The sequence below is a fragment of the Pleurodeles waltl genome, chromosome 6 (genome assembly GCF_031143425.1).
Source record: "Pleurodeles waltl isolate 20211129_DDA chromosome 6, aPleWal1.hap1.20221129, whole genome shotgun sequence".
Classification (NCBI taxonomy): domain Eukaryota; kingdom Metazoa; phylum Chordata; class Amphibia; order Caudata; family Salamandridae; genus Pleurodeles; species Pleurodeles waltl.
This window is the reverse complement of record NC_090445.1, coordinates 1,521,251,211-1,521,395,389: the sequence shown is the minus strand read 5'-3', so window position 1 is coordinate 1,521,395,389 and position 144,179 is coordinate 1,521,251,211. Positions and strand designations below refer to the sequence as shown.

The following is a 144,179-nucleotide window of genomic DNA, read 5'->3' as shown; positions in this document are numbered from 1 at the left end:
CCACTGGCTCTGGAGGGGGCTTTGTGCCCAGAGTGCTTCATCCTGCCAAGGACTGAGGTAGTGGATGTGATACTCCACTGGTTCTGGAGGGGGCTTTGTGCCCAGAGTGCTTCATCCTGCCAAGGACTGAGGTAGTGGATGCCTTTCTCCACTGGTTCTGGAGGGGGCTTTGTGCCCAGAGTGCTTCATCCAGCTCGTGGCGGCCTCAGTATCATCGGAATCTTTGGCGCTCACTGGCCTGCAGTGCTGGTGGCGGTGGTGTCCTGGGCAGCGGTGCTGGTGGCGGTGGTGTCCTGGGCAGCGGTGCTGGTGGCGGCTGTGTCCTGGGCAGCGGTGCTGGTGGTGGTCTTGTCCGCCGTGCAGATTTTCCCAGAAATGCCGGTTTTACTGTCCCCCTTCCCCACCTTCGATGGTGGCGCAGCTGTCTCCACACTCCCAACTGTACCCCTGGGAGCGGCTTGGGTGGCTGATTTCTTTCCTCTCTCCCGCTGGGCACTGGCCAACTTTGTGTAGTTTGTGAGGAGGGCTCACAGACACACTGTTAGAGGACACAGGGGATGTGTGAATGGTAGTGGGGGTGGTGACTGCACGTGAGCGGGGTGTGGTGGTGGGTGTGCTGGTGATGGACGTAGTGGCTGAGGATGTAGTGCATGCAGGTGTGAGTGGAGACGAGACAGGGAGGGAGGAGGGAGACGTGGAGGAGGGGTACACACTGGAGGCAGTGGATGTTGGTGTGTCTGCAGGTGTATGATGCTTGCGTGAGTGCCTGTGGGATGTGTGGTGCTTATGTTTGCCAGAACTTCCCTTGTGCGTTGAGGTGTGTGCATGCTGGTCAGATGGTGTGCTTGGGATAGGCTGAGGTACAGGGGTTTGGGTCTGGGTGGAGGAAGTTGGAGGGGGAGGCTGGAGACAGGGACAAGGGCTGCCATCAGTGCTGAGGCCAGAGTCTGAAAAGCTCGCTGATGAGCTGCCTGACCAGAATGAATGCCCTCCAGGTATGCATTGGTTTGTTGCAACTGCCTCTCTACACCCTGGATGGCATTCAAAATGGTAGACTGCCCAACAGTGAGGGACCTGAGGAGGTCAATGGCCTCCTCACTGAGGGCAGCAGGGGTGACAAGGGCAGGGGCTGGGGTGCCTGGGGCGAAGGAGATGCCCACCCTCCTGGGTAAGCGGGCACGGGACACACGCTGAGGGGTTGCTGGGAGGGTGGTTCTGGTAGGGGGGTGGCGGCTGTACCAGTAGATGCGGGGGCACAGATGGGCCCGCCACCGCAAGGGAGCTCCCATCAGAGGAGGACTCCGTATCGCTGGTCTCAGCTCCTGTCCCCGCCGTGGAGCTCCCCTCGCCCTCCGTCCCACTGGTGAAGGTGAATTCAGACTCCGTTGTGTCACCCTCCAGGGCCATGTGGGATGCAGCTCCCTCCTGCTCCGGTGCCACTGCTCCTCCGCCTGATGATGGTAATGCACACAAGAACAGGGAGACCACGAAAAGGGGGGGAAGACAGAAGAAAGAGATGGTTAGTGCATTCAATACCGCTACCATTGACGGACACTACAGACACAGAAGCCCCCTGCACAAGCCGTGCACTTGGAGTTCCCTAATCAATCAATCAATCAATCATAGCATTTATAAAGCGCGCTATGTACCCGTCAGGGTTTCGAGGCGCTGAGGGGGGGGGGGGAGCGCTGCTGATTTAGCGGTCGAAGAGCCAGGTCTTGAGGAGCCTTCTGAATGCGAGGAGGTCCTGGGTCTGGCGAAGAGATGTGGGGAGAGAGTTCCAGGTCTTGGCGGCGAGGAAGGAGAAGGATCTGCCGCCGGATGTCTTGCGCTGGATTCGGGGTACGATGGCGAGGGCGAGGTTGGCGGATCGGAGTTGACGTGTTGGAGTGTAGAAGTTAAGTCTGGTGTTGAGGTAGGAGGGTCCGGTGTTGTGAAGTGCCTTGTGAGCGTGGGTCAGGAGTTTAAAGGTGATCCTCTTGTCTACCGGGAGCCAGTGGAGTTCCTTTAGGTGAGGGGAGATGTGACTTCGGCGGGGTATGTCGAGGATCAGTCGGGCGGAGGCATTTTGGATACGTTGGAGTCGTTTGATGTCTTTGGTTGGGATGCCTGTGTAGAGTGCGTTGCCGTAGTCAAGTCTGCTGCTGACGAGGGCTTGGGTCACCGTCTTTCTGGTTTCTGTTGGAATCCACTTGAAGATTCTGCGGAGCATTCGAAGGGTGTTGAAACAGGAGGAGGAGACGGCGCTGACCTGTTTGGACATGGTGAGGTCGGAGTCCAGGATGAAGCCGAGGTTTCTTGCGTGGCTGGCAGGGGTGGGCGGGGGTCCGAGGACGGAGGGCCACCATGAGTCGTTCCAGGCCGAGGGAGTGCGCCCGAGGATGAGGACTTCCGTCTTGTCGGAGTTGAGTTTCAGGCGACTGTTGTTCATCCAATCGGCGATGGATTTTAGTCCCTCGTGGAGGTTTGTTTTGGCGGTGAGCGGGTCTTTGGTCAGGGAGAGGACGAGCTGGGTGTCGTCGGCGTAGGAGATGACGCTGAGATGATGTTGGCGGGCCAGTTGAGCGAGGGGGGCCATGTAGACGTTGAACAACGTAGGGCTGAGGGAGGATCCTTGGGGGACGCCGCAGATGAGGTTGGTGGCTTTGGAGCGGAAAGGGGAGAGACGGACTCTCTGCGTTCTGTCGGAGAGGAAGGATGAGATCCAGTGGAGGGCTTTATCTTGGATGCCGGCTTCCTGGAGGCGGGTCAGTAGGGTGCGGTGGCAGACGGTGTCAAAGGCGGCTGATAGGTCGAGGAGGATGAGGGCTGAGGTTTCGCCGTTGTCCATTTGATGTCTGATGTCATCTGTGGCGGCGAGGAGAGCAGTCTCAGTGCTGTGGTTTCGTCTGAATCCAGATTGTGAGGGGTCCAGGATGGAATTGTCTTCGAGGAAGTGGGTGAGCTGAGTGTTGACGATCTTCTCGATGACTTTCGCTGGAAAAGGGAGGAGAGAGATCGGACGGAAGTTTTTGAGATCGTTGGGGTCAGCCTTGGTTTTTTTGAGGAGGGGTTGGATTTCTGCGTGTTTCCAGCTGTCCGGGAAGGTGGCAGAAGTGAAGGAGAGGTTGATGATCTTGCGGAGTTCGGGGGCGATGGTGGCGTTGGCTGAGTTGAAAACATGATGTGGGCAGGGGTCCGTGGGGGAGCCTGAGTGGATGGTGTTCATGGTTGTTATGGTTTCTGCCTCGTCCACGTGGGTCCAGGCGGTGAGGCGGCAGTCGCGGGAGGAGACGTCGGGGGTGGGGTCTGGCGGTGGACCGGTGTTGAAGCTGTCGTGGATGGTAGCGATTTTCTGGTGGAAGAAGGTGGAGAGGTCGTCGCAGAGTTTCTGGGAGGGCGGGATGTCGTTGGAGTTGGCTTTTGGATTGGAGAGTTCCTTCACAATGCCGAAGAGTTCTTTGCAGTCGTGGGCGTTGTTGTTGATGCGTTCGGTGAAGTGGGCGCGCTTGGCGATGCGGATCCGTTGGTGGTGTTCGCGGTTGGCGTTTTTGAGGGCGGCGAGGTTGTCGGGTGTGCGTTCTTGGATCCATTTCTTTTTGAGCTTCTGGCAGATGCTTTTGGAGGTGGTTAGATCGTCTGTGAACCAGGCTGTTTTTTTCTTTCCTTGGATGGCGGTGGGTTTCTTGAGAGGGGCAAGGGTGTTGGCGCAGTCGAGGATCCATTGATGGAGGTTGATGGCGGCTGTGCTCGGGTCGGTCTAATCAATCCCAGGGACATCCGTTACAAGGCTATGCCCGATTGATGCACACATGGATGTCACAGGAGCCTGACTAGGTGTAGTTGGCACTGTACACAGGTGGGGTGGGATGCCACAGGGCCTGCCTTAAGAAAGGACCTTGCCTACTAAACTCGCCCTGGACTAGGGGAACCCACAGCCCACCTTCCCCACCCAGACACCTCCAATGCGCGCTGAATCAGCAGAATGAGAGTGTACTCACCCCCTTGTAGCTGCTGCGATGCCCTCAAGCGCCCATTCAACTCCTGGCAAGCCACCGCCAGGTTCCTGAACATCAGGGGGGTCATGGTGCGACAGGCACCCCTCCCACGTTGGGAGGCCATCCCCAGCTGGGCCTCCGCTGTCTTCTAGCTCCAGCGGCGAATGTCCTCCCATCTTTTCCGGCAGTGGGTGCTCCGTCTGTGGTAGACCACCAGGGTCCAGACTTCCTTGGCGATGGCACGCCAAATGTCCTTCTTCTGGTGGGAGCTGGCCTACAGGAATAGTACAGGGGAAAAGGAGAAGATATAACCGTCTGCACCGCCACAGACATTCGCCTGCATCCCTACCCTTGCCATGACGCACATGCACTCACCGTCGTTTCATGCACGCCTCATTCTCACCCCCCCCTATCTTTCATCCACACCACTCCACACAGGCATTGCCCATACAGCATGCTCACAGTGTACTTACCTGTTTGTCTGGAGGACCGTAGAGTAGCATGGACTGGGGGAGGACCCCATCCACTAGTTTCTCCATCTCCTCCGGGCTGAAGGCAGGGGCCCTTTCCCCAGACACACGAGCCATTGTCTCCTCCAGACTGAGGTCACAGCAGCACTTGCAGTGTAGGTCCTCTCCTGTCGAAGATCAGGTATCAAGTGATTGAACAGAGAGGAAAAGGCGGTCACGTCCGCTGCGGTGCATGCCGTCACCGCTGGCGTACATTGTCATTGGCTCCTGGGACCCATAGGGTCCAATGTTAACCAATGCAGGATTGCGCTGCGGTCTTCGACCGCCTACCGCGACGGTGTACAACACCAGCGCAGTTACCTCATATACCCTTGTCCCACTTTACAGGTCAGGCAGCCGCCATTTCAGGGGGCCACATGGCTTTATTTTGGACTGCGTCACACATATCTAGGCCTTGCTTAAACACTAATACAGGCATATATCGATTTGCTAAAATCTTCCAATTAAGCTGTGTTTACGTACCTCAGAGTTGGTTGACTCTCTGCTCACTGTTCTCCTCCATAGGCACCGTCCGCTGGGGCATGTGAGGAGATGGCGGCATCATCCGGTGTACAGACGGCTGGTGGACCTGTTGACAATGGAGGAGAGACATGTGATCATCACCTATAGACTTGATCGTACCACAATCCTGGAACTGTGTGCCCAGTTGGAGCCAGACCTGATTTCAGCTATCCACCATCCCACAGGAATCCCCCCTCAAGTGCAGGTGCTGTCAGTACTCCATTTCCTAGCAAGTGGGTCTTTTCAAACTACAGTGGCCATAGCATCAGGGATGTCCCAGCCTATGTTTTCCAAAGTGTTGTCCAGAGTGTTGTCTGCCCTGCTGAAACACATGCGGAGCTACATCGTTTTCCCTCAGGTGGAGGATTTGTCTACAGTGAATGGTGATCTCTATGCCCTGTGACATATCCCCAACATCATTGGTGCCATTGATGGTACACATGTGGCCTTGGCCTTTCCGCAGGAGTGAACAGGTGTACAGAAACCGGAAGAGTTACCATTCGATGAATGTGCCGATGTTGTGTTTGGCAGACCAGTACATCTCCCATGTGAATGCCAAATTTCCTGGCTCAGTGCATGACGCTTATATGATGGGGCAACTCCAGAGGCATAGTGTGTGGCTATTAGGTGCGGACATGGACCCAATACAGTGTGACTAGGTATCTGGGTCTGGGGATGTCCCTATGAGTTAGTGTGTGTCTAACAGTTGTCCCTCGACATTTGCAGGTGACTCTGGTTACCCCAACCTGTCATGGCTACTGACCCCAGTGAGGAATCCCAGGACAAGGGCAGAGGAACACTACAATGAGGCCCATGGGCGAACTAGGAGGATTATAGAGCGGGCCTTCGGCCTCCTGAAGACCAGGTTCCGGTGCCTCCATATGACAGGTGGTTCCCTATTCTACTCACCAAAGAAGGTGTGCCAGATCATCGTGGCCTGCTGTATGCTTCACAACTTGGCTTTGTGACAACAGGTGCCTTTTCTGCAGCAGGATGGTCCAGATGGAGGTGTTGTGGCAGCTGTGGAGCCTGTGGACAGTGAAGACGAGGAAGCAGAAGAAGAAGACATAGACAACAGGAACACAGTGATCCTGCAATACTTCCAGTGAGACACAGGAAAGAAGACAACAGTGCCTGCTACATCTGATTTTATTCTTCTACCTCTCATCTGTCTGTCATTTTCACCCAGTGTATGGTCACTGAGTTTTCACTTTCCCTTACGATTTCACAGATGTGGGTCCCACTGTGTGACATCTGCTTTGTTTACGCATGGACTAGAGCTGTGTGACATAGGTATGTTGACATTACATATGATATAGCATTTTGCCACTCTTATTGCTAATACACATTTTCGAAAGCACAGACAGACTCCTGATTGTTTTGTGATTTAAGGGTGTTTATTTAAGTGCTCAATAGTGGAGGGGGTTGTAAAATTGTCAGGGGTGATAGTGGAGGAATGTTCATGGCAGAGTCCAGTCTATTAGTCTCACAGGTGCATTGTCCAAAGGGGAATAGGAAGTGGAGCTAGGGCAGTGTAAGTATGGACAGGGTGACTAAGTGGGACAGAAGGATGACAATCAGGGTGGTCTCATTTCTTGGCGGGGGTCTTGGCCTTGTTCTCTGTCTTTGTCCTGGATCTCAGGGACCGCTTGCGGGGGGGTTCTCCATCTGCAGGGGTGGGGTGCTGGTGTGGTGGTCCTGTGGCGGTGCCTCCTGTCCACTAGTTCCGGCGGAGGTGGTGGGCAGTTCATCATCCAGACTAGTGTCGGGCCCCTTGTTGTGCCACAGTGTCCCTCCTGGTGTTCACAAGTTCCTTCAGCACCCCTACAATGGTGGCCAGGGTGGAATTGATTGATTTGAGTTCCTCCCTGAAGCCCAAATACTGTTCATCCTGCAGCCTCTGGGTCTCCTGAAACTTGGTCAGTACCGTTGCCATCGTCTCCTGGGAATGGTGGTAGGCTCCCATGATGTTGGAGAGGGCTTTGTGGAGAGTGGGTTTCCTGGGCCTGTCCTCCCCCTGTCGCACAGCAGCCCTCCCAGTTCCCCTGTGTACCTGGGCCTCTGTCCCCTGAACCGTCTGCCCACTACCACTGCCCCCAGGTCCCTGGTGTTGTTGGGGTGGTGGGTTAGCCTGGGTTCCCTGTAGTGGTGGACACACTGCTGATTGATGTGTCCTGGGGACAGAGGTATGGGCCCGCTGGGTGGGTGCAGTGCTGGTGTTTCCAGAGGGGGAAAGCTCTGTAGTGGCCTGTGCCAGTGTGAGGGGAACCGACTGTCCCCAGGTCCCAGATGGGCTGGGCTGGTCATCTTGATCCAGTTGGACAGAGCTGCTGTCATCACTGTGGGCCTCTTCTGTGGGTGGAGTGGACATATTTGGACCCTCCTGTCCGGTGACGTTGGGTAGGGGTCCTGCAGGGGTGTAAAGGCATGATTATTGCATCTGTGTGTGCCATGGTGTGCAATGGGTGGGTGACCGTGTACCCCAGTGCTTGCATTCCTGTGTAGGACCCTGTGTGATAATGGTTTAGGGGGTGTATGGGTATGTGCAGTGGCCATGCTTTGGTGATGGGAGTCCATGCTTTGGTGTTACATGCATGGCATGGGCTTGGGATGTGTGGTTTGTGATATTGGGACATACATGAGGAGTTGGAGTGATGGGGTGAGGGCGAGGGTGGGGGTATATGATAGCATGCAGGTGGATGGGGGATGAAGTATTTAAAAGTTTGACTTACCAGAGTCCATTCCTCCTACTACTCCTGCGAGGCCCTCAGGATGCAGTATAGCCAAGACCTGCTCCTCCCATGTTGTTAGTTGTGGGGGAGGAGGTGGGGGTCCGCCGCCAGTCCTCTGAACCGCAAGGTGGTGTCTTGAGACCACAGAACGCACCTTCCCCCATACGTCGTTCCACCTCTTCCTGATGTCATCCCGTGTTCTTGGGTGCTGTCCCACTGCGTTGACCCTGTCCACGATTCTTCGCCATAGCTCCATCTTCCTAGCTATGGTGGTGTGCTGCACCTGTGATCCGAATAGCTGTGGTTCTACCCGGGTGATTTCCTCCACCATGACCCTGAGCTCCTCCTCAGAGAACCTGGGGTGTCTTTGCGGTGCCATGGGGTGGTGTGGGTGATGTGTGGGGTGGTGTGTGTTGTGATGTGTGGGGTGATATTTAGAGGTGTGTTGTGTGAGCTGCTTGGATGTTGTGTGAGTGATGGTGTTGAGTGCCCGTGGATGCTAGTTTGTAGATGGTGGTGTCTCTCTCTGGCCTTCAGTCTCAATTGTTGACGTAAGGGTTTGTGGGTGATGTTGGTGTGTGTTTCATATTGTATTGGATGTGTGGGAGTGGTGTGTGTATGTGTATCAGGTGTGTGTATTTCGAATTGTCCAATGTGGTGGTGTTATGGAGATGTGTGTGTATTTTGAGCGCAGCGGTGTGTACCGCCAATGGAATACCGCGGTTGAAAGACCGCCGCAAGGATTCGTGTGTCGTGATAGTGTGGGCGTATTCCTGTTGGCGTGACGGTGGAGGTTTTGTTATCACCAGTTTATCACTGACCTTTGGTGTGGCGAACTTGTGTGGGTGTCTGGATTTTGGCGGATTCCGAGCTGTGGGTCATAATGACCGTGGCGGAATTCCACACCCGCGGCGGTGTGTTGTCGTTCTTCTGCACGGCAGTAAGCGTCTTTTACCGCCAATGTTGTAATGACCCCCATAGTCTCTTTCAAGCACAAGTACCTGGTTTGTGTGAAAAATCTCCGCAAAGGACCGCAAAGGAGGGGATGCATGGAAACAAAGGGGTGTGCATCGATTTCTCAGGCCGCCCACGGCGATGCGTCATTTCGTTTTCAAGCAGGGACGGCTGGGCATTGGTTTCCGGTGCTCGGTCGTGGATCCTCTTCGGGTTGCAGGGTTTTCAGATACCCCTGGGACGATGTGTGGATTTCCGGTGCTGCTAGGGTGAAGTCACAGGAGCTGCGTCGATCCGGTAGGCGTTGCATCGAATTTTCTACCGCACGGCAGATGCTGCATCCATTCCTCTCTGGAAGTCGGGCTGCATTGTTCCGGCTTGACTGTGCGTCAATCCGGTGAGGCCGTGCGTCGAATTTCTGGTCGCTATGCTGGTGCTGCTCCGTCATTCTGGTTTTGCCGTGCAGTGACATTTTCACCGCGGTGTCGGCTGTGCACCGTTTCTGGCAGGATGTGTGTCGATTTTCGCCCACAAGAAGTCCTTCTTGCAAAGATGAAGTCTTTTTGGTCCTGAGACTTCAGGGAACAGGAGGCAAGCTCTATCCAAGCCCTTGGAGAGCACTTCTTCACCACTGCTAGAGAGCAGCAAGGCGGCAGGGCAACAGCAAGTTAGCAGTCCTTCACAGAAAGCAGACGGGCGAGTCCTTTGAGCAGCCAGGCAGGTCTTCTTGGTGGGATGCAGGTTCTGGTCCAGGTTCTCTTCTCCTGGAAGTGTCTGAGTTGGTAGGGGCAGAGGCCCTGTTTAAATACCCAAATGTACCTCTGAAGTAGGGGAGACTCGAAAGAGTGGCTTAGAAGTGCACAATGTCCCCTTTCAGTTCAATCCTGTCTGCCAGGGTCCCAGTAGGGGGTGTTGCAGTCCTTTGTGTAAGGGCATGCTACTGTCCTTTGACATGCAAGTGTCAGACCCTCCCAGCCCAGCAAGACGCATTCAAAATGTAGATGTATGCAAGTGAGGCTGAGATTTCTGTGTTTGGGGTATATCTAAGTAAATGCACAAGGGAGCTGTCAACTAAGCACAGCCAGACGTGGATTGTAAGACACAGAAAGATTTAAGTGCAGAGAAATGCTCACTTTCTAAAAGTGGCACTTCAAAAATGTAATATTAAATCCAACTTCAACAGTCAGCAGGATTTTGTATTACCATTCTGCCCATACTAAATATGACCTTCCTACTCCTTTCAGATCAGCAGCTACCACTCAAACAATGTATGAGGGCAGCCCCAATGTTAGCCTATGAAGGGAGCAGGCCTCGCAGCAGTATTAAACTAATTTAACGAGTTTTACACTACCAGGACATGTAAACTCCATAGGTACATGTCCTGACTTTTGCCTACACAACACCCCGCCCTATGGGTTACCTAGGGCATACCTTAGGGGTGCCTTATATGTAGGAAAAGGGGAGTTTTAGGTTCGACAAGTACTTTAAAGTGCCAAGTCGAATTGGCAGTGAAATTGCACACACAGGCCTTGCAACGGCAGGCCTGAGACAAGGTTAAGGGGCTGCTGAACTGGGTGGCACAATCAGTGCTGCAGGCCCACTAGTAGCATTTAATCTACAGGCCCATGGCACATATAGTGCACTCTACTAGGGACTTATAAGTAAATTAAATAGCCCAATTGGGTATGATCCAATGTTACCATGTTTAAAGGGAGAGAGCATATGCACTTTAGCACTGGTTAGCAGTGGTAAAGTGCGCAGAGTTTAAAAACCAGCAAAAACAGTATCTCAAAAGTGGAGGGAGGCAGGGAAAAAGTTAGGGGTGACCACCCTAAGGCTATCAGGTCTAACAGCCAGCAAAAAACGAAATTCAACACAGGATCAAAAACAGGAGGTCAGAAGCCAAAAGACAGGGGAAACCATGCCAAAAGCTGACAGGTCTATACTTGTCCTGTCCTTGGACCAATCATGTATACTGATACTACAGTCTAACATGTGTCCCCCCAGCTGAAAGTGGGGAGAGCTACCCAACCTCCTGGGAGCTCTCATCGCTAAGGCGGAGGTATCTTGAGAGACCATCAGCATTGGCGTGGTCAATCCCCGGGTGATGCTCCACCGTAAAGTCCATCCCCTGTAGGGAAATGGACCACCTCAAGAGTTTAGGATTTTCACCCCTCATCTGCATGAGCCATCTGAGGGGCCTGTGGTCTGACTGAACCCGGAAGTGAGTCCCAAACAGGTATGGTCTCAGCTTCTTCAGTTCCCAGACCACAGCAAAAGCTTCTCTTTCATTAGCACTCCACCTCTGTTCCCATGGTAATAGTCTTCTGCTAATAAAGACTACTGGTTGGTCTAGGCCCTCCTCATTTAGCTGTGCAAGGACCGCCCCATGCCATGCTCTGAAGCGTCTGTCTGCACGATAAATTCCTTGGAGTAGTCAGGAGCCTTGAGCACGGGGGCCATGCACATGGCTTCCTTCGGGGAGTCAAAGGCTTTCTCACAAGCCTCTGTCCAATTCATCAACCAAGGTTGCTTTTTGGATGTGAGTTCTGTCAAGGATGTCACCATGAATCCATAGCCCTTGACAAATCTGCGGTAATAGCCAGTGAGGCCCAAGAATGCCCTCATCTCGGTTTGTGTTCTAGGTGGTTGCCAGGCCTAGATAGTTTCAATCTTGGCCTTGAGGGGCTGCACCTTGCCACCACCTACTAGGTGTCCTAAGTACACCATGGAACCCTGCCCAACCTGGCACTTACTGGCCTTGATGGTCAGGCCTGCCTGTTGCAGGGCCTGAAGCACCTCCTTGAGGTGGAGCAGGTGTTACTCCCAGCTGTCACTGTAGACAACAATGTTGTGCAGGTAGGCTGCGCAGAAGGCATCCTTGCCAGCTAGGACCCCGTTGACTATCCGTTGGAAGGTAGCAGTGCATTTTTTAACCCAAAGAGCATCACCTGGAATTGGTATTGGCCCTCAGGTGTGGAAAATACCGATCTATCTTTGGTCCCCTCAGTTAAGGCGATCTGCCAGTGCCCTGATGTAAGATCAAAAGTACTGAGGAATTTGGCAGCGCCTAGTCTGTCTACGAGCTCATCAGCTCAGGGGATGGGATGAGCATCAGTCCGTGTGACTAAGTTGAGACCCCAGTAGTCCACACAGAACCGGAGTTCTGGCTTGGCACCGGATGCAGCAGCCTTGGGTACCAGCACGACAGGGCTGGCCCAGGGACTACTAGATTTCTCAGTAACCCCTAGAGCCAACATCTTGGAGAATTCCTCCTTGATGCTGGCCTTCATCTTATCTGACAACCTGTACATTTTGTTCTTTACAGGGGGATTGTCTCCCGTGTCAATATCATGGACACACAGGTGTGTGAGTCCAGAGGTGAGGGAAAACAGGGAGGTGTACTGTTCCAGTAACTGGTAGCAGTCCACTCTCTGGTCTAGGGTCAGGGAGTCAGAGAGGATGACACCCTCCACTAACCCATCACCTTCCTTGGCAGAGAGGAGGTTGGGGAGAGGTTCACTCTCCTCCTCCATACCCTCATCTTTCACCAGAAGCATATTGACCTCTGTCCTCTCAAAGTGAGGCTTCAGTCGGTTGCCATGGAGCACCCTTACGGGGTTCCTAGGGGATTGGAGGTCCACTAGGTAAGTGGCCTCCCCTTTCCCCTCCTTTACTTCAAATGGGCCAGACCAGTGGTCCTGGAGAGCTCTAGGCTTTACTGGCTCCATTACCCACACTTTGTCTCCAGGTTGAAACTCCACCAGGATGGCCTTCTGGTCATACCAGCGTTTCATTACCTCTTGACTGGCCTCAAGATTACTTTTGGCCATTTTCCAGAAGCGGTGCATCTGGTTGCAGAGGGCCAGCATGTAGCTGACCACATCCTGAGGGACTGCCTTGGGAGCTTTCTCCCACCTCTCCTTGACAAATCTTAAGGGTCCCCTGACAGGGTACCCATAGAGAAGCTGAAAGGGACTGAGCCCCACCCCCTTCTGGGGTACTTCTCTGTAAGCAAACAGAAGGCAGGGGGTTGTCCCACGTATGCCTCAGGGCCTCAGGGAGGCCTGTTATCATGTCTTTCAAGGTCTTGTTGAATCTCTCCACAAGACCATTAGATTTTGTAGGTTACACCACACGCATCCAACATGGACTTCATGTATGCAGACATGAAGTTAGTGCCTCTGTCAGACACTATCTCCTTTGGGAATCCCACACAGGTAAATATCCCCATTAGAGTTCTGATCACCACCGGTGCAGTTATGGTCCTCAGTGGGATTGCCTCTGGGTAACGGGTGGCATGGTCCACCAAAACCAGGATGAACCTGTTGCCTAGGGCAGTTTTGGGGTCCAATAGACCAACAATGTCGATGCCCACCCTTTCAAAGGGGGTGCGAACGACAGGGAGTGGGATCAGGGGGGCTTTTGACCTTTTCCCTGTTTTAACACTGGCCTGGCAGGTAGGACAGGACCTACAGAAGGCATCTGAGTTTGTCCTCATCCGGGGCCAATAGAAGTTGGTGATAGGCCTGGGAAAGGCCTTGTCTTGCCCCAAATGTCCTGCCAGGGGGAGGTCGTGAGCCAGTCCCAGTAAGAAGGCCTGGTAACACTGGGGGACCACCAGCGCATGCGCTGTCCCAATGGCCGGAACCTTAGGCTCACTGTAAAGGAGATCATTCTCCCAATATATATGGTGATCGCCAGAGGCTTCACCTGCTGCCTGGGCTGAGGCCTGTTGTCTCAGGCCCTCTAGAGTAGGACATTCTTTCTGCGCCTTGCAGAATTCCTACCTGGTGGGCCCACCCTCAACTTGCCAGCCAGCAAGCTCAGGTAGGTCACCTAGGGCAGCAATGTCTTCCCCTGTTGGCTCGGGGCCTCCTCCTCAGGAACCCCGTCAACCACCGTGGGAATTCTGGGACCGGTTTCCCTCACCCCTTGCCCCTCCTCATGGCAGCTGTCTGGGCCACTGTTCCATGCTCCAGACGCCCTTGAATCCCCTCCCGGGCAGCCATGGACCATGTTGTCATGCACACCCATTCAGGCAATCCTAACATCTCCAAATAAGACCTTAGCTCTACCTCCTTCCAGGTAGTGTGCTCAAGGTCATAGCCTACCAGACAATCTACAGGCATGGCAGGACTCGCAGCTACTTTTAGAGTACCAGAGAACCTCCCCCCCTTAAAGGGAACCGGAACCAGAGCTACTGGTAGCTGGCTCTCACAATTGTCAGCGACTTTGACTTGGTGGAATGTATTTGGGAGGACCTGCTCTGCTGACACCAGCTGACCCCTGACAGTGGTCATGATGGCTCCTGTGCCACGCAGAACCTCCACCCTTTGCCCATTGATGGTGACCCACTGCCTATACTTGGAAGTATTGGCAGGCATATGGGTTTATGGCACCATCTCTGCATCCCCCAGGGACATTAGGGTTACCTCTATCTGCTCCCCCAAACTATCTGGGACTACCTCCTCCCCAAGTGCTACACTAGCCAAGCCCTGTGTCTGCCCTCCTTTGGGGGGCTGCACCCTCTTGGTACACTTAGAGTCGCCCTCAGAGTGCCCATACTTACTGCACTCTGAGCATTGGGGGGCAAACCTCCCTGTATTGTGGTCAATGAACCTCTTCCTCTTGGAATCAGACTGGGACTGGTTACCACTGTTCCCTTGGGAACTGTTTTGGGGGCCTTTTGAGAACTCCTTGTTTTTGAGTTTTTCTCCCCCTTCTTTCTTCTGATGGGAACCCTGACCACCTTTGTGGGTGTCCCCCCCACAAACCTTTCTGGACACTCTGGTGCTAGTCCAGAGGTCCGCCTCCTCAGCAGGCTTCCTGGGATCAGTCAGCTTACTGTCTACTAGGTGCTGGTGCAACTCTGTAAAACAAGTACTGAGCATATGCTCTCTCAGAATCAAATTATACAATCCTGTGTAATCACCTACTTTGCAGCACCGCACCCATCCGTTCAGTGCCTTACTGGAAAAGTCAAATAAATCTACCCATGTTTGTGTGGACTGTTTGGTGCTGTCCTTGAACCTCTGATGGTCTTTCTCAGGGGTCAGCCCAAACTTGGCAAGTAAAATGGCTTTCATGTGTGAGTATGTGTTTTGATCCTTTGGGTCCAATGTGAGAAGTGTGTCCCTCCCAATTGCTGGCACATACCCCCACATAGGTGTACCCCATTGCTCTTCGGGAACCCCATGAGTCCTTAGTGCAACTTCATAAGCAGCTAGCCATTTATCAATGTCATCTCCCACCATAAAACTGGGCACCAGATTTTTTGGTAAACGAACCTTCTTTTCTCCAGCAGGCCCTGCCTGTATGCTGCCACCATTACTGCTGGACTCAGACTGCTTCGCCTTAAGATCCAGCTCCTTTAGACTCAGTTTGTGAGCCAACAAAAGTTTCTTCTGAGCCAAAGCTCTCTCTGCCCTCTTTTCTTCCTGTTGAGCCTCAATTTTCAGCCTTGCCATTTCCAATTGAAACTCTCTCTCCTCTCTCCTTTCCTCTGCGGTCAGGCCTTGATCAGAGACACTGTTCCCTAGTTTGGCAGGGGGCACAATTGCAGTGGTAACATCATCCACTGATGGCAAAAATCCTCTGGGGAGCCATCTTCTGGCTCCTCCTTCTCAGCATCCTCCTCTGAATGAGCTTCTGCCCAGGCCCTCATTGCCACTTGAAATTCCTCCTTTCTGGAGGCACTTTGGGTGGGTACTCCCATTTCCCTGCAGAACCCTTTCAGCTGTTTGACAGTAAATGTCTCCAACAGGGCCAGGTCAAAATCTCCTGCTTGAGACCCAGGCTGAGACATGTTGAGTGAGGATTTTAGTTTAGAAATTGTCAGGAAAAAAAAACAAATTTGCAAAAGAGATAAAATCAAGTTGACCTTCAACTGTGGGTAAGTAGTGAAATACTTACCTACTGTATGTCACTGCACAAATAGAAGTCCTATCCTCACCACTGATCACCAATGTTAGAAATGGGTCTTTGGTTGGCATTCAGGTTACCCCCTGTCCAAGCAAGGACCCTCACTCTAGTTAGGGTAAGTCACACACAATCCAAATTATCCTGTGCCCACTCTCTGGTAGCTTGGCACTGAGCAGTCAGGCTTAACCTAAAAGGCAATGTGTAAAGTATTTGTGCAATAAATCATACAATAACTCAATATAGCACCACAAAAATACACCACACAGTGTTTGGAAAAATATATAACATTTATCTGAATAAATGCAAGTCAAAACGATTAAAATGCAATAAGTATATGTTGAGATATCACTGAAAAGTGATATAAAGGGGGTCATTCTAACCCTGGCGGTCCAAGACCGCCAGGGCTAAAATGACGGGGGCACCGCCAACAGGCTGGCGGTGCCCCGCTGGGCATTCTGACCGCGGCGGTTCGGCCGCGGTCAGAAGTGGAAAACCGGCGGTCTCCCCCCGGTTTTCCGCTGCCCAAATGAATCCTCCATGGCCGCGCAGCAAGCTGCGCCGCCATGGAGGATTCTCACACCCCATACCGCCATCCTGTTCCTGGCGGTTCTCCCGCCAGGAACAGGATGGCGGTATGGGGTGTCGCGGGGCCCCTGGGGGCCCCTGCAGTGCCCATGCCAATGGCATGGGCACTGCAGGGGCCCTCCGTAAGAGGGCCCCAATAAGAATTTCAGTGTCTGCTTTGCAGACACTGAAATTTGCGACGGGTGCAACTGCACCCGTCGCACCTTCCCACTCCGCCGGGTCCTCGTGGGAAGGGTGTTTTGCACTGGGCTGGCGGGCGGCCTTTTGGCGGTCGCCCGCCAGCCCAGTGTAAAACCCAAAATACCCTCAGCGGTCTTTCGACCGCGGAGCGGTATTTTGGAGGGGGGAACTCTGGCGGGCGGCCTCCGCCGCCCGCCAGGGTGAGAATCACCCCCAAAGTGTCTTAAGTCTTTTTAAATCAAACAAAGACTCTTTCAAGCACTAAGTACCTGGTTCAAGTGAAAAATCTCCATAAAGGACCACAAAGGAGGGGATGCGTGGAAACAAAGGGGTGTGCGTCGATTTCTCGGGCCGCACATGGCAATGCGTCATTTAGTTTTCACGCAGGAATGGCTGTGGATCGGTTTCCGGCACTCGGTCGTGGATCCTATTTGGGTTGTGGGGTTTTCAGACACCCCGGGGACGATGTGCGGATTTCCGGAGCTGCTAGGGCGAAGTCACAAGAGCTGCATTGATCCGGTAGGCTTTGCTCCAAATTTTCTACCGCACAGCAGGTGCTGTGTCGATTCCACTATGGAAGTCGGGCTATGTCGTTCCGGCTCGGCTGTGCTTCGATCCAGTGAGGCCGTGCATCGAATTTGCGGTCGTTACGCTGGCGCTGCGTCATTCTTCTCATTGCGAAGTCAGACTGTGACTGGTTTGGCGTGCGGTGAAATTTTCACTGCGGTGCAGGCTGTGCGTTGTTTCTGGCAGGCTGTGCGTCGATTTTCACTGCACAAGGAGTTCCTCTTGCAGAGATGAAGGCCCTCAATGTGAGCACGGCGGTAAACACCGTCAACCACCGTGGCGACGGTGAACAGAAGATCGCCATTGGCGGTGAACAGAAACCCACCATATAATGATGAAAAAATCAGAAACAGACAAAAATCTCCCTGCCACCAGTCACCGTCAGGACCTTGTCGGCAGAAATTCTGGACTTCCCACCCGCCACTGCCGAGCACATAAACTCCCCGCCCTCCAAATAATGAAGCACAAATCACCGCGGCTGTCAGTGGAAGCCGAACGACCATTGGCAGTACAGACTGCCACGGGCGGCAAGTGGACCCAACAGCAAGAAATGCAGACATTGGCAAGTTTGAAACCCACACACCTGACACACATCCACAACACTACAAACCACTCACAGACACACTCCACTATCCTTTGCAACAAAACTAGGCCATCTAATACAGAGAACCCCAGAAGCAGACACTGAACACCACAATACACGATACATACACCCAACCGCACAAGAGCACCCTAACCTAGATCCACACAAGACACCATTCACAACACTCACCATGGCACCCTCCAAACACCCACACTTCACAGAAAGGGAGCTAAGGACTATGGTGGACGAGATCCTGAAGGTGGAGCCACAATTATTCGGGGCACAGGTCCAGCACACACCCATCGCCAGGAAGATGGAGCTATGGCAGACAATAGTCAACAAGGTCAATGCAGTGGGACACAATCCACGCACCAGGGACAACATACGTAAGAGATGGAACGACCTGTGTGGGAAGGTCAGGTCCATGACATCCAGGCACCACATTGCTGTTCAGAAGACTGGAGGAGGACCTCCACCAACACCATCTGACTACACTGACTGTGAGGAAAAGGTCTTGGCCATCCTGCACCCTGAGGGACTCACTGGTCTCACTGGAGGAATGGACTCGGGTAAGTCATCTACAATTACCCCATATCCATCACACCTGTAATGCATGCACCACCTCACCCCTCCAACTACCACCAGCACCACAACCCCACCCAGGCCACAATCACTGCATCCAGTCCCCCTGCATGCCCACAAACCCACTAACAGGCCCACATCCCTCCCCCTGTGCACAGCCACCCACCCCTGCAAGGAATCACAATGGCCTACAGCACCCACAATGCACCTCTACATCCTAAGCAACAAGCAATGCTAACCTCACAAAAGCATCCTGCATGGCCCCAAAGTGTGAAACCCTGCACAAAACTGCCCAGTCATGTGCACCCTATCCGATCATACAGTTGTAACAGACATGTCCATTCCCTCCAACAGGCACCACCACCCATGCCACCATGACAGACAGGGTAAGGAGTGGCAGTGCCCCACAGAGAGACAGAGGCACCTCCCAGGACACTGGGGATGGAACCCTGGACATTGACGATCACCCTGGCCCCTCACACAGTCCTGGACTGTCACCATTCAGCAGCCCCACCCAAGATACCACTGACACCCCTACCACCCAGCCAACAACATCAGCCCAGGGCAACTGTCCCCACACCTGTGTATCCAGGCCACAGACTGGTGGAACACATGGACAGGGGCCACAGTCACCCCCTACCAACAGGCAGGAAGACGATGGCCCCAGTACAAGTGGTACCGCCAGACCTGTGTAGGGGACACAGGAACAGGGGGCTAGGCCCAGTGGGGGGACATCAGTGGCCCAGGGGGGAGGCCACAGGATGGATGCTGCAGCCCAGGACGTGATCTCTGAGGTTCTGAGAGCATATCACCATGCCCAGGACAGATTGCCCAAGATAGTATCCACCCTGGAGCAGAGTCAAAGGATGCAGCTAGCACACCACCAAGAGGCCATGGAGCAGTGGAAACTGCACAATGCCACAATGGCCAGCATAGCTTGTGCGCTGCTGCACCTTGTCCCAACACAGCCTGAGGCCCACACAGACCAGGAAGCCCCTACTACAGACCAGGCTACAGACCAGACAACAACAGCATCAGCAGCAACTGCACATGTTCCACCCTCTTAGGACACACAGGGGACGGCCATCTCAATCCGTACAGGCCAACACCAGGCACCAGGCACGCAAACGGACCCTCAGGCCCAGATATGGGACTGGAACACCTGCCAAGACCAAGGCCCCTCAAAGAAGTGACTCTGGCAATAACTGTCCTCCAAGTGTCTCACTGAATAAACGACCAAACTGTGTGAAAACTACAACAAACTCCTGTAAACATAGATGGACCTACCATTAGTGCCAACAAATGCTGCAACCATGTTGCCATATTGTACAACCACCAGTAGCCCACTCCCATCACTGTAACCTGCACAATATAATCCCTGCACCAAATAAAACACCGGTTCACCTGTTACAACGTCCCCTGACATTATGTTGAAACAAAGTGAAGTATGGATGCAACTGTATGATAACTCATTTATTATTATCTGAGTAGCAGGAAATGCACCACACGTATTACATGTTGTTGTGCCTACAGATGTGTTGAACTATTATACTATAATGTAACCTGTCCTATGCAGACCTGGTCACAGTGGCAATGAGTATTGACCCAGCACCCCCCTAGATGACAAGGCACCCTGATAGTATGCTGCACAGACAGCAATCTCATCCAATTGCCCCACAGAGTTACTGGAAGTAGAGTTGTATCAGTTGGCTCCTGGAATTTACATCTTTACATCTTCCCCCTCCTCATCATCACCATCACTCTCACCCCCTCTCTGAGGAAGCTGGTCTGGATATACAGCACCCTCCTCCTCCAAGAGAGGTATAGAATTTCTCACAGCCACGTTGTGCAGCATGCAGCAGGCCACCACTATTCTACACACCTTTTCAGGCACATAGGCCAGGGAACCGCCAGAGATATGTAGGCAATGAAATCTAGCCTTCAGGAGACCTATTGTGCGCTCTATCACCCTCCTAGTATGTCCATGGGCCTCATTGTAATTCCTCTCTGCATCTGTTCCAGGATTCCTCACTAGTGTCAGGAGCCAACCCAAGTTGGGATAGCCAGAATCACTTTGCAAAGCAGGACTGTCATTGACAACCCTCAGAGGCAGACAGCCTGGCTGTCTGCCTCTGAGGAAATGAGTGTCAGAAACACCCAACTATGATCCATCCTCTGTCCTCTTGTAGTTGTTCCATCTTGTGTAGCACACTACTGTTTTTTTCAGCACAAAGGAATCGTGGACTGATCCAGGGAACATGGCATTCACATGTGAGATGTACTAGTCTGCAGTACACACTAATTGAATGTTCATGGAATGAAAGTTCTTCCGGTTTCTGTACACCTGATCACTGACTCTTGGGGGTATGATAGCTATGTGGGTGCCATTGATGGCACCTATCACATGGGGTATGTTGGCAAAGGCATAGGAACCTGGACAGTATAATGCTAAACATTGGCTGTGAAAATCCTGCACCCATGCCCACTGTCACTTGAAATGAGCCCGTGGTCAGGAAATGGAGTGCAGAGAGCACCTGCACTTCAGTAGGGATGGCATGCTGATTACAGTTAGCCGGCCTCAGTGCTGGATCCATTAATGCACAAAGTTAATCAGTAGTAGCGCAAGTGAGTCTGTAATTGATAATGATGTGATGCTCCACCATGGTCCGCAAATCAACAAGTGGTCTGTACACCATGGGGCCCTCTCTCGCCACAAGGGTCTGTATCTAGGAGGAGTTGAAAACACATGTGAGGAACACACATACATCTGCACACATTGTTTCTTATTCAGCACTGCTGGCATGATTGTCAACGACACAAATGCTTAGTGTGTGTGACATTACAGCAACATGACCACAATATATCAGGACTGGTCCTGTTAGGTAATGTAGTTAAGGCCAAAATGTCTGCCCCCTGTAATCCAGAAGTGTCGTGGTGGAAGTGACCTCATATCCCTAGCGGTTAACGTAATAGCAGAAGGCGGTGTTTACCGCCGTGTGCAACCTCATTGGTTAACATGGTTGTCAATGGGCTTTCTTTGCGTATCATGATCGCCGTCGGTGGTGACGGTGCACACTGCCGCTGTGCATACCCAAACTCGTCACCCCAACTTCACTTGACTTCCTGATCTCATGCATGCAGGTATTCCACTGAGTGTACTGCTGTGTCCTGCCTGTGGTCATAAAATGGCACGTGTTGCAGGGGATAGGGGCCTGGCCTTTACCAACGAGGAATTGGAGAAGCTCTTGGACGGGGTCCTGCCCCTGTACGCCAAGATCTATGGTCGGCCAGAGGTACAGGTGAGTAGGAGGATTGGGGTGCATGGATGTGTGTAATGGTGATTGTTGGCTGCATACATGTGTGCACTTGTGACACTGTATGGTCCAGGGTTCCTGACTTGCTGCGTATGTGTGTGCTGTTGGGCTGTTTTAAATGTCCGTCCCATAGTGTATGTATAGCCAGCTGTATATGATTGGCCATTGTCTGACCTCAGTATTACTTTTCTGTGTGTCCTTTATAGGTAAGCGCCCACCAGAAGAGGGGGCTTTGGCATGCCATCGCCTAGGAGGTGCGGACCCTGGGGGTCCACAACCGGCGGAGCACCCACTGCAGGAAGAGGTGGGAGGACCTGCGGTGCTGGGCGAGGAAGATCTGTGAGGCGCAGCCTGGGAAGTCCTCCCAAGGAGGAAGGGGTGCCCGCCTGGCACTGACCCCCCTTATGCAACGCATCCTGGCGGTGGTGCACCCGGACCTCGATGGGCGCTTGAAGGCTGCACAGCAGTCACAAGGGGGTGAGTACATAAACCATATTTTGGCTCCTTGATGATGGGTGTGCGTTCGTATTTATGCTGTCTAGTGGCAGGGACTCTGACTGATGTCCATCTACATTATGGCCCCCGTGGGGGGTAGGGGTGTAAGGGTCAAGTCTGCAGTACATCAGGTCCTTAAGCTTGTTGGGGAATGGCTGTGGAGCAGGGTTCTGGCCACTAGTCAGGGGCATAGCCATATGTATAGAGGAAGGTGCTGCCTGGTGGAATATTTTCTGGGTGGGTGTATGTGTGAACCACTAATGTACCTCCATTCAGCTATTTACAAGTGTCTCTCCTGTTTTGTCTCCCCATCCCTGTTCTCTTGTGTTGTCTGTGTACATCAGCATCATCTGGCGAGGGAGCTGAGGCACCGGCGAGTGGGGAGGCAGCAGCCCACGGATCCTCGGAGACAGAGTCGTCTGACGCCAAGGGGACCAGTGGGTTGGAGGGAGAGGGGAGTACCACGGGGGAGGCAACTACCACTGGAGGTAGTGAATTCGATACCTCCTCCAATGGGAGCTCCCTGGCAGTGGCGGACCCTAGTGGGCCCACCCCTACTGTGTCATCTTCCGCCACCCCCATACCATCACCGCCCTCCCAGTTGCTCCCCACCGAGTTGTCCGTGCACGCTCACCCAGAAGGGTGGGTGTCTCTTCGCCCCAGGCACATCCTCCCCTGCCCCAGTCAGTCCTGCTGCCGTCACAGAGGAGGCTATTGACCTCCTGCAAACCATCTCTGTAGGGCAGACAACCATCGTCAATGTCATCCAGGGGCTAACATCAGAGGTGCAGCAGACCAATGCCTATCTGGATGGCATTCATGGTGCCGTGTCTAGCCTACAGAGATCTTTTTCAGGCTCTGGTCTCCTCTTTGATGGCTGCCATTGTCCATGGTCATACCGTCCCCCCTCCAACCACCTCTACCACTTCCAGCACCCCACTCCCTTCACCCATCCAAAGCACACATTCTGATACGCAGGCACACACCTCAATACACAAGAAGCACACTCCAAAAAACACAAACACTACACCTTCCACCACAAGCATTCACACAGCCAAAATACACATGCACACACACCAACATCCACTTCCCCAGTGTGTCCACCTCTTCTGCCTCCCTGTCTGTCCCCTGTACATGCACACCCACAGACACTGCACCCTCATTCAATGTTGATGGCACTATTTCCTGCAGTCACCAAAATAGCATACATCCATTCATGCACCCCAGACACCACACCTGCACTCACCACGACTTTAGTTGACACATGCAGCACACTCACCAGACTTGCAGACCCCAAACAACATCCATTTACATTGGCAGCCTGTCTTGTCCCACTGTGTCCACCCCCCCTCCTCCCAAGACACTCAAACGCACCCAAAACAGCCACCCATCACACATCCACAACACCTCAGCATACTGTCCAGTCACCTGCACCCACGTCACGCACACCTACACCTGTCACGACCACTCCCTCTACCTCCACTCCCACGCCTTCCTCCAGGTCCGCCCCAATTGCACCTAAGAAACTTTCCCTATCCCGTGTTGACATATTTGAACCCACTGGCCCACCCCGTCTCGTCTCTAAACATGCTCACCTCCTTGCCCTGTCTACTCCTCCCATGTCACAGCCCGCCCCTGTACGCCCTTCCCATTCCCGTGCTACCTGCCCTGTGAGGAAGAAATCCTGTGCAGGAATATCTGCTGGACCCCAGGCCACGTCCGCTTCACCAGCTGCTGTGACAAAACCTAAGCCCCCTCCACCTTCCAAACAGAAATCTAAGCCCCCCTCTCAGTCATACATCCCCACCATCCCCTGCCCTTGTTCCCTGAGGAGCCTGGATGCCCCATTGTTGCCTCTATGAGGTGGAGTACCATTGCACTTGTCAAGTTAGGGCCATTGTGGACCATCGGACTTCTTTGACTATGGACTGGCCATTGGCCTTCTATGCACTTCTGTTGCTCAGTGAGCACAATAAAGGTTAATGTGTGGCCTGTGTTCTTTGAGGCACATTCTGGATCTGAGGTCCCTTGTTTCATTGTTTGGCGATGTTGGGCACATGTATGTACTTTGGGCTGGTTGGATTTGCCTTGTGTCGGGTAAGTACCTCTTGCTATGGGGTGTATGGCTTGTGCTGCTGTGAAGGGTTGTGGGAGCGTTGCAGGGTGGGTGGAGTGGGTGGGTATGTAACTGTGCCCTTTCTTCCCTTGTTTAGTAGGTTGCGGTACTTACCGTCGTCGTCTTCATCTGCGGTCTCGGTCATGGAGGTATATGTCAAGGAGCAGGGCTGACATGATCTCCAATCTCTCTCCATGTCTGCTTCAGCGTGTTGTGTGAGCCTCCGGTGTGTGTTTCCTTATATTTGGTTCGTTTCCGCCTGGCTTTGCGTGGCGATGGTTCCCGCCCCGGAACTGGTGGCGGTCTAGTGCTTCATTATTTGATGGGCGGGTAGGGCCTTTCTGTTGGCCTCTGGAAGGGCTCTGCCGTCATTGTCAGCACTCCTCTGCTGGCAGTGAGTGGTTTTCATGATGCCTGTGTTTCAGTTGGTTCATTATTTGGCGGTTCGGACCGCACGTCCATTGGCGATTGTTACCGCCACCGCCGGCGGTGCGGTGTTTACCGCTGTGTTCATAATGAGGGCAGAAGTCGTTTTGGCCCTGAGACTTCAGGGAACAGGAGGCAAGCTCTATACAAACCCTTGGAGAGCACTTCTTCACCACAGCCAGAGAGCAGCAAGGCAGCAGGGCAACAGCAAGGCAGCAGTCCTTCACAGAAAGCAGACTGGTGAGTCCTTTGAGGAGCCAGGCAGGTCTTCTCGGCAGGATGCAGGTTCTGGTTCAGGTTCTCTTTTCCAGGAAGTGTCTGAGTTGGTAGGGGCAGAGGCCCTGTTTAAATACCCAAATGTGCCTTAGAGGTGGGGGAGATTTTAAAGAGTGGCTTAGAAGTGCACAAGGTCCCCTTTCAGTTCAATCCTGTCTGCCAGGGTCTAAGTAGGGGGTGTGGCAGTACTTTGTGTGAGGGCAGGCTACTGTCCTTTGACATGCAAGCATCAGGCCCTCCATCCTCCCAGCCCAGAAAGATCCATTCAAAATGCAGATGTATGTAAGTGAGGGTGAGTATCCTGTGTTTGGGGTGTGTCTGAGTGAATGCACACAAGAGCTGTCAACTAAGCCCAGCCAGACATGGATTGTAAAGCACAGAAAGATTTAAGTGCAGAGAAATGCTCACTTTCTAAAAGTGGAATTTCTAAAATAGTAATATTAAATCCAACTTCACCAGTCAACAGGATTTTGTATCACCATTCTGGCCATACTAAATATGACCTTCCTACTCCTTTCAGATCAGCAGCTACCACTCAAAAATGTCTGAGGGCAGACCCAATGTTAGCCTATGAAGGGAGCAGGCCTCACAGCAGTGTAAAACGAATGTACACTACCAGGACATGAAAACTACATAGGTATATGTCCTGCCTTTTGCCTACACAACGCTCTGCCCTATCGGTTACCTAGGGCATACCTTAGGGGTGTCTTATATGTAGAAAAAGGGGAGTTTTAGGCTTGACAAGTACTTTTAAATGCCAAGTCGAATTGGCAGTGAAACTGCACACAAAGGCCTTGCAATGGCATGCCTGAGACAAGGTTAAGGGTCTACTGAAGTGGGTGGCACAATCAGTGCTGCAGGCCCACTAGTAGCATTTAATCTACAGGCCCTAGGCACATATAGTGCACTCTACTAGGGACCTATAAGTAAATTAAACAACCCAATTGGGTATGATCCAATGTTACCATGTTTAAAGGGAGAGAGCATATGCACTTTAGCACTGGTTAGCAGTGGTAAAGTGTGCAGATTCTAAAAAACAGCAAAAACAGTATCTCAAAAGAGGAGGGAGGCAGGCAAAAAGTTAGGGGTGACCATCCTAAGGCTGTCAGGTCTAACAGCCAGCAAAAACGAACTTCAGCACAGGATCAAAAACAGGAGGTCAGAAGCAAAAAGACAGGGGAAACCTCACCAAAAGCTGACAGGTCTATTCTTGTCCTGTACTTGGACCAATCATGTATACTGATACTACAGTGATGTCATGATCTGTATCTCTTGAAAAGGCTCATCCAACTCTTGTTTGTATGGGGTTGTGTAATAAAGCACTTTTAAGTGTCACAGAGTGGACATAGCTAGTTCCATATGACACCGAATTAAAAAATAGACACGCATAACACTCAAACATTGGACTATCCAAAATATTTATCGTTACATGCCAGTACCACCAAACCCAATGGTACTTCTCTGCATTGGAAGGATACTCAGGATGCTAACCCTTGATGGGAAGTAAAGAGCACTCTTAACATTGAGGGAGCCAGCTATCTCTAAGGGAGACAGAAAGATATAAGTAAAGGCCATGCAGGCGAGGGTGTCTCGAGGGGGCAGGAAAAGTGCGAGAATGGACACACTCACATGCTTTACTTAATCTAGCTGTAAAACAAGGTACCATTTTACGAATCATATTCATGTTTTATAAATACTTCACATAGCTGACGTCAGCCACAGACATTATAAAGATACGAGTCAAAACGGAAAATAATATAATATTTTTAATAAACAGACAACTATAGAAAAACTAACAAAGTATTAAAACATATCTGAATGATACCGAATGAAAACATGTTATTTCATGTTGTGATATTAGAGCTGCTTTATACAGTGTAGACTTGCTGCTGTCTTGACCTCACAGCTCAGAGCCGTAGGATTAATTGTCAGAGGCACAGCATTGGATTAACTAGGCAGCAAAAGTAAACAGTCTGAATCCTGCACATCAACTTTGAATTCCTACTTTCTGCAAAATAGTTGTGTTTTCTCGTGCACTTTGCTTCTGGAAAGAATGTCACCTCTCTCATTTTCCCAATTTTCCCATAAATTTTCATTGTCCACTTCATTGCACCCGTTTATCGGGGACTCCATGAGATCGCAAAGTTTAGTAAAAAAAACACACAGAATGTTTATTTTGTCCTTTGACTGACCCTTCATATCTCTCTAAAGTACACCTGCCTAGTGTTGTGAATGTTTCGATAAAGCAGTTTTGTTTCATAAAAAAGATTTGCCATTTTGTGCAAGAATTAACCAACCACAGTTTGTGCTCATTTCCTTACCCGCTTCATTCTGTGACCAATCTTAAATGTGTTGCCCAGCAGTTAATGACACTTGCCCAGCAGCAACCCTTTCTACAAATTAAGTGACCAATCATTTAAACCAATTGAATATAAAATTTAGAAAAAAACTACTTTTGATTCAACCAATCAAAACTGTGTTCGCTGCAGCCTCTTGGAAATACTGGATAATGTGTAAGGATGTCTTTTTATTGCCATGATTCAGACAGCGCCTTATGGACAATGAGGCAATCATGCTGTTGCGGAGACACTGAGAGCTAATGCCTCGAATTTGAATATATTGGGTACCTGTCCATTTTTATTTCCACCTGTTAAATTTAATGCACCTTTGATTATGCCCTCGGGTGCCAGATCCTTTGCAGTTTCGTTCCACAGGGTGCGGGCAAAGTGGTCAGCGCCCCTCTCCAGCAGAAGTTCCACCACAGCGGCATGACCCTTCTCGGTGGCCAGGTGCAGAGCTGTTTTCTTCAGCCAACTGGCTGACTCCATGCTGACTCCATGGTCTAGGAGGTAAGATGCAACTTCTCTGTGCCCATTCTGGGACGCCAGGTGAAGCGGTGTGAGCTGTGCCCCATCCCTGCTATTCGCGTTGGCTCCTTCCTTGACCAGTGCTTCCACGACGGCCATGTGGCCGCCTGCTGCTGCCATATGGAGTGCCGTGCAGCCATTGTTGTCCTCTGACTCGATGCTGGCTTTCGCCTGTAGCAGCAGGCCCACAATCTGTGAAGACAGAAAAAAACCTGAGCTTTCATGTGAACATGGGTAAAAGACTCCCGCCTTTTCAAGTTACCCTAGAAAATGAAAATAAAGTAAAGTCCTAGGTGCGATGGGCATAATCAGCATCAGGGGAAGCGTGCACAGGATGTAAACATTCCTAGTTTTGGAGCATGAGTGGGCCAAACACTCGAAAGGTATGCACAGCATGGACAAGGAGGCACCTTCCATAGAAAATGGTGAATATGTAAGCACTTTGCTGTAGTAACATTTGATTATACTTTGTAGAATTAAAGCAGAGCCCACCGAAAAGTGAGGCACAAAGGGCATTATTACCCAAGCCCTGCACTTCTTCATGGTCCTATGTTATTGCTCCAAGATTTATTTATAGATTTACATGCAAGCCTACCCTGTTTGCTAATGACAACACAGCTAACACACCTAATACCACTTGATGATACCAGATTCTGGAGTTACCAAAGTTTCTGTTACCTTGGAGGACCGTTTTTTAAACATAGAAACAGGTGCTTTTGTTATGCGGGCCCTATTGACATTTTTGACCTGGGCCCCTCAAAATCCTCTGCCATACCTCAAGCTTTCTGCCATGCCTTGTGTCTCAAAATCGATCTATGAGGGATACCGTTCATCTGAAAAGAGTTTGGGTAGAATTTAGTGACCAGTGGAGCTTTTGTGAGCACTTGGCGTAACAATAGTAAAGGGATTTAAAGACCATTTTATGGGGGAGCCCATAATGTTTTTTTGGACTTTTAGTGACTAATCCTTCACATTGGGCACTAACATCGGTGAAAATGTGGAAGTGTTTTCAAAATATATTAAATGCATTAATTTTGGGATTCTGTCAGTAAGAACTTGGCCTGCAATGTAATGTTCTTGTTCATGTGCCTCAGATGTCTCTCATTGCACAGCACTCAAAAACAGGGTCATCTCACCCACTGTTATTACAATCTTAAATTACTCTTGTAAGCAGTACTTGTTCAAGTTGATCCTGCTATCACATTTTTTTAATGTTACTTTCGGAGATTAGTGAATAAAACAACAAGAGAATGACTCACATTTATGCTACGAACATTTCCTAGACATGAATACAACATTTAAATAATATGACTGGTGTGCAGTTAAACCTGAGCAGGGATAGACTGCAAAAGGAACACCACAAAACTCTGCTTTTGAAACATTTATTTAGACACTCTTTTTTAAAGCTTTGAGGCGCCATCTCTCTCCCTCTTTTAATCTCCTTCGTAGTTTTTCTTTGCTATTGTAAGGGACGGTTTTGTTTTAACAGTAAGGCAGAGGCACACTGACCAAGGCTGGAATGTGGGCTACCAACAATACAGGAAGTTTAAAATCCAGCTCTCGTTACATCAAGGCAACTGGATTTATACTCAGGTGTATAGACATTTCAGAAAATGAAATCCTAAAAAAGTGAATTCGTTCTTCACAAAATATTCCAATACTTAGAGTCTAGCACGGTACCCGGGCCAACAGCCTGTGAATAGATGGCTTAATGGATGGCTTAATGCCATTTCTACGGTCTACCAGTGGTATTTCCATTTGTATGTCCAGTACAGCACAGGGACTAGTCTACATGGCAATGGTGAGAGTTTCTGGCATCATGGTAGCCCTGAAGGGTAGTTACAACTAAATAAGATATGGCTGCATGCCCACCAGGCATCCTACTTTGCCCCCACCACTAGATGGTACATGCGTGACAGGAAATCTTTCAATTTCCTTAGCAGGACAATCTAGATCTGCAGTACAAGAGTTAAGTTGTTGGCAAACTGTTAGTGGAACATGGTACTGTGCATCTCCAAGGTGAATCTGAGCCCATGGACCTGCACTGGAAAGCCCTATCAAAGTGGGGTATCTTCATCCTGCTACTGAATAAAACACTATTGCGTCCAGAAGGCTCAGAGCTATATCATACCTCTTCTTTTCCAGTACGTGCAGCTATTGCAAGAGCTGTCCTGCCGAGTTCATCTTTTCCACTGACTTCTGCACCCCTGGCCAGCAGGAACTGCAGCACCTCCATGCTCCCTGCTTCTGCTGCCAGGTGTAGTGGTGTCATCTCTCCACCACATCGGAGCTCCAGGGAAACCCCGTGGCCAAGAAGCAGGTCAATGATGTGTATGTGGTTGCTCACGGTGGCCCAGTGCAGAGGAGACCATCTGTGACAGTCACCTTGAGTTGGGTCGAGGCCTTGCTCTAGCAGGTACTGCACGATGAGGGTGTGCCCGTTGGCAGCTGCACAGTGAAGAGGGCTGAGACCTCTATTAGTGACTGCTGTGGCTGAGGCTCCGCGCTTTAGGAGGAAGTGGATCACCTGGGTGTGGCCACCCCAAGCCGCCTGATGAAGAGGAGTGCGACCAGATGCGTCCACTGCGTTTACCAGTGCTCCCCTCTGAACCAACAGCTTAACTGAAGCAATGTGACCCCCGAACGCAGCATAATGCAGCGGGGTCCGCTCATGTTCATCCCTGGAGACACGGATAAGAAGGAGACAGTGAGACAGAATGTTCGTTGGATTGAGAGATATGGAATTACAATTGGCAAGTGAGTAAGCATGATTCATAATAGCAAGGTATGGAAGACACATTACTAACGCGTGTTTACTTTCATCTGATTGCAGCACTGTCACAATTATCTACAGTTGATCCTTAAGAAGAAAAACAATGCAAACACTGGCAGTCTTCTACCATAAAAGTTAGATAAACATTACTTCTTATTGACTAGGTATCTTTCCTTCAGTTATATAGCAGGCCTGCTTCTCTTGTGTTGAAAAAACGGAAGTATCACAGATTCTTCTTTCTATGCCCATCATGTTGGATTCATACTCCTCTATGATTCTCCCACTTCGCCTTGAGGCAATTCAGGTTATAGGTATGGAATAGAAGCAGTTCCTAATTCTGCCATTGGTTGCAGGTGATGGACATCGGCACACCTTTTTGCGGACTGAGACTTATTTGTTATCATTAGATTTTGTCCCTGAGCTGGAGGGAGAAAGGCAGAAAAAGAAAAGGAGGAAGAGAAATGTAGGAAAACAGTGACAGGAAGAAAGCATGAACGAAAAAGAACCTGTAAGAGAGAAATAAAGAGGCAGGCACAGGCTAATAGTGGAAGAAAAAGACAAGAGGTGGAATTGGTATTCTGGAACTCTGGCATATGGCAATACTGGCACCAGGATCCTAAGAAAACCTTGGACCCCAACATTATTTAATTTCTCCAATAAATTAAGTATTGAATATAAATAAGTTACATAGATCATTAAAAGTAATATAATGTAAAAAGTAAACATCAATCAATAATTCTGAATATTCTAGATGAACCGTGGTTTGCATCAATGACCAGATTAATCTTGACTCTCAGGGGTTTGGTTCCTGAAGAATCCATATTGGGGCAAGGGCACTGTTGTCCCAGTTCTTATTGGGATTAGATGCATACAGAGACACTCTAAACATCCTGCATCTCTATCCAGTACCAGAATGTCAATCAAAAATCCTTTGATTTATTTTTCTCCCACATGACCACCTGTTTCCTCGTTTCCTCCTCCTTTCCCTTCTCCTCCTCTGCTTAACTTGAGGCGGTGGTTGAAGGTGGGTAGCACCGTCACTTATTTTTGGGGACCGGCACTTAATTCTCCTTGTCAGACAGTTCTCGAGACCAACAGAGGGAAAAACAAACAAAAAGAAAAGACGGGGGGAAAGAAATACAGAAAATCCGTCACCAAGGGAGAAAGGGGAAACGTGTAAGAGTGAGATAATGGGAAGGGAGTGCCTAGCAGTGAATTAAAGAGGCCTGCGGTGGATTTAGGACTACACACCCTTGCTATTCGCTCCTCGACATTTTATAGTGAAAGATGCTGGTGTCTGAGCTGGGCTTTTGGCACCGGCACTTATTATTTTACAAATAAAGCACTGTTCCCCGCATACTTGCAGTACCCATTCCTTGATGCTCCCTCACCTCAATCGCTATCATAGTTCCATTTTTCCCTTGTAATTCCTCAAAGAATCCTCAATACTCCATTTGTGGAATATCGATTAGAAAATATCATTATGCCATAATATCGTAGCCAAAACACAAGATAAAACCATTGAAGGTAAGTACTTATAGGGAAGTATAGAGATACTAGTCCTTATTCCACAATTATGTACCTTGACATACACATATTGTCATATATATATATTTGGAGTTAGGTATAGAAAATCTACACTTAATTGTCAATACTCAAGGCTCCTGAGCTTCACTTTTTAAACTGTTACTTTTATGGTTTTAAGCATTTCTCTTGGTTCTGATAATTTTGCTTATGTTACAGGAGGCGCTACTGGACCTTCGTTTGCCATTACTTTTGCCCTCACAATTATCGCTTGCTGAAGTGCGCTTTGGACATTCCCCTCCACAACCAACCCGGATGATGGGCTACATAAGAGGCCAAACTGGGCTTCCACACAGCAGATGCGTGCAGCAGGCGCACCTAAGGCAAGCCCATCTGCGCCCATCTACGCTCAGACAGCGCACAGCGCCAGCCACGCTCCTGATTTGCCATCAGAATCCAGCCTAGGACTCCAATATACCAGGGGAGAGCTTTCGAGAATGCAGGCGTAAGACGGATGTAGATGCTGGTCCGCGCTTGACCTTCTAGAGAGGCAGGCAAGTGGAATTGTCCATGCTACCCTCTTATGTTAACTGACCTTAAGGCTAGTCCAGCTACCAACATCGAGCAGCATTGTAACACAGCTTCCTTTAACCACCATGTGCTTCAGTGCTCTCTAATCAATGCCAGATCACTAATTAAAAACAGACATTTACAATGCAATGAGTCTCGCGTTTGCTTGAGTTAGAGCTATTAGCGTTGTAAATTCCGAACTGGACTTTACTTGCGACATAAATTGAAAATGAAAAGTAGAACAGTTGACATAAGCAACTCAATTCAAAGCGCCACCATGAGCGTGAGCGCAAGAGTTATTGGCTCCCTGCTTGAATGTCTAGTAAGGATCACGTCTGGGATGAAAGGCAAACCGAAACCAGAGGAGGGGGCATCACACGCTGTAACAGGAGAAAGCGTGATGTCGTTTGATGGCCAACAAAAATGTTCACTTAGTGAAATCGCCTGGGAGGGAACTCAGCACACAGGGACATTTCACAAAATGCACTAATAAAAATGAAGCATTTAAGACAAGCACAACAAAGAGTGAATAGCGGTAGTGGGCGTGGTTAAAAGCCCACAGAGAGATTACAACATGCCAGAGTGCTTGCACGCTCAACCCTAATAAGGGGGAATTTTTTTAGTGTCACCAAGCCCATAATGTAGAAATTGTATTTGTCACTGAAACCTGGGCCGATGAGTGCTCCTGCCCTGACTTTGTATCAGCAATCTGAGAGGGCTTCTCAGTCTTCAGGTTAGATCGTGCTGGAAACAAAAGGGGGTGGGTTAGTGGTTATGTATAGGAACTATCTTACTGGCAGTTTCTCAACATCCCCTCTTTCTATCGAACAACACCTACTTCAATGGACTATTAATTTACCGGCCGGCAGGACCAAGGTCAGCGTTCCTGCACAGTTTTTGCCAATTATTAGAAGGTAAGGCCAAGATGGCTGATTTTACTATTCTAGGAGATTTAAATTTCTATCTAGAGAACAAAGACGATAGGGACACAGGGAGCCTAACTGATGTAATGAATAGTCTTGACTTGAATCAGCTGGTCAATTCCCCAACCCACAATGCTGGCCACACACTAGATGGTATTTTCTCTGTCACTCCACATTATCTTTCCCAGAAGTTCTACCACTAACGTGGTCTGATCATGCTGTAGTCATGTTCAATTTAAAGTTCGAGGATAAGCCTAATCCAAAATGCTCTCCCTCCAGTAGCAGCCGACAGCTTTAGGAGGGAGGGGGGCAGACGGGAAGCACACACACACACACACACACACACACTCATTCTTTCACACACACGCATGCACGCACACACATCCATTAACAACACTCATAACATTCAAACATCCACACACACACCAAACATTCATTTTAAAAGATATCACACACACTCATTCTTTCACACACACACGCACGCACATCCATTAACAACACTCATAACATTCAAACATGCATGCACGCACCAAACATTCATTTTAAAACATCACACACTTACCGTCAGCCTCGGAGGTCCCAGGAGGGTTAGGACTGCTCCCTACCCTCATTGGCTGACCTTAGGTCTCTGTGACAAAGTGTCACTGATTGACACTCGCCCTGGGCACTTCAGGGCTTAAACCTGAAGCACCCAGGTGGAAGTCAATGGGTGACGCTTTCCTCGTCACCCAGGGGAGTGCCTCGAGGCACCTTTGCTGAGCCAAGGAGGTCACGTCCATACGAGTTGTGACCTCCTCAGCCCACCACAGTTCAGCTCAGGAAGCCAAGAGTCTACGCAAATCATGCATGTCTGCTCCTGGCTGCCTGACCTGAACATAAAGAGCGTCTGTCAGGCTGACCTTTGCTCAGCCTGACAGACACTCTTTATGAGGGGCACAAGGTGGGGGGGTGGCCCCTCAGCCCTAAAGGTCAGGCCGCGCCTGTCTTCCTTGTTACCCAAAGCTATTCGCCAGTGGCATAAAATGGATGCTACCTTGCTCAATACCAAGCAGCAAACCATGCAAAATCGTTACAGTCTTCACTGTGGCATTAATTAAATATATTTGTGATTTGGGGATACCTCATTGAAAGAGTCTTTCCTTTGCTCTTCATTGGTGGACCAAAGGGGTGTGGATATATTTTTTTAAATGATGATCACTGTGAAACAGAGAATCGATTAATATTCAGTACTGTACATTATTTCTAGACTGGTTCCTTTGAGGTTTATGGAAATTTAGGTAGTCATTCGGAGTTTAACAGGACAGGAAAAGGGCAAACTCGCAGGTTTCCAAACACGTTTACAGGAGGAAGTCACTGACTGTTCACAGATGAAGCCATCACCACTCAGCAGTCAAAGTTGACAGTCCATTCTCCAAAGGGATGTCATCTTTCAAGTATCAGGAGGTCCAGACAGTGCTTTTGCAGAAGATAAAAATACTTTACTTCTACCACAGAACACAACACTCTTGTAGGTTGCAGGACTTTCATGGTAATACGTATCAGGCCTGATTGTATGACAACCACGTTTTAGTGGAAGAGCGTCGTCCCACTGTTAAAAATGCAGTCAGTTGCGTCCCTCAATGAAGGCCCAAGGCAGCTCTTCTCTTGGCAGGCTCCACATTTTCCAGGTTACCACTCACAAATCTGATGAAGTGGAATGGGAGAAGTGACTCCTAACCCTGGAGCACAGAAGAGTTTCCCTGTCTCCACTGGTGTGGGACCCCTGATTCCTCTGTAAAGAAATATTGGGACAGTTCCTGGTAGTTTTTGTCCCATACTTACATTAGGTTGGTGTTAGACCTGACATCCTTAGCACGAGATTTCACCAAACTTTTTACCTTCACTCTTTCTGCTTGCTGAGTTAATCTTTGTTGGCTTTGGGACTCTGCACATTTTACCACTACTAACCAGTACTAAAGTGCTTGTGCTCTCTGCCTAAAACATGGTAAAATTGGCCTACACCTAATTTGCATATTGTATTTACTTGTAAGACCCTGGTAAATGGTACTACATGTACCCAGGTACTAGTGAGCCTGTAGCACTAATTGTGGCACCCACTAAAGTAGCATTTTTAAAACATGGCTCAGGCATGCCACTGCAGCCTTCAATGCAGGTTTAGACTGGCATTTTAATGTGGATAAATAAGCTTTTGCCAGGCCTAAACCCTCATTTTAATAGTTATAAGTCACCTCTAATGTAGGCCCTAAAGGCTCACAGGACAGGGTGCATTGAATTTAAAAGGTAGGACATGTGTGCTTAGGTTTTACAAGTTGTGGTAGTGAAAAAGGTGATTTTTCACTACTGTAAGGCCTATCACTCCCATTGTCTAACATGGGGTTACCCTATTATATTTATTAAGTGATAACATTTAATTGGAAGCAAATAAAATATGGTGTTCACACTCAAATAAATTGTAATTTCAAATCCTCGTTAACAATAAAGTCAGATTTTCAGTCATAATTCTCAAAATGCCACTGTTCGAAAGTTGTGGGATTTTCTTGTCCTAACTGTTTGTGTCTTCTGCCAGTATCCTGGGTCACCTGACTGTGAATGGCTCTGCTGATGAGGATTCTGTATTTCTTCCAGATGTGGACAGGATGGGCCATCCTGCTGTGGTTGAGGGCTACGATGTACCCAGTCCCACACATATTTCAGAGGGCTTTGCCTCTTGCACATACACAGGAGCCTAACATTAGTCTTTTGTCAAGCCAGACTTCTTGGAGCCTTGACAGGGGAAGGGAAGAACGTTTGTATGTGGGGATACAATAGGGACTCCCCACCCCCAACTTCAAAGGGTGTCACCAGGTATAACTATTGGACTTCCAGAGCCACACTTCAGTACACTCCTTGCCCTGCAAACATTACAAGAGTAGGGACTCCCTTGTTCCCCTGAGGGCTGCCCTACTGCTTGAGGCCTACGTTGTTCCCCAGAGGACTGCCCTGCTACTTAAGGCCTGTCCCTCAGAGAACTGCTCTATTGCTTGAAGCCAGTGCTGATCTCTGTGAAAGAAGGCAGGACCAGCTCCCTTCATCCCAGGCTACATGAGTCACTCCAAGGGCCAGTTGGCTGACATCCTGTCCTGCTCTACAAGGACACACCAAGTGTCAGAACCTCTCTGCAACTGCCCAGCTGATCTGCTGCAACAGGACCTGCCTGGACCTGCAACCTGGCCTGCCTGAGCCCTGTTGGCCTCTGCAAGAGCATGTACCTGATATCCAAGCTGTGCCTCTCTAGGTCCTAGAGCCTTGGCTGGCATCAGTGTGCACTCTTCTGTAAGGAAAGGTGAAATCTTAAAATTGTGGGCTCTCTGTGACTGCAAATGGGCCTGCTTGTGCCGAGACTCTACCACTTGTGATGACGGTCAATGCAAAACTTCGTGCTACTGCAACAGCAGCCTGCGGTGACCTCCAACGCGAAGCTCCAGCAATGACCATTTGGGTCGCCCAACTGGATCTTTGTGCTACAACAACGCCTGTCCGTGGCGCCAGACCAGCTCTTTAGCGCTGCAACAACGACATCTGCAATGCTCTCCCTGCTTCTCATGGCCTTCTATGTGACTGGATCTCTTCATGCCAAGATTTGAGAGGTAACTTTTTCAGCAGGACTAACCTGGTCCCTGTACCCAGCTAGCACTGCATCGTGGTTGGCCAGACTTTGTGACTTTCACACAGACTAGCACAACCAGATGACCATGTGTAGGGCTTTTTGCTAACATTTTGAAATGTAATATCTTCGGTTTTACTGACTGGCTTTTTGTCATTTTAGTATAATTTTGTTTATTAAAATGTACTCTACTTTTCTAAACTGGATTGGGATTTTTCTGGTGTTCTGTTTCACAGTTTGTGCTGTGTATATACTTTACTCTTCACTTCTAAATTAAGACTGACTGCTTCATGCCAGGCTACCAGAGAGATAATAAGAGGTTACTTTAGTGGTTTTTGTAGTTCACACTGACAAGGACTGTAGCTATTGCCCGATTCTGATTTCCTACACCCTCAACCAATAACCTGATTTCTTACAGTTGGCAGAAATTGTTTGGGTATTGCAAAGGTTCATCTCTGGGATCAGTTATTAGCACTTCTAGCCCTTTGCTTATTTCTCCTAGTCTGGTCCATCAATAGGCTTTACCTGCAGGTGATAGCAGAAATGAAGGTAGTGCTGGAAGCCCCTTGTTAGGGAAACCCAAAACAAGGCCCCACTTAACCACCCATTACACAATGGGATGTAGTACTTCTAGGGAATAAGCAGTAAAGGACAGTGGCTTACCATACATGTCTAAAAAGGGTTTCCACCCCCCTCATACTCTATAATCTAGTGCCCTACAAATGCTTAGGAACTGTGAAGGAAAAGCCTTGCAAACTACATCTGCTGTCTTAGGGTCTGTCTTCAATTATTCATCATATATACCACTTGCACTCTGGAAATCTGTGATAGATGCCATTATTAAAACACCACACACTAGCTTGTCACTCATCTTACTACACCTGTATCACGTAAGAACACATACAACATCCATGTCTACTGGGAATGAAGTGAAGGAGACTGTCATACCACTTTAAACAGGAGAGTCCTGTGGCCACCTCTCCCAGTGTAAGCACAGGTAATTAAAAAGAAAATTCCTGGCCTGCCATTGTAATCATTCTGCTCCATCCTCTGTCTTTCCTCCATAGCCCAGTGAGCTCACCATAGTCACACCTGTAAAATATGGGTGCATGTGGTGCACCACTCCATATAACAGGGCCCAGCTCTTGGTTGCAATCTTTTCTGCAGGAGGCCCACAGCCTACCGGCCTGACAGCCATTTGCGCTAATGCCTAAAAACCAACATATTGCTAGATCATGGTATGGGTGAGGTTTGAGTAGCAGTACATTCTTAACCAAGCTACGTAGGTGAGCTGTTCCATACAACAACTTTTAACAAAGAGATGTCCCAACAGGGATCTCCACATATGGCAGGCAGTCGTTCACTGGAACAATGGAGGAGATGGCCTCCACCAACCTTGTGGATTCGCAGGCCACCCACCAAACATTAAATGATCACCATTTTGTTTTGAAATGAAATTTCAATTGTACGTCCTAATAATGCAGATGCTCCATGCAACTCTACCCAAGATTGATCTTTTCATTTAAAATGTATTAAAACAGCTGTTTTACCTGATGTCTACGACCACACCCTGTTGCAGCAGCTGTTTCAGCACATGGACTTGTCCAGCCAAGGCAGCCTTGTGAATATGGGTCCAGGATCCTGGAGAGTCGATTGACAACTTGGAGGTGCTGGCTTTGGGTTCTTCTTTGAGCATCTTTGGTGACTCATCTATGAGCTCCATCCATCTTCTCATGACCTCAGCGTCGCGCCCCACACCTGTCACCTGTTGAACAAGGGCAAATGGAACTTTGTCAAAGCAGAAAGACTCAGCCAGTTGGTGTGTCTGAGAGGCTAGAATGGCAGGCAAAGCTGTGCATGGGTTTGGTCTTCCCCAAACCTAACCAGCCTTTCTGGGTCACTGACCTGTTTGGAAATGTATATTTTATACCATTGATCACTGCAACTCTGCCCATTTCTGAACATGACCTGTCAGTCATACTGTCTTATGTGGGCTTTATTGGTATACAGAGTGCGTCCTTGTCCTTATTTTGAAACCCTATGGACAGGTCATATTAGGCTGCAGAAGGGGCAAGATGGGCATGGTAATTGTATCCACTAAGATAGAGTAATATCACAAATGGGAACAGCACATGGTGGATGCTGAGGCATGCTTCTTAGATTATATACTGGATAAAGTATTCATGCTCTTCTGTATATTATAAGGATATTGCTACTTGCCAAGGAGCTCCCTAACCATAATTAGGCAGGAGGCTGCAGACCTACTGCCTTCACAGGTCACACAACTCTGGGGTGGCTGTTTGTTTGCTCATCTGTTCTTCACCTGTAAAATAAATCATTTTTATTTAGATGGACAAGTGCTGCTCATTCGCGGCAGAAGAGGGCTGACCAAAAACACCGCTACATATGTATATGGATGCATGTAGTTTTTACTGATTTCTTTTTATTACACGTCTGGCACTCAAATAAATCTTTTAGGCCCTGTTTTGAGGATCTAGGAAGGATTACCACAGTGCAAAGCTTTTAACCAAGTGTTAGACCTGGCATTCTTGGCCTCTCCTAACGTTTTGCCTCTACTTCCCAGGTTCTTGCTTTGTGCTGGACTCTGTTTTTGCTGTTTCTTTACTCTGGGCACTTTACCACTGCTGACCAATGCTAAAGTGCAAGTGCTCCCTATGTGAAATTATATGTGTAATTGGCTTTTCTATAATTTGGCATGTTTGATTTACTAGTAAGTCCCTAGTGAGTGCACTAGAGGTGCCTAGGGCCTTCAAATCAAATGCTACTAGTGGACCTGCAGCACTGATTTTGACACCCACATGAGTAGCCATGTAAACATGGCTCAGACCTTCCACTGCAGTGTCTGTGTGTGCAGTTTTAAACTGCCAATTCAACCTGGCAAGTGTACCTACTTGCCAGGCCCGCACCTTCCCATTTGTACATGTAAGGCACACCTAAGGCAGGCCCTAGGTAGCCCCAGGGGCAGGGTGCAGTGTATGTTAAAGTTGGGACATGTACTGATGTGTTTTACATGCCCTAACTGTGAAATACTGCCAAGTTTGATTTTCACTGTTGCAAGGCCTATCTCTCTCATAGGTTAACATTGGGGCTGTCTTTATATAGTCTTAATGTTCAGTTTCCCTTTGGGAGCAGATATAAATTTATAGAGTATGGGGTCTCTGAACTCACAATTTAAAATTACATCTGTTAGTGAAGTTGGGTTTTGGATTGTTAGTTTGAAACTACCACTTTTAGAAAGTGGGCATGTTCTTGCTTTAACCATTCTGTGACCAGTTGGGCTATTTGTGAATCTCCTCTAGACAGTGACACAAAGGGAGCTAGGGTGTAGTCTGCATTTCCTGATGAGCCATCTGGGCTAGAGTGGAGGGAGGAGTGGTCACTTACACCTGAAAGGGCTGTGCCTGCCCTCATACAATACAGTCTCCAACCCCCTGGTGTGTGTCTGGAGCCTGGCCTGGGCAAGGCAGGGTCTTGTAAAAAAAAGAGACTTTTCTTTGAAGTTGGGCAACTTCAAAGGCAGAAAAGGTTACAAGTATTGGGCCCAAACCCTCAGACTTTAGATCACTTCTGGATTCAAGATGACCTCTGCTAAGGAGAAGAGCTGGAGAGCTGAGTAGAAGTGCTGCCCCTTCATGTGACTGTGCTTTGTTGGGATATCCTGCAGTTGCTCTTCTGCCTGTGAAAGGGGACAAAGACTGGACTTGAGAAGAATCTCCAAGGGCTCAGACTGAGCTTACCCCCTAAGTCTCAGGGCCATCAAAGACTTCCTCTGCCTGCACCTGGACTCTCTGCTGAGACTCCTGCCCTGCCAAGTGGTGCCTTATCCAGTCCCTGAGCCCCTGAAAGAGAAGCTGGTGGAAAACCAAGAAGATCCAAGGAAACCAACTTCGGACGACTCCGGACTGACTCTGCTGTTGAATTCCGTGCCGCCGCCTGCAACCAAAGCCGTGGTCCTCGCTGGAGTGCGACAACCCCCAGACCCGACATCGCTGGAGCCTAGCTGAAGTCCGCAACACTGTGGAACTTGCCACACCACGTCGTGACCACCAGATATTGACTCTGCCAGAAGTACGCGGATCCAACACTTTGCACCGACGCGGCCTCACCTCCACCGCTTCGCAGCAAAGACCCAACGCCTCTTCGTGACGCCTCTGCTCCTTTGCTCCGCAGCACTGGAACCGCAGCCACCTCTGAGCCAGTGACTCCGCGATCCCCGACTCTGTGCACCAGCTTGTTTATTGATTTTCACAAGGTACTGTACCTTGGGGTCCTTGTGACTCCATGACGAGTGCCATTACGTTGGATTGTTGGGAATGACTCCTTTTACGATGCTGTGATATCACCTAATCGGAGCATTTGTGTTTCTAAGCACTATTTTTGTGTTTAATCTTTAAAAAATCATAACTTGACTTGTGTGTGTTGGATTTTTGTCGTTTTGGTCTTGTTTTGTTCAGATAAATATTGCTATCTTTCTAATCTGGTGTTGAGTCATTTTGTAGTGTTTGCACTGTGTTACTGTGTGTGATGGTACAAATACTTTACACATTGTCTCTGAGTTAAGCCTTTCTGCTTGTGCGAAGCTATCAAGGGGGTTTGCGGGGGTTAACCGGATGTGGTTCTCCTTTGTCCTGATTAGTGTGAGGTTCTTTGCTTGGACAGGGGGTAATCTGATTGCCAAACGAAGACCCCCTTTCAAACACCAAGATTTTGCCAAAGGGGTAATTAATACAAAAACAATTGCATACCGAGTTAACAAGTGAGGTACGAAATGACAGAATACCTGTTTACAATCCACCCATAGTACCTATTGGCTTTATCATATGATTTTCATAGTATATAAATCAGACCTATTACATTTGTTATTACTTTTCATAACAGACCAGACCTAAGGAATTTGCTCTAATGTCTGTTTCTAACTATTCCTTCATTTGGGATGATGACAGCTGGGTGCTGAAATCTGACACTTCTTTGTGTGTCTGATGTGGGTGTTCCAAGATGGAGACAGCTCCGGTGCTATATGTGGTGAGAAGCATCATGCTACAAAAAGGCTGTGCCTGGAGAGCATCCTGAACAGGAAACTTGAAAGGAGAATCACCCCAAACCATTTCTAAAGTTTGAGACAGTGGATCCACAGCCCCTCTCTAGACGTTTTGCAGAAAAGTGGGACCAAAACCTCATCACTTTTCTCCACTCCCAAGTCCTTTATGACATAAGAGCGTGAGTCTTCTGCAGAATACGCAAAGGATTGCTGTGCAAGTAGGACTGTTGTCTCTCTGAAAGCCTGTCTGTCAGTGGTGAGAAGACATCACCAGAGTTCTGCACTTTCTGCCGCAGCAGCCTTGGATCTACCTGAAACAGCTAGAAGCCTGTCTGCATCCTGAGAGAAGGAAGGAGTCTGCCAGACCCTGTAGAAGGAGAGAGCGGGAGTCTTCTGCAGAATACACAAAGGATTGCTGTGCAAGTAGGACTGTTGTCTTTCTGAAAGCCTGTCTCCCAGTGGTGAGAAGACATCACCTGAGGTCTGCACTTTCTGCTGCAGCAGCCTTGGATCTACCTGAAGCACCTAGAAGCCTGTCTGCATACTGAGAGAAGGAAGGAGTCTGCCAGACCCTGTAGGCGGAGAGACTGTGCAGAAACAGCAAGACCCAGAGCAACCCCAGAAGCTTTGGGATGTCCAGAGAGAGCAACTGCTGGAGTGCAGGCTATGGAGGGCCCTTCTGCCCATGGACCCGCCACACTCTCATCTCAGTTCCTGGTGTGAACCATTACACTGTACTCTGTATCGAGTAGTCAGGGCTGCAACTTTGTGATTGCCAAACGCTTGGATGAAGGCTGCAACTATGTGATTGTCAGCACAGTCATGGGCTGCAGCTGACTGCCAAAGGGCTGGATGATGGCTACAACTGCACGATTGCTGTCGGCCCAGAGGATGCTGCAACTATGTAATTACCATTTGCCCAGATGAGGTCTGCAATTGCATCATTCCTTTGGCCCAGCCAAGGGCATCAACTACATGATTGCTTTTGGTCTGTACGAGTGCTGCAACTGCATGACTGGCCTCGGCCTGGATGTGAATTGCAACTGGCTGACTGCTGTAGTCCCAGTCAATGGCTGCAACTGCCTGGTTCCTTACGTCTATCTGCAGCTGCACCTAATGTTGACCCACACTTTAAGACCCATTGACTTCATATGCTTTTCACAATAAATAATGGCTAATGTGTTAGTCATAACTTTTCATAATAAACAGATCAGACCTACGGCATTGGACACAACATTTCTCTGTTAAATATTGAAACCTATGTTCTTTATCATTGGCTTGTTGCCACAGCCATCTTAGGCCTACTGTATTGAGCATAAACTTTCTCACAGGACAACCATCAGGCATACAGTTGTCAAACAAGATAAAACCATCTTAAAAAGTGCCTAACAAAGAATGGCACCGAGCAAATCACCTATCCTCAGGGTTTGTCAGAGAGGGTACCCAACCCCCAGTGCTAAAACTCTTGCCTTCAACTGCAGTCTGTGAGATTCTATGAAAGATGCCTCTATGAGGCTCTACCAAAATGGAATAACAAACCACCCCTAACTCCTTTCGCTTTCACATGCTTTTCACAATCAGTACACCAGGCCTAATCCCTTTGTCATAACTTTAAATAATAAATGCCTTGGTGGCCTTGATAACTGCTTTTACAGGATAACCAACTAAGGGGGTCATTCTGACCTCGGCGATAAAAGGCCCTTACCGCCGGTCAGAAGACCGCCATAACACCGCCGCGGCCGCGGTTAACCGCCACGGTCATTCTGACCCACAACGGCCAAACCTCCAAAAATCCGTCCTCCACTGCAGCCCGCCACATCAGCGGGCAGCGAGAAACTGGAGATGACCAAACCTCCACCGTCACGCCAACAGAAATACGCCCATGCCATTACGACCCACGAATCCACACGGCGGTCATTCAAACGCGGTATTCCATTGGCGCTACACACCGCTGCGGTCAGAATACACACACAGCACCAAAACACAGCCACATTGGACAATTTGAAATACACACACCTGATACACATACACACACCACTCCCACACAATCAACCAACTATAAAACACACACCCACATCACCCACAAACCCCTGCGACCATAATTACTGAGAGAAGGAGAGAGAGACACAGCAGACAATCCATAGCAAGACACACTGAGGCACACTACACCATCACACACACCACATAGTAGCACAAAGCACCACTCACCAACATACTTATCATCACATACACCACCCCACACCTCACCCACACCACCCCATGGCACCCCAAAGGCACCCACGCTTTTCGGACCAAGAACTCCGGGTCATGGTGGAGGAAATCCTAAGAGTGGAACCCCAGCTCTTCGGCTCGCAGGTGCAGCACACCAGTATAGCTAGGAAGGCGGAGCTATGGCAGCGGATCGTGGACAGGGTCAACGCGGTGGGACAGCATCCCAGGAATAGGGAGGACATCCGCAAAAGATGGAACGACCTACGGGGGAAGGTCCGATCGATGGTCTCCAGGCACAACATCGCGGTCCAGAAGACTGGCGGCGGACCCCCACCCACCCCTCCCGAATTCACATCGTGGGAGCAAGACGTCTTGAACATCCTGCATCATCAGGGCCTCGCAGGAGTAGCCGGAGGAATGGACTCTGGTAAGTCCAATCTCAAGTACTATATCCCCCCCACCCCACCAGCATGCCAACCCACACCCCCACCCTCACCCCCAACCCCCCAGCACACATCCTCCCTGACAATGTCTCACCAGCACAACCCACCCATCCCAACACCAACTCCTGCATGCCAACACAAATCATGGGCACCCATCACCTAAGCATGACCACTGCACTAACCCCCCCCCCCACTAACTACCCTCACAACACCTCCCTCAAGGGAATGCCTGCACTGGGGGACAAGGGCACCCATAACACGCACGCTATTGCACACACAGAAACAATAACCAAACTCTCTTACCCCATGCAGGACCCGAACGACAACACACCAGCCAGGAGGGTCCAGAAGTGTCCATCCCACCACCGGAACAGGCCCACACTGAGGATAGCAGCTCTGTCGACAGTGAACCTGATGACCAGCCCGGACCATCGGGGACCTCTGGGCAGTCGGTTCCCCTCAGGCAGCCACAGGCCACACCAGACCCGACCCCCTCTGCCAACACCAGCACAGCTCCCACCCAGCGCGCCCATGCCTCTGTCTCTAGGACAGCTCAATCAGCGGTGTGTCTGCCACTACAGGGCACCCAGGCTAACCCAACACCCCAACAACAACAGGGACCTGGGGGCAGTGGTAGCGGGCACACCGTCCAGGGGACAGAGGCCGGGGGAAACCGGGCAGCTCGGAGGGCTGCTGTGCGACGGGGGGGTGGAGGAGAGGCCCAGGGAACCCACTCTCCAAGAGGCCCTCACCACCCTCATGGGGGCATACCACCACTCCCAAGAAACGATGGCGACGGTACTGGCCAGGTTCACTGAGATCCAGGCACAGCAGGAGGAACGCTACATGGGGTTCAGGGAGGAGCTGAGAATCATCGGGACCGCAATGGGGACCATCGTCCTGGCCCTCCACAGGATAGAGGACGCGTTGCGGGACCATGGTGCACCACACAGGGCCCCTGTCACTAGCCCGGACCAGGAACAGCCTACCACCTCCGCCGGCGCTAGTGGACAGGAGGTCCCAACACCTCAACAGCCCCCCAGAACCCCACCTCCTACTGAAGAACAACCACCCCGTAAGAGGAGCCTGAGACCAAAAAAAAAGACAGAGTAGGATGTCAAGACCCCCGCCAGCAGGACATACCCCCTCAAGTCTTCCCACTGTCCCACATTGCCACCCTGTCCAACCATGAACTGCCTATGCTCCATCCTTCCACAGGCAAAAGGACAATGCACCTGTGAGACTGAGAACTGGACTCTGCCATGGATATTCCTCCACCCCCACCCATCACTCTTAGAATCACATGTACCGATATCTAGCACTGTAAATAAATCACATTTTGCACACAAATCTGTTTTGAGTCATGCTGTATTATTAACAAATGTATTACATATTACTGTTCAATTTCTGTTCTGTCAATTAGTCATGACAACATACCAATGTCAATACGCTGTATTTAATGGGCGAACCAAGCAGAAGTCAGGTACTGAGTCAGACAACACTGAGAAGGGAAGGGAAAGGCAAAAATTAATGAAAAACATCTGTGGGGAACTACAGAAAGTACAGATGCAGGAGGCTATAAGCAATTGTGAAATGGCGTGGGTGATTCTTACCTGTGTGTTACTGGAAATACTGTTGTATCACTCTGTCCCTATTGTCTGTGTCGTCCTCAGAGTCTTCCTCCTCTTCACTCTCCACAGGCTCCACGGCTTCTACAACACCACCATCTGGACCATCCTCCTGCAGGAAAGGCACCTGGCGTTGCAAAGCCAGGTTGTGGAGCATACAGCACGCCACGATGATATGGCACACCTTCTTTGGTGAGTACATTAGGGATCCACCTGTCATATGCAGGCACCTAAACCTGGCCTTCAGGAGCCCAAAGTTTCGCTCAATCACCCTCCTAGTACGCCCATGGGCCTCATTGTACCGTTCCTCTGCCCTGGTCCTGGGATTCCTCACTGGGGTCAATAGCCACGGCAGGTTGGGGTAACCAGAGTCACCTATTAGCCACACACGCTGTCTCTGTAGCTGTTCCATCACATAGGGAATGCTGCTATTTCGCATAACATACGCGTCATGCACTGACCCTGGGAACTTGGCATTTACATGGGAGATGTACTGGTCAGCCAAACAGACCACCTGGATATTCATTGAATGGTAATTCTTCCTGTTCCTGTACACCTGTTCATCGTCATTTGGGGGGACTAAAGCCACATGGGTCCCATCAATTGCACCAATGATGTTGGGGATGTGTCCAAGGGCATATAAATCAGCTTTCACTGTAGGCAAATCACCCTCCTCTGGGAAAATGATGTAGCTCCGCATGAGTTTCATCAGGGCAGACAACACTCTGGATAAGATCTTGGAAAACATAGGCTGAGACATCCCAGATGACATGGCCACTGTTGTCTGGAATGAGCCAGTTGCAAAGAAATGGAGGACAGACAGAACCTGCACTAGAGGGGGAATTCCTGTGGGTTGGCGGATGGGGGACATCAGGGCTGGCTCCAGCTGGGCACACAGTTCATGGATGGAGGCTCGGTCAAGTCGGTATCGTAGTATTATGTTGCGTTCTTCCATTGTGGACAGGTCCACCAGCGGCCGGTACACGCGAGGATTCCTCCTTCTCATCGCTGGTCCCAGCGGACGGTGCCTAGGAAGGAGAATATGGAGTACAGAGTCAATCCACTCACAGGTACGTACAACACAGCTTGCACAGTACAGGTAAATGTATGGTTTGATATGTTTGTATGTGTGCCATTGCAAGGCCTAGGCCTGTGTGACGCATTAGAAATTAAGCCATGTGGGCCCTTGAAATGGCCGATGCTTGACCTGTGAAGTGGGACAATGGGATGTGAGGTCACTGCGCTGGCGGGGCACACCGTGGCGGTAGGCGGTCGAAGACCGCTGTGCGAAGACGCATTGGTTAACATTAAAGCCTATGGGTTTCAGGAGCCAATGACGATGTGCGCCGGCGGTCGCGGGACGCACCGCCGCGGTACGCACCGCCGCGGGCGTGACCGCCATTTTCTATCTGCTCAATCATTCGAGACCTGATCATCCACAGGAGAGGAACTATACTGCAAGTGCTGCTGTGAACTCGGTCTGGAAGTGACAATGGCTGCTGCTACTGGTGAAAGGGCCCCCGCCTTCAGTTCAGAAGAGTTGGAGAAGCTCGTGGACGGGGTCCTCCCCCAGTATGCGCTACTCTACGGTCCTCCAGACCAACAGGTGAGTACACTCAGTGCACATTGAATGGGTTATGCCTGTGTGGAGGGGGGGGGATGTAAGTTGGTGGGGTGTGGAGGGAATGAGGAGTGCAACGCACGACAGATGAGAGAATGGGAACCATGACAAGGTTGGGGAGGGGGGGGCATGTACTCCAAACATGCAGATATGTGACGGTTTCTCTTTCCTACCCTGTACATGTCAAACAGGTGAGCGCCCACCAGAAAATCGATATTTGGCGTGCCATCGCCAAGGAAGTCCGGAATTTGGGGGTCTACAACAGACGGGGCACCCACTGCCGCAAGAGGTGGGAGGACATCCGCCGCGGAACGAGGAAGACCGCAGAAACACTGCTGGGGATGGCCTCCCGACCTAGGAGGGGTGCCAGTCGCACCATGACCCCCCTGATGTCCCGGATCCTGGCGGTGGCCTACCATAATTTGGATGGGCGCTTGAGGACAGCACAGCAGACACAAGGGGGTGAGTATCCGCACATTCTCCTATCTGTATGCGCATTGGAGGCGTCTGGGTGGGGGAGGAGGGCTGTGGGTGACATTAGGCCAGGGCGCTCTCTGTAGTGTAGTCCGCTCCCTTAGGCATGGCCCTGTGCCCCCGCCCCCCACCTCTGTAGGGTGCCAAGTGCAGCTACCCATGCTCCAGCATCACACATGTGCGCGTGTGTTGTCCCTAGACCTGTTTGCCTAGTCAGAAGTACTGAGTAGTGTACCCCAAGTTCGCGACTTAGTGCACGAGGCACCTGTGTCTGTCCTCTCCGCAAAGGGTATTGCTAAGGCATGCACTCAACTTTGTTTCATTTCTCCCCCCACCCTAAATCTTTGTCTTCTTGTGTTTTAGCATCATCAGGCGGAGGAGATTTGGCGTCGGAGCAGGAGGGAGCTGCAGGTCACCAGGCCCCGGTGGGCACTGACACAGACACCGAGGGCACCAGTGATCCGGAGGGCGAGGGGAGCACCACAACGGGGGCCGGTGGAGACACCAGCGACACGGACACGTCCTCGTTTGGGAGCTCCCTAGCGGTGGCGGCACCATCTGTGCCCCCCGCAACAACAGGTACAGCCGCCACCCAGCGCACCAGCACCGCCCTCCCAGCAGCCCCTCAGTCTTCGCTCCGTGGCCGCTCGGCCAGGAAGGCGCGCGTCTCCTTCGCCCCAGGCACCTCAGCCCCTGCCTCTGTTACCCCTGCTGCCCTCAGTGCAGAGCTCATTGACCTGGTGAGGACGGTCATTGTTGAGCAGACTACCCTTCTGAATGCCATCCAGGGGGTGGAAAGGGAGGTGCATCGGAGCAATGCCTACCTGGAGGGCATTCATTCGCGTCAGGCTGCCCATCAACGAGCGTTCACTGCTCTGGCCTCAGCACTGACGGCAGCCATTGTCCCTGTCTCCAGTCTCCCTCTTCTATCTGCCTCCACCCTTTCTCTGTCTCCTGTACCTCAACCTATCCCATCCACACCATCAGACCAGCCTGCACACACCTCAACACCCAAGGCCAGCTCATCCAAACATAAGCACCACAGAAAACACAAGCATTCACCCAAGCAACACACAGATGCAGACATATCAACAGTCACTACCACCTCTGTGTCCCCGTCCTCCTCGTCTCCCTCCTCCCTCCCTGTGACGTCTACACTCACACCTGCATGCACCCCAACATCAGCCAGTTCTTCCACCACCAGCAAACCCTCCACTACAGTCCGCACACCTGCAGTCACCACCCCCACTGGCATTTACACGTCCCCTGTGTCCTCTCCCACTGTGTCTGTCACCCCCTCTTCCAAGACACATAAACGCAGGCAGACACCCAAACAACAGCCAACCACCTCACCACAGCCTACGTCCCAGTCACCTGCACCCAAGGACAGCACACCTGGCTCTCATACAACCACATCCTCTTCCTCCACTTCTCTCACCACTACTCCTACCCCTTACCTTGGTCCCAAGAAAAATTACCTCTCCAGTTTTGACCTCTTTCCCTCCCCCGACCCACCCCCTCCAACTGGGAAAAGTCCCAAGGGCACCTCAGCCACCACCAGCCCAACTTCTACAGTGCAAGTGGTGCATGGCATGTGGAGTCCACCCTTTGGCGGCAGTAACACTTCGGTGAGCTGCAAGGGGACAGCCAGCCCCCCCCAGGCAAGAGGACCCGGAAATTGAAGGGCCGCCGTGAGCGGACAGAGACGGCTGCCCCCAAGGAGGTGACTCCGGCCACTTCACCGGCCACAGCAGCCAGGGGAGGCAAGGGCCCGAGAGCCCCATCTAAGGAGCGGAAGGACAGCAGGGCGGAGAGGACAACCACCAGGAGCGCGGAGCAGGGGGGCCCCACAAGCCCCATCCCGGCTGCAAGGGACGACACCAAAGGGCCCAGGACTCACTCCCCGAAGGGACCTGACACAGCACGGTCGGAGGGCGAGTGAGCAGGGTGTCCAGGCCAGGTATGACTCCCTTAACATACTGCAAGAGCACCGCTGAACAGGGCCCCGCCGTGAAGACAGGTACCGCTGAACAGGGCCCCGCCGTGAAGACAGGTACCGCTGAACAGGGCCCCGCCGTGAAGACAGGTACCGCTGAACAGGGCCCCGCCGTGAAGACAGGTACCGCTGAACAGGGCCCCGCCGTGCAGAAGAGCACCGCTGAACAGGGCCCCGCCGTGAAGACAGGTACCGCTGAACAGGGCCCCGCCGTGAAGACAGGTACCGCTGAACAGGGCCCCGCCGTGCAGAAGAGCACCGCTGAACAGGGCCCTGCCGTGAAGACAGGTACCGCTGAACAGGGCCCCGCCGTCTCAAGGACCGCTCCGCTGGGTCCTTCCTGTCAAGCACCGCTCCGCTGGGCCCTTCCTCTCAAGCACCGCTCCGCTGGGCCCTTCCTCTCAAGCACCGCTCCGCTGGACATCGCCATGTCATGCACCGCTGCGCTGGGTCCCGCCGTCTCAGGCACTGTTTATGGTTCACTGTGCCCACCATGCCTCCTCCTTGACCAGTGGACTCTGTAATCCACCTGAGAGACTGTGGCTTTGCACTCCCCAGGATGGCACAGTGGGCAATCCACCCACTGTAGAGACTTGAGAGACTGTGGCTTTGCACTCCCCAGGATGGTCCAGTGGGCAATCCACCCACTGTAGAGACATTGAGAGACTGTGGCTTTGCACTCCCCAGGATGGTACAGTGGGCAACCCACCCACTGTAGAGACATTGAGAGACTGTGGCTTTGCACTCCCCAGGATGGTACAGTGGGCAACCCACCCACTGTAGAGACATTGAGAGACTGTGGCTTTGCACTCCCCAGGATGGTACAGTGGGCAACCCACCCACTGTAGAGACATTGAGAGACTGTGGCTTTGCACTCCCCAGGATGGTCCAGTGGGCAACCCACCCACTGCAGAGACTTGAGAGACTGTGGCTTTGCACTCCCCAGGATGGTACAGTGGGCAACCCACCCACTGTAGAGACATTGAGAGACTGTGGCTTTGCACTCCCCAGGAAGGTCCAGTGGGCAACTCACCCACTGCAGAGACTTGAGAGACTGTGGCTTTGCACTCCCCAGGATGGTACAGTGGGCATGGTGGCTCCTCGTGGATCTGGCGTCGTGGACTCATGTGGCTGTGGTGGCCCCCCCTTCCCTTCCCCTGAGGTGCCTGTAGTTTTGACATCAGATGCCCCTGCAGTGTTCTCTCCAAAGGACTCAGGTCTCGTGTGTGGGCTTTGCCCTTGTTTCGCAGAACCTTGGCCCACGAACATGTTAGATTCGTAGGATGTGCAGGACTTGTTACTTCAGTGATACACTGATGTGTATATCTTTTTGGTTTTTGTAAATATTTTTCACGGTTGCTCAATTATTTCCAGGTGCTTTTTTTGTACATGAAAATTTATTCCAAATTTGGTTGTGTCATTGTATTTTTAAAGGGTCTTTGTGTGGTGTCACTGTGACTTCCTGCTCTGCATTGGTGTGTACATATTGGGGGGGTGGGGGCTTCGCATATGTGTATGCCCGTAACCTTTCTTCCTCCCCCCTCCCGTGTGTCGTAGGTGCAGTACTCACCGTTGACGTCTGCGCCGGAGTTCGTACTTGTGGTAGATGAGCAGGTAGACGAGAGCAGGTATGATGTTCAATTCGGGTTCCATGCTGTCCGGATTCCGCGTGGAGTGTCTCGAGGTGAGCGTTTTCCATTGGAAATGTCTGTTTCCGCCGTGTTTTTATCGGCGGGGCTCCCGCCCCGGAAAAGGTGGCGGATTGGTGGGTCGTGATAGGGTGGGCGGTACATTGTCTGCCGCCTGGCTGTTGGTGGTGACCGCCGCGCTGTTTGTTTGTTCCGCCGTGGCGGTCGGAGTGTTAATGCGGCGGGCTGTGTTGGCGGTTCCCGCCAGGGTCAGAATTGCATTTTTTTGTCCGCCGGCCTGTTGGCGGGTTGGCCGCCGCTTTATCACCGACCGCCAGGGTCAGAATGACCCCCTAAGTCTGCTGTACTAAGCATCAGCTCTCCTACAAGGCAAAAAGTGCAAAAAAAGCACCCTTTTTAATGAAAACACACAACTTCTGCCCAAGCAAACGCTGTACTCAAGTAAATGAACGTATTTGGAGCCAAAGCCCCATTCTTAGCAGTGCTTGGGAAGACTAATTTTCTAATTATCACCTGAGATAATGTGACAGGTGAGTTGTCATGCCAGACCTGAATATGCAATTCATTATAGTGAAATTAAAAGTTCCCTCATATTGTATTGAGATGTTAACACATAAGCAATTCACAAGATGCACTAAAGGTATGTTTGTGGTCTGTCAAGGGTATGTTTGGACTTAGTTGACTGTAAATTGGTGGTGGTGTAACTGTTGGGAGCTATACGGTTTTTTTGGGAGCTGTGTGCCTTGACTGGATAAATGTAGGAATAATTGGATATGAAGACCTTCTACTTACATAGTCCCAAAATAAATAATCTATGAACACTAAAAGATAATGATAATTTGGGTTTATAATTCATGTGCTACATGACCAAAGGCTTTTCATGTTGTAGCACTGTCATAAATTACAGTTGTTGATATTACTAACTCAATTATATTCAATTTAGATTTCAATTTTCACAAATCTCAAGTGGGACTCCAGAGAGTTCAAAGTTAGTACAGATGCCCTTTAACACATACATGTCCTCACTACACTTCAGCATTATTGACAACCTGATCCCCATTGTGTCAGGGAGATGGTACACTTCAAGAGAATACAGATAACCTTCTTCATGAAAACAGAAGATGAATGGAACTATCTGTACGTCAACTCTTGTAAGACTGAGATATTATACATGAGCTCTCTAGCCTCCTTCATCATTACGATGGCCAAACAATAACCATGTTTTCCCCACCACACTGCCCACAGAATTCCCCTCTACCCAATGTTCAATTAAACATTCTTTTATTTTTGTGTCAAATATTTTGGTTAAAAACAAGTCTCTGCCACCAAATCTATGTTCTTGATAGAGTGCCATTTAATTCAAGTGCATTAATTACATGAACGTCTCCCTACCAACAGGGCATGTTTCAGGCCGAAAATCATCCTGTAAAGATGACAAGGTTTCACTCTTGATTCGTACTTAACATAACCACAATGCCTCAAGACCCACAACAAAACTCAAAGCCTTGATGTTGACAAGGTGACAGGCGTGCACCAGCAACACTCTAGGCCTCATTACGACTTTGGCAGTCTTTTCGGATGACCGCAGTGGTGGGGGCCTCCAAAAGACCTCCATCTTAGCCGTCATCTTACCACCATATTAAGACTCTCACAGTGAAGACCGCCAAAATGCAGCCAAAAATCTGAGACCGCCAGGACACTGAAGGGCGCTGGGGAGAAGCAGTTCCACCATCAGCACTGCCAGGCCAACACAAATTTGCCCATCAGATTACAAGCCACAAATCACCACAGCCATTCGTTCATGGTGGAAAACCATGGGCGGTGTGAACTGTCGCAGTCAGAACCCACTACTGTCAAAACACAACACCATATTGGACAGTTTGAATACCCCACACCTGACACACATCCACACACCAGACACACTCACTCACTGCACAGTATAGCACACCCGACAAAACCCACAATCCTTTGCAACAAAAACAACATTCACATACACCAGGTGCAGGCAACCACAGAGAGAGGGCACCCTCACACCATAGGCACACACCACATGCATCACACACCACACACCAGCACAACTAACATACAACACACATAACGAGCACGCAGAAATCACAACAAATATCCATCACACAAAATGCACCACCCAGACCCCATATTTCACCAAACACTGCACCCTTACACATAAACAACTCCCCCCTCAACACAACCACAACCATGTCCCCACAAAAGCACCCATGGTTCACAGACAATGAGTTGAAGATCATGGTGGATGAAATTGTCAGGGTAGAGCCACAAATGTTTGGAGAACAGGTCCAACAAACGTTGATTGCCAGGGAAATAGAGTTGTAGCCAATAATCGTCGACAGGGTCAACTTAGTAGGCAACCACCCACACACAAGGGACAATATCAGGAAGAGGTGGAATGACCTACGGAGAGAAGGTACATTCTATGGCATCATGACACCAGATCACCATGCACAAGACTGGATTTGGGCCCCCACATTTCACAACTTGGGAGGAAAAGGTCTAGGACATTCTGCATCCCTAGGGCATGACTGGAATACCTGGGGGACTGGACTCTGGTAAGTACCCACAACTTCCATGTCACACAATTGTCGTGTCCTGCATGCTTCCTCACCATCCAACTACTCCCCAATTCACTGAATGTCTCACTACACCTCCCACCTTTTCACCGAATGCCCCTCTCCTGAATGCCACACCTCCACCCAACCTAACTGCCCACACAGACCTTGGCAAAGGCACAGATAGCATTGACTAATACTGTCACTACGACTCCCATACTGCACTAGCCCATCTATCAAAAAACCTTGAATGTGCACATTACATCACATCTCTGACATGTATGACTATTGTACAAGCTCCACCAACTAGATGGTACCACTGAGGACCACAACATGGCAATGACAGCAATGCACTGGCACACTACAGTGAAAACCAAGGCTAAACACAGCTACATCTCTGTGAGAAATCCAAATGGCCACTCATCTAGATCTCCAATCCAAAAATGGACTGACCATAATATGGAAAGTAAGATGCCAGACTCCATGCACAACATGCAGATACAGGACATTTAACCTTCCATACCCATATACTGTCCTCCCACTGTTACCCCATGATGTAATGTCCAGGCATTTTGTGTGACCTCTAGCAAGCCTATTCACTAAGTTACACAAGGTAACAGTGCAGAATAGTCATGTGAAGAATCAGACAACCCCTAAACTCATCCCCAGTACTATATGTACCAAACCTGACTGACAGCACCTAACATGACATATGGAAACTGTAAACTTCGCACTTGTATGGTGCACTACTCACCCGTTAGGGTCTCAAGGTGCTGTACGCATACCGCTGTGGAACCCATCCTGGCTTTTCCCTGTGAGGTGCCCACTCCTGGACAGCCCCAGGGTGAAGCCAGGCATCCAAGCACTGTGAGGGCCATTGTGGAGATTAAGCAAGCTATTGCCCAGAGTTACAGAGTGGGACCCATTAATTAAATTAGGCCCGAGGCGAGAATTATCTGGTCTAAGGGAATTTAACCCAAGACCCACCAAGGTGGGAATTGAACCCTGGTCCCGGGCCAGATCCCTGCAACAGGGTCTGCCTCTCTAACCATTGTGCCACACTTCTCCACTGTGAACACATGTCACAGATTAGTATGTACCACCAAAGTTATGCTGTGCAGCATCTATCATTGTCATTGCTGGGAATAATGTTAATACACTGTAAGCATGTGCCAAAGAAATATCCAAACACATTTTAAAATTTAAATCAGTGTCTCCCTCCATCAACAGGTACCCCTGCCAGTGCCACCATGGAAGGGATACCAGAGACTGCCAGTCCTCCTCAGGATGAAGGCCCCAATGAGGACAACACGCCTGGATGTCTGCAAAGAGGTGACCTACCTCGCCCATCTGGGACACCTGGTCAGTCTATGTCTCCCTGCCTCACCCTGCCCACATCAGTCCCCCCTGCCCCTCCTGTTGCTAAAACATCACAGCCAACCCTTTGTCCCCAAACCTGTGTCCCAATCACTGTTCACACTATTGTGTGCCCCACAGTAGAGGGATCTGAGTCAATACATGACACTCCAGACAATGAAGGTCCAGCTAACACAGGGAGTAGGCACACCGCACCAGGGGCACAGGCACCTGGGGGTAAGGGGTGTTGGAGGAAAGCTGTAGACCAGAGGAGGGGTCCCCCAAGGGACTCGACTACCCAGGAAACCATCTCCCAAGTCCTGGGAGCATACCAAAGTTCCCAGGACAGGATGGGCCAGATTGGCACCATGTTGGGGGAAAAGCAAAGGCTGCAGAGGGAATACCACCAGGAAGTCATGCAGCAGTGGCAGGCCCACAATGCCTCCATGGCCTCCATTGCAGGGGTTGCTGAGGGACATCAACTCCGCCCTGTGTACTTCCTCGACCCACCATCAGGTCCCACAGGCCTCAGACACCCCTCGCTCTGTAACAGAAGAACCCCCTGAAAACGTGGACATCCACTCAGACATTCAACTGGAGCAGATGCCAAGACCAAACCCACTACCAGAAAGTGAACCTTTCCTGATTTGTATGCCACTGAGACACTCTTGACTGTTCAGAGACATGACTCAATTTTCCCATGTCACTTGGATACTGGACCTATGCAAATAGTGCTGCAGCTGCTACTCTGATTCCATCTACCATGACCTCACTCATCACCTTAATGTCGAATAATGCACCTTTATTTTTACTTTCAATATTATGATTTGCACAATGAATCACCATTGAACACAGCTATTGTATATGTATCATTATTAAAACTTCAAAAAATGTCATATTTGCCAACTGTGGTCTGGTGTTGCCCCCTACATCGAACAGGCAGTGTAATGGATAGCAGAGGGAAGCTTTCTCAGCAGAAGACAAAAAAACAGATATGTCCCAGGACAGATGTCATAGAGGTAGAAGTCCAGAGCCACACAAGAGTATAGTCAGTATTCCAACTTGCATAAAGACCATGAGAGAGAGTACCATCAGGGTGGACAGCATGGTGCCACACAAACCACATATGCAGGTCATAGACGTCATGCCCAGTGTATGATACTTCCTAAGCAGGCCCCCACAGATTTTGCAATACATCACCAGTCACAGACTATTCACACAAACCATTTACCTCCTATCTGTCATGTACAACCCTCATGTCTGCAATCATTTAGAAATTGCTAGAGACTATCAATGCCTCACGCCATAGGTAGCAGAGGCACAGATTAAAAACCACATTCAGTGGGTAGAATGACATGAAAACAGGAGAATGCAGCAAACACAGCTCAATACTGGTCTATGCATTTGAGAAGTTAATGTAGGTAACTGTAGTGAACACACATGTTAGAGCTGAACCACTGTTACAGCGCACCTTCCATTCTATCATCAACTTCCACAACTCACACATAGGAATAGGGCCACATTGCACCCCAACTGATAAATCACACCAGTGGGACTACTGTCACCAATCCACCACTGAATGTGGACATTCAAGACTTGAAAACCCCCACTCTAGATACCTCTATGTCATTGGAAGTACTGATTCTGCTGTAAAATGAGTAAAGCAGTAGGCACATGTAAGCACCACATGGTATATTAGCCTAACACTATAGGGGATGTGTTGCACTGCAGACATATATAATAACGATCATGGTTATGTGCATGTTACAGCCTCATTGCTGCACATTGATAAGTCATGTAAGACATATGTCACATGTGTAATTGAACATGTGTGGCTGACTGAGCTGTCCTGCACTGATAACACATTTATTGGAATCTACCAACATATGGCCCTCGCCTATGTGCCTCTGAGTATCTAAACATAGCTATCAACAAGTATACAGCCTCAACACGTCATTGTGTACAGAATGTCACAATCTGAAGTGCTACCATGATGGCACAATATAGGGTTACACCACCATGTGGGCGAGTATGTTTATGGTGCACTTAATTAGGCTCATCCACCGATTAAATGTGCACAAAAGGACAGCTGTCTGTCCTGCTGTCGTGGACATTTGGAAGTGACCTAAGTCAACCAGCGGAAGTCATCATGGCAGTAGGCGGTTGCAACCACTGTGCTACTTGTCATTGGTTAACATTTCTGCCTGTGGCGGACTGGGGACAATGGCGGTGACCGCTGGCGGTGATGGTCCTGTACGTGGCAGCGCAACCGTCCCTTTCTGCAGCCATAATCACTTGACTCCTGACACTGTTGCTGGCAAGTCCGCCATGACTAGAGCTGCTGTGAACAGCCTCTGGGAGCCACCATGCCATGTCCTGCAGGTGATAGTGCACCTGCCTTCACCCCAAAAGAAAGGGAGAATATGGTAAAGGAGGTCCTACCTCTTTATGGACAGGTATTTGGGGCACCAGAGGAGCAGGTGAGTTCAATGGGCCAGCTATGTGTGATAGGGGTTGTGTGTGACGTTGATTCGGGCAAGTGTACTGGTAAGGGAGTATATGCATGCAGAGGCCATATAGTGAAGGCATGTGAGCAGAGGGGATGGGTATTTGTGGACCCTTGCAGGGACAGATGTGTAGTGTCCACTCCTTTTGGTATGGTGCATGCGTACATGACTTTCTCCTTTAGTCTGTGTAATCTATGCAGATGAACGCCCATCAGACGAAAGGGATCTGACATGCCATCACCAAGCAAGTGCAGACCCTGGGTGTCCACAGGCTGCAGAGCACCCACTGTGGCAAGCAGTGGGAGGACCTGAGATGCTGGGCCCAGAAGGAGGCCGAGCTGAGGATGCCCTCCCAACGAGGGAGGGGTGCCCGTCGGACCCTGACCCTCCTTATGTTCCGTAGTTTTGCGGTGGCCTACCCTGAGGTGGATGGGCATTTGATGGCAGCAGAGCAGCCACAAGGGGGTAAGTGCTGACTTATCAAGTTACTTGACTCTGGTTGTATGTCCCACTGTAGCTTCTGTGACAATACAGTAAGTGCAACATTCATGTAGACTACAGGACATGTGTGGTTCCCACCGTGCCTGAGTAATAGATGTGACATCAGGGGTTGCTATCAGTAAATTTACATCTCCCGTATCAAGACATCTCCATGCCAGCATGTGGAGATGGTCAAATGACAATGTCACATGTGTGACTCCATCCTGCCATTTCTATGGATGTGAGCTTGTGTATCACCCTACCCATTGAGTATAACCTGGTCCATCCATCAGCATATGAGCATTAGTGGCTCTAATGTGTCTGTCCACTCCTATATGTATTGATCACATGTATTTGCAACTGGCTGACTCTCATTTTGGGTACAGGGTCTATAGACATCTAGTACCGGTACAGGTATAGACTCCATGTGAGGCAGCCATCTCATTTACACCAAAGAAAGGGCCTGTATAGGACTGTACATATGGCTTAGTATTTGTATCCCCATTGTCTGTTAGATTCTATCTATGGGGTATGTGAAGGTAGCAACAGTAGACTAATATGATTTGGGTGTCTGATTTGATATAATTTGAACTCATCATGCATTTCCATGTGCATTGACTTGTGGGGATATTTCCTTCAAACCAATGGGTTTGCTCTAGAGGAGCTAAGTGCCTAGGCAGATCTTGCCTTTGACAATATGCTATGTCAATGTGATGTGTGCCAATGCTCTACAAATTAGAGTGCAACATAGCTCAGTTGCAGCCTACATCATGTCTCAATGGTTACTTGGGGGCATATCTGAAGAGGTGGAACAATGACTGCTAACCTTGGCCTAGCTGATGTGGCTATATTTGACAGGATAAGGTTTTCTTTGACTTATGAAATGGAGATATGATCTTTATGTTGTATCATCATTCATCTAGCTGCCCACTGTAGTAGTGGGATATGTTGTCAGTGCAATGGCAATCGTGTAAGTCTATGTGTGCCTCATGCGTACATTTCATTTCCGTCTGACGTGTGTTGTCTGAACTTAGGTACAGGTAATCACATATTGGGAATGGTGTGAGTGATGTAGGTTTGCTGATGTTGTCAAGTCGAACTACTGTAACTGCATGTCAGGTGGTATGGCAGTGTGTACTATGTTGTAATATGTGGCCTTCAGAAGTTCATTAGTTGTCACAGCACTCAATGATTGTGTGTGGATGTATCATGTGTGCGATGTAGGCCATTGTAGATGCACATAGATGTATAAATAGTTGTGGTGTATATGTGCTTTGTGTCTGCAGATCTTCCTCTGTGATTGGGTCAAACTAATCACATGGCTGTACCCCAGACTTGCATTCTACACATCAGATTTGACCTGTATGGGAGTCCAACTTGTAGTGGCTACATCAGTTTATGGATCCATATTGGCATTTCTATATATAGTGTTAGGTCAGTCATGTTATACGACTGGCAGGTTCTGTATGTTCTGTGGGTGTAGTAGTATTCACTATCAAGGGACATTACAAATGGACATGGGCTGGTCAGGTGCAGTACAAGCCTGATGAGTTTTGTTCAGTCACTTGCTCTTCCAAAAGGAGTATGGAGAGGTACGTCAATAAATAAGGTAGTCACTTGTACTTCAGCCAGGGCATGATGTGCATGCAGACATGACTTTTCTGCTGATCATGTGGATTATTCCAGTCTGACTGATTCACTTGGAATTTGATGTGGGTGTGAGGCTTGACATGCAAGGGTTCCAAGTAGTGACATGTTGTGACATGATGTAGGATATGTGTAATGCCAAAAGAGATAGCGTAGCCGGGAGATGTTTACCTTCAGATGTGCATGTTTAAATGTGTATATGTGAGGAATATGTTAACCCTCTCTACCCCTCTCACTCTCTCTCCCACTCCTCTCTCAATTTGCGTGCATCAGCATTGGCAGGCGAAGGAGACAGGACACAGGCGAGTGGGGATGCTGCTGGCTGCCCAGAGTGCTGCGACCACCAACAGCAAGGGACCCAGTGGCACAGAGGGCAAGGGGAGTGCCATAGGGGAGACCAGATCTTCCACTTCATCTTTGGAAGCCTCCTCCAGTGGACACTCCCTTGTGGCAGGGGACCCTTCTGAGACCAGCCCTGCATCATCTTTGTCCGCCACCCTCCTGACTACCACCGCCCTTCCTGTAGCACCCATTCCAGTTGTCCATGCCCACTCACCCAGGACGGTGAGTGTCTCCTTCGACGCAGGCACCTCTGTCTCTGCCCCTGTCAGCCCTGCTGCCTTCAGTGAGGAGGCTATTGACCTCCTGAGGTCCATCTCTGTGGGTCAGTCAACCATTGTGAATGCCATCCAGGGACTGGCAACTCAAGTGCAACGGAGCAATGCATTCCTGGAGGGTATTCATGGTGCACTGGCGGGCCCACAGAGATCCTTTCAGGCACTGGCCTCCACACTGGCGGCAGCCAGTCACCCTTTGTGTTCCGTCCCCCCTTCACCTACCTCTTCCCAATCCCACAGCCCCTTTTTGTCCCAGCCAAAGCACACAGACAGACAAGCATGCACCCACCTCAACATCCAAGGCTACAGCTGACAGACACAAGCAGCACAAGACCCACCACCTCTATGCACACATACAACACCCACCTGCAGACACACCAACATCCACTACCTACACAGACTCCCCCAACACCCCACCTTCACAGACACTAAACCAGACACACCTGCAGACACCACATTAACATTTTCCAATCCAGCTCCACTCTAATCCTACCCACAGTCAGCACAATAGCAGACCCGCAGACATCCACCCCAGTCACCATATCTGCAGACACCACAACCACTGACACACCCACATGCAGCACATCGCCCATTCCTGCAGACATCACCCCGAAAGACAATCACCCATCCACCATGGCATCTCCCAGCACCTTTCCCCCCTCCTCCCAAAACACATAAACTCCCACACTCACCCACCCAACAGACACCCAACACCCACAAGCATTCCTTACACAAATATGCACCCAAGACATCCACAAAGACACCTCCTAAAACCACTCTGTCTCCCTCCAATCCCAAACCCTTTTGCTATGACCATCCCCGTGTGTCCAAAAATGTACTCTTCTTGGAGTTTTCGCTCTTCCCTACTCCTCTCCCACCCTGTGTTACCCCCAAACGCTCTGTGTCCCTCCCCAAGTCCAGCCCTTCCACCTTTAAGTCCTCCCCTTCCCCCCCTGCTAGTACCCACGTCCCTCCCCCTGCCAAGAAGTCGACCCCTCCCAAGTGTTCCCAGCCTTCCCCTAAGCCTCGCCTTAAGCACCCCCTCCCAAGCCCAAGCCCAAAGACCCTCTTCCCAAACTGAAGCCCAAACTCCCCCTCTGCATCCCCAAATCCCTGAGGAGCCTGCCTGCCCCCTTGATGCCCCTACCCTGTGGAGGTCATTTAGCAGTCAGGATTCATGTAGGGGCACACTGATGTGCCATATGTGCACTGTGCACATTGTTGTTTGGACTGACCTATGGCCTTTTATTTTGAACATAGTTCTCTATACCCATTGTGTCTGGGCAGGATGTGTGGGTGTGGCTTTAGCATTTGTCCTGCAGTAATGGCTGTGTACTGTTTGTAGGACATGTTTGTGTTTGGAACATGCATATATGTTGATATTGTTTGTGTTGACATGTGTTATTCGTTGTGTTGTGTGCCATTGTTTGGTTGTACTGTGTACGTACGTGTGTGTGGTGATTAGTATATCAGAACCATTGTGTGGTGCGTTTGCGTGATATGACGTATGCTTCGTTGTGTGGTTGTGTGATTGTGTGTTTTGGTTGTCAGGTGTTGTTACGTGATGTTGTATGTATGTAATGTCAGCTGGAGGTGTTTGTTGTGGTTGCTTGATGATGCGTTTGAGGTGTTGCGGTTGTGGTGTAGTTGTGTGAATTGCTGATATTGTGTATTGTTGTGTTCGACTGTGCCGGTGCTGTGTGTCTTCGGGTTGGTGTGTGTGCTGGAAGTCTGTGTTGCCTGTGGTGTGTGCGAGTGTGTATGTGGCTGTGTGTGAATGTGCATATCCGTATGAGGGTACATGTGTGTGTCACCCTCGCCACCCGTCCCGGATGTGTATGTTGTGTGTGCGTAGGTACTTTCACAAATTACAACAGTGACAGGTAAGTGTGTGTACTTATGGTTGGTGTTGTCGTCGTTGCTAGTTCCGGAGTCGTTGGGCGTGCAGGAGCTGTGGGGGGATGTGCAGTTCGGGTTCCATGGCGGCTCCAGACAGGTTTGTGTTCTTGAATGTGGGTGTCTCCTTTTATAGAGTTGATTTCCGTCAGGGTTTCCATGGTGGTGCAACCGTGGCGGAAACCAAGGCGGTGTGCAGCATCGTAATCTGTCCGGCTGGAACATTGCCTCCGCCGGCCGGAAGGTGGCTACTGCCGTCCTTGGCTGGCTGACCGCAGTGGTGGTGCCGGCAGTGGATTGGCTTAATCAGTTGTGAATATTGCCCTGGTCATAATTTGACAGTCTTCTCTGCCGGCCTGTTGCGGTACAACTGCCGCCACCAACATGGCTGTCCTGTGACCGCCAGACTCGTAATGACCCCCTTGGTTCAACCAACACAGCACCAAGCACCATAGGATGGGAATTTACTGCTCTCAAACAGCAAAGCCAAAACTCCACATATCACTCTTGGCACCTCAAAACCACCTTTTGATGCAAACACCAAAGCACAAAGGGTCATACACATGCAACTCTTCTCCAGTAGCACTGAAACAATAGAGCCTGACTCCTGTTCACAAGAATCACACTCCAGATGTTCACTCAAACCCCTAGAACCTGCAATCACAACCACCTCCTCTGCCACGCTGAGTTCACAGTCAAACCAGTGAGTGATGTACACTACTCAAATAGCAGTAAAATATCACCAGCAGCCACTTCCACAATAACTTCATAATGACACCATTGCACTGCAAACCCTGGGCCAGATTTACTATGTTTTGACGCAGGGCAGGGCCGCAAGCCTTCTTGCTGTGCTGCTCTGCGCCAAAACAAAAGGACAGGAAAGCACATTATCTACGAGATACAGTGCATTCCTGTCCTTTTACCCTGCGCTGGCGCACAAATTGCTGTGATGCACCAAGGCAGGCACCCTTGTACCAAGGTGCAAGGATGCCTGCGCTGCAGGGATGACTGCACAATAACAATCCCAAGAGGCGTTTTCTTATTTCTATGTGTGCTGCATTTTCCAGCACACTTAGAAAGAGGAAAAGACAGGGAGAAATAAAGATATTTCGCCCCATTGCATCACTTCTATGCCAGCCCTGGGGTGGCGTGAGGTTTTTAACACATTCCCAGTTTTACAAAACCATGTAAATCTGGGAATGCATCAAAATCCATGGGTGTTGAGTGGGAACACCCACGCAACACCCAGGGAAACGCCTCCCCAATGCAAAGTAAGTCAACGCAGCAACTTGCGCTGCGCTTCGCTGCCTTACACCTTATCTACAAGGCCATGTAAAGCGAAGCAAAGTGGCTTTGCGTGGCCTTGTAGATATGGGTCAGCAACCTGCGCCGCCAAGTGATGCATCTGCGGCGCAGGCCGCTTGTTAACCTGCGCCCCTATCTACAATTATGCCACAATCACATCCTCCGACAAACCCATCAAAAACCGCTCTACAATCAATTCATCAGCACATCAATCTCATTTTCTAAGACAGCCACAATCGTTCCTTTTGATAAATCTACTCACTATCCGGTTCAAATCAATCCACAATCACGTCGATTGCAAAAAGAATTACACCACCAGTGCCATCACTTCCACAATCAAATCACATCAATGTGTGGTCTCAAACAATCAGAACTCATCTCTTGGGTCTGTCTTTTACAGACCTCCAAAACATCATTGCACTAAGGGCCAGATCTACCAAACAGTTTTGCCCATTCTGTGTCTATGGGAAAATGTGTTCGTACATATGGCCCTAAGAGCGCCACCTTGCTTAGAAGTTTACAATAAAAGCGCAACGGATTTCGACGTCAGAGCACGAGTGAAAGTGACCACAGATTTCCAGTATCACATCTGGACCATTCCCTCCACCTGGATGTAAAACCTCCTGTATGACACTCCACCAGTACTGCTTGACCCGTCCTCCTCTCACAATCTATTCTGGTTAATAATTGATCACAGCCAAGGTTGTTATCCTCGGGGCCGGAGTGGGAACCAAAATCAGCCATGGATTTTTTTCTCGCAGAGCCAAGTCTATCCTTATTTACAGGGGACCGCAGTAGGGGGGCAGGGAGGATGTTCTTCCTCAAGATAATGTTGGGGAACAAATTAGCTACAATGCACATTCTATAGCAAGAGATTTACTTGAGATGCGGCCAAAAAGTAGAAGATATCCCACCCAGTTCTACAAGAGCAACCAGTTTAAAATTCCTATTCTAGGAGGTGGCAAAGGTGCTGGCATGGGCGCAGGTTGTCTCAGTAAACTGAATTCCCTCTCCCACCCCTGACACTAAATGGTATCCTTCATCACCCAACTCTCTGCCCCTGGAGCCAGAGCTAAGGCTACGCTCGGGAATAGGCTAGTCCTGGGCCTGTTGGTAGGAATTCGATCTTAGTTCATCTCTATTTAAAGAAAAATCTAGATTTTAAATCTCACCTACGCCTATAGCTGAAAGAAACACACCCCTTTACTGCATGTTATCAAACATGCAATGCCTATATATATATATATATATATACCTGCATACACATATACGTTTTCACATATGTCCAGGTGCTCATTGTAACCCTTTCGAATTTTCGAAGTAGTGCACATAATGTTATTTGCTGCAAACGAAGGACGAAAGTTGGACACAAGGAGAGCTAAACTTGTTCCCCTCAATGGGCATCAGATGTTTACAGTCAAAACATTAAAACACTGATCTATCTTCACAGCTCTATCTGCAGACCAAAAGCATATATCAGCTGGTGATATAGCTAAGTGCGCAACCACTGCAAAGATCTGTTGTGGAAGTCCACCAGGGCTTGGCTTTCAATACATACAGTGTAGCTCAGGCAGATAATGTGTTTGCTGCAGAGCGCTTTGCAGAATCCACGGTTTACAGGTTTCGACGATAGAATGCAGTTTGTACTTCCGTTTATGGCACGGAGTCATCTGCATTCTGCAGGCTACAGCTTCCATCTACGATGAGGATGTTGTTGTGTGGGACGCTGTGGTGGATGAGTGCAGGCACGGCGCCAGGAGGTGTAAGTCGGGCGGCCACAGGAAGGCCAAGAATGACTCAGAGACGTTGTGTATTTACTAGGGTGGGCGCCGCGGTCTCCCTGCGTCCGCCTGCCTAGCCGTGGATTTATTGACCAAGTCCCACGTGACAGTGGAATTATGCCAATACACCCGGACTGCGGATAACAAAACGCAAACACCCCTTATCCTGACCTCTCTTGGGTCCGACTCAACATGTACCACTTAAGTCACTGGTACGACACTACAGATGACTGCATGAAATCAAGGTGGATCTAATGTGCAGGGAATGCATTTGAATCCTTGTCCATCTAATTCAAAGTATGGGTTTGAGAAATTCACGTTTACAATAGGGTAATTACATGAAATTATGCAAAATGTAAATTTGCCACTTTGCAATATATTTTAGCACGAAATGCATCCTTGCATCTGTTTTGGCACAGGAATGTATTTAAACAAAAACCAGCAAATGGCAGATGCTTGCACTCTGTTATTCCTGTGCATTAGTGGTTAATTTTTACTAAGAACTGTGCCATTCACTGTAAATCTTTATTGCATATGGTGCATAATTATGTGTTGTGGCGTAATGGCGTAATTTGGGGAAGTTTAAGTAACAACCATAACACAAAAATTCTGAAATTATACAAATTACGTTTATGTCATTTGCATTTTGTGCAGGCTTAATTCAAACTTTAGCTCGAGGAAAAAAATAGCAATAAGCAAAAGACGACTGCAACACCCAGACTTTAGTAACTTATCATGTATACGTGCACGACTGGAAACGGGGTGACTGCCCATTGGATATTTTCATGGTCCATCCCTAATAAGAGCCGGAAATCAGTTGTTGTTATTGTCCTCGTTAGGGATGTCTTTCGTCAGTAATTACACATAGAATTACATAGAAGGCCAGTATTTGTATACGTAACTTCTATGTTCAGAAATGCTGATTGAGGCACTGCCCCTGTGTGGGCTCATGTGCCAGCTGGGATAGAAGATTGCTGAAGAAGATGGGGGCCGGAAAACATGATTATTAACAAGCAACACAAGCCTTCCTTGGCCTTTCTTGTTAATATCCAGTTCTTACCGGAAAGAGACTGCTGCCTTCAAGTGTCAACGTCTAAGACTGCCTTCAGACAGCAGGATTCCCTGCCATTGGTGGCTTGGCACTTGGAGGCAGTCTTAGAGTTGGGTCTTAGCAGAAACACTAATTTAAGGTCAGTAGCACAGCCAACGAGTCATGGGCCATAGTGCAAGGAAAGAAATGGCCATTCTGACTTCTGTGTGAATTATAAAATACAACGATGATCATGGTTCATTGGGCCCTTCAGGCGTTTGGTTCCCAGTGCCACGGCACCTACTGCATTCATTTCCGAGTTTTGCATGGCAGCAATCACTTCACTCTCTGAGCACTCTTACGCCTGAGGAAGGGTAGGCAAGTTTGAAAAAGTTTCACAGTCTGGAGGCAAAATTCCCAGCCAGCATCATAAAGTAAAGTTAAATAGTGGCCGTATACCACAAGATCGTCAAAACAATGGGCATTAAATAATAACTATTTATATGCCACAAATTAAAGTCAGAACAATTCTTTTTCAGTGATATAGTTTAAACGATTTAATTAGTTCACTCTTGAAATTTCACCAATCATATATATGTTGTGCTTACATTTAAACATTTCAATCTTTCAGAAGAATGAGAGACAATTGAAAACAACAGTACATTATCTGTTGCACTCGCATTAATATTTAAAAAGTAAAATTTCTAGCAATTATCTTGCCATGTGAGGGTGCTGAAATAGATCAATAATTGCACAGTGCGTAGTTGCTTCTCATGTTAACATGAAACATTTCACTAACACAAATAAGGCTTTTGCAGGGCGTGAAATACCAAGATGACATTCAATTGATACCAGCGGATACCCTTGCTGTATTTCCTAAAGTAACCGACGAATGGAATCTATGGACTAAAAACGCATCAAATATTGTTAATGACATGATAAACGAGGATTTGCAAAGCCAATAGGTCTAGCAGGGGCGGCCAGCTTTTTAGCATTTTCAGTGTGTGTAGATTTGGTTTTAGTCACGACATTTTGATTGTACTAAAATATTTGTATAATATACGTAATTATATGGGCGCTTAGCCAGCTCTCATAATTCATTGGCCTTTAATTGTGTCATTCACATGTCTCTTACACCCACTGCAACATAGGGCAATGGGCAGTGAGGTAGCTTTCTCCAGCAACTGGCTTACTTCACCATCTATATAAATTAGGGGTCGCCAGGGGCAGCAGCTGCCTGGCTGGCCCTTTACGACCCCTGGCTGTGCCCCTACTACTCCTTCAGTTCAGCAGCCAGGATCAGAAAGGACTTGGTGATAAATGCTTGCTGAAGAGGTAATGTAAGGGACATATGTTTTATTTAATAAAGACAGTGATGTTTTCATATTTTTGTAGTTTGCAGGATTGTAGTTTTAGAAAGAGGAGGAGTATGAGGTGAAATACCCACTCAATTACCCTTTTCTATCAGGTCACATGCCCAATGAGGGTCGGCCTGGTAATATCACTGTTGTGTTTTATTATGGTGATTGTTGCAGCAAGTCTTGGTTGTGCAGATAGGGCCCAAAGAAGCTGGAACACTATCAAATTTTAAACTACTTGTTGGCCTACTTCCCGTTAGACAATAAATGGTTGCCAAATTTACCCCAATGACCTGATGGTGGAACAGCTCACCTTGTTCATAGACAACGTTGGTGCTAGAGAAATAGAACAATTTATTCTAGCAAGGTCAAGTTGTGCATCAAAATGTGTGTTCTCCAGCAGACTTCAGCTCATGGCAATCATCAGATCTTTGTAGTGGCTACATCGCTCGGGAAGGACAGTGATACACAGACAAGTACACAAGGAGTATAGGGTGTTTAAGTGGGTACCAAGTATGGGCAAGTTGCCCTGGACCCCCTGTGTGTCACGACCTGGGATCCTAAGCCCTGAGGAATGCCCCCAGAACTCCTTTGGCTCTAGTTAGTGGGCAGAAACATGTTGGCCAGTGAACAGCAGGTGACCCTTCGAGTCATTACCCTCCACAAGTGTCCAACAGTTTGTTTTTAATCTCACCAACAGTCACCACGAATAAAGGTGCAATTTAACACAGGTGACTGCTTAGGTGATTTTATCTTTTCTGTTGTACAACTGGATCCCACTTATATCCAGATAACCTTTATCTCTGCATTCCCTCAGAGTTCTTTTAACGGCGAGGTTGTGCCCGTCCAGGTGGTACTATCCTACCTGGATGGGGCTAGGTGGTCAAATGATGAAGCATGACACTATATAGTATGTGAGACCACCTAGTCCGTAAGGAGAAATTCCTGTCCGGACAGCCATGTTTAGCACATGAACAAGTCCCAAAGTTCGGGACACACAGAGGGTGTAAGGCAACTTGCCTGTACTGGGTACCTACTTAAATACCCCATACTCCTCCTGTACTTGGTTGTGTATCCTGGGGAGACAGTATGGGGTCGAGGTCCTTTTTCTCTTTCCCCTCCTCTCCCTTTGTGTTAAGAGTGATGCACAGACGCCATGCTCTAACAAACATAGGGGGTCATTCGGACCCCTGCCGGCGGCGGATGCCGCCGGCCTGGCGGGAACCGGTACCGCGGTCGAAAGACCGCGGCGGTCATTCTGAGTTTCCCGCTGGGCTGGCGGGCGACCGCCAGAAGGCCGCCCGCCCGCCCAGCGGGAAACCCCCTTCCACGAGGATGCCGGCTCCGAATGGAGCCGGCGGAGTGGAAGGGGTGCGACGGGTGCAGTTGCACCCGTCGCGATTTTCAGTGTCTGCCACGCAGACACTGAAAATCTATGTGGGGCCCTGTTAGGGGGCCCCACGACACCCGTTCCCGCCAGCCAGGTTCTGGCGGTGGAAACCGCCAGAACCAGGCTGGTGGGAAGGGGGTCGGAATCCCCATGGTGGCGCTGCTTGCAGCGCCGCCGTGGAGGATTCCCAGGGGCAGCGGGAAACCGGCGGGACACCGCCAGTTTCCCGTTTCTGACCGCGGCTGTACCGCCGCGGTCAGAATGCCCATGGAAGCACCGCCAGCCTGTTGGCGGTGCTTCCGCGGTCGTTGGCCCTGGCGGTCCATGACCGCCAGAGTCAGAATGACCCCCATAGTGTTAATACAACTGTAAAGGCAGAGTTTAGAAATCAGTGCCTCCCTGTATTTCATTACACCTCTAACACAAATTATGTTTACTCTCTATCTGTGGTACTCAAGCTGATATCCAATCCCACTTGTATTCTTGGAATGTGAGTGCCCAGTAGTACAGCCATCCTTTCACTTCATTTTACTTGTATGCCATGCAGAGTCACTGGAGAGGACTAGACTTTGAAGGGGTATTCATTAAGTAAAATGGAAGGGGTGAAAAGAAGTAAAAGGTGAAGAGTGGAAAGGAAGGTTTAGGTAAGGATGGATGTAGAGGGGAGGATGAAGAAAGGAGAAGCAGCGATTATACTACCATCCTATTTGTAGAAAGAAGGACGGGGAAGGTGTGGTGGCTGCGTGAGTCAGTGGTACTACTGGAAGAAACTGTGAAGGAAAGCCCACAAAAGTTTTCTTTCCTGGAGACCACTCCTAGGTCCTTAAAAATCAGGTATGTGGCTTCACCCTTTGGCCCATTTAGGAGTTAGATGGTCCAGGGAATACGAGATTACTGGTGTCAGAAATCAGCCCATCTGATAAAGAACCTCAGTGGTTTAATTTCATGCTACTGGAAAAATACAACTCTATGCCTGAACTTACCAGGCTGTATTTCTGGAAGGAAAATGGTTTATGTTTGTATTCCTAATTTGTCTGTTGCATGGAATCCTGAATTCATACACAGGGCAGTGACACGCTGCTTGATTTCTCAAAATGAAAGAATCAATTATACTTCTCACCATGTTCTAGTAGTCATTGCTGTGCATACAGTTGTGACAGAGTGTGGTTAGACATGCTTTTGAAGATACAACTGGTCAAGGGAAAGCACAATTGGTGATTTGAGTTGGTATCTGAGCATAATGAAGACATACCTCAGCATGGGATGGTCTGGATTTGTTTAACAAGGGTTTATGATGCCTGTAACTAGGAATACCATGTGACCTGGCATATTTTGCTTTTATCCTGATGTTTGACCTTTTGTCTGTGAATTTACTGCAGTGTCTGGGCTCATCTGGCCCTCTGCCTGTTTATTAGTCTATCTGAGACACGACAGTCGAAGCTGTGTCTAGATATGTGAAGCTGTGCTTTTGTAAATGATACTTGTGCTTTGGTATTTGTACTGTACTATGGATAATTGATGTAATCTTGGGTAGTTCAGGCTGGGCCAGAGAGTCTGATGGTTGCAACTTAGACCCTTATTTGGAATTATACCTGTGAATTTAGTGCTCTGCCTGCGTGTTTGGTAGTCAACGTTATGTAACATAACATGCATTTATAAGGCACAAAGTCACCTTTTGTGCATCTGGCACTGAATATCCGTCGTTCTTATTACCCTAATCAATAGTTCTAATGTTATTGTGCTCAAAAGTATGGACCCGCCAGGATTCAGGGCTGTTCCTGAGAATTGATGACTGGTGCATGCACATGAGGGCTATACCAAGGTAGCTGAAAGCTGTAAATCCAGTAGTTATTGCTGTTTTTGTTAACTTCGGGGATGTCACTTCCTGTGATGTTGGAGGTCAGAGGTCATGGGACATCACTTCCTGTGATATCACCAAGGTCAAATTCAATGTGACATCACTTCCTGTGATATCATGAGGAGTCACATCACCTGTGATGGCACTTCTGCTATCACTGGCATTTTGGTCAATTGACAAATAAGAACTTCACTATTAGCGACAGCATACTGCCTTTTCACAAAGAGCACGTGAACACTCCAAGTTGCTCCCTTGAGGGCCAAGGACCACTATGGCAATGTAAGCTTTTTTGCAATTAAAACATATTTTTGCTTTTGAGCCATTATTTTACACTGATGACCCTGGCAGCGTTCCCATCAACAAAGCTTTGCAAAAACCAAAGGCACAACAAAATAGGCATCAACAAAGCCAAGAGCCTGGCAGCCAAAGCTAAGTCTACTGGCTTTTCCAATTCTTGATTTGTTTTGTCACGAGTTTTGTAAAATGTTATTGTTGGATGAGCTGCAAGTAATTTGTCAATATATTTAAAAATGGCTAACATCCAAACAATTTTTTTGTCTCAAAAAGAAATACCATGCCAAACTAGTTCCCGACACTGAAGAGAACTCGTGCGTGGATGTGCTCCTTGTGGAATAGCAGAATTACATCACTGACAGTGGAGTTGACCTATAGCTGAAATGGGCAGGCGAAACTGGCCCATGCTGAATGCTGCAGTCAGTGGGGGGGAGAGGAATTCGACAAAAGACGAATGGGTGAAGAGGGCTGGCCGAAAGTTGCCTAAATAAGAATGTTATGTATAACATTTTACTCAAATCAAAAGCTCTTGTCTAACATCAGACCTAAAAAAAATGTGTTGCATGTATAATTTCAATAAAAGCAGAAGGTCTTGCTAGCACCAGAGGTAACAAGCATTTGCAATGCAACAGGTCTCGCGTTTGCTCGTGTTAGAGCTGATAGCGTTGTAAACTCCTAACCGGACTTTTCACTCGTCACGAAACCTATCGGCAAAAGTGCAATAACTGGAAAAAGTGTTTAACAGGGTCGATATTAGGTAAAGAGCTCGACTTCTGCCAAGCGAGATCGCACTGGGAAAATAGAGAAAAAGTAGTCCACGAACCGGACGGAAAACAGAAAACCTCGTATGTTTTCTGTACTTGGTTGATGCTCTCGAGGAGGGCTATCCACCGGAAAAGGCATGACATATGTGTGCCTTCCTCTAATGAAATCAAGCAGATTCTAACAGGCAAGGCCACGAGCCAATGAAAGACACTGACCTGACGTGGACGGGGCTCCGACCCCTTTTTAATTCCTAAAGCCTCTCGCACACTGAAACGCATGTGCAAGCGCATGTGACGCATGCTCGACCCTAAAAATATGGGTTGGCTCTCATCTTAAAAACTGTCAGCCTTGAAAAAGCAGTAGACGACATCTGCATAACACATGCAAGCTACAACAATGGACAATGTATTGTCATCTTTATAGGCTGTTACTTTTTTGAAAACTTACATATTTAATTGTTTTTAAGCACTACTTATTGTCCGACTGTCATTTGACAATATTTAAAATTGAATGGTAAATGCTATATTTTGGTATATATCAGTCTTTTGGATTTTGATTTTTTTCATATAAATGAATATTAATTGTTTTCCGTGGCCTACAGCGTGGCATTGTGTAACTGTAAAACTGTTATTGGCTTGGTGGGTTCAGTTCTACTACGCCATCGGGTGCATCCCTCTTATAAACCAGTGTGGTCTTGGGATGTAAATTTAAAAGTTTACTCAAGGGTATTTTGGCAAAGGAAAACCATCTAAAAAGTTAATAAATAACTTTGATTGGATAAGGAGAGTCAAATATCAAGATAAGATTTCGAAACCATGGCACCCATTACGCAATACTCATGTCCCCCATTTATTTGTAAAACTCATTGTTTTACTGAAGTGAACCAGGGCCACAGCTCTCAGAATAGATTAGTTTTAGGTTAGGATCGGTTTACCAAATGGAACGTCAGGCCTGAAGCACCGTGTCTTTCAGTGACGTTGAGTCATCTGGTTACCTTACACTGTCCTGAAGAGGAATGCGCGTCATCGAGCTAGGCATCTCTGTACATTCTGTACTCTTCGCCCGCAAGGAAGGGCAGTTAATACCCTAGATACGAAGATAACCTTTGTCGCAAGCAGGACACAGCGCTTTATGTTATGAACGTGCCTCTGCCACAAAGATGATCTGGCCTCGGACACTGTATTCCTGCCTGGAGGCTGTGCAGTTGCTGTGCTACAGCAGTTGCGAGGCGGCTCGGCAGTGTGCACAGCAGGTGTTGTAAAGAGTTGTCAAGGGCGCCAGGGCGCCGCCGGCTACGTCTGAGCCGGCGGAGGACAGACCAGGCCAAGCCAAGCCCTGGGTAATGGGCCCGGCCTATGAAGTCAGCTATAGGTCGGAGTCTCCTTACAGTAGTTTATCAGCCGATCTCAGTGTACATTAAAAGAGGGGGCCGAAGTGGGGCCCACTTTAATAAACAATAGAGCAGACCCACGACCTGTTCCAAAGCAGCCTCCTGGCCTAGGTCACCAAGGCCACCTCCAGCCGGTCCTGCTTTACAGCCAGCAGCTCTGTACATGCTGGGACTTATAAACGCGTGCATGCATATATGATAAGGAAGATAGCACTGCTAGTCCCAATGGGATATTGGCTAAAAAGTAAAGACCCCTGCCTGATGCTGACGCTCAGGCCATGGCACCGGTTAGAAAATCTGTGAAATTATTATTTCTACATCTCTTTCGGATTTTCACTCCGGAATCGACACGCAAGCGGAAGGCAAGGGAAACAAAACTGCGCCATGAAGCATTTCTTTAACCTCAGTTATTTCAACCGTAAACCCAGAATAATGCCCCAGTCTAACCACCGTTACTAACAAGCATTGTCAAACCTAGTATGTTTCGCCTTTGCAAGCTAGAACGATAGATAATTAACACAATTGCAAGTATAAGAAACAAAATTAAAAACAAGAAAAAAAGAAGAAAACGTGCGTCACCCCAAACACGGCAGTCATGTGCTTCCAATAAAATAAACAATAACATATAATGTTATTAGACCAGTATGTAAGGTCCCTAGGAGGCAGGTATTATTAGGAAAATTATAGAAACCCTTTTTAGTTTTATTGCATGTTAGAGGAAAATATGATTCCTACTAGCGCAAATAAAAATTAAAATGTGCGTTGAAGACAGCTCAAGCAAACAAGGATGACTAAAAAAGTTAAAACATGGTAATGAATAGAAAGAAAAAAGTACCGGGGAAGCAAAGTATTACCGAGCAGGCTGGACACATAAATGCACGCTTTTTTAGGCAGATATGCACATGTGATCAAAGCAAAATAGTCACTCATATGGAAATAAAACCAGGGCCCGAGTAGCCTGATCTACTACTTCATGCTCCATGCTTTGGTGGGAGAAGGAAATGTATAAGGTAATTACACAGACCAATATATGAACAGGTCCGACCCAAATTCCCTCTATGCATATATGTAGACATTTTTATGTGCATTTTTTTAAATTACAAAATGCTAATGATGTTGTCTTTAGGCCCTGGGGCTGAACTTTGAACCAAAGGCAGCCCTGGCAATTTTTTTCAGACCTACTCTCATACTGCACTTAGTGTGTGAAGCCTGACCACTGCAAGGGGGATTTAAAAAAAGAAAAATGCCAGTATGGTTCATTTTACAACACATGTTTCATAGAACCTTGTCGAATCATTGACTAGAGACACGGCTGCATGGTTCAATTAATGAATAGCAAGATGGGTGAGAAGTGGGTGGATGAATTAATTCAAGAATGGATGACATTAAATAATGACTTTTAGCTTTGTGGAGCAAATTTTCTTAATTCTTTTATTAAGGTTGGGTGATCTGGTTTTCATTTTAGTTTCTGCATGAAAACATCACCGTCCCCCAAAACTACCACCACCAATTTTGTGAAACATATGTAGCTCTGATGCATTTAACACAATTTGTTTATTTACCGCCTCAAAAAATAAACACAAGGCATTAAGCTTCGATCTAAAGTGGAAGACGGAAAGAGATAAGTATGCAGTGGCCAAATTTCACAGAGTGAAACCAAAACCTGCCTCTATACCGGCTTATAGTTGATACATTTGTGTGATTCTAGGCAATTACTTTATTCAAAGTGCCATCTTTTCATTCATCATCACATAAGAGTTTTGTGTGTTGCACAAAAAGAAAAGACTAATGTTACTCCGTCTATTATAGCACCCTAGTACAGCCATAGGAGGCAAAAGTCAACTAACTTCCTTCACTAATAGTATTGCTGTCAGGAAAGTGGCGGAGTGTTTCTAAGTTCATGATTAGAGTCACTTCTAACAATTGTCACTCGCTGTAGTGGTATAATTTGATTCCCTAATCTGAAATCTTTTGCAACAGTTGCATTTTAAAGAAATACACTGTTTTGAATTTTGAAGAGTCTTTACATATTACTGGACTCTGTATCCAAGCAACAGCAAGGTCAGCACTGTTCTTGAGGGCCCTGTAGGACACATAAATGCAAAAACATAGTTTTGAAGCGAGTGCGATCTGACTGGGCATGCTTTAAAAGCATTTTGTATGCATTGTAAAGTGCCAAAGCACTGTGGGAAAGAACTCTGGTGGCTTGTCCCCACCAACAAAACCAGCCCCACCAGCAGTAAAACCGGGCCCCACACTTCCAGCCCACCAAGAAAATACCAGGTGCCCTGTACATAGGATGAGCAGATTTTACAATTTAAAAACTGTAGCAGCCATATACATAGAAACAGGACTATGTTTTGGCTGAATCATGGGCACAGAAGGACTGCACTAAAAATATTATGGTGGTCATTATGACCCTGGCAGGTGGTGATAAAATGGAGAAAAGTACTGCCAACAGGCTGGAGGTTCTTTTCCCCATATTAAGTAATTGGCAGTTTGGCTCACGCCAAACCACCAATGTACCACACCGTCCGCCACGGGGGTAACGGCCACCGGGTTGAGACTTCAGTCTCCAGCCCGGCGGCCGTCACTAGCCCGCCTGCTGGATTCTGACCCTGTATACCGCCATGGTTTTCATGGCTTTCTTATCGCTACGAAAACCATGGAGTTCCTTCCCTGTCACTGATAGGGGTCTTCCCCGCCCCTGGTTTCCCCTCCACCTCCCCTCTCCAGAACCTCTTCATTCATGCACTTTCATTCACACACGCACACACGCATTCACACACTCGTTCTCACATTCAAGCATGCATGCAGACATCCATTCACACACACATCCACACACACTTACATACATACAGGCACACACACATACACACAACACAACATGCACGCACTCACACATTCATACATGCACACACACACAACAGGCATCACACATCCTCATTCACGCACATGCAGACATATACCCCCACCCCCACACACACAGCACCCCCAACCCCTCCCCTGTCGGAGCACCCAACTTACCTTTTGCGAGAGGGTCCTCTGGCAGGAGACGGGACGGGGCGCTGCTGCCAGCAGGAGCATCCGCCAGCAGAACACCGCCAGGCCATATCATGGGTCATGATACAGTCTGCAGCAGTCTATAGCCACAGCCAGATTTCCAACATCCTTCTGTCGGAAATTCTGCTGTGGTCATAACCTGGCTGATCGCTGGTAGCCACGGCAACGGTGTTTTGGCGGCCTTCGCCACAGTGGTAGTCGGTATATACCGCCAATGTTATAATGAGGCCCTATATATTACCCAGTGACGGCCACTAATGGTAGTAATAGTTAGGATTGTGTTTCCATAGGAAATGCCTTTTTTGTGTTGCTAATATCTTTGAAGCTGTTTGACGAATCTCCACAAAACTTTCCAAAAAATTGCTACTTTTGACTGGTTTGCACGTGGAAAGTTACTGGGTGATCTGTCAAGTGGGGGTTGAAAAAAAGGGTGGTCCCAAAATGTGTTTTCCCTATTCGTTTTACTATAGCAAATTTAGACACAGCTACAGCCCAAACCACAGAACTGATTTAAAACAAATTTGTCAGAAAGCTAGACCTTGGTCCAGTAAAAGTAATATTTGTGATTTGGTGTACATCTGTTTAGTAGTTATTGAGCAATTAATGCGCAAAATCTTTGTACATCTAGGGATGTGGAACCTCCCCGGATCTGACAGCTCTCCTGCTGAGATATGATTGGCTGCCACCACATCAACCCCCTCCCTTGTTTAGTTATATATGGCCCTGGTATAGAGTCTGCACATATATCAGAGCACTCTCACTGTTATACCATCTGCACATCTAATGAAAAGGTGTTCTCACTGTTATAGTCTGCACATCTAATATCACTGTCACAGTTATACAGTCTGCAAATATATCAGAGTGATCTCACTGTTATACAGTCTGCACATCTAATATAAGGGTGCTCTCACTGTTATAGAGTTTGACATATAATACCAGAGAGCTCTCACTGTTGTACCGTCTGCACATGTAATATAAGGGCACTCTCACTGTTATACAGTCTGACATGTAATATCAGAGCGCTCTCACTATTATACCGTCTGCACATCTGATATCAGAGTGCTCTTACTGTTATACAGTCTGCACATCTAATATCAGAGTGCTCTCGCTGCTGTACAGTCTGCACGTATATGTCAGAGTGCTTTCACTGTTATACCATATGCACATCTGATATAAGAGCGCTCTCACTGTTACACAGTCTGCACATCTATTATCAGAGCACTCTCACTGTTATACAGTCTAACATGTAATATCAGAGCACTCTCACTGTTATACAGTCTGACATGTAATATCAGACTCTCACTGTTGTACCATCTGCATATCTGATATCAGAGCGCTCTCACTGTTACACAGTCTCCAAATATAATATAAGGGCGCTCTCACTGTTAAACCGTCTGCACATCTGATATCGGAGCGCCCTCACTGCTGTACAGTCTGACATGTAATATCAGAGAGCTCTCACTGCTAAACCATCGGCACGTCTTATATCAGAGCACTCGCACTGTTATATCGTCTGCACATCTAATATCAGAGAGCTCTCACTGTTATAGTCTGTTATACAGGCTGCACATGTAATATCAGAGTGCCCTCACTGTTATACAGTCTGAACATGTAACATCAGAGTGCTCTCACTCCTATACAGGCTGCACATCTAATATCAGAGTGCTCTCACTGTTATACAGTCTGAACATGTAATATCAGAGCACTCTCGCTGTTATACAGTTTAACATGTAATATCAGAGCACTCTCACTTTTATACCATCTGCACATCTGATATCAGAGTGCTCTCACTGTTATACCGTTTGCACATCTAATATAAAGGCGCCCTCACTGTTAAGCCGTCTGCACATCCGATATCAGATCGCCTTCACTGCTGTACAGTCTGACATGTAAAATCAGAGTGCTCTCACAGTTAAACCGTCTGCACATCTGATATCAGAGCGCTCTCACTGTTATACAGTCTGACATGTAATATCAGAGCACTCTCACTGTTATACCATTTACACCTCTGATATCAGAGCACTCTCACTGTTATACAATCTGCACATCTAAGATAAGGATGCTCTCACTGTTAAACCATCTGCACATCTACTATTAGAGCGCTCTCACTGTTAAACCATCTGCACATCTAATATCAGAGCGCTCTCACTGTTATACCATCTGCACATCTGGTATCAGAGTGCTCTCACTGTTATACAGTCTGCACATCTAATATAAGGGCGCTCTCACTGTTAAACCGTCTGCTCATCTGATATCAGAGCGCTCTCACTGTCGTACAGTCTACCCATGAAATATCAGAGCGCTCTCAGTGTTATACCACCTGAACATCTGACATCAGAGCGCTCCCACAGGCATACAGTCTCCACATGTAATATCAGAGCGTTCTCACTGTTCTACCGTCTGCACATCTGACATCAGAGCGCTCTCACTGTTATACAGTCTGCACATGTAATATCAGAGCGCTTTCACTGTTATACCATCTGCACATCTGATGTCAGAGCGCTCGCACTGTTATATAGGCTGCACAAGTAATATCAGAGTGCTCTCACTGTTATGCAGTCTGAACATGTAATATCAGAGTGCTCTCACTCCTAAACAGGCTGCACATGTAATATCGGAGCACTCTCACTGTTATACAGTCTGACGTCATATGAGAGCTCTCTCACTGTTATACCATCTGCACATGTAATATCAGAGCGCTCTCACTGTTATACCGACTGCACATCTGACATCAGAGCGCTCTCACTGTTATACAGTCTGCATATGTATTATCAGAGCGCTCCCACTGTTATACCATCTGTACATCTGATATCAGAGCGCTCGCACTGTTATACAGGCTGCACAAGTAATATCAGAGTGCTCTCACTGTTATGCAGTCTGAACATGTAATATCGGCGCGCTCTCACATTTATACAGTCTGCGCATCTAACATAGCGGGACACTCAATGCTATAGAGTGTCTAGTAGAAAAGAACTGTTACTGGTACCGTCGGAATGTCTCCCAATTGAGGACTATTATTGCTGCTTACTCGATAAGTCAAATAGAAGAGCGCGGTCACAGCATATCTAAAAGCAGAATGCTCTGTTTACACCGTGTGTTTGCGTTAGTGCGCTCTCGCATTTTCCAGTTCTGTAGGTACTTTAAATAAAAGCTGCCACAACAGCAAATCAGGAAAAAAGTTAATATCTAACCCGTATCACATTTCAGGGCACACTCAGCACTCACGCCAAGCCATTTCTCACTACAACATTTTTAATAGGTATTCTATGTTGAAAGCGACCATGTCAGTAGAGGAAGATTGGTCCATGACAGACTCTGCCTCAGCCCTACCGCCCTTTCCGAAGCAGCGGGCTGAACCTGACTGCTGAGTTAGACATTTACTGTTCTAAACCGCGTTATTTCCGAATTCCACACCCTCCCTCCCAGTCTGAAAGTTGATTGCATCATCATGCCCGGGCTGGTTAGAGATCTTCTTGATAGGCTCCTGAACCCCACGTTGTCCTGACGCTACCCCATTTACCGCCATAATGGCCTCCTGACATAAAGTACCAGTTAGGAAGCTGTTTTACCATTTTGTTCAGTACTGTTCCAGTTTCTTAATTCGGAAATGTCCTAGTGTTTCTTCCTCTATTGATATGTCTTCTTCGGCACCAGACGCCTATTTTCCCGACGCCTTCTCGGCTTCAAAGACTGAGTGTGGCGCTAGGGCCTTGGCGGCTGTGAAGCGCACCTGCCCACCAACTGCAATGTGTAATCCAAGACCGCGAGGTGGTTTACAATCGCCCTCTTGTCCCACGCAGACCCAGAGGACACTGCTCGGCAAGTACAAACATGCCCAATTATTTCCGAGCTTCCTTCTGTTAACTGATAACCAGCACGAAGGCTAATCCATCGCTTTGTGTCTTTACCAGCCGAACGAGAACTTAATTGCCCAGCTTAATGACCTCTTGTCTTCCAGAGCGAAACATTAGCCTCAGCCTTCCAAAGAGAAGCGTCTGGAAACTGCAGAACGCCAGTCTTCAGGGATCTCTGTTCGCTCAGTGGTGATGGAACTGTTTTCAGAGTAGAGGTGCTGCCACTATTGTTATAACAGTGAAGTTACATAGGCAGTGAAAAATCGACGTATCACACAAAAATGAACAAGCGCAGCAAATGTACCATATCTATTCAGCAGGAGGATGGTAAAGGTGTGGAATGTAGCTGGTGGTTGGAGCACTGGTGTGGTGGTGCACTTGTATTTACGGACAGCCTAGTTTCTGTTAAAATGGGCACTACATTTGCATAGACATGACATTTTACTTGAAAAATGATATAGTGCAAAAACAGTAAGTAATGTGTGGAAATCGTATTTCAGCGAACATTTACTATTTGCGCATCACCTAGTAAAGTGCCTTGATTTGATCCTATTAAAATCTTTGTTTCCACCAGATTTCGGGGGTCATTCTGACCCTGGCTGTGCCACGAATGACGGAAGCACCGCCAACAGGCTGGCGGTGCTTCCAAGCCCATTCCGACCGCGGCGGTAAAGCCGCGGTCGGAAAACCGGGGCCGGCGGTTTCCCGCTGTTTTTGCCCCGGCTGGGCGAATCCGCCAGGGCAGCGCTGCAAGCAGCGCTGCCCTGGGGATTCTGACCCCCTTACCGCCAGCCTGTTTCTGGCGGTTTTCACCGCCAGGAAGAGGCTGGCGGTAAGGGTGTCCTAACAGGGCCCCGGCCAGCTTTTCACTGTCTGCCTAGCAGACAGTGAAAAGCGCGACGGGTGCAACTGCACCCGTCGCACGGCCGCAACACCGCCGGCTCCATTCGGAGCCGGGTTCTGTGTTGCGGCCTCATTCCCGCCGGCCCAGCGGGAATGTTGGAATGCCGGCAGAGGTCTTTTGGCCGCATGGCGACCGATTGGCGGCTCCCGCCAAAGTTGGAATCAGGCCCTTCATATTTACCAAAAATGTGCTTCATTTGTGCTTTCCTAATTGCTGATATAATTTGAAATATGCATATAGTCAATTTATTGCCATTTAAATATTGTGTTAGAAAACAACTGACATTCTATAGCCTTTCCTTTCACCTCCTGTATGTACCCCAGCAACATTGTCACCCAGATCTCTTTTATAAAATCCTCTCACTTTGCAGTCAGGTAAATAAAAGTGAACTCCAGTTTCTGAATAAGCAGGAGTTTGCCAAATGGCATGCCCTGACATGCTGCAGGACCCCTGCACCCCTACTTCCCACACTTATGTATTCGCTGGCCATATTGTTGTGCTTGAACAATAAACTTTTTGAAACTATTTCTCTGCTGCCTTTATGGCAAGGTTGGGAGTACTTAGAATCACTGTGAAAGGTGCCAGTAAGTGCGTGGTTAAAAAATGGGCTGCATATTACCTGGCAGACGTTAAAAGTGCCTGAGTGTTATGGTGGTAAAGGTATAGGCTTTGCAGCAAGTAGGAGCATGCTGCAGCCTCAGGTTTATTAATTTAACAAACTGGAGGATCTTAGGCTAATCATACTCTCCCTACTCCTCTGTCCACTGATTTGACAATATGTCAACACTTTGAAAAAAGCTTTATGGTAGAAATAAACTCAAACGATACTCCTAGAACAGATCCCCAGCATGTTTTTTATTCTCACATCGAGGACTGATTACCAACAGGTGGCTGGATTTGCATCTCATTTATAGAAGTGTGGCTGAAGATGTCTTACCATTCTAGTGCTGCAGCAAATCCCTTTCAGCCACTAACATGAACCTCTTTAACAGTTCATAAAGGGCTGAAAGTATGGACGTTGCTTGTCTAGAGTGTTAAACATGGCAGGGAAACAAAATGTAGAACATATGGCATCCCATGATTCCTCTGTACAGCAGTGGCGGCTGGTGTTCAAGGGCTAAGGGGCACCGCCCCTAGCCTTTTCTGGCCTCTCTAGTGAAGCATAAATTTAATTACATGATGAAAGTAAAACATTTTCTGCACAACATTTTCAGAGTGAAAGTTGTGCACTTTGAAAAGCCCCACTGCACCTGCGTCAGTATGTGGCTGAAAGCTGCACAGTAGGGCTGGCAGGGCTTGCCCACGCAAAGCCCTTATGTTTTCTCAGATCGCAGTGACGTCCCTGGCTTATCTCCTCCTCCACCAGAAGCCCTGATTGTAAACAGCCTGGAGCGTTTTTTGTTCATCCCGAGTTTCTGAAAACTTCATGTCACTCTGATATTATTCTCCACCCTTTCCTATTTACTCAAATGGTGGGGTGTGATCAGAAGGGTCTATGTACCAGAGGTCACATTTTATTAAAAGAATGTGGCATTGCGCAAAGAAAATCCCCAGTCTGTGGCAGAGAAATTGAATAAATACAATAAATAACTCCATCCAGGGCTCTCTGGGAGACAGGAGTGTGACCTGAAGACCTCAAGTCATAAATATGCCAAAGACAACCCTGCACACAAGTACATTGGAGCTCTATCTTTTTTATAGACAATAAGAAAATAATCTGTTCTCTCAGCTGTCCTCTCCTTTCACTGCCTCTGTAGGTGATTTCGTCTCTCAAAGGCAGTAATGGTTCCAGTAATTTATCATGGCTAGTTATTGTTTTATTTCTTCTGCAGACTAATGATGTGATATGTCATATTAAACATGTAATCTGCAGCTCAAATAAACGTGTAGCTTTTATCACTGAAACTGCTGGATACTGGATGGGTGAGGCAATGTGTGTTTGTTTGAATGTGTTTGCAGGGCTTGACAGAGTGGCTGAGAAAATGTGGCTGTCTGTGTATAAGAGTTGTGTGAATGGCAGTGGATGACAATGTGGATGAGTAAATGGGTAGGTGAGCAAAGGCAGTGGGTGAGTAGGTGAATGGAAATACGTGGGTAGTGAGGCTCTCTCACAAGGTGCAATTCTGTCTTGTATTTGTGCCCCACCACTACTTTCAGTCACCAGCCACCACTGCTGTACAGTCAGCAGGACAGGAGCAACGACTGTAGGATAAACCAACAAAATTGAGCAGGGATGGCTACGCTACAGTGAAATATGCTGACTTTGTCCCGGTGCAAGGGGTGGGCACTCTTTGTGTGTCCTGAAATGTGGACACATTCACGGGCACCTGCACCTTAGCTGTTTTGCAGTCAGAAGCAACCTGCAGAGTATAAGAGAGGAATCTTGTTTTCACATTGAGCTGAAGTCAGCATAAATGCCTCACTTAACACGCCATCAGCACTCCTGTTTTCATCCAGTCTGAGAGCTATCTGGAGCCTACCACCTTGATAGCAATGCCACAATGTCTTGCAGGGAACTAAAGACATTCTGCTTGTTTCTTGTTGTGCCTAAGAGACAAACTAGTATTTGGGGGCAGGTTTTTGAATTTTCCAAGCTCTGCTCCCCCACGATTTAAGAAGAGATTTACATGCTCTGTAAGAGTGTTACGTTTATTTGTTACACATATCTGTCTTTATGAGTAATTGCTCTTATCAGCATTTATAAAGCACTTACTGATCTAATTTTCTTTTTTTAAATTTGTTATTTTGGCCTAATTTCAGTAAAGGATAGACTAAAGGGCATCAGATTGGCTGCTCCAAATAGGCTGGGGCTATCTCATGTGCTTACTCCAGCATTCTATCATTAGGTATGATGTCTGAGTAAGCTTTCCAGTGGTGGAGCCAAAGAGGTACTGACAATGGGATGCACAATAGTCAGAGAGACAAACATGCAAAGCTCACTATCCAAACAATACCTGCATAATAGGGATGGTGGCATCAGGAGCACTCAGGGAAGGATGCTGCACTGGGACAAATCACACTTTGAACATGCCCTTAAAACAACATTTGCATAGGAACTGGCCCTACATGTATCTCAGGGACAAACAATACTAGAGCCAAGTGACATGCCTATCTGCAGGATGTGGAAGTGCAAGTAAAGATAGCAAATACAACAGCAACTACTTGGGACATACATTTAGATGAAGTAGCTGCAAGGTACACACAGCAAAATGGACACATGCACAGTCAAATGCAAACAAAAGATAGCACAATTGAACACCCTCCATGTCTGCACAAAGAAAACTCAAACTGCCACACGAGATGAATGTACAATCCATATCAGGGGGACAAGTCTAACACCATACATGCTCACATTGGACCACACAAGATGACAGAACACAATGCAATGGCTCCACAATTGCATTAACAAGCACATATCCACACAGTCAAAATAAACCCTTGTCCTGGGTGACACCAGCACTGCCCCCAAAGTCAGATTTTGCAAACAACAGCAAATGGATCACCAATCAAGCTGAAACACACACTGTAGTCAGAAAATACACATATTTTTGTAAAAACATAAAGGTAGGAAAGGAACTGCAGGACAAATGTGGATCCAAAAAACAACTATTGGGTTTATTTTAACCAAAATGATTACGAGTAAAAGCCATTAGATAGTCCATCATAAATTCGTTGCGCAGTACTGTGCCCAGACTTGACTCCTATTACTGCCAGGGAATCTCCACAGGAAGGTGTATCAAGTGGGTAGGCAGGCACCTCAGGGATCATCCTTGGGTGGGGTCAGATTTGAGATGGGTGGGTTTGGGCTTGGGAGGGGTGGACTCTTTCTTATGAGGGGTGAGCTTCATCTTGTGGGAAGGGGTATGGATGTTTGCAGGGGGTAGGTGTGACAAGAGAGGACTTGGAGATGGAAGGGATGGTTTGGGATGTGGGTCGTGGCCTCTTGGGTTTGGGACGGGGATGAGGGAACAGGGGGAAGAGCAAGCTCAAAAAGGAGATTCTCCTTCGAAACACAGGAACGGTCACCATCAGGGTTTGGGGATTTGGAGGTTGAGGGAGTGGTTGCTTGGTGTGTGGGTGTAGATGTCTTGGGTGTGTGCATGTGTGGGGTATGCTTATGTTTGGGTGGTGTTGTTTGCGTGAGTGTAGGTGTTTGCATGTGTTGGGGCTGGAGGTGGAGGTGCTGGGTGATGGAGTGGTGGATGTATGTGCATCTGTTGTGGTGGTGTCTGCAGGTGTGCTGGTAGTGGTGGATGTTTGTGTGTTTGTTGGAGTGTTGTCTGCAGGTATGATGGATGTGGTGGATGTCTGTGTGTCTGTTGGGGTGGTGTCTGCAAGTATGATGGATGTGGTGGATGTCTGTGTGTCTGCTGGGTGGTGTCTGCGGGTACGGTGGGCGTGTCACTTCCTGTTTTGGTTGTGCCTGTGGGTATGCTTGATGTGATGTGTGGGTCGGTGGGGGTCATGGGATTGTAATGTTTTCACTTTAATGTCTTGCTGAAGCAGCCTTGCGCTGCAGAATATTGTGTGTAGCCTGCAAGATAAGGTGGGGGCTTGAAACAGGGGAGCTCAGCAGTTGCTGAGAGTCTCCCTCCAGGTCACACCGAGAATAAACATATCTCAACTTACCTGTGTGTGAAGATGGATAATTTCACTGGCAATGAGCTCGGCTTTGTGACCGGGAGGCATGTCCGGCGTTGCTGAAGCTCCTTGGAGCTGATTTTCGACGTGCAGTTGCGCTGGTCTTAGGGCGTGTTGCCATTGGACGCATTCTCAAGCTGTTGACTGCCATATCCACTGTTGGTGAATCGAAGGCACAGAAGAGGTGCATTTTCATGAAAATTTTCACACGGTCATTACACGACGAGCCTGCATACGTCAGCACAGCTCGAGCATGTTTTTACAAAAAATTTGCCTAGCAACAGCCGTCCATAACAACTCTTCGTCAGTACGATCCAAGCACGTTTCTGCTGAAGTTGCCTAACAACAGCCGTCCATAGCAACACTTCGTTCAGGATTTGTGTCCTTAGCAACCCTTCGGGTACTGTCCAATTTCGTGCCTAGGAACTGCTAAAAGCTGGTTCAACGCGTCTTTGTTATTTTACAATTTTTTCATTTGGCAATATCCAGTTTGATTTTAGTGACATTTTCTCACTGTTTTGGTACTAGTTTTATTTGTGTGCTTATTGAGGTGAATAAGACATTCTGGTCAGACTACTTTAGGATGGCAAAGAAAAGCAGCGTCCTGGTCAAATAAATTGTTTATTGTAGTGAATTTAATCTCATACATTTGACTTAATTATCATACTATGGAGGGTTTTGTAGCTCCTGTGTATTTTCTTAACACTCTTGGTGAACCGATAACAGCCTGGGAAGATTGGAAAGAGGATTTTAAAGCTCATGTTTTGGTTGTGGGGGGATGCTATTTTACTGCGTCATAAAATTGGAGATGCTCAAACATTGTTTGGGAGCTGAGGGAAGGTGTATGTTAAAGCACTTGCCTGATCTGGAAGATGAGGATGATCAAGACAAAGATGAGTATGAAACCACAATGGAACAGTTTGATGTGAATTTTGGAAAGAAAAAAAATGTTGTAGTGGAACAATTCAATTTTTTAAGAAGATGGCAATTAACTGGCTAGTCAGTTGATAGTTATGTTGCCGGATTAAGGGCTTTGGCATCCTCATGTGACTACAAACATTTTCAGGATGTGATGCTAAGAGACCAGCTGGTTTTAAAGGTGCATGACAAGAAAATACAGAAAAAACAGTTGAATACGGAGGATTTGACTGGACAGATGGCGATAGACATAATAAAAAGAGTGGAAATAACAAATGAGGGTTTAAAAGTGCTGTCAACCCCAACAGGAACAGTGAGTTATGTCAATGCTGATGGTTTCAAATATAAGAAAATGGATCTACCCAGTGCTATGCAAAAGCAGAGGAGAAAACCGATTTGATTTGTTTTAAATGTGGATTAAGGGGGCATATTGCAACTGATTCGCGTTGTCCTTCTATTGGTCAGATTTGCGGGAGATGTAAAGCAAAGAGGCATTTTGCTAGAGTGTGCAAGGGAAGAGAGATTGGTGTAAAGAATGCTAAAGGGGTGATCAGTTCTGTAGAGTGTGACAACAATGATGAAGTTGTCCAACAATTCATATTGCAGGTTGTAGATGTCGGAAATGTAAATGCGAGAGGACCTTACTGTGTTACCAATATTGATGGGTTTGAGATGAAAGTGATGGCTGATTCAGGGACACGTTGCACGCTGATTGGGAAAGAGAACTTGTCAAAATTTCCTGAGCGTGAAATCAAACCTCCTGATGTGCATTTAATAGCATACGGAAATAAGCCCATAGATGTGGTGGGGTACATGGAGGCCACATTGAAGTTTCAGGGTGTGGTGGTATCTTCCAAAGTGTACTTTGTTGAAGAAGGTGCCAATCTTTTAGGTTGGCCATAGTAAAAAGATCTTGAAATATGGTTAGATCCCAACCATCCTGAACAGTTACTGGGTGCAGGCACTGATGTGAGCAATGTGCTGAATTGCAATGTGCAGAATGTCAACTTTGTGGAAGAATATCTGCAGGTGTTCAGGAACGAGTTGGGAAAACTGAAGGGATTAATGTACAAAATCATTTTGAAGCAAAATGCTGTTCCCAAAGCTCATAAGCCATGCTCTGTTCCTATTGTGTTGAGGGAACAGTTGCGTCAACAGTTAACAAAGTTATGTGAGCAGGATATGATTGAAGAGATTGAGACATCTGAATGGTTAGCTCCTGTGGTGATTGCAAAGAAAAGTAACAGGGATTTACGCTTATGTGTGGACCTTCAAAATCTGAATGCGGCATTCTGGGTGGATAGACATCCTTTTCCAAATATTGGGGAAATGTTATCCACAGTGAAGGGGGCTAGAGTATTTTCCACATTAGATTTGTCATCTGTTTACCACCAGATAATGTTGCATCCTGAATCTTGTGCACTGATTTCCTTTATCACACCAGAGGGAGCATACAGATATAAGCACATGCCTTTTGGTCTGGCGTCGGCGTCAGCTGTTTTTCAAAGGGCCATGTATCATTTGTTGAAAGATATTCCCCACGTAACTTATTTTCAGTATGACATTTTGGGTTATGGGAAAGATCAAGTTGACCGGGATCGTACTATGAGATCAGTTCTTGGTATTTTGATGGAGAGTGGTCTGACCATCAGCCTGGAGAAATGTGAGGTGAATGTGTCTGGTGTGGAATATTCAGGTCATTAGATAAACCAAGATGGTATTTCCCCTAAATCGAATTTGGTGGCAGCTATTTAAAATGCACCTTCTCCAGTCAAAAAGAACCAACTCAGATCCTTTTTGGGTCTAGCGGAGTACTATTCAAAGTTTATTTCAATGTTTGCAGATAAAACTAAACACATGAGGAAGTTATTGTGCCTAAAAGAGCGATTTGTATGGTTAGATGAGTGTGAGTCGGATTTTGGAGTGTTGAAAAGACAGATAGCTTCTGCGCCTGCACTCAAACCTTTTGACACCAGAGATTGTAACATCATCAACACAGATGCTAGTTCTGTTTGCTTAGGTGCGGTGTTATTGCAAATAAGAGAGGGCAAGGAGGTAACTATTGCTTATGCGTCCAGACCTTTGAGAGAAACTGTGAATAACTATTCCACTATTGAAAAGGAAGCTCTTGCATGTTGATGGGGTGTGAACTACTTTAGGAAGTATCTGTGGGGAATTACTTTTGTATTAAGAAAGGAACACTGACCCTTAATTGAAGTATTTTCAACAAAGGGTGTTTGTAGGGCCACTCCTATGATTGCTTGTTGGGTGATGAAAATGTTAGAGTGCAACTATGTATTGGAGTATGTACCAGGGAAAATGAATGTATTGGCAGACTGTTTGTCTAGATTGCCCGTTAAGAGTGAGGTGGAAGAAAATGAAGAACCTGAGAAGCTTATAGCTGTTGTGGACATGGATGTAGGAAGTATAACGGATGGTAAGATCCCTCATGATGAATGGGTAAAGGTAAGAGGTTATGAAATATGTCCAAAATGGGTGGCCATCAAAGGGTGATGCTTCCATGGAAGCAGAATGTTTCTGTCAGGTTAGTATAGAATTATCTTTGGAAGGGAGTGTGAAAATGAGAGTGGAACAATAGGTCGCTCCTGTTGTTTTGCGTGAACGTGTGTTGAAGCTTGCCCATGAGGGCCATTTGGGCATGAGTGCGACTAAGTGGCACATCAGATCTGAGTACTGGTGGCCTGGCATAGACAGAGATGTGGAACATCATATCAGGGAATGTGCTTTATGTGCACAGAGTGACAAGTCTCAGAAGGTGGTGAAAAACTCTCCCATAGAGTCAGATAAGTCGAACGGACCTTGGAAAAAAATAGCCATCGATATCATGGGTCCATTTTATGTTTTGGGGAAGGTTCCTAAGTATGCTTTGGTGGTGGTGGATTACTTTTCTCATTGGCCTGTAGTAAAATTAGTTGAGAATGTCAATGTGATAATTGTAGTAGAGTTTTTAATGGATTTGTTTGATTCTGAAGGTATACCTGAAACAATTGTGTCTGACAATGGAGTGCAATTTGTGTTGAATGTTATGATTGACTTTTTGAAAAGTTATGACATTGAACATATAAGAGTGTCACTTTATTATCCCCAGAGCAATGGACTACCGGAGAGGTGGAACAGATCTTTGAAGGATGGTCTGCTATTTGCAGTAAGTAACAGAATAAATTGGTGGAAAGCAGTCAAAGATCTGATTTGGTCATACCATACAATTCCACACAGTGTGACTGGAAAATCTCCTTTTGAGATTATGAGAGGACAGAAGCATAGAGCATTATTCTCCAAAGGTATAAAAAGGAAAAAAGTATCGAAAGAAGATGTGGAAGGAGACTACATGGTTGGCGATAAGGTTCGTGTGGTAAAAAAGGGAGGGCGGACATGTTTTCTGCGGTATGGTCTTTGACCCAAGGGTAGGTCGCTTCCCCCGCCGCTGCAGCTCCACCTGCCCACCGCCCTCAAAAACACCACCCGCGAACACCATCAGCTGATCCGCGCCACCAAGAGAACATCCTTCAAAGACAGACTGGACAAGAACACTCACAACAGCAAAGAACTCTTTAACATCGTCAAAGAGCTCTCCAATCCCAACGCCAACTCCAACTCCATCACGCCCTCACAAGATCTCTGCAACTCCCTCGCTACCTTCTTCCATCGAAAGATCACTGACCTTCACGACAGCTTCGGCCCTCAGACCCAGCCTACCACCACAGAACCCACAGCCTCAGCCGTCACCCTCAACGCCTGGACCTACATCAGCGCGGAAGAGACCAAAGCTACCATGAACACCATCCACTCCGGTGCCCCCTCGGACCTCTGCCCCCACTTCATCTTCAACAAAGCCGACGACATCATCGCCCCCCACCTCCAGACCATCATCAACAGCTCGTTTGCATCTGCCACCTTCCCCGAGAGCTGGAAACACGCGGAAGTCAACGCTCTCCTGAAGAAACCTACGGCGGACCCCAACGACCTGAAGAACTTCCGCCCCATCTCGCTCCTCCCCTTCTCAGCCAAAGTCATCGAGAAGACCGTCAACAAGCAACTGACCAAATTCCTTGAAGACAACAACCTACTCGACCCCTCCTAGTCTGGATTCCGGGCCAACCACAGCACTGAAACCGCCCTCATCGCAGTCACCGATGACCTCAGAACTCTGGTGGACAACAGAGAAACAGCCGCCCTCATCCTCTTTGACCTCTCGGCCGCCTTCGACACCGTCTGCCACCGAACCCTAATATCCTGCCTCCGCTCCACCGGTATCCAAGGACAGGCCCTGGACTGGATCACCTCTTTCCTCTCTAACCGCTCCCAAAGAGTCTACCTCCCGCCGTTCCGCTCGGACCCCACCAAGATCATCTGCAGCGTCCCACAGGGATTCTCACTCAGCCCGACTCTCTTCAATGTCTTCATGAGCCCCCTCGCCGACATCGCACGCAAACACAACATCAACATCATCTCCTACGCTGACGACACCCAGCTGATACTTTCCCTCACCAAGGACCCTACCATCGCCAAAACCAACCTGCAGGACGGAATGAAAGACGTCGCAGAATGGATGAAACTCAGCCGTCTGAAACTGAGCTCAGACAAAACGGAAGTCCTCATCCTCGGAAACACCCCATCTGCCTGGGACAACTCTTGGTGGCCCACGGCCCTGGGCACCACACCTACCCCCTCAGACCACGCACGCAACCTCGGATTCATCCTGGACCCACTTCTCACCATGACCAAACAAGTCAACGCCGTATCATCTTCCTGCTTCCTCACTCTCCGTATGCTCCGAAAGATCTTCCGCTGGATCCCCGCCGACACCAGAAAAACTGTGACCCACGCCCTCGTCACAAGCCGCCTGGATACGGAAACACCCTATATGCAGAAACCACCACAAAACTCCAGAAACGTCTTCAGCAAATACAAAACGCCTCCGCTCGCCTCATCCTCGACATACCCCGCAACAGCCACATCTCCGCCCACCTGAGACACCTGCACTGGCTACCCATCAACAAAAGGATCACCTTCAGGCTCCTCCCCACGCACACAAAGCCCTCCACAACAAGGGACCCGAATACCTCAACCGTCGCCTCAGTTTCTACACGCCCACCCGTCAACTTCGCTCCGCCAACCTCGCACTCGCCGCCGTCCCTCGCATCCGCCACACAACGGCAGGTGGGAAATCCTTCTCCTACCTGGCGGCCAAGACTTGGAACTCCCTCCCCGCCAACCTCAGGACCACCCAGGACCACCTCGCATTCCGGAGGCAGCTCAAGACCTGGCTCTTCGAGCAGCAGTAACCCCCTCCCCTAGCGCCTTGAGACCCTCACGGGTGAGTAGCGCGCTTTATAAATATTATTGATTGATTGATTGAAGGGAGGAAAATCGATAAGTGCGATTCCAAGGTTTCGGAGCCGCTGGATGTGGTGAAGGTGTACAAGTATTCTTAGTTGTTGAGTGATGGCAATATGTGGAATCGCAGTAAAGTTGTAAAAGTTCCGGAATGCATTAAGCGGAAAATGTTTACCGAAGTTGACACCAAATCACTGGTCACGAAGGATGGTGGCCATGGAGTGAGTTTGCGTGACAAGGCAATGCTAAGATTGGAGGACTTTGTTAAGTAATAGACATTTTTCTTAAGGCCTTTGTAACCTAGTGAGGGAAGGGGATGTGTAATGTTCTCCCTTTAATGTCTTGATGAAGCAGCTCCGCGCTGCAGAATATTGTGTGTAGTTTCCAAGATATGGTTGGGGCTTGGAACACAGGAGCTCAGCAGTTGTTGAGAGTCTCCCTCCCGGTCACACCGAGAATAAACATATCTCATCTTACCTGCGTGTGAGGACAGATCATTTCTGGGATGTCTGCTGATGTAGTGTCTAATGTGTTAAAGGGTGTATGTTGAGTGACTGCATGATGGTGTGTCTTGTGGTGTTTGTGTGTGTGTTGTGGTGGATGCTTGCGGATGAGTCTGTGTGCTTGGGATAGGTAGGTAGGGAAATTAAGGATTTGGATTGGGAAGTTGGAGATGGAGGGGGGTGGAATGTGGGGGATGACTGGCCTCTGTCGTTGAGGAGGCTAGAGCCTGAAAGGATCTCTGTAGGCTAGGCATGGCACTATGAATGTCTTCCAGGAAAGCCTTCGTCTGCTGAAGCTGGCTGGCTGGCCAACCCCTTGGTGGCATTCATAATGGCAGTCTGACCCACAGAGATGTTCCTCAGGAGGTCAATAGCTTCCACACTCAGGGCAGCAGGGGTAACAATGGCTGGGGCAGAGGTGCCTGCAGCAAAGGAGACGCCCACCCTCTTGGGTAAGCGGCATGGCCAACTGGGTGGGGAGCAACAGGGAGGGTGGTGATAGAACTGGGGTGGCAGACAAAGATGGTACAGGAATATATCCTGATGGGTCTGCCACCTCTAGGGAGTAGCCACTGCAGGTAGAATCCAATGATGAGAATGGAGATCCGGTCTTCTCCGTGGCACTTCCCTCACCCTCCGGGCCACTGGGTCCCTCAGTGCCGGGGGTGTCTTTACCAGAGGCACCGTGGCTAGATGCTTCCCCAATTGGCTAGCTCTGTCTCCTTTGCTTGCCTGGGCTGATCGTGAAAACACAAAAAAAAGGGTCACATGTTCCTCATCGCACTTGAACAACAGCTGTGATTAGCAAATATTACCATGATGTCAAGTAGGCCCCAACAACAACCTCCACCAAAGTGGCCCCTATATGTACCATACCATATGCATGTATGCCATCTGAACTGTCAGCAGTTGCCCACAGGAAAATCAGGATTTCAGACAACTCCAACTGCATGGCTGAAGTTGTGCAAACCATTGAACAAGTAGGAGACTACATCACCTTCAATGTTTTGCCTCATGGAGCATACCTCACTTACCTGTTCTCATACAATAATAGGTCAATGCCAAATGCATTCACACAGCTCCCACACAAGACATATATTTGTTACAGACACAATAACACAACGATAATAAATGATGCTCCGAGAACATGCCACGTTACTGACAACAGTACAGTAGCCTGGAGAAGGTGACATGGAATTCAACAATGTACACTTCACCAACTGAAATTTGTACCAGTGGAGTCATTAATGTAGTGCCAATGTTGCTCTCATTAGCCACGCATTTGGCATCGAAATATACACTGTAGGCAGCATGTGCAAACTGATAGGGTGAGATGTCCTTAAAATCCACACACAATGAATCAGAAAGGCCCAGGGAAATCAACACTGATGTCTGGCACCCCTTACAATTACAAACCCTGATCGCATCAGTAGACATCGTTTGTTTTTTGTATGTTGGAGAGGCCCAGCGATTTGCAAGTATCTGTAGACGGCTCTCAACATGTTGCCCAATGGGAAGCTACATCACTGTCTCCATTTTGGCCCTGCAAACCCCCCAGATGTCTGTCGGTGAATGGTTGTACCCAATCACATGTAATTTCAACATAATTGCGAGTCACTCCATGATGCACGGCAACTGTCAGGTTACAAACTGTAGGAAGTTGGCTCTGTATGTGCTATTTCAAAGTAAGGAATAGCATGCACAGAGTCCAAGGGTTCCCCTTAGAGGTAAAATAGTGGTAAAAATAGATAATACTAATGCTCTATTTTGTGGTAGTGTGGTCGAGCAGTAGGCTTATCCAAGGAGTAGTGTTAAGCATTTGTTGTACATACACATAGACAATAAATGAGGTACACACACTCAGAGACAAGTCCAGCCAATAGGTTTTTGTATAGTAAAATATCTTTTCTTAGTTTATTTTAAGAACCACAGGTTCAAATTCTACATGTAATATCTCATTCGAAAGGTATTGCAGGTAAGTACTTTAGGAACTTCAAACCATCAAAATTGCATGTATACTTTTCAAGTTATTGACAAATAGCTGTTTTAAAAGTGGACACAGTGCAATTTTCACAGTTCCTAGGGGAGGTAAGTATTTGTTAGGTTAACCAGGTAAGTAAGACACTTACAGGGCTTAGTTCTTGGTCCAAGGTAGCCCACCGTTGGGGGTTCAGAGCAACCCCAAAGTCACCACACCAGCAGCTCAGGGCCGGTCAGGTGCAGAGTTCAAAGTGGTGCCCAAAACACATAGGCTAGAATGGAGAGAAGGGGGTGCCCCGGTTCCGGTCTGCTTGCAGGTAAGTACCCGCGTCTTCGGAGGGCAGACCAGGGGGGTTTTGTAGGGCACCGGGGGGGACACAAGTCCACACAGAAATTTCACCCTCAGCAGCGCGGGGGCGGCCGGGTGCAGTGTAGAAACAAGCGTCGGGTTTTCAATGTTAGTCTATGAGAGATCTCGGGATCTCTTCAGCGCTGCAGGCAGGCAAGGGGGGGATTCCTCGGGGAAACCTCCACTTGGGCAAGGGAGAGGGACTCCTGGGGGTCACTTCTCCAGTGAAAGTCCGGTCCTTCAGGTCCTGGGGGCTGCGGGTGCAGGGTCTCTCCCAGGCGTCGGGACTTTAGGTTCAAAGAGTCGCGGTCAGGGGAAGCCTCGGGATTCCCTCTGCAGGCGGCGCTGTGGGGGCTCAGGGGGGACAGGTGTTGGTACTCACAGTATTAGAGTAGTCCTGGGGTCCCTCCTGAGGTGTTGGATCGCCACCAGCCGAGTCGGGGTCGCCGGGTGCAGTGTTGTAAGTCTCACGCTTCTTGCGGGGAGCTTGCAGGGTTCTTTAAAGCTGCTGGAAACAAAGTTGCAGCTTTTCTTGGAGCAGGTCCGCTGTCCTCGGGAGTTTCTTGTCTTTTCGAAGCAGGGGCAGTCCTCAGAGGATGTCGAGGTCGCTGGTCCCTTTGGAAGGCGTCGCTGGAGCAGGATCTTTGGAAGGCAGGAGACAGGCCGGTGAGTTTCTGGAGCCAAGGCAGTTGTCGTCCTCTGGTCTTCCTCTGCGGGGGTTTTCAGCTAGGCAGTCCTTCTTCTTGTAGTTGCAGGAATCTAATTTTCTAGGGTTCAGGGTAGCCCTTAAATACTAAATTTAAGGGCGTGTTTAGGTCTGGGGGGTTAGTAGCCAATGGCTACTAGCCCTGAGGGTGGGTACACCCTCTTTGTGCCTCCTCCCAAAGGGAGGGGGACACAATCCTAACCCTATTGGGGGAATCCTCCATCTGCAAGATGGAGGATTTCTAAAAGTTAGAGTCACCTCAGCTCAGGACACCTTAGGGGCTGTCCTGACTGGCCAGTGACTCCTCCTTGTTTTTCTCATTATTTTCTCCGGCCTTGCCGCCAAAAGTGGGGCCTGGCCGGAGGGGGCGGGCAACTCCACTAGCTGGAGTGTCCTGCTGGGTTGGCACAAAGGAGGTGAGCCTTTGAGGCTCACCGCCAGGTGTGACAACTCCTGCCTGGGGGAGGTGTTAGCATCTCCACCCAGTGCAGGCTTTGTTACTGGCCTCAGAGTGACAAAGGCACTCTCCCCATGGGGCCAGCAACATGTCTCGGTTTGTGGCAGGCTGCTAAAACTAGTCAGCCTACACAGATAGTCGGTTAAGTTTCAGGGGGCACCTCTAAGGTGCCCTCTGTGGTGTATTTTACAATAAAATGTACACTGGCATCAGTGTGCATTTATTGTGCTGAGAAGTTTGATACCAAACTTCCCAGTTTTCAGTGTAGCCATTATGGTGCTGTGGAGTTCGTGTTTGACAGACTCCCAGACCATATACTCTTATGGCTACCCTGCACTTACAATGTCTAAGGTTTTGTTTAGACACTGTAGGGGTACCATGCTCATGCACTGGTACCCTCACCTATGGTATAGTGCACCCTGCCTTAGGGCTGTAAGGCCTGCTAGAGGGGTGGCTTACCTATACTGCATAGGCAGTGAGAGGCTGGCATGGCACCCTGAGGGGAGTGCCATGTCGACTTACTCGTTTTGTCCTCACTAGCACACACAAGCTGGCAAGCAGTGTGTCTGTGCTGAGTGAGAGGTCTCTAGGGTGGCATAAGACATGCTGCAGCCCTTAGAGACCTTCCTTGGCATCAGGGCCCTTGGTACTAGAAGTACCAGTTACAAGGGACTTATCTGGATGCCAGGGTCTGCCAATTGTGGATACAAAAGTACAGGTTAGGGAAAGAACACTGGTGCTGGGGCCTGGTTAGCAGGCCTCAGCACACTTCCAATTGTAAACATAGCATCAGCAAAGGCAAAAAGTCAGGGGGCAACCATGCCAAGGAGGCATTTCCTTACACAACCCCCCCCCAAACGAAAGAGGATGAGACTAACCTTTCCCAAGAGAGTCTTCATTTTCTAAGTGGAAGAACCTGGAAAGGCCATCTGCATTGGCATGGGCAGTCCCAGGTCTGTGTTCCACTATAAAGTCCATTCCCTGTAGGGAGATGGACCACCTCAACAGTTTAGGATTTTCACCTTTCATTTGCATCAGCCATTTGAGAGGTCTGTGGTCAGTTTGAACTAGGAAGTGAGTCCCAAAGAGGTATGGTCTCAGCTTCTTCAGGGACCAAACCACAGCAAAGGCCTCCCTCTCAATGGCACTCCAACGCTGCTCCCTGGGGAGTAACCTCCTGCTAATGAAAGCAACAGGCTGGTCAAGGCCATCATCATTTGTTTGGGACAAAACTGCCCCTATCCCATGTTCAGAGGCATCAGTCTGCACAATGAACTGCTTAGAATAATCTGGAGCTTTTAGAACTGGTGCTGAGCACATTGCTTGTTTCAGGGTGTCAAAGGCCTGTTGGCATTCCACAGTCCAGTTCACTTTCTTGGGCATTTTCTGGGAGGTGAGTTCAGTGAGGGCTGTCACAATGGATCCATATCCCTTCACAAACCTCCTGTAATACCCAGTCAAGCCAAGGAATGCCCTGACTTGAGTCTGGGTTTTTGGAGCTACCCAGTCCAGAATAGTCTGGATCTTGGGTTGGAGTGGCTGAACTTGGCCTCCACCTACAAGGTGTCCCAAGTAAACCACAGTTCCCTGCCCTATCTGGCATTTGGATGCCTTGATAGAGAGGCCTGCAGATTGCAGGGCCTTCAAAACCTTCTTCAGGTGGACCAGGTGATCCTGCCAGGTGGAGCTAAAGACAGCAATATCATCAAGATAAGCTGTGCTAAAGGACTCCAAGCCAGCAAGGACTTGATTCACCAACCTTTGGAAGGTGGCAGGGGCATTCTTTAAACCAAAGGGCATAACAGTAAACTGATAATGCCCATCAGGTGTGGAGAATGCTGTCTTTTCTTTTGCTCCAGGTGCCATTTTTATTTGCCAGTACCCTGCTGTCAAGTCAAAGGTACTTAGAAATTTGGCAGCACCTAATTTATCAATGAGCTCATCAGCTCTTGGAATTGGATGGGCATCTGTCTTGGTGACAGAATTGAGCCCTCTGTAGTCCACACAAAACCTCATCTCTTTCTTTCCATCTTTGGTGTGAGGTTTGGGGACTAAGACCACTGGGCTAGCCCAGGGGCTGTCAGAGCGCTCAATTACTCCCAATTCCAGCATCTTGTGGACTTCCACCTTGATGCTTTCTTTGACATGGTCAGATTGTCTAAAGATTTTGTTCTTGACAGGCATGCTGTCTCCTGTGTCCACATCATGGGTACACAGGTGTGTCTGACCAGGGGTCAAGGAGAAGAGTTCAGGAAACTGTTGTAGGACTCTCCTACAATCAGCTTGCTGTTGGCCAGAGAGGGTGTCTGAGTAGATCACTCCATCTACTGTGCCATCTTTTGGGTCTGATGACAGAAGGTCAGGGAGAGGTTCACTCTCTGCCTCCTGATCCTCATCTGTTACCATCAACAGATTGACATCAGCCCTGTCGTGGAAGAGCTTAAGGCGGTTCACATGGATCACCCTCTTGGGGCTCCTGCTTGTGCCCAGGTCCACCAGGTAGGTGACCTGACTCTTCCTTTCTAGCACTGGGTAAGGGCCACTCCATTTGTCCTGGAGTGCCCTGGGAGCCACAGGCTCCAGAACCCAGACTTTCTGCCCTGGTTGGAACTCAACCAGTGCAGCCTTTTGGTCATACCAAAACTTCTGGAGCTGTTGGCTGGCCTCAAGGTTTTTGGTTGCCTTTTCCATGTACTCTGCCATTCTAGAGCGAAGGCCAAGTACATAGTCCACTATGTCCTGTTTAGGCTCATGGAGAGGTCTCTCCCAGCCTTCTTTAACAAGGGCCAGTGGTCCCCTTACAGGATGACCAAACAGAAGTTCAAAGGGTGAGAATCCTACTCCCTTCTGTGGCACCTCTCTGTAAGCGAAAAGCAGACATGGCAAGAGGACATCCCATCTCCTTTTGAGCTTTTCTGGGAGCCCCATGATCATGCCTTTTAATGTCTTGTTGAATCTCTCAACCAAGCCATTAGTTTGTGGATGGTATGGTGTAGTGAATTTATAAGTCACCCCACACTCATTCCACATGTGCTTTAGGTATGCTGACATGAAGTTGGTACCTCTGTCAGACACCACCTCCTTAGGGAAACACACTCTGGTAAAGATACCAATGAGGGCCTTGGCTACTGCAGGGGCAGTAGTCGACCTAAGGGGAATAGCTTCAGGATACCTGGTAGCATGATCCACTACTACCAGGATATACATATTTCCTGAGGCTGTGGGAGGTTCTAGTGGACCAACTATGTCCACACCCACTCTTTCAAAGGGAACCCCCACCACTGGAAGTGGAATGAGGGGGGCCTTTGGGTGCCCACCTGTCTTACCACTGGCTTGACAGGTGGGGCAGGAGAGGCAAAACTCCTTAACCATGTTGGACATATTGGGCCAGTAGAAGTGGTTGACTAACCTCTCCCACGTCTTGGTTTGTCCCAAATGTCCAGCAAGGGGAATGTCATGGGCCAATGTTAGGATGAACTCTCTGAACAGCTGAGGCACTACCACTCTCCTAGTGGCACCAGGTTTGGGGTCTCTGGCCTCAGTGTACAGGAGTCCATCTTCCCAATAGACCCTATGCGTTCCATTTTTCTTGCCTTTGGACTCTTCAGCAGCTTGCTGCCTAAGGCCTTCAAGAGAGGGACAGGTTTCTTGTCCCTTACACAGCTCCTCCCTTGAGGGTCCCCCTGGGCCTAAGAGCTCAACCTGGTAAGGTTCAAGCTCCAAAGGCTCAGTTCCCTCAGAGGGCAGAACTTCTTCCTGAGAAGAGAGGTTCCCTTTCTTTTGCTGTGTTGCAGTTGGTTTCCCAACTGACTTTCCTTTCCTCTTGGTAGGCTGGGCCATTCTTCCAGACTCCAGCTCTACTTGTTCACCCTGTGCCTTGCACTGTGCTCTTGTTTTCACACACACCAGTTCAGGGATACCCAGCATTGCTGCATGGGTTTTTAGTTCTACCTCAGCCCATGCTGAGGACTCCAGGTCATTTCCAAGCAGACAGTCCACTGGGATATTTGAGGAGACCACCACCTGTTTCAGGCCATTGACCCCTCCCCATTCTAAAGTAACCATTGCCATGGGATGTACTTTTTTCTGATTGTCAGCGTTGGTGACTGTGTAAGTTTTTCCAGTCAGGTATTGGCCAGGGGAAACCAGTTTCTCTGTCACCATGGTGACACTGGCACCTGTATCCCTCAGGCCCTCTATTCTAGTCCCATTGATTAAGAGTTGCTGTCTGTATTTTTGCATGTTAGGCGGCCAGACAGCTAGTGTGGCTAAATCCACCCCACCCTCAGAAACTAGAGTAGCTTCAGTGTGGACCCTGATTTGCTCTGGGCACACTGTTGATCCCACTTGGAGACTAGCCATACCAGTGTTACCTGGATGGGAGTTTGGAGTGGAACCTTTCTTGGGACAGGCCTTGTCTCCAGTTTGGTGTCCATGCTGTTTACAGCTATGACACCAGGCCTTTTTGGGATCAAAGTTTTTACCCTTGTACCCATTGTTTTGTGAAGAGGCTCTGGGCCCACCCTCCTGTGCAGGTTTTTGGGGGCCTGTAGAAGACTCTTTACTATTTTTAGTTTTGGTTGTCTCATCACCCTTCCCCTGGGGAGACTTTGTGACCCCTTTCTTTTGGTCACCCCCTGTTGAAGTCTTGGACACCCTTGTCTTGACCCAATGGTCCGCCTTCTTTCCCAATTCTTGGGGAGAAATTGGTCCTAGGTCTACCAGATGCTGATGCAGTTTATCATTGAAACAATTACTTAACAGGTGTTCTTTCACAAATAAATTGTACAGCCCATCATAATTACTTACACCACTGCCTTGAATCCAACCATCTAGTGTTTTCACTGAGTAGTCTACAAAGTCAACCCAGGTCTGGCTCGAGGATTTTTGAGCCCCCCTGAATCTAATCCTATACTCCTCAGTGGAGAATCCAAAGCCCTCAATCAGGGTACCCTTCATGAGGTCATAAGATTCTGCATCTTGTCCAGAGAGTGTGAGGAGTCTATCCCTACACTTTCCTGTGAACATTTCCCAAAGGAGAGCACCCCAGTGAGATCTGTTCACTTTTCTGGTTACACAAGCCCTCTCAAAAGCTGTGAACCATTTGGTGATGTCATCACCATCTTCATATTTAGTTACAATCCCTTTAGGGATTTTCAACATGTCAGGAGAATCTCTGACCCTATTTATGTTGCTGCCACCATTGATGGGTCCTAGGCCCATCTCTTGTCTTTCCCTCTCTATGGCTAGGATCTGTCTTTCCAAAGCCAATCTTTTGGCCATCCTGGCTAACTGGATGTCCTCTTCACTGGGGCTATCCTCAGTGATTTCAGAGGTGTTGGTCTCTCCTGTGAGGGAACCAGCATCTCTGACTATTATTTTTGGAGTCAGGGTTTGAGGGACCCTGTTCTCCCTAGATAGGATTGGTAGGGGGGAATTTTCCTCCAAGTCACTATCCTCTTCTTCTGAGTTGCCACCCTCAGAGGGGTTGGCCTTTTCAAACTCTGCCAAAAGCTCCTGGAGCTGTATTTTGGTAGGTTTGGGGCCCATTGTTATTTTCTTTATTTTACAGAGTGACCTTAGCTCCCTCATCTTAAGATGGAGGTAAGGTGTGGTGTCGAGTTCCACCACAGTCACATCTGTGCTAGACATTTTGCTTCTAAAAGTTGGAATACTTTTTAAGAATCTACAACTGGTTCTAGAATCTAATTCAAACTTTTACAAACTTTTAAACTCTAAAAGAAATGCTAAACAGGATCTAACACAAGGCCCTAGCAGGTCTTTTAAGAATTTAGAAAACTTTTCAAATTGCAAAAATCAATTTCTAATGACAATTTTGGAATTTGTCGTGTGATCAGGTATTGGCTGAGTAGTCCAGCAAATGCAAAGTCTTGTACCCCACCGCTGATCCACCAATGTAGGAAGTTGGCTCTGTATGTGCTATTTCAAAGTAAGGAATAGCATGCACAGAGTCCAAGGGTTCCCCTTAGAGGTAAAATAGTGGTAAAAATAGATAATACTAATGCTCTATTTTGTGGTAGTGTGGTCGAGCAGTAGGCTTATCCAAGGAGTAGTGTTAAGCATTTGTTGTACATACACATAGACAATAAATGAGGTACACACACTCAGAGACAAGTCCAGCCAATAGGTTTTTGTATAGAAAAATATCTTTTCTTAGTTTATTTTAAGAACCACAGGTTCAAATTCTACATGTAATATCTCATTCGAAAGGTATTGCAGGTAAGTACTTTAGGAACTTCAAACCATCAAAATTGCATGTATACTTTTCAAGTTATTGACAAATAGCTGTTTTAAAAGTGGACACTTAGTGCAATTTTCACAGTTCCTAGGGGAGGTAAGTATTTGTTAGGTTAACCAGGTAAGTAAGACACTTACAGGGCTTAGTTCTTGGTCCAAGGTAGCCCACCGTTGGGGGTTCAGAGCAACCCCAAAGTCACCACACCAGCAGCTCAGGGCCGGTCAGGTGCAGAGTTCAAAGTGGTGCCCAAAACACATAGGCTAGAATGGAGAGAAGGGGGTGCCCCGGTTCCGGTCTGCTTGCAGGTAAGTACCCGCGTCTTCGGAGGGCAGACCAGGGGGGTTTTGTAGGGCACCGGGGGGGACACAAGTCCACACAGAAATTTCACCCTCAGCAGCGCGGGGGCGGCCGGGTGCAGTGTAGAAACAAGCGTCGGGTTTTCAATGTTAGTCTATGAGAGATCTCGGGATCTCTTCAGCGCTGCAGGCAGGCAAGGGGGGGATTCCTCGGGGAAACCTCCACTTGGGCAAGGGAGAGGGACTCCTGGGGGTCACTTCTCCAGTGAAAGTCCGGTCCTTCAGGTCCTGGGGGCTGCGGGTGCAGGGTCTCTCCCAGGCGTCGGGACTTTAGGTTCAAAGAGTCGCGGTCAGGGGAAGCCTCGGGATTCCCTCTGCAGGCGGCGCTGTGGGGGCTCAGGGGGGACAGGTGTTGGTACTCACAGTATTAGAGTAGTCCTGGGGTCCCTCCTGAGGTGTTGGATCGCCACCAGCCGAGTCGGGGTCGCCGGGTGCAGTGTTGTAAGTCTCACGCTTCTTGCGGGGAGCTTGCAGGGTTCTTTAAAGCTGCTGGAAACAAAGTTGCAGCTTTTCTTGGAGCAGGTCCGCTGTCCTCGGGAGTTTCTTGTCTTTTCGAAGCAGGGGCAGTCCTCAGAGGATGTCGAGGTCGCTGGTCCCTTTGGAAGGCGTCGCTGGAGCAGGATCTTTGGAAGGCAGGAGACAGGCCGGTGAGTTTCTGGAGCCAAGGCAGTTGTCGTCCTCTGGTCTTCCTCTGCGGGGGTTTTCAGCTAGGCAGTCCTTCTTCTTGTAGTTGCAGGAATCTAATTTTCTAGGGTTCAGGGTAGCCCTTAAATACTAAATTTAAGGGCGTGTTTAGGTCTGGGGGGTTAGTAGCCAATGGCTACTAGCCCTGAGGGTGGGTACACCCTCTTTGTGCCTCCTCCCAAAGGGAGGGGGACACAATCCTAACCCTATTGGGGGAATCCTCCATCTGCAAGATGGAGGATTTCTAAAAGTTAGAGTCACCTCAGCTCAGGACACCTTAGGGGCTGTCCTGACTGGCCAGTGACTCCTCCTTGTTTTTCTCATTATTTTCTCCGGCCTTGCCGCCAAAAGTGGGGCCTGGCCGGAGGGGGCGGGCAACTCCACTAGCTGGAGTGTCCTGCTGGGTTGGCACAAAGGAGGTGAGCCTTTGAGGCTCACCGCCAGGTGTGACAACTCCTGCCTGGGGGAGGTGTTAGCATCTCCACCCAGTGCAGGCTTTGTTACTGGCCTCAGAGTGACAAAGGCACTCTCCCCATGGGGCCAGCAACATGTCTCGGTTTGTGGCAGGCTGCTAAAACTAGTCAGCCTACACAGATAGTCGGTTAAGTTTCAGGGGGCACCTCTAAGGTGCCCTCTGTGGTGTATTTTACAATAAAATGTACACTGGCATCAGTGTGCATTTATTGTGCTGAGAAGTTTGATACCAAACTTCCCAGTTTTCAGTGTAGCCATTATGGTGCTGTGGAGTTCGTGTTTGACAGACTCCCAGATCATATACTCTTATGGCTACCCTGCACTTACAATGTCTAAGGTTTTGTTTAGACACTGTAGGGGTACCATGCTCATGCACTGGTACCCTCACCTATGGTATAGTGCACCCTGCCTTAGGGCTGTAAGGCCTGCTAGAGGGGTGGCTTACCTATACTGCATAGGCAGTGAGAGGCTGGCATGGCACCCTGAGGGGAGTGCCATGTCGACTTACTCGTTTTGTCCTCACTAGCACACACAAGCTGGCAAGCAGTGTGTCTGTGCTGAGTGAGAGGTCTCTAGGGTGGCATAAGACATGCTGCAGCCCTTAGAGACCTTCCTTGGCATCAGGGCCCTTGGTACTAGAAGTACCAGTTACAAGGGACTTATCTGGATGCCAGGGTCTGCCAATTGTGGATACAAAAGTACAGGTTAGGGAAAGAACACTGGTGCTGGGGCCTGGTTAGCAGGCCTCAGCACACTTCCAATTGTAAACATAGCATCAGCAAAGGCAAAAAGTCAGGGGGCAACCATGCCAAGGAGGCATTTCCTTACACAAACCTTCCCCATTACACAGGTGCAGTGCACTTTGCTGCATGATGCCACATCAATGGCCTGGAAGTGCACATTGTGGGTAAAAAATCTAGACAGACACATCTTTTACCTCATTTCTACTGCAGTTGTACACGCTAAATGACATGAGGGTATGTGTCAGCCAACAATCAATGGTGACACACTCCTGTCTGTGCAACACATGAAATTTAGCCCCATTGCAAATGTCCTATTCCACACACACGTTGGCATGCACATATATGTAAGGGGATACAGGAATCTTTTCATGAACACAGGTAGACCAAGCATGAAAATGCAGTATATACATTTTGCCAATTGAGAAAGGGACACATGCTAACATGTAGGTACAAGGAATGTTGGCAAAAGTAGTGGCACACAAATCATGTCAATGGACATTCGCCACTTACCAAGGGAAAGTATTGATATGTAGCTGACTCAAAGAACAATGTATGCTCTGTCACATGTAAGATGTCCATTTTCACATTACAGACAGTAGTGAGGCACATGCACCCATCACACTCTGAAGACAAGTAGCCTCTGGTGGGCAGATGCTAATAAACTCATTTGACCAGACACATGGCTGAGGACAGTGATCAATCAATTCCTTTCCTTTGGCATATAAAACTGATGAGGAGTGGTCTATTGCATAGAATTTAAACCCACTACAACAACAAACAGTACCTGATTGATCAATGTACACAGCCATATGTTGTCCCTAGAGAGCGCATTGTTTGTGGATTGTACACAGTTGTGTTCTAGGTCCCTGGGCCAATAAGCAAGGCACATCAGTATCCACCACAAGACATATCTACACAGTCACTCATCTACTGTGTCACACATGGCACATCCCTATTTGTCAGGGGGGATGTCAGAAGCTAACACATTAACTTGGCAATGTCACTTGCAGGAATATGCCCTGTACTCATCCCCTTGTGGCTGCTGTGCTCCCCTCAAACACCCATCAAGGTCTCGGTAGGCCACCGCCAGAATGCGGGCCATTAGGCCATTGTCCAACGTGTGCCCCACCCAGGTTGAAGGACAGCCCCAGCTGGACCTCAGCAATCTTCCAGGCCGGGCGTCTCAGGTCCTCCCACCTTTTGCAACAGTAGGCGCTTTGCTGGCTCTGGACCCCCAGGGTCCACACCTTCTGGGAAATGGCTCGCCATTTCTCCTTCTTCTGAGGGGTGTTTACCTGCATGGATGCAAAAGACAAATCAAGAGGTTATATTCACAAGTTTTCACACAAATGGTTGAGTCACACACATGTCAGAAACACAAAGCTAGACATTTTCAATTTGTTAACACACCACAAGTTTAAAGGACACAAGCTAATTCATACAGGGTCATGACTGCAGACAAATATATCCATCTGCAGACTGACCCACTACCCTGCTCAGGGCCTACAATGACTAAGCAGGCCTGCTGACATCAGGTAGCCCATGCTCCAGCAACATGTACTGTGATGTGAGCCACAATGAAACACTTCACACATATGTGATTTCTGAATGGTAAACTCCTTAGGCCTGAATAGACCAACACATTCACACTCTGCGAGATTGACTCACTGCATACAGTCCCTACAGGCAACTCCCATAATTAGAGACTTCACCATTACACTTGAGTGACATTGAAGGGGCTGGCATGGTGGGTACAGAAAAGGTCTTCCTTGTGCATGTGTGGACATGTGGCCTACCATTAGAAATGGGGTTCCTGGTTGGCTAGGGTAGGTACCTAAGCAAGACAGGAACCACCACTCTAGTCAGGGCAAGGCAGTTACACACCTAAGATAACCTCTGCTCACACCCTTGGTAGCTTGGCACGAGGAGTCATGCTTATCCCAAAGGCAATGTGTAAAGCGTTTGAACAACACCCACAACTCTGTGACACAATACATACACCATAAAAAGAGACTTCACAACAAGCTATATATAAAAATAGACTGCATATCATACACATAAAACATCAGATACCAAAACCACATGATTCAGTAATACCCTGCTAAGCAAGCAGTTGTTAGACCCTCATCATTATGAATGAAAAATTAGGAAAAACATTTCTATACTGTATATGTTATAAACACACCCTCCCACTGCATACCAGGCAGACCCTGAAAAGATATATGTCCCCAACAAGGCAAGTATGACATATTACATAAATCAGGTCATAAACGCACATGCAGAACCAATGAGGGTACAAATACTGCAGTGAAAGACATTATCTGCATTGATTGCCAAAGACCCTTTTCTGCATGATAATCACCGCGCATCTGCGCCTCCTTTTAGAAAATATATGTGAGGCATAAGTCCACCCTAGCTATGGCAGGAGCTCCTGCACTCCTACTATTAGTCTGGCAGCACTAAAAAGGCTCGGCAGGGACCGGGCCTCCGTCAAGGAGTTTCCTCCCACCCTGCAAGCCATGTTAGCAATGGCCCCCATACAGGTATACGCTAGCTTGGGGGAAGCAAGCCCAGGGCAGGGCAGGGAGACCTCTCCTAGTCTTGCCGGGTAGGGAACAATGGGCTCTCCCATTAGGGGAATTACTGAGTCTGCAAGAGCCTCCTGGCTCTGATGTCGGTGGAGTGACTCTCAACGTTGGCGCAGCTTTTCTCCTCTCTGCTTCCTTACACCTGGGCAGCATGTCGGGAGCCCTCCAGGGCCTCCCGGACTGCTACGCTCAGTTCCATGAGGTCGCTGCCCACAAGCCAGCAGCAAAGCTGCTTTGATCAAGGAGAGCGGCCCTCCACCTCTCCCCCTTTGTGGTGGCCAGTCTCCATGACTGGCAAGCCTGGGCCCGGCGGTGAACTGGCTTCAAAGTGGATGCCTGCTTGTGCCCCTGGGGGCACCAAAGAGCACGCAAAAACATCCTTATTCTGTCTTGTCATTTAGGTCCTTCCACACATCCAGCAGTGTAGTGTGTTCAGGGCACAGAAGGCAGTTGACGGTGGGGCACGGTCCATCACAGATGATGGTCATTGTGGTGGTCAGAATATACAGTCACATTTCGAGTGTGTACTACATATTTGAGTTTCATCCAAATCTATGTTGTGGACACATGTGCTGACCACCATGAGGGTCATGTGTGACCCATGTGTAGTTGCCATCTGTGATGTGCACTGGGTGTCATGTCTATCCAGTCAGAAATGCTTAATCAAATTACATTTTTGGCATGCATCATGTATGTTGCTGTGGACACACTGACTAATGTTCCAAATTATGGGCCTGATTCTAACTTTGGAGGACGGTGTTAAACCGTCCCAAAAGTGGCGGATATACCACCTACCGTATTACGAGTTCCATAGGATATAATGGACTCGTAATACGGTAGGTGGTATATCCGCCACTTTTGGGACGGTTTAACACCGTCCTCCAAAGTTAGAATCAGGCCCTATGTCTTTTCACACATAGGTACCCTGGGAGAGGGAGGATGCAACAACCTCCTGTCTACCGTCCACTGCCAGAGCTTCAGACCATGGAGTAATGACATATTATTATGTTATACTGCCTGGATAGGAAAAAAGTTTATGGACTTCTGCCATCAGTTGGAGCCAGATCTGATGTCAGCTATTAGTTATCCAACCTGCATACCACCCATTGTACAAGTCATGTCAGTTTTGCACTTCCTAGCCACAGGGGTGTTTTAACATACACTGGCCCTTTCTGCTGTATTTCCTAACCTATGTTCAGTCTGGTTTTGAAGGATTTCCTCTCAGCAATGTTGAAAAACATTGACAGATATATCAGATACCCCCGACATGAGGTTTTAGTCAATGTGAAGACTGACTTTTATGGTTTTGCCCGCCTCCCACATGTGGTGGGGGCCATTGATGGCGCACATGTTGGCTTGGTGCCACCGCAGGCCACTGAACAATTATATCGCAACAGAAAGAACTTCCATTCTAGCAACGTGCAAGTTTTCTGTTTGGTGGATATCTACATCTCAAACATCTGCATGTTATCTGGGATCAGCCCATGATTCATTCATAATGCCGAACAGCACCTTACCTCAGCTGATGTCACCAATGCACCTAGAGAGGACCTGGTTGGTTGGTAAGTCACATCTGTCCTGACTGTGTGTGTAATGTCAGGTGCTACAATCATGAAGTGAGTGGCTCATGGTTGCACTTATGTCCCATTCCTTAACAGGAGACTCTGCATATCTAAACTGTCTTAGAGTGTTGACACCGCTGAGAAATCCAACTATGCTAGGGGACGTCCGCTTCAATGAGGCCCACGAAGAACACGACAGGCATCGGAGGGGGCTTTTCGGCTCCTGAAGGCCCGATTTAGGTGTCTGGACAGGAGTGATGGAGCCCTCCTCTACTCACCCAGAAAAAGTGTGTCGGATCACTGTGACATGCTCCACAACATCACCCTGCAGAGGAATATCTCATACATCCCAGAGGAGGGGGAACCTGCACTGCCACCGCGTGAGACTCCTAAAATGCCAAGAGAGGATGACAGGGGTGAAAAGGAAGGATTTGACTTGCAACAAGATCTCATCAACATCTACTTCTCATGAGGATAAGTATGTCATCAATCAATCAATCATTTTGTAAAGCACATTACTCACCCGCTAAGGTCTCAAGGTTCTGAAAAGGGGGTTAGGAAGAACTGCTACTGCTCGAATAACCAGGTCTTGGGGTGTTTCTGGAAGGTCAGGAGGTTGTGGGTCTGTCATAGGTGGACAGGGAGGTGTTCCGGGTCTTGGTGGCGAGGTGGGAGAAGGATCTGCCGCCGGCTGTAGTTCGATGGATGTGAGGGATGGCGGCGAGGGCAAGGTTGGTGGAACCGAGTTGGCGGGTGAGAGTGTGGAAGGTGGGTCGCTCGTTGAGGTAGGCAGGGCCCGTGTTGTGAAGAGCTTTGTGGGTGTGGATGAGGAGTTTGACGGTGATCCTCTCGGTGACGGGAAGCCAGTCTAGGTCTCTGATGTGGGCTGAGATGTGGTCGCGGCGTGGGAGGTTGAGGATGAGGCGTGCGGAGGCGTTCTGTATATGTTGTAGTTTCTTCTGGAGCTTGGCTGTGGTTCCTGCGTAGAGCGCGTTTCCGTAGTCCAGTCTGCTGCTGACGAGGGTGTGGGTGACCGTCCTTCTTGTTTCTGTGGGGACCCATCTGAAAATGTGATGTGATGACTGTGACTGTACAATGAACTGTAGTTGTGAGAATGTGTGGAGGTGAGTGTTTGGAAACAGCTAGGGAGTTCATACTCTGCAATATTCAGCCAAAGGCTGCTTGATAAGATAGCTTTTGACACATCCCCACCTTGATGATACTGCTTTGCTTCATGTGGGCATTTCAGAGTTGTGACATTGGCAGGTATTTGTGGCTTTTCTGACATACAAAGTGGACTTGGATTGTTCAAGAAGGTAACTTAGGTCACAGAGTTTGGATGTATGAGACCTGTACGAAGACAGTTTCCACAGTGTTTGGGTGGAGGTACAGAAGTGCCCATTGCACTTGTTTTATGTCTTGTGGTGGACCTGATGCATCATGTGTGTCATCATGTGGTCATAAAATATGTAGTCCTAGGTTTTAACCAAGTCGTTTTTCGTTCATATTGGCTAAACATTTTTGTATGACCTTTATATAGGAGTAGATGTGTTTCATCATTGCAGGCCATAATGCCTGTGCCACAACACTAAAATATGTTTGTGTCATACCACCAAATGCATGGGAATTGGATTATGATGTCCCTGTGATCAGGGACTGTTGTACTGCCATCTATCTGTATCTTGGATTATGTGATGTTGGATTACTTTGGTGTGGTGTGTGATAAGGCTCAAGCTGCTGACATCAACTACTTTAATGTTTGCCTATTCTACATGGTCTGGGGGTCTGTACCTTGCACAATGTTCGTTTACTCAGTATGAGTCACTCATTCTTGTTTCCAACAGTTCAAACATATTGACAGCCTATGTGCTGAATACTGTAATACAATGTTTAGTTTGACCAGACACTTGTATTAATGTACTGGTGTACAATGGTTGTAATCCTAAGCTGGACATTGTGTACCTTTAACAAATTGTTCCTTACACAAGTAGGTTGCATCTTTATCGTATGTGTAACATGGTCTTATATAAAAGCTAAATGTCAAAAGTAAGCAAGCAGACAATGAGTTTGTGTCGGGTGAATTTATCATAATGCTAATACAGAAAATACATTTTGGACAGAAGGAACCAAAAATGTCAAGTGAAGGGGTCAGTCATGGTGAATGAAATCATTGGAGTAGATGCCATCCACTGGGAGTCCAAAGTCCAGAGTACTCCTCCCATTGGAACCGGTAGGTGGTTGAGGATCTGTCAACAGAGTGAATAAGTGGCACATAAAGGAGGTCCTTTAGGAAGACGTCACTTGCTGGCAGTGGTGGGTATCTTGCCATCTGCACTTTCTGGATTCTTTGCCAGACATCCTGGCGTACATGTGTGGGGGAGGGATGATCTGCTGCTGGAGAGGCAGGGGCTTCTGGGGCGGGTTCTTCCTCTGGCAGGGCCTCCCTTCCAGTGGCTGGCGCTGATATTGATATGCCACGTGTTGATGAGCCAAAGGAAGGGGTAGACTGTTGTTGAAGAGCCCTGGTCAGGGTGGTGTGAATGTCCCTCAGCACCCTTGTTAGGTAACCAATGTTGTTATTGTGGGCCTCCATCTGTTCCCGCATGTTTGTGTGCATATCCTTCAGTAGATGCTTGATGTCCCGGATTTCGGTCAACACCTGGCCCATCAAGCCTTGGTACTCCTGATAGACCCCCAAGACATGGCTGATGGTGTCCTGGCCGACGGCAGCCCCATTGGCTTCAGCTCGCTGGCCCACAGCATCCCTCGGTTGCATTATACTCCCACAGGCCTGTGCCCTTGCTACAGGGTGCGACCTCCATACTTGTTCCTGGACCCTCATTGTCAGACGTGTTGCACTGCAACCCAGGATCCAGCACTAGGGGGCACGAGATGGTAGACACTGTGCTAGGGACACAGGTTGGGGGGGGGGGAATGGTTGCCTATGTTGTTGTGGCAACCGGGCTGGGAAGTGTTGATGTGGGCACAGTGAGACTCACTGTTGCTGGTAACCAAGCTGCCTAGATGGGCTAGAACCGTCCTCCACATCCAGACATCCAGGAGTGTCTTCTCCACAGAGGGCTTCATCCAGGAGGTTAGTGCCAGTCTGTTCTGTGGCCTCTGTGTGCCCAGGGGCAGTTCGACCCCTTGATATTAAAGGTACAATAATGCTGGTTGTTTTGTGACATCTACCTCCAATGGTTTAGAGTTACAGTAAGCAGAGACCTTGTACAAAGTTAAGTGGCAGGTGATCCTGTTGTGTCAAGTATCCATAGTATTGGATCTATTGACATAACATGTGCGAAGCCAATTCATTTTGACTCAAGCAGCTGCTGAAATGTAGAGATCATTTGCACTTGGAAGTATGGCCTGAAAATGACATATTGCCATCAGCGCAGGCAAAATAGTGGCTAGTTAAGATATGGCTTTGCCCATTTGGAGGCCTAGTTGAGTGTGATGCATGCAAACCCTGGACTTTGTTGTATATGTGAGTGCAGTCATCATGTGCACAGTGTAGTGTGGATGTGTATCCTGCCATACCAATCTATTGAGGCATCTTGAGGCCTTATGAATACTTGTTATACACACCGGGTTAGGTGCCATTCCTGTCCTCAAATATTTCTTCTTTAGTTTGCAAGTCAAGATGGAGCTATGTTGACAGATATGTCTCTGATTTGGGCATGATCTGTGTTTGATCACTCCCTGGTGAGTATACTTCATTTGAGATCATTTGAGAGTTGACAAACAAGGTTAATGGGACAAGTGGCCACTGTGCTGGTGGTTGGAGGTTGAGTAACAGGGCCCATTGGGCTTTGCAGTCATGTTACTTCCTCCACTCCCATCACTTAGGAAATTGTATCCTCCCAGGTGAGTACACTTCAATTGAGAGTTGACAAACAGCGGTCTTTGGACAAGTGAACACCAGTCTGGTGTTTGGAGTTAGAGGGACAGTGCCTCCTGGGAGTTGCAGTCAGGTGATTCCCTCTACTTCACACATTTGACACATACATGGTTGCCAAACAGGGGTCTTTGGCCAAGTGTACTCTGGTCTGGTGTTTGGAGTTAGAGACACAAGGCCTCCTGGGTGTTGTAGTCATTTCACTCTCTCTACTACTCACACTATACACATGGTATCCCAGGTGAGTACACTTCAATTGAGAGTTGAGGAACAGAGGTATTTAAACAAGAGAACCATGGGTTGGTGAGTGGAGTTACAGTAACAGAGCCTCCTGGCCTTAGCAGTCATGTCACTCCATCTACTGCACACACTGTACAATTGTTATCTTCCCAGGGCAGTACACTACATTTGCGAGTTACCAAACAATGGTATGTTGACAGGAGAACACTGGGCTGGTGAGTGGAGTTACAGTAACAGAGTCTCCTGGCCTTAGCAGTCATGTCACTCCCTGTACTACACACACTATACAAATGTTACCCCCCCAGGTGTATACACTTCAATTGAGGGATTACAAAAAGGGTATTTGGATAAGTGACCACTGGTCTGGTGCTTGGAGTTACATAAACAGTGCCTCCTGGGACTTGCAGCCAGGTCACACCCTGTACGACGCCTTGTCAGTGGTAGTAAGCGCTATATAAATACTATTCCAATACAACACAATACAATACAATACAATACAATACACACTATACATAGGCTATCCTCCCAGGGGAATACACTTCAATTCAGAGTTAAGAAACAGGGTATTTGGGCAAGTGTACACTGGGTTAGTGATTGGATTTACAGAAACAGGGTCTCCTGGAAGTTGCAGTCATGTCACTCCCTCTACTTTCCAAGTAAACTTCAAACAGGGGTATGTGGGCAAGTGAACATTGGTCTGGTGTTTGGAATTGTAGAAACATTGCTCCCTGTGAGTTGCAGTCAGGTAACTCTCTTCATTACACACTCTATACAAATGTTGGGTATTACATATCTTTATGCAGATTACATTTAGGTTTGGGCATACATTTACCCTTTGAGACATACCATGAGTCTTGGGATTATTTTTGTATATTGAAAGACTTATAGGCCCCATTTGAACCAATGGCATGCAATGGACCTAAGTAGCTGTGTTGTTGGGTCAAACAATACAGATTGACAGTGTCAACACCGAAATGCTCTGGGTATTGAACGCTGGTGGGGTACATGTACTGTGGCAAAAGGTGACTATGAGCATACATGACATAACATTTTTGTGACATATTTTTGTGTTGTGACTTACCAGACTCCACTCCTCCAGGTATTCTTGTCAAGCCCTCTGGATGCAGGATGACCAAGGGGAATAGATGTATCGGGGCACTGGAAGGGCCACCCCCAGTCTTCCTGGCCTGCAGGTGGTGCCTGGAGACCAGGGAATGGACATTGCCACTGAGGTCGTTTCACCTCTTCCTAATGTCCTCCCTTGTGTGCAGGGTGGTGCCTACAGCATTCACTCTGCTAACAATCCGGTCCCACATTCTGATTTTCCCACTGAGAGAAGTATGCTGAACTTGTGCTCCAAACAATTGTGGCTCTGCTCTTATTATTTCATCCATCATGACCCTTAACTCAGCTACAGAAATACGGCGATTTTTAGAACGTGAGATGGTGGACCAAAAATAAATTGGTGACAGTGGCTTACTAAACAGGGGAAGTGCAAAAGGGTGTGAATGAACAAAAGTGTGTACAGGGTGTTCAATGGGACCGTGAAAAAAAGGGATGCCTCATGTATGTACTACTTGGAAAAAGGTGCCATAGCTTCTGTGTCTTGCTGTGCAAATGCAAAGGATTGTGGTCTGCAAAGGGGTGTGTTTTATATGTCAGCTGTGTTGTTTTCAAATCAATCCAATGAGCAGTTGTCTATTACTTTGCTGACTGCGAACTACAGTGGTACGGACCACCATCAGCTGACCGCCATGAAGGGACCGCTTAGGGGACTGTGGGCTTGTAATATGCTTGGTGGTTGGTCGCAGTGCTGTCTGCTTTGGAGGTTGGACCACATATTTTGGGTTGCTGCACCACTGTTGGTGTGCCATTTTGGTTTGGCAGTCAGAGGTTCTGCCTGTGTAACTCGAAATAGGGCGATCTGAAAGACTGCCAACATAGCGGTCTTTCCAGGTCTGCCAACATGGCAGTCTGGCAGTCCGACCGCCAAACTTGTAATGAGGCCCTAAGTCTCTGGAATAGAAAGAAAAAGCAATCCACAGCGGTGCAAGGCAGCTGGCTGTGGCCGAAGAGGGCTCTATGTCATCAGATAGCCGCTGAATGAGGTATCAATGAAGCTGTTCACTTTTCGCAGGAGAAATTTGAATTTCACTCCCAGAGAATGTCCCTCTCTGGCTAGATAATTTTCACACCTTTGCCTGATGGTGATTACTACCTTCAGACTTAGTTACACTTTTGGAGCTCTGATTCTTCCAGCAACTCCAGACTGCAGACTTTAGTAAAAGAGAGCCCCACGAGGCCGGATATCTTCTCTGTGAGGCCCAGCAAAATCTGATTTGCTGCTGAAGGGAGGAATGTAGTGGGAGCAACCCAAATCTTTTGCCCAGTGACAACGCACCTTTATTGGTTCATCTTTGCAGGTTGGGCTGGTACTCAGCCAGTTCTCAAAGCAAAACCTGGGCAAAATGTTTTCAAGTCCCATGTATAACTATTAGGAGCCCAGGGCCCGGGACCTTAGTGACAGCACTTGGGCACCAAGACTTATTCCAGCCCATGACATCCCAGATGGCTAGCTTGCCAGAGAAACAGAACACCTATCACACCCAATGCCGTTGTCTCAGCTCTGGTAATAGGTTCACCCCTCATTAACAGGGCTCTTCAACTCCTGGGTGACGATGGGAAGCGCATGCAAATGGCCTTTTTGAGGTTTTGAGGCAGTAACAGGCAACTTTTAAAAGTACCTGTTCTGAAATGTATATTACAATTAAACTTCACTAATGAATTGGGTTTGTAAGAAATATTTTAATAATCCAAGAATGAAATCTGTAGGTGTTTCCGAAGCCTAGATAGCAATATTCCATTTAATATTGTTTCACAATGCTTTCATTTGGAACAGCTAATCCTACCACAAAACAAATAGCTGTTTCACTGTAAAGAAAAAATGTTTAATATCTAACCTTTACATGTCCTACTTTAAATACCATGCACCCTACCTTGATGGGCAGTAAGGCTTACTTAGAGGTAACTTATAAATATTTCAAAGAAGGGTTTAGGCCTCTCAGGAAACAGATAGAATTTGCACTTAAAACCTGTAACATCATGCTACACAAGGCAGGTCTGCTGTCATGTTTGCCCTGCTACTGGTACAATGAGTGCTGCAGCCCATTGGTGACATTTAACTTACTGGTCCTGGATACACTTTGGGTAGCATATTCTATGGACTTATATGTAAGTTAAATATGCCCTCCAGGAGTATGCCCATCTTAGCTTGTTGAAAGGAGGAGAACAAGCAATTTCACAGTAGTTAGCAAGGGAAACGTGCCCAGAGTTCCATAGCCAGCAAAAGTGAGGTTCAGAAAAAATGGCAAAAAAAAGTCTGACGTGGCCCTGCAGATAGGGCAAAGTTCCAATGCAGCCCCCAGCCAAAAACTTGAGTAGACTAATCAGTAGCTTGATAGACTTCCCTCCTTAGGTGACAGAATTTGGCCAGTGTGCCTCTTCTGCAGTGACACTTGTCTGATCTATGCCCCGCTGAACCTATCTGTATCCCCTGTCACCATCCTTATAGGTCACTGTAATAGTCCTTAAGGAACCCATGTCCTAATCTACAGGCCCTATCTGTGAGGCTCCTAACGCAGGCTTGCTCACAGATTCATCCCAGCAGGCAGACAGTACCACTGTGGCAAACAAGGTGATGTGGCCGATTCTGCCCCCAGAGTCAGACTTATGCCCCATCTCAGGGAAAACTCTACCCACAGGGCAAATAACCAATGTCAAAAGTCTGGCTCATGGCCCCCAACTGTCTGATGTCTGATCTAATCTAGTGTTTTGTGCAGGCCTCACTTCTAGCCTTGGGGATGGCAAGGAGTCTCCCACTTGCTTCCGAAGTCTCTCAGCCCTCTTAGGTTTCTCAGAGTGGGGGACTACATCCTCAGGCGACACCCTTCTTTCTTTCTCAAATCCTGTCATCTCAGGGGTGGTATCCTGAGACTGGCTTCTCAGGCTAGGGTCCATACCCTGAGGTTGAACGTCTGTCTGGCAGTCCCGGACATCCGGGAGAACCTCAGCACCCTAGCCCCACAACACAGCTCTAGGAAGATATGTACACTTTGATAGTGTCAGGTAGAGGTTTGCCTGGGACCGGTCACCTATCTGCTGTCTCTGTGACACTGCAGGCAGCACCTTCAGGTCAGAAGTGGCCTCCCTAGGATCAGTCTTGGACTGTTTTTCCCTCAGAGCAGGTATCCCTGACCCACTGATCCTCAAACTGTGGTTGGACTCCACCTCCTACCCTTATTCTACATCTGAGCCGTCATACTATCTGTTTGGAAGCTGGGCCCAATAAATCTGTGTTTTTGAGGCACAGTGGGTAACTGCCACACCCAGCTCTTTTCTCACCGGTGAAAACACATTGCCAATAATTCAGTCAAAGGGTGTCAATTCTTTTACGATTACCTAGTTCGATTCCCTCAGGAGCAGATGATTAGTCCTAAGTCCCCACCTGGACTACCCGCAACGGATCTATTCCTCCGTTTCGAGCACCCACAGGGGTGGAAAGGGGAATGGGAAAAGAGAAACTGCCTCAGATGTACGGTTCTTCTTTGGTTTGTCCTGTCTGGCCCTTCTCAAGTTTTCTTTCGGAGCAGAACCTGAAAAGATTACAACATTAATTACTAGGGACAAACAACTTTCTTATTCCAACCCTTCCACCTAAATGATCACTATATTTACTTATTTATTCGTAGAAAACCTTACCTGAGATTTATCTGGGGAATTGCCTCTCTCTTAATTGCTGAGCTTCACTTATAATAGTTGAAAGTATAGATGCTCAGTAGTTTCTCATGTTGCCTTTATAGATAATAGTTTGAATATGATTTGATTCTGCTGACACTCCCTAATAGGGATTGCTGACATATACACTTGTGTGATGGTATGTAATTATCGATGTTGCTCCATCTCTTGGCTGTGTTAATCGTAAGAGTTTAATTACAGTTTTTTTCTATTTTGCAATCTCTTCTGACTTAAATTGCAATTCTCCATTTCTCTGAGCATTTACATAGCACTATGACTATTTCCTGAGTCTTTGAATATTTCCACAGTGCTAAGGAAAGTCTCTATTCTCTGATTCTCTGAATATTTGCTCTGCACCTACAAGGCGTTATTCTCTGAGTTGTTGAGTTTTTACACAGTGCAGAGAAGAGACACTGCCCTCTGGACATCTGAACATTTACCTTGAGCTGAAGTAGAACGCTTTTCTCTGAGTCTCTAAATTACTGCACCTGTGCTGAGGAAAAAACACTACTCTCTGAGCTTCTTAAAGTTCATGTGCTGAAAGGAGATACCAAACTCCAAACTCTCTAGTAGTTGTTAATTCTTCTCCTTCATTCTCTAATTGCTCATTTATCTTTTGACTTCCAAACAATCGAAAATATTTTGGCTTACTTGAATTCTCCACTTGGGGTTCTTGAATCGATATGTTCTGACTGGAATTTCTCTTCAACGAATACGCGCGCTCTCAAAACACTACCAATTCTCGTCAGGACACAGTTGAAGTGCACAGCACAGAACTCATGCGTGCGCATCAACAATTGTCTTGGTTCTTGAAGATGGGAACACTAGACCAGGTGTCTAGCTTCTGCACATTCCGGTGGCCATCTTGGATCTCTCTCACAGTTTTTTCCTTGCAATCTCTGTAGTAAAATTCGAAGCACAATTTTCCAAGAAGGACATTGCCTACTCCATTGTGGATCCTTCTTGACCTTCACATACTTAGTCTTTCTGTTATGCTCAGATGAAGTCAGGACATTGCATCTCAGAGGGTTCTTGACAAAGAGCATCTGGGGACTGACAATGGCCCACATCTGGGCCATTCTCCCTGATAGTCCATTGAGACCAGGGCCATAGAGTCGAAAAATCCCTGCCCATGGGCCTCGGTTGTCCTACATATCTGTCTTGCTTGTACTGCTCTGGGAAAACAAGCTTTTTCACTATCACGGTCTGGCTGGCACAGGTATCACTCAGAGCAGTGACATGCACCCCATTCACAGTGATCTGATGAAAGTATTGACTTCCAGCCCCAGGTAGCAGCAGCTTACCTTCTGGGTCCTCTTCTCAGCTAAGTGACACCAGGTCATGCTTTACCCTCTCCTTCTGGGGATAACCTCTACCCAATGTCACACTGCCATCCCTGTGGGGTGCCCACCTGTGGGTTGTGTCCTGAGACAGCTAGAGCCCCCCTTCTTGTGCCCTGACTGATGATACCAGGATTGGAAAAAGGGTGCCCTAAGCTTTCACCCATCAGAACCTCCCCCCTTATATTAGGAAGTGTTATTGATATCCTTTCCATCAAAACTCTTTTGGGGCACTTGGAGACTGTGTTTTTTCCTGGACCTCACCCTACTTCTCTTGAGGGGGACATAAACCTCCCTTGTTGGGGTCACTCACAGGAACCTTTGTGGACAGACGCAGAGGTCTCCTTCCCAAGCATTCTCGGTACAGTGAGCTTAGAATCATTCAGTTGCTGCCACAACTCCATAAAACACTTACTCAGTATGTGCTCCTTTTTAAACAAACGATAAATCAAATTATAGGAAATTTGGTTATTAGTAGTGCAGGATATGAGGTATGTGCAAAGAATAGCTCCGCAGTTTCCCCTTATTGGGAACAAGCTATCCATTGTAGCGCTTGACTCCGGTTAGGGTAGCATAGCACAGCAGTCCAAGGCCTTCTCAGGTGGTGTGAAGGTGGTGTTGGCTAGTAATTACCATTCACTGGCACACAATAATAACACTCAATAAATGATTGTCCAGCCAGTGCTTTTTCATTAGAAAAAGGAAAAGTGAATTTACAACACATACTACTAAATACTATGCATTTATTTACAAATATATACATGAGGAGGATCAAAAATATTGAAATCACATCTGATCTGAAAGGCTTCTGACCCTCAAAATCACAGTGCCCCTCCACTTACTCTAGACAACACATCAAAATATAGGGGTTATCACCTTAGATGAAACAGATCTATTGGCTTTACCAAGGATTTTCCATGTTACACAAACAATAAACCACATGTTAAAAAAAACACCTTAATTTTGTGGGTAAATACAATAGTCAATAATAACCATGTGTAAATGCAATTATGAATGTCAATAAAGCATGTCAACCTTGATCAATAATCACTGTCAAAATTATTATATCAATAAAGCCCCTAAAGTCCACCATGTTTGCTCCACATATAATGCAGCCATAAATTCAGCTCCTAAAGGGTGCTGCACTCCCAGCTGTATTGCATAAGCTCCAGCTTTGAGAGTGCTTTAAAATGATGTGAAAATCCTTGAGCATCATGGATTTCTTGACCCCGTAAACATATGGTTAATTTTTAAAAACGTTGTGGGGGGTAGGAGAGGGTGTGTTGCCCAACTGTGGCCTCCTCCTCCACTCTTTCTTGTTGATGCTGGTGGTGCCCCTGACCACTCTGGGGGCCACTACAAGGTAATAAAACATGAAATAGGCTGTGAGAAGCACTGCTAACTCCTACTTTTGTGTAGGGAGGTCTTTGTTCCTGTGGCTGCAGAGCTGAGTATTTAACTTGGCCCAGTAAGGTTACAAAAGACATGGACTCTGATCCAGAGCTAAGCCAGAGAAATATGACAATTCTGGATGGTCCATAAGATGTACATATCTTGTCTTGAGTCCTGCTAATATGAATTAGGCACTTCATTTTCACCCCAGTTCCATACTTCACAGGACTTTGTAGGCTTAAGTGAAGTGAAACTGCATTCTAAGGCAGATTTTCCCCGTATGCATAATTATGTGTCACTCCAGGCAAAACAGTAAATTACACTGACTTTACCTATAAATTCCCACTAATATTATAAGGCCTATCCTGGGTCAATATCTATCACTGCAGAGAGCCCTCTGACCAGGTTACAGATACCCAGTTACTGGGCTGTGCACAACCGTAGTCAAACACGTGCAGCCCACACGCATGTGCATATTTGGGTGCACGTGTGTTCTTGTGTAACGAGCCAAGTGCCCCTGACCTTAGCTGCGTTGCTGTGGCTTTATCTTAAAGGCATAAACTGGCAGTAAACATGTGCAGTCCATTTACGTGTGATTACCGTGTAGGAGACACATGTAGAGAGACTCACCCACAGTTACAAGTCCAAAACCAGGTGATCCAAAAATCAAAACAATCTGGGTGAATTAAATGGGTAGAACCTATTTTGCAATACACAATATATTCATTTACTTTGCTGCCCTTCACCCAAACTTCCAGTGCCTCATTTCATGAATTAACAAAAATTAATGATGACTGGTGTGACTGCTTCTGGCTATCCCTGGGCTTCAAACGATACTACTCAGGGGTTAGGCCAAACTAAAAATAACAGCTATCTTCACGGGTGCATAGGTCCTCTAATCAACTACCTTTAGGGCCAACAGGGTATGTGTCCCAAAAATTGGCATGTGGTGCCATAGACTGGTCACTCAGTCCTCCACTGGGACTCAGTGAATACCTAGGGCTTCCTCATATTCTGCAAAACACTTATCAATGTCATCCCCCACCACATAGCTAGCCTCCAGGCTTTGGGGTTGTGGCCCCTTTTACCTCTCCAAGGCACTTCAAAGTCACTGCCACCATCTTTAGTAGACTAATAAATCCTCTTTGCTTTTAAGTCTAGTTCTCTCTGGCCCCTCTCATGGCCCAGAGGGCCCTTCTCTTAGTGCTAATGTGTAAAGTATTTATGCAGGACTCAAACAGCAATAAAGTCAACACAAGAAAAATCCCTAACCAATTTAGAAAAATAGTGTACATTTATAACAAATTAAATTAAATGACACCAAAACAACAAAAGAACTAAAAGTACATCTGGAGTTAAGTATTTTTTAATTTTAACTTTCAAGATAGCGCCAAAAAGTGTTAAGCACCATCTGTAGTCATTGGATGGTGCTTGACCAATACAAGCATAAGGATTAATGCTGACTACAGGGGAGCGCGGGTCAGATACAGGGACTAAATCCATCCCAGTATAAAGTTTTCCTATCGGACTTAGGCTCTGGAATAGAAGTAAAAAATTCTCAGTGGGGCAAAGCACCATGTTGCGGCCAAAGAGGGCTCCATGTCATCAGATACCTGTTAGACGAGGACTTAGTGAAGCCTTTGACTTATTGTGGTAGATTATCGAGTGTGAGAAATTCAAAGTTGGTGCCCAGACTAGACCTCTTGCAGGCCAGATATTTTTTGTGGCTTCACCATGTGAAGATTTTCATCTTTGGACTTTTTTAGAGCGCAGATTCTTTCAGCAGAGCCAAGCTGTGGACTGTAGCATAAGAGGGCTCCAGAAGGGCCGATACCTTCTCTGCGAGGCCCTACTGAACCAGATTTACTGGTAAGGAGAGCAACATAAGAGGAGCAAACCAAATCTTTTGGCAACGCGCCTTCAGAAGATCAGCTTGGCAGGTTGTTTCCAGTCCCCTGCCGGTTCTCAGAGCAAAATGTTTTGCAAAACGTTTCTAAGTCCCTGGTTTCAGTATTGGTTAGGAGGAGTACTCTTTGACACCAGCCAGGTGTCAAGGACATTGGAGATAGCACTTGGGAGTCAAGACTCAATCCATCAGAGGCAGCTGCAGGGTCTAGGTAAGGTAAAGTTGGAAATGGTCAGCTGGGAATGTAGTAAAATGTCTCTTGAAGCTTGTTTTGTCTTTGTAACCCAGTAGGGTGGTTAGCAATATGACTTCTGGAGTTTACTTCTTTTCTTTATCCTGTGCAGAACAGGGAAAGCATGTCCCGTCTTCTAGCTCTTCTCAGGTCATAGACAGTAGGTTTAGTCCTGTTCTATTCTTCCGCAGGTCAAGAAGTGATCTGAGGAGGGTACTATGTGTGCCACATTTATGCCCAGTGCCAGCCTGTGGGAGGTGGAAAATCCTGGTCATTCCCTAACCAATGGGGAAAAGTTCTTAGGAGTGGCCTACCTACTTTTGCAGCACTTCCTGTGTGCTTTACTACAAACAATACCACACTGCCTGTGTCCGCCCAAAAACCAACATGACAGAACCTTTCTATCCCTGTGCAGAGCTCCTGTACCCACCCCAGAGCTGTGACCAGGGAAATGAGCAATCTTTCTCTATGGTCACTCAGAACCAGTTCTGGGGACAGCTCCTCTCCCACTGGGCCTGGTGCCTGACTAGATAGCAAGCCAAAGGGAGGGGCAGATCTAGGTGTTAGCTACATCTCCCTTTGACAGGTTAGGCCCACTTGAAGTTAATTAAGTTCATTGACACATTCCAAATGGTCAGCCTGCCAGAATAACAGAACACTTCCCCTCATCCAAAGCCACTGTCTCAGCTCTGTGAGTTGGAAGCTCATGCAATTGGCTTCTAGAGGCTTTAGGCAGGTAACAGGAAACCTTTTAAAAGTACCTGTTCTAAAATATTTATTATAAATTTGGTTTTTACTAATGAATTAAGTTTGTAATAAACATTTTAAAAAGTCTAAGAAATTATTATGTAGCGGTTTCCTAATCGGATATAGCAATAGTAAAGTTGATGTTGTATCCCAATGCTTTCCCACAGAACAGCTAACACTGCTAGAGTGAAAATAGTTCTTTGGACCTTTTCACTGTGAAGGCGTGCTTAATATTAAAACTTAACACATCCTACATTTGAATACCGTGCACCATTCCTTGATGGGCAGCAAGGCTAACTTGGGGGTGACTTATAAATATTTAGGAGGAAGATTTATGCCTCTCAAAAGGAGTTATTGCAACAGGTTGAATTTGCAGTTAAAACCTGCACCACTATGCTACAAATGGCAGGCCTACAGTCATGTTTGCCCTGTCACTGCAGCGGATGGCACAATGAGAGGTACAGTCCACAGGTGACATGTAACTTACAGACTCTGTGTACACTGTAGGTATCCTTTATTAGCGACTTATAGGTTAATTAAATATGCTAATTGGGAGTATACTAATTGAGAATGTCGAAAGGAGAAGCATAAGCTCTTTACCACTGGTTAGCAGGTGTAAAGTGCACAGCGGTCTATAGCCAGAAAATAGGGTTCAGCATAAAGGCAAAAAAAACAAAACAAGGTGACCCTGCAAAAAGAGCAACTTTCCAACAATGCCTATTCCCACATCATTGTAGGTATCACTGATTTACTAGAATGGATACGGAGAGGTGGTGTAAAGCTTTCCTGAAGATCATAAGTGAGATTACAGCCCAGTGACTGTGATTCCTATTGAATTGTGCAGTGTTTTGCTTTGCTGCAAGGATAAAGTACTTTCTATTATAAAAAGATAAGCCATTGCCTAGACAAGACATTAGTGTGACTGTTGGTTGAACCCATTCTACCACCCTGAGAAGTCTTTGACTTCTCTCCCACACTACCATGGGAGTCCCCCACAATATCACCCCTGCGGTTGGGGTCTAGTAGCCTGTGTCTGGCTTGTGACCCCATGAACAGGGTCTGACATGCTGTTTGACCCTTTAGTATACTTACTGGAGATTAATTGTGTACTGATTGCAATGTTGAACTGCAACTGATACCAATGTGAGAATATAATAGTTGTATCCCTATTGTGTTCTATTACACGCAGTGTCTGGCTTTCTAATACCTATTTGAGGTTGTGACTTAGGAACCATTATGCCACAAGACCCCCTGGGTTTCTTCTGTGAGTTTTATGTTTACTGAGTGTTATCTTTGTTGTGGAATAGGAGACACATTTCCTCTATTCAACAAAGAAGTTTGACTGAGCATTGCTATTTATTTACCTGTATTTATTTAATCCCAACCCTTAAGCCACGTCCTCCGGTGCTTGTCCTCTAATTGGTCAACCATACTTCCAAGGTTGAGGGAGGACGTTCATAGCATTGGGTACTCAGACCACTTGGGAGCACATAGAAACCTGCTAGTGCTCCCAGTTGCAAACATGTTCAGGGAAATATTCTGATAATATCCCTTCTGTACTTCATGATGCCTGAAGCATGTTCTCGCTGGCTTTACCAGCAGAGCACAAGTGACTGACCCTCTGACGACAATCATTGTATGGAAATGCCTTTCTCTATTCTCAGGCCACACAAAATTGTGTGCGGAGACATCTTAAGGATTTTGAGGGCCCTGGGCCTAACATAATTTGGGGCCATGCTCAACAGAACTCTGAAATTATTATCCACTTTCAGCGCATTTACACCCTCAACAACTTTGGCTGTATCACTGACAACTCTATTCTTTGGTCAGCCTACATGTGAGCCCAACATTATAACAAACAATTTCTCTTTGGGTGGCCAGGACCAAAACAACAAAAAGATTATTAATCTGAACCCACCCACTGCATGTGGTGCTGTGGACTGCTGTCTCACCTTTTGGCCTGAGCACATGGTGAGTGCCTTTTTTTGTTTACTGCACTCCATTTCCTGCTATGTGATGAACAGAGACTCAGTATGAGGAAGCACTAGGCTCTGCACCATCCCAGCAGCAGCTGGCTCCATGTAGATGGTGCGATCATGGAGGAAGCATATAATTCCTCACAGTACATTGACACATGGCCTACCTTCCATATAAGCAGAAAGACTAGTGGTTCTTCTACTCACAGTCTATGTTGCTACACTGTAGTTAGTCTGCCAGAGCCATTTGAGTATACAGTGCTGATTGGTGCTTTTGCTTACTGCACTGCCTGTCCTTACTGCACTGCCTGTCAGGTATTCAGAGTTAGGAGGCAGCAAGCTGTGATCACACCACCTGGCTACAGCCCATAAAGGACAATGCAATAACAGCAGGACCCCACCATGCCAATCTTGACTGTACAGTAAAGGCCAGATTTAATAAACCCTTGCCTTGCTATTGCATCACGCAAGGCAACACAAGGCAGTGCAAGGGCTTAATTCAGAAGCCACGCAAGCCACCTTGCATGGCCCTGCATGTCTTGGTGAATCCAGGCAGCAAATGTTGTTGCTTTGCATTACTCTGTGCCAGGAAGCTATTATATGAGTGGAGAGTGGGTGTTCCCACACATTCATGTGTACATTTTGGCACATTCCCACATTTGCTAAATGTAGTAAACCTGGGAATAGTCAAAATTGTACACCTTCCCAATAGAGGCGCAATAAGAAGATATATCTCTAATTCTTCTTTTTTCCACTTTCTACATGTGCTACATTCTGCAGCACACATAAAACAAGGAAAAGGCTTCAAACAACTGCTTTTGTGTAGGAAAGTGTCCCTCCCTGCACAAAAACGATCCTGCTCATAACACAGGCAACCTTGCACCATAGCGCAAGGGTGCCTACATTGGTGCTAGGCAGCACTCAGAGAGCCAGCGCAGAGAGAGAGAGAGCAGGAATGCACCATATACTAGCAAATATGGCACAGTCTTGCCCTCTCCCTTTCACGCAGTGCATTAAATTGTCTTGCTGTGTTGTGCTACGTGAAAGGTTTGTAAATCTGCTCCTTAGTGCCTATATCCTGAAGACAGACAAAGGCCAGAGTAGCAGGGCTGTGCCTATTCACTTTCAAAGGCTAACATGCTTGCTGAATTAAACCACAATAAAATAGGTATTTTCTTTAATAGTCTCTCTTAGGCAGGGGTTGGACTGGCCAGACATCCTGGTCTAACTCAAAAAAAGAAAATAAGTGAACAAACTTGTTATTTTCTTAACTCTAGACAGCATGGAAGTTGTCCTGAAAGTTTAATGAGGGGCCCATTTGAAGGTGGAGGCCATGGATTAGAGCCCACTTTGCCCATGCCTTAAAATGTCTCTGATTATGTGGCCTGGCCTCACAGTGGCAATTAATCTTAGCTAAGGTGAGAATCATCTAACATGTCTGGCACCAAGAAGCAATGTTGGCTTTAAGCATGAGATGAGGGGTGGCTTTGGGGAGTCTGCACAGAGCCACAAGCAAAGACACAATTCTAACCCCTTTTAGACACGAGCCACAACAGAGAACTATTCTTATTTCTCTTTAATTTCCCAACAAATCATTCTTGTAATTGCCCTGGCTTTTCCATTATTTTCGACTATCCTTGCATCCATCATGCCCTGATTTTAAGGGCTGTCTCAAGATGGGTGCCAGTCAGATACCTTACCCATCTCTTCAGGTTAGTACATTTTTTGCCATTTTCCTTGGAGTAGTAGATTTGCGAGCAGTGTTTAGAAAAGCAAGTCTGTCTAAAGAAGCATTTAACATTTGTCTTGTTAAAAGTGACATGTAAGCAATCTGCATGTTAAACCCAAAATCTTGATTCATTGATCAACAAGTGTCACCCTCCAGAACGGTATGGGAAGCCATGCATGTCAAAATTACAGCTCCCCATTAAGGACACCTCCTGAAATTCATAGCATGCTGCAAAATGAATTTGACACATGCCAAAATTAATGTAATGTGTGTCAAAATAAATTTGATACCTGGCAGAGTGAATCGGACTTGAACCAAAACAGACGTGAAACCTGACACAGTGAATATGCTACCTATTGAATAATATGAATAACACACATTCTGAGGTGACTAAGAGACATACTGAAATGTATATCAATCATACTGAAATAAATATGGCCTTCACTGTAAACAATAAAGCAGTCACTGAAACTAATACAATATTCATCAAAAAGAATGGGATACTTCTTGTAATGAGTGACATATGCTGAGAGGAATATGACATACATTGAAAGGACTATGACAGATGGAAATTAATATTATGTACTAAAATGAATATATTATATTCTGAAAAGAATATAATGCACATTGAAAATAATATAACACACTGACATGAACAGTACACATGTAGCATTTAACATGAATGTGTTGAAATTAATGTTTCCCAGATTGCAATGAATATGACATATACAGAAATAAATAAGAGATGGTTTAAAATGAATATGGCTTGTGTTAAAATGAATGTGTCCCATTGAATTGAATTTGACATGCCTTCAAATTAGTATGACCAAAGCTAAAATTATTATGAAATTTGTCAAAATGAATATGGAGTGCATAGAAATGAACATAAAACATGTTCAAATGAGTATGACATTTGTTAAAATGAATAAGTTGCATCTTAAATTGTATATAATACGTTTTAATATAAATATGACATCCATTGAAGTGAATATAACATTGATTGAAGGAATATAACACACGTTAAAATGAAAATGACATGAGTGTAAATTAACATGAGCTTCATTGAAATTTATTTGACATGTTTTAAAATTAATATGAGTAACATTAAAATGAACATGACATTTATCAAAATGAATATGGCTTACATTGAAAGTAATATGATTCATAATATGATTCACATTGACATAATTATGATACGTGTTGCAATGGCTATAATTCATGTTAAAATTAATATGATTTGTTAATATGAATGAGACATCCATTGAAAGGAATATGACACATGGTAAGATGAATATGTCATGCACTGAAATGAATATGAACCCCATCAAAATTAATTCAACATGCATTAAACTGAATATAAGCGATGCTGAAATTAAAATAAAACTTGTCAAGATTAATATGTTATGCTTTGAAATTAATGTGGTACACATCAAAATTAATATTGCATATATTGAAATGAATATGACATATGTTTATGACCCATGTTAAAATTGTAATGACTGCCATTAAGGTGAATATGACATCCATTGAAATGAATATGGCATGCATTGAAAGGAATATGACACGTTAAGATGCATATGGACCACTTTGAAATGAATATTAAACCTGGTGAAATTAATATGGCCAACATCAAAATTAATATGACATTCGTTAACATAAATATGACACTTTTTGAAATGAATATGAAACTGTGAGACAAATGAAGAAAGCTTTAAATGAATAAAACACACATCGCAATGAACACACGACATGTTTAAATGAATATGACTCCTGTTTAAGTGACCATTGCTTGCATAGAGCTTATGTTGATTTGCTTCAAAATTAATATTACATATTGAAATTAATATTACATATTCTGAAAGGATATAATATGGACTAAAATGAATTATCCAAAATTAATATATCACACATTTAGCGGAATATAAAACAAGGAACCAGCTTTTACCACACATCCATGACATGCATCTATTTACAACACAGGTACATATTTCTACATTTGTCACACAGTACTTGATCATGCAGGTATTTTTGAAAATAACATATTTTTTATGTTTGTGTTGAGGTAAAGGGAGCTAAGGATGATTTTAGGGTTTAAAGGTGGGTAGAGGTAAAGGGAGGTAGGGAATAAAAAAGGGGGTTCCCCCTTGAAAAACTAAAATGACACACACACACACAGACACTCTGAATCTGCTCACCTCATATGTCCATTTCTAGCAAAGTGTTAAAGCTGTATGACAGCTTTGAATTGGAAAGATATCATCCAAGCCAACCTGTAATGAAGAAAAGCTGCCCCTGACACATGTTTTACTCTTAGTTGAACTCTCCAGAGAGGTATGAGGACTGAGAGCAAGGCATGAAGAGTAAGTAGAGATGAGGAGTGCTGCATGAGGTATGAGTAGCAAGAGATGAGTATTGAAAGATGGGAAGTGAGGGGTGAGTGATTGAGTGATCAGGAGTGAAAGTTGTAAAACAAAGACTGAAGAGTAAAAACACAAAACCAAGTATGAAGGGTGAGGGAAGAGGAGTGAGGAATGAGGATTAAGGAATTAAAGTTAAATGGTGAGTCAGAGATTAAGAGAGATGCGTGGAAGATGATTGAGGGACAAGGGGAATGAAGGATGATCAGTAAGAGAAGAGAAGTGTAGGACAGGCAGTGAGCGAAGATGGGTAAAGAATGAGGTGTAAGAATGATGACCAAGGCTTGAGGCCCGAGCAGTGAAAAATTTGAAGAGTGAGGGACAAGGAATATGGCACGGGAAGTAAGGACTGAGGTGTGAGCGATGAGGTATGAGAAAGGAGAGATGAGAAGTGAAAGATGCAGGATGAAGAACGAGAAGTGGATCATAAGAAATTAGGTATTATGAGCTGGAAGCAAGGAATGAAGAACAATGAGGAAAGGATGAAAATTGAGGAATGGGAGATGAAGATTGAGGGATGAGAAATCTGAAATAAGGGATAAACAATAGAGAGGTGAAAATGAAAGGAATGTGGAGTGAGAGATGAAGAGTGATCTATGAGTGTGAGAGTAGAAGAGGGGTGGGATAAATGATTAGGGGTGAGGAATTAGGATTGATAAACAAGAAGTGAGGGGTGATAAGTAGAGCATGAGGGTTAAGGAGGAAGGTTTGATGAATGAGGGGTATTCAGAGAGTCAAGAGGACAAAGGAAATTGGAGGTGAGAAATGAAAGATGTTTAATGAGGAATGAGAGTGGCAGATGAGGCATGAGGAATAAAAGATAAGGGATGAGGGATAAAGAATGAGAGGTGATGAGAGGGATAATGAGTGGACAATGAGGATGTCGTAAAAGGGATTAAATACCTCACATTTGAAGGATGAAGAATGGGGAATGATGGATAAGGAGTGAGATATAAGAAATAAAGATTTAGAGATCAATCTGAGGACTGAAAGTTGATTGGCAAGGCTTTAGTCAGGGATGTGGAATGAGGGAACAATGAGTGGTGATAAGGGAGAAATATAATGTGAAGACAGATCTGTGTCATGCGGAGGGAGGGATGAAGATATCCTAATATGGTCAGGGAGGTGGACATTTTAGGAAACACCATTCATTCAGTTTCCTTGTCACTGCTGAAGTGAGGAGGAGTGAGCAGTGATAGATGAGGGATGTAGAGTAATAAATCAGGGGTGAAGAGTGTGGAATGAGGAAAGAAGAGTGAGGAAAGTGGGTGAGCTAGTGAAGGATTAGGTCAGAGTAATAAGGGATGAAGTTTGAGTGGTGAGGATCAGAAGTGAGGGAGGGGAGAAGGCGAGTGAGAGATGTGAGAAGTAATGAGAAGTGAGGGTTGAGGAATGAGACAGGAGGAAGGTTACATTAAAAGTGAGGGATTAGAGTTGAAAAATGAGAAATGAAGGATGAGGAGTTAGATATCAGGACTGAGCATAGAGGAGTGGGAGATGATAATGAGGAATGATGGTTGATTAAAAAAGGATGAGAAGCGAGGAGTGAGGTCAATAGGGTACAAGTGAGGAATGAGAACTGAGGCATGAGATGTAAGGGACAGCATGTTCTAAAATGGTCAGTGTGATATTCATTGTAAGCTATTATTATTGTCAATTTCACGTATTTCTGAGGGGGGAGGTGTGAGCAGTGAGAAGATTAGGGAGAGGTGAGAAATGAAGAAAGACAAATAAGTGATGTACAGTGAGTAGAAAAGAGTGGGAGATAAAGGGTTGGAATAAGGGATGTGGAGGGACAACTGAGCAGTGAGGGATGAAACATGAGAAATACATTGAATGACACAGAGCAAGGGTTGTGAAGTGATTATTAGAAATCAAAAGTGAGAGATGACTTATGTATGGGGAATAGAGAATGGTCGATGGATGATGAGGGATGAGTAAGGGAAGAGGAGGAAGCAGGGAATTTAGGGTCTCCGTTATAATTTCCCAGTCGACCCGCCCTCCACCAGGGTGATGGAGTAAAATACCATGTCACCCTGACGGAGGTGGCCACCACCAAATTTTGAAATGTCAGAAAACCTGATGGACAGTTCAAACATTGACATTTACCACCATTCCCTTTGCACCTAAAATTTAAACTGGGCCCTAAGCATGCTAGAAGAGAAGTAAAGAATTAGGAGTGAATAAGAAGGGAAGAGTCAAGGGATGAAAATAAAGTCAGGAGTGAGGTGCGAAGAGTAATGGATAAAGACTGATGAGAGGGTTGAGGAGTAAAAGGACATGAGCAGTTAAGGATGTAGAGAGGTGTGTGTCACCTGTGGAACGGGGATCGCATAATCACAGTGAAGACCTGGTTGTAAGATATGATATACTGTGATGAACCAACTCAAACTCTACAATTCCACTATTCCCCCAATTCTGGGGCCCATTGCAAGAATACCTGTTAACTCATTACATCAACGGCATCAAAAATGGTTAAAGCTTGTCCCAAACATGCAGAATGGGGTAGGGATGGGCAAAGTATGAGAATGTGTATACAGACCAGTTACTGGATGAGAGCTCCAAATGTAATGGTACTTAAGCATCCTTATGGTCCCATTTCAGCTGTGATTAATGCTACTGTACTTTGGAGGTTCCTTCCTGATGTGTGGAAAAGATTTCTGGGACAAGGGGGACACTGCTGGATGTATAAAAACAGGGCCACTGGAATTATGAAGCAGAAGTGGACCAAATTGTGTGACAGGTCTGACTTTATTATGCGGCAAGAAAAGGCAAATTATACAGCATAATATAGCACATTTTGTGATAGTATTACAGCATTATGCCATTTATGCCTATGTTACCGCCCTCCAGAATTATGTCCAGCGTTCTGCAACTTCATCGCCGACATCATTGCCTCCCTCGCCATAGAGTCCAACAACTACACTTACCTAGGCGACCTCAACTTCCATCTCGACGACAACAACTACATCAACACTCCCAACCTTTCGACAGCATGAACAACACCCAAGTTGTCCACAGTGCCATGCACACCACAGGCCCCACACTAGACCCCCACCTTCTCCTTCAGTGACTGTATCAGGTGCAGCCACGCCACAGAATTCACCTAGACTGACCACTCCATCATTCACTTCAACATCACCAGCTCACGGACCTCTGCCCCCAATCTGTGCAACGACCCCACCACAGCTGGGGCAAAGTCCCAAAGGGCACATGGATCAACACCCTCAACACCACCCGCCCCAACTGCTCCAACAAAATAGACCAGAACATCAGAAACTTCAACAATTGAATCAGCAACCGCACCAACAGTGTTTCTCCCATCAGCACAACCTCAACAGAAGGTCCATCAAACAGGCTAGCTGGTACTCTGAAGACCTCAGAACCACTATACAACACTGTAAACAACTGGAAAAGAGATGTAGGGGATGGTGCACCAGCAAGCACATGACCAACAAGACCGCCTTCAAGACAGCCCTCAACCTCTACCACAGACAGTTGAGAGAATCAAAGAAAAAGGCCTTAACCACATGTATCTAATCTAGCTCCAATAGCAGCAAATAACTCTTCAACATCATCAAAGAATTCTCAGCCACAACAAACAACATTACCCCCTCACAGGAACTCTGCAACAACCTTGGAAACTTCTTCCACAGCAAGATTGCCACCATCTACAGAAACTTCAACTCCAAGCCCAAAGCCACTGACTTCTTCAAGCAACACAATGACCCCTGCTACTACCACAGATACCTGACTAACCAAATGGAGCCAGCTTGCCCCACAGGACACACCCTCCATCATGAACTCGGTCCACTCAGGGGCCCAAACCGGTCCATTACCTCACCATATTTTCAACCATGTACTCACCACCTTGTTCAACACCTCAATTGCCACAGACACCTTCCCCGAGGACTGGAAATGTGCTGAAGTCAATGCCCTACTAAAGGAACCATCAGCAGACCCCCAGCGAACTCAACAACTACCGACAAGGCTTTTGTAATCTTTTAGCTCGGCAAGGATGGAACTAGCTAATCGTATGCTTAAAGACTTTGCTGTAACAATGGCAAAAGACTTAATCAGATCCTTTGTCACTTTCTAGCTTGGCATAAATGGAACTATACAAATCCTATGCTTAAAAACTTTGCTAGAAAAATTGACATTTGAGGTGAGCAGATTCCACATTGTCGGTGGTGTTCTAGGGTGCTCCATAGAAAGGACCTGCCCTCCACCTAAACTTGTAACTAATCAGAGTTCCCTGGTTCTTTTTAGCATAAATTATGCAGCATGGTAAACCTATATATATATATATATATTTATATATCTGAACACAGTGATGCTCCAAAAATGGTCCTGCTACCCAGGGGGTGGAGGGTGGAGAGTGAGCCAGCGGAGCACACCAGCGGTAAATGTATTTGATACTGTCAATGACACATGCTCACACAGGTAACCAGTGAGACGTAAGGAGGCCCGTCGGGTCCCTGGAGGGACTCGGCTTTTCCAGGTTTGTGACTGCTTCTGTGGTCTGATTTCCCCGATATTAAAGAGGGTAGGCATACGAAGGGGAAGGTGTGGGGAATCAGGGGCATGCCGCAATAGACAATTAAGTCATCCCTAGGCTTGTAATAACACTAACTCAAGGGGACCTCCGCCCCCTGTATGCACAAAGGTGACGTTTGGGATAAATACTGCTTGGCTTGAGAGCCAGTGCACAAGGGTGGTGACTGCCTGTGTTTTCTGGCGTACATAGAACCCCCTCTTACACAAACCCCCTCCCTCTCTGCATGTACAAAAGAGCTGAAAAGACCTGTTACCTGACCTCGGCATTTGTCTTCTTACTCTCCATGAACCCGGTTGACAAACTATTCTGAGGGTGTGAAAAGACCCCGGAGGAAAGAAGACAACAAATAAGAAAAGGACATCCAAATGATCAAGCGCAATATGTTTGGCGATGTACCATGTATGCTGTTTTATTCTTTCCTCTTTTGTTTTATTGTTTTTTTCACTTGGGTTCCCTTCTTTCTTATATTGTTTTTCTTTTCTGTTTAGATTTCAGAGATGGATTCATATTTGCATATTTAGCCACTTGGCTACATGCACTGGATATGGCCTTCGTGTGAATGGATACTTTAGTACTAAGCAAATATGATTGAATGTGCAATGGGGATGAATTGGGCCACTTGGCTTATTTTTTGATGCAATATAATTTTACTTACTGTATTTCTTGTTATTTTGTTACCCTGCTTGGTGGGGATTGCAGATAGATGAGTGAGAGCCAGGAGGCTCGCTAAGAAACGCAGTATGAGTCTTGAATAGCAAATTATACATTTTACGTCAGGCAATGTATACACACATTTATTCCACCTTGTATATATAATGGTTGGCTGAACAATGTGTTTTTTTTAATGATTTTAATATGTATACAATTATGTTAAGTCTTTTTACTATTTCTATATATGGTTTGGTGATATTTCACAAGGAAGTTGGGCGTGGTGTTGTAATGTCATGGCTTTGACAAAGACCTGGTGGTCGAAACGCCTCAGCTGCTTCAATAAAATTCCCAGACAGCAATTCTCAAAGTGCAGGTTTTTCCTTGCTTAATATGTGCTTAGACTTCTAGTGAATATATATATATATATATATATATATACATATATATATATATATATATATACATATATATATATATATATATATATATATATATATATATATATATATATATATATATATATATATATATATATATATATATATATATAAGTCTCCAATGCTCATTCAGGGCTCCAAACGGCCCATGAGGGGTGGCACAAAAACCGGCAAGAGCAGACCGGTAATAATAATTCAATCCAAATAAAAAACAATGAAATTCCCGCACTCAGGACTTCCAAAACATAAAGCAAAGGCTTTTAATCACAACGCGTTTCGGCTGACAACACAGCCTTGATCACATGAATTTCACCACCAATCGAACAACAGTTAAATATATCACAATTAGTTGCATAGAAACGGGACAAGATGAGGGAAAGTAGAACTAGAAAACAAACACACACAATTACTCATAATGGAATCTCTTACTAATCCAACACAAAAAGACATTTGTCAACAATTCATCAATATAAAATCATAAATGTCACTTATCAAGAAATATCTTTTAATTATTATATACAATTAGCATGCTAGGGAAACATATACATTGTTTTTGAATGTTCTTACATATGTCACGCTCAACTCTGGGGGAGGGGAATAAAATATATTAAGATAAACTAAACTCAGTATATATGGCTTTCCTATAAATAAAGATAAATTATCATTATCTAAAAGCCAATAAATACCAAATATGATACTACATATACATATACTACCCCCATTCCAGATTCACTAATTATTTATAAGATGTCTGAAAATATGTTCCAACTTCCTCCAAGGTAATTACATAGACCTGTTAAAAATACAACAACATTGAGTTATTATCTAGTTATTCAACTGACATTAAACAAAACAAAGAAACTGAAGTACTTGTTGAAATAAATATACAAAAAATCCTTATCTGCGTATCTGTCACCCAAAACACCACGTGAGGTTCTAAATAGGTGAAAGGAAGTGAAGGTAAAAAGGGATCCAATTATCATTCATCTGACCCCCAACTTCCTGTAAAAAATATGAAACAAGCTAATTACACACCTTAAAAACAGTGAATGTCTAAAACCTCATTTGCAAAAACAAACATATTGATTTCAAATTACAAAGGTTAAAAGATATATATAGCAATATGCACAAATAAATATTTGTTGCTACATCAACCAATCTTCTAATCCTCATATAGGTGAGTAATCAATTCCTCACCGGAATTCAATCCTTTAGGTATCTAGGGGCCACATGTAGGAAACTCCGACATTGCGACTCGGAAATTGCGAGTCTGTCCAACTCGCAATTTCCGAGTCGCAATCCCGAATGCAGAACGGTGTCTCAGACATCGTCTGCGACTTGCTATGGGGTCGCAAAGACCCACCTCATCAATATTATTTTTTTTCATTTTGCAGCCCGTTTTCCTTAAAGGAAAACGAGTTGCAAAATGAAAAAACTACCGAAACCATTTGGTTTCATTTTTTCAGAGCAGGCAGTGGTCCATATTTTTGTCGACATTCACAAAGGAGAAGGGGTCCCATGGGGACCCCTTCCCTTTGGCGTATGAGTTACCACCAGTGTGACACTGGTGGTAACTGCGAGTTGCTTTGCGACCGCATTCGCGGTCACAAAGCAATTCTGAATTACGATGCGAGTCGCAAATAGGAAGGGAATACCCCTTCCTATTTGCGAGTCGCATTCCCAAATTGCGAGTCGGTACTGACTCGCAATTTGGGAATGAGCATCGCGTTAGGCTGTTTGCATGGCGCAAACTGCGATTTTCGCAGTTTGCACCATGCAAACGGCTACCTACATCTGGCCCTTAGTTTCCAAGTCCAGAATATATCTAGATTCCTTTTTACGTAACATTTGTTCCGTATTGCCACCTCTATGGTATGATGGCACATGTTCAATAGCAAAATATGACAGTAGAGAACAATCAGAGTTATGTTCTTGTTCAAAATGTCTAGTTACAGGGTAGTGTACACCTTTAGATGTAATAGCTCGCATATATTCCAGGACACGCTTCTTTACACTGTGTTACCCACATACCACCTGTAACAGGGACATTCTAGTATAAAGATTGTAAACGGAGTGCTACAAGTCAAAAATTGAGTAATCTGCCGCATATTTGCTGGTTTACATGCAGGAATTGAGTAATCTGCCGCATATTTCCTGGTTTACATGCATGATATTCTTTAAGCATAGTGCTATTGCGGCAGGCCTTACAATGTCCACAGGGAAAAAATCCCTGTAGGTTGTGTTCTCTAATTTGGGGAATAGTAATGATATCATTAGATCTTAAGATATCATGAAAACTCCGTCCCCTTCTATTTGTAATCTTAGGTCTTTTCTGAATTGAATTCCCAATATTAGGGTCACTTCTCAAAATGTTCCAATTTTTTGAAATAATTTTCTTAATCTGGGCAGTATCTTCATTATAGGTCATAATCAATGTAATACTATCCAAATCATCATCCTTTATTTTAGATGTGTTGTCAAATAGAGTCTGTACTCTTTTCACTCCTTTCATTTTTTCAGTTGCCTTCTTGATCACCCAATTAGGATATCCCCGTTGCTTAAACCTCAAAATCATATCTTTTTGCTCCCTCTCAAAAACTTCATCAGTACTGCAAATTCTCTTAGCCCTCAACAATTCTCCATATGGGATACTCCACTTCAAATTTTCTGGATGCCCAATAGAAGCATGTAGTAGACTGTTGCCAGACGTACTCTTACGAAAGAGTTCTGTATTAATTCTCTTTTCTTTGATTACAACTAAGGTATCCAGAAAATTAATCAATGATTTGCTCATATTATATGTCAGTATAATATTTAAATCATTCTTATTAAGTTTTTCAATGAACTTTTTAGCTTTATATTCAGTTCCTTTTCAAATAATGAACAAATCATCGATATATCGAAGCCACAAAACAGCCTGTTTGGTTTCCGGATAAGTGACCTCATCCTTAAAAATCTCCTCTTCCCACCAGCCTAAAAAAAGACAGGCAAAACTGGGAGTGAAGCAGGTCCCCATAGCAGTCCAGAGAATTTGTTTATATAGTGTTCCGTTAAACAAGAAAATATTGTGGGTAAGGCAGTATTTGATCATCTCGATGATCATATCAGTATGTGCCAAATACTTTAATGATCTTGTATGTAAAAAATGGCTACAAGCTTGTACGCCCTTTTCATGTTCAATGATGGTATACAGGGAATTCACATCCAAGGTTATAAGTACAAAATCATCTTCCCAGCCAATCCCTTCCAATTTACCCCAAAAAATCTTTGGTATCATGAACATATGAGGGTAAGTTAACTACAAATTCCCTCAGAAAGAAATCAACGTACTTAGATACATTCTCCAATGCACTATCACAGGAAGACACTATAGGTCTATCCGGAGGACAATTTCTGTCTTTGTGAATCTTCAGAAGAATGTATAACACCAGTAATTTGGGAAAATCTTTCTTCAATAAATATTCCTCCCATATCAATAAACCTTTGTCCTTCCATTCTACCAAAAGGTGCCAGATTCCTGTTATACTGTTCACATATATCTCTTTGGTAATGGTCATATAGAAATGGGTATTATTTAACTGATGCATAACCTCATCAATATACATCTGTCTATGCATAAGCACTATATTTCCACCTTTATCAGCTGGACATATAATAATATCCTTGTTATCAGCCAATGTTTTAATATTGGTTCTCTGATCTAACGTCAAATTCTGATTTTGTCTAGGTTTAAACCAAGTTCTATGTTGATACTGAATGAGATTTTGAGCAACCACATCATGAAAAGTATCAATATTGTCATGATTCATATTAGGAAAAAATGTAGATCTAGGTTTAAACCCTGAAGGTACAGCAAGATCATATGTAATACCTAAATTATCCAAGGTTTGATACAAATATTTAGTTTCATCCTGTATTGACTCATTGTTCTCTAACTCATGGAGAGTTAGAAGGGAATCAACATCACTGATACACAACACATCCTGGCTCTCAGAACTATTGGAACATTCAAAGCTCTTCCCAATATGATTTTGATGTTTCAATTCAAACCATTTCTTCAATTTAAATTTTCTAAAGAATTTAAAGAAGTCAATCCGAGTCTCAGCATAATTGAAATGTTCAATGGGGCAAAAAGAGAGACCCAAACATAACGTTACTTTATCATTTTCTGCCAATACATAATTTGACAGATTGACAATTGTTTTACTCACCATGTCAGTATCCATCAAGCTTGTATGTTGGAGGTCCTTGTAGTTTTTCCCACTTGCCCCATGTTTAGATCTATTTTACGATTTGTCGGTTGAATAACTAGATAATAACTCAATTTTGTTGTTGTATTTTTAACAGGTCTATGTAATTACCTTGGAGGAGGTAGGAAAATATTTTCAGACATCTTATAAATAATTAGTGAATCTGGAATGGGGGTAGTATATATATATATATATATATGTGTGTGTAGTATTGTATTTGGTATTTATTGGCTTTTAGATAACGTTAATTTATCTATATTCATATGAAAGCCGTATATACTGCGTTTAGTTTATCTTAATATATTCTAACAATTTATATATTTCCCTTGAATGCTAATTGGATATAATAATTGAAAGATATTTCTTGATAAGTGACATTTATGATTTCATATCGATGAATTGCTGACGAATGTCTTTTTTGTGTTAGATTAGTAAGAGATTCCATTATGAGTAATTGTTTGTGTGCACCGTTTTCTAGTTCTAAGTTCCCTCATCTAGTCCTGTTTCTATGCAACTGAATGTGATATATTTAACTGTTGTTCGATTGGTGGTGAAATTCACATGATCAAGGCTGTGTTTACAGCCGAAATGCATTGTGATTAAAAGCCTTTGCTTTATCTTTTGGAAGACCTGAGTGAGCGAATTTCATTGTTTTTCATTTGGACTGAATATATATATATATATATATATATATATATATACCGCACACACAGTGCTTTCAAATGACATAGTTCTTGCTCTTATTAATTGTTTTTCAGTCTGCACCACCACAATGCATTATGGTATTTGATTTTCACTGTGCAAACTCTCCATTCACGTTCCCAAGCCCATTCAGTTCCAGTAAGTACACAGCCATCGATCCCATTATAAAGGCCATGAGACTTCAGTCATGGAGCAGTTCAAAGGCATATTTAGGAGCCATCCGTTCCTCCAGACTATCACTGTCTCCTCAAGAAAAGTTCACACTCCAAGCTCTAAGATGCTAGGCTCCTCCTATGTTTCTCAGGATCAGGTGCAACCGCTTTTTATAATAAACACAACAAACGGAGTGCTGAGTGCACCACTGATTGATCATTTGTTGTGATATATATATATATTTGCATAATTTATGCGTCGCTCTATCCCTGAAAGGGTTTTGGTTTGACTTATACTGGGTGCTCCCTTGTGTCTGGACAAAGCTATACTCCTCTGAAGAGCTCTAATGAGAGCGAAACACGTGTCAGGGGTTGCTTTACTCATTCCAGGTTGGCTTGGATGGTATTTGACCAGTCCAAAGCTGTAATACTGTGCCTGGAGTGGTAAATGGCTTTTGTCATTTTACAGCTCGGCAAGGATGACACTATGTCAATCCTATGCTTAAAGATTTTGCTGTACAAATGGCAAAAGACTTTGTCACTATCTAGCTCGGCGAGGATAGCACTGTGCTGATCCTATGCTTAAAGACTTTGCTAGATAAGCAGACATTTGAGGTGAGCAAATCTAGAGTGTCGCTGGTGTTGCAGGGTGCTTCTTACTAGAGCAGCTCTCCACCTAAAATTGGGAACTTCCCAGAGTTCTCCTTTGTTTTTTGCATAATTTATGCGTCGCTCTATCCCTGAAAGGGTTTTGGTTTGACTTATACTGGGTGCTCCCTTGTGTCTGGACAAAGCTATACTCCTCTGAAGAGCTCTAATGAGAGCGAAACACGTGTCAGGGGTTGCTTTACTCATTCCAGGTTGGCTTGGATGGTATTTGACCAGTCCAAAGCTGTAATACTGTGCCTGGAGTGGTAAATGGCTTTTGTCATTTTACAGCTCGGCAAGGATGACACTATGTCAATCCTATGCTTAAAGATTTTGCTGTACAAATGGCAAAAGACTTTGTCACTATCTAGCTCGGCGAGGATAGCACTGTGCTGATCCTATGCTTAAAGACTTTGCTAGATAAGCAGACATTTGAGGTGAGCAAATCTAGAGTGTCGCTGGTGTTGCAGGGTGCTTCTTACTAGAGCAGCTCTCCACCTAAAATTGGGAACTTCCCAGAGTTCTCCTTTGTTTTTTGCATAATTTATGCGTCGCTCTATCCCTGAAAGGGTTTTGGTTTGACTTATACTGGGTGCTCCCTTGTGTCTGGACAAAGCTATACTCCTCTGAAGAGCTCTAATGAGAGCGAAACATGTGTCAGGGGTTGCTTTACTCATTCCAGGTTGGCTTGGATGGTATTTGACCAGTCCAAAGCTGTAATACTGTGCCTGGAGTGGTAAATGGCTTTTGTCATTTTACAGCTCGGCAAGGATGACACTATGTCAATCCTATGCTTAAAGATTTTGCTGTACAAATGGCAAAAGACTTTGTCACTATCTAGCTCGGCGAGGATAGCACTGTGCTGATCCTATGCTTAAAGACTTTGCTAGATAAGCAGACATTTGAGGTGAGCAAATCTAGAGTGTCGCTGGTGTTGCAGGGTGCTTCTTACTAGAGCAGCTCTCCACCTAAAATTGGGAACTTCCCAGAGTTCTTGTAATGGTCTCATTTTCCATTATTCCTTGGGACATGTTTCCTTTGGAATATGGAATGTGATGAGGTAATGTTGAGGTCAAGGATGGAATGTGGGAGACGGTGGGAGTACGGAGAGAAGGGAGGTTGGATTGTGACTAAGCTGAAGGTGTCGTGATTCCTAATCTTTTATTGAAAGAAATAAACGTACAAGATGAAAAAGGAATTATAATGAAGTGATTATTACATTGGCGACGAGGGACTGCAGTGTGCAGGCGACCTGTGCAGGAGACAGGTCAGGGAAGACACCTTCACTCCTGGATTTATTGATTAAACGGAAAACCAAAGGTAACAGTTATGTAGGAATCTGTAACAAACTGAACTTCAAATAATAGTAATAATTTATTACATTTTAAAAGCTATTAATTGAAAATGTTAAGGAGTATTTACGGCGAAAACCTGAGCGTTTTAAAAGTGCGTGGAACCTTGAACATTTTAAACTCAACAGTATTTCATCGCGTGCACCTCTCGTGCCAGGTTTTCTGTGAGTGAAGCATCGCGTGTCTACGCTCGAGTCGAGTGCATTCAGCGCGTTCAATTACATTATTACATCGTTCAACTAAGTCCGTGTTATGAACGAATAAACAATTCTAAAGAAACTTTCCGGAGCTGCCAAATGTGAATACAATTAAAGCGATCCTTTTTGAAATCAGACACAGATAGTGAGGTGTCGCGTGTCTACGCTCGAATCGAGTAAATTCAGCGCGTTTAACTAAGCGCGTGTTATGAACAAGTGAATAAATCGATTTTAAATAAATACCTTATAAAGAAACCTTCCGAAACTCCCAATGGGTACGCAATTAAAGTAATCTTTCCAAAACCGGATGCAAACAGATTGTAGACACTGAAGAAGGACTATATTTTGCAATATAAGAAACTAACAAAGGACTGCATGATAAGGAATAATGAAGAAGGTTACAATTTTAAGCTGTGGTGAAACATAAGAAAAAGAAAAGAAGTAAACATAAAGACGTGTAAATAAGTAATTACAGTAATATATACTACAGCATAAATTAAATATAAGTTAAAAAAAAAAAAAAAAAAAAAAAAGAATACATAAATAAAATATATATATATTTATTATATATAATAATAGTAGAGAAATGGGAGACCAAGGGATATCTGCACCACCACCGTTTCTGGCAACTCCTGGAGACCCGCCTATTCCCTGGAAGCAGTGGAAGAAGATTTTTAATACTTATATGTTAGCCATAGGTAGTGACCGATATGCTCCCCCAAGGCGACAAGCTATCTTGTTACATCATCTTGGGATTGAGGGCAGAAGAATATATGAAAA

The 144,179-nt window shown here is 46.9% G+C and overlaps 1 protein-coding gene across 1 annotated transcript; it reads right to left on the bottom strand.

The window, feature by feature from the left end:
* Nucleotides 1-26,513: 26,513 nt before the first annotated feature.
* Nucleotides 26,514-81,194, bottom strand: ANKRD65 (ankyrin repeat domain 65). Its single transcript, XM_069241056.1, has 4 exons — nucleotides 81,015-81,194; nucleotides 38,593-38,807; nucleotides 29,741-30,290; nucleotides 26,514-27,801 (listed from the first exon to the last, which is right to left on the bottom strand). The coding sequence occupies exons 1-4, from the start codon at nucleotides 81,015-81,017 to the stop codon at nucleotides 27,313-27,315; spliced, it is 1,257 nt and encodes a 418-aa protein (XP_069097157.1). The 5' UTR covers nucleotides 81,018-81,194; the 3' UTR covers nucleotides 26,514-27,312.
* Between the last annotated feature and the right edge of the window lie 62,985 nt (nucleotides 81,195-144,179).

Excerpts from the sequence above, each read along its gene's own strand:
- ANKRD65 (XM_069241056.1), bottom strand. Across the intron at positions 30,291-38,592 it reads GGTGTGGTCGTAGACATCAG|GGATGAACATGAGCGGACCC; the intron begins GTAAAACAGCTG and ends CCGTGTCTCCAG. Across the intron at positions 27,802-29,740 it reads CACGTACTGGAAAAGAAGAG|ATTGTGGGCCTGCTGCTACA; the intron begins GTATGATATAGC and ends CTGTCTTCACAG.